This window comes from Onychostoma macrolepis, chromosome 22 (genome assembly GCF_012432095.1).
Source record: "Onychostoma macrolepis isolate SWU-2019 chromosome 22, ASM1243209v1, whole genome shotgun sequence".
NCBI classification, from domain to species: domain Eukaryota; kingdom Metazoa; phylum Chordata; class Actinopteri; order Cypriniformes; family Cyprinidae; genus Onychostoma; species Onychostoma macrolepis.
This window is the reverse complement of record NC_081176.1, coordinates 25,602,589-25,746,767: the sequence shown is the minus strand read 5'-3', so window position 1 is coordinate 25,746,767 and position 144,179 is coordinate 25,602,589. Positions and strand designations below refer to the sequence as shown.

The following is a 144,179-nucleotide window of genomic DNA, read 5'->3' as shown; positions in this document are numbered from 1 at the left end:
AAACTTCATGTGCTGGAAACAGGAAAAATCCAGATACCAGCCTTCAAACACACTCAACACACTACATGAACATCCTGAACAGATGCTGTGGAGGTTGAACAATAATTTCAGATGCGATCTGAGAAATATGCCAAAGTGAGAAAAACTGTAACATGATCAAACATCAAGCATGCTTAACTTAATGCAATGATGATGGTGAGGGTGATTAGGTGTTGTGGTCAGAGCAAATTTAACTTTGACTTCCTCTGCTTGATGTGGGAATGTTTTTTTTTTTTTTTTTTGTCTTTGTCTTCCTGTCTTTGGCTCAGAGCTGCAGTGACTTCATCTCAAATGTAAAGTGGAGGGAAACAGATTTCAAACTGAAGTGTTTTAATCACGACAACAACATGAAGATCATTCAGCTTCAGCTCTGTGAGTTTATTATATCATGTATTTACATGCTTTGCAAGCTTATAAAAATTACAAAGAGTTTTATGTTAAGCATCACAGGGGTTTTATGTGGGTAATCATATTTTTTTTTTCATCTTTCAGATGTATTAATGTGTTGTCAAGCTGCAGTGTCAGATCTACTGACTGATTTTGGATCAAATGTGATCATAAACTGTGATCTTGATGAAAACGAGGTTTATTGGATTTTACTGAAAACAGCAGATCCTCCAACAGTGATTCTACGAACATTATACAACATACAACACACAACACCAATATCACCTCATTACTCTAATAAAACATTCAGAAAGAAATATTCAGTGCAGTTTAAACATCGTCTGGTTATTAATAATGTGACTGCTGATGAATTAGGAGTTTATTACTGTATGAACACACGCACACCTCCAAAACTCAGCAACAGCACCAGAATATACTTCAATGGTGAGTTCATTTGCTCATTCAGTCATCAAGACATGAACGCTACTTACATACATGCATGTTATTTACTGCTTCAATTTATATTCATATTTTGAGTGCTACAAATCTGCAACCATTGCACTAACAGCAACAGTTGTTCAGTAACAGACTGTGAAGTCTTGCATTACAGAAACTCAACTACCTGAGTGTCACAATCATACAGCGCTGGAGTTTATTGATCAGAATCAAACACAATGGCAGATTATTATCATATCTGCTCTGATGAACGGACTTCTGATCATTGTGCTGATTGGTGAGTTACTTTCAGCCTTATGTAAGAATGTCAATATGATGCTTTTCATCTGTAGGCAGCTTAAGTTAATGAAATATGTAAATATTCTTTATGCTTTTAAATTAAGGATGGATGGATGGATAGATAGATAGATAGACAGACAGACAGATAGATAGATAGTTTAAGAAATAATACAACCTTTTGTAAATACTGAAACTGAAATACTGTTCCATTTCTAGGACTATTAAATGTTTTTGTTGGAAACAGAAGATCAGCTGATCTACAGCAGACACAAGTTACAGAACAGCATCAGGACTATTTACACTTAAAATACTGTGAATCCATTCTTATTACCAAAATTAATTTCTGTCTTGATAATAAATGAGTATTCTTTCTGACCTGTAGTAGCATTGTATATAATTTGTGTCCCTGGACCACAAAACCAGTCTTAAGTGTCAATTATTTTGTATAAATTGAGATTCAAAATATTTGGCCGAGATACAACTAATTGAATATCTGTAATCTGAGGGTGCAAAAAATATTACTAATCAAAAATGAAGTTTTTATACATTTACGGTAAGAAATTTATGAAATATCTTCATGGAACATGATCTTTATTTAATATCCTAATGATTTTTGGCATAAAAGAAAACTTATAATTTTGACCCATACAATGTATTTTTGGCTATTGCTGCAAATATACCCCAGCGACTTAAGACTGGTTTTGTGGTCCAGGGTCACATTTCATTTTGTTCCAGCTAGCTAAAAATGCTAATATCGGTCTTTCAATGTGACACAATGGACTACAAGCTGTGTAAAAATTGTCGAGCCGAACCAACAGTGACTGATTTTAAACTAATTTTGTTTACTGCTTCTTGATGATCAACCCTGAGAAAAATAAAAATAAAAATAAAGGAAAAAATAAATAAATAAATATAGGATTTATCACAATTGTTTTATTGAACCAACAGCTATTGTTTTATATTTCTCTTCAGATTTAACATCTAATAGTATCCTAACAATGTGCAGAAAATATTATATGGAAGTGGACACTTGTCATTGTATAAATAGTGTATTAATATTTTACACATAGATACGTACCCGCCTTTGGGGTCCTGAAAGTGAATCATCATATTTTGGTGTTGGTGGCATAAATAAAATGTGTGTTTCAGATAAAATGCGTGTTTAGGAACTTTGTCTCTTTGTCAATTGACTTTTTTGTAGGATATAGAGGATTGTTTATTTTACCTTTTATTGATGCTTTCAAGTAAACAGAATCCGTTCAGAAACTGTTCTTTAACTCAGCACTCTTTTGATAAAACATCTAACAGTCTATTTTGATATTCAAATAGGAAAAAAAAAAAAAAGAATAACAGAATAGCTTTGTATTACTACACTAGGAATATTACACTTCCTCATGTAAACAGCACTTCAATAGCAAATTAATGTCAGCATCATAGTAAATAATGTCACTATTGATTAATTAGGACATATCTATCTGCATCTATCTATCTATCTATACACACACACACACACACACACACAGTATAATACACACCTCAAATTAGTATTTCTTAGGTACTGTTATTATTGTTGCTATATTTTGTATATTAATGTGTATTAATTTTATATATGTATGTTTATATACATTAATGTATATTTTATGCACTCATCTGAAGTGCTAAACCAAAAACCAGAAACATGTTCCACTGGGTTTGACACTTGACAACCAATGACTCTCACCTTTGTCTAGAGTGCAGGTTTAACTGTGAAACGAGTGCAGTGTTTTTCCAACACCTTTATGAAGTTCTCACAGTTGTCTAAACCTCAAATGAAACAGCAGCATTGCAGTAGGCTATGTCTGCTTTCATTGTTCACTAGCTCTACACATTTAGTGCACATTTAGAACTTGCCAAATGTGTTAAAAGGATAGTTCAACCAAGAATTACATTTTGCAGTTAGTTTACTCACCATCAGGCCATCCAAACTGTAGGTGACTTTTTTTCTTCAGTAGAACAGCAAGATATTTAACTGAAACCTTACAGAGGCCTGCTGGTGATACACAAAATATAAGTCAGCAGTTACCGTCACTTGAGATTCAAAAAAAAGAAAAAAGCTTATCAAAAAACACAAAATTTCCCTATAATTTTAGGGGAAAGTTGTGGTTTTTGTATAGGTGCCTGAAATGTTGTTTCAGGACCAACAAAGATGTTGATCTAGTCTTGAATGCATATTACCCAGAGCTGTTTAATTTGTTCTCCTAAAGCCTGGGAAAGAGTTTGTATTTTTGAGCCATTTTCTCTGGAACAACCCGTAGGAAGATCAAAACTTGTGAAAATGAAGACACTTGAAAAGGCTCTCATGTTTATTTTACAAAAAAAAAAAAAACGCTGTAGCAGCAGACCTGAACCCTGACCCTTGTTTTGTTTTGTTTCATCTTCTGCACACTGTGCATATACAGGCATAATTTAATCTATGTGCTTTCAGGAATTAACAAATGATATCTGTTAAATAATGTGTAGTTCTAATCTTAACATAAACATGAAATGATTCATTAAAAATAAAAAAGAAAATAAATAAATTTGACATTGGCAAAATGCATTGCGTTCTTGTTATGGACTTATTTGTGTACATGCAATGCTTTATTAATGATGTGTTTACTGAGTTTGGTCTTTTAAAAACACTGCCTTAAGCCAACGCTTAATGCGGAATTAAACGAATTGCATTCTTATTATGGGCTCATCTTCTTGTCTGTATGAATTACTATGTATACTGAGTTTTGTCTTTTAAAAACACTCTCAATTAACACATTAAGCCAGGTTAAGTATTTTACAATGTTCCTGTCAAGGTTGCTTTCGTTACTATAGCAATAGTAATGTTGAAATCACGAGAAAATTAAGTCGTGATAACGAGAAAACAACATTTGTTATGTCGCGATCATGAGCAAAATAAGTCGTGATCAGAGAAAACAACTTTTGTTATGTCGAGATCACGAGAAAATTAAGTTGTGATCACTAGAAAACAAGAAGGAAAAAAATAATAATGCATGGCCACTTGGAACTTCCGTAAGGAAGAACACTTGTGGTACAGAATTATCTCAGGCAGCAGCATACTGACAAATACTTTTTCAAAGGCATAGTTCACCCAAAATGAAAGAGAATAAATTGTTGAATAAAGTTGTTATTTTTGTTTTCTTTGCGCAGAAAGCTTCATAAAATTACGGCTGAACCACTGATGTCATGGACTAATTTAACAATGTCCTTACTACCTTTCTGGGTCTTGAACATATCAGTTGTGTTGCTGTCTATATGCAGGGTCAGAAAGCTCTCAGATTTCATCAAAAATCTTAATTTGTGTTCTGAAGATGAACGAAGGTCTTACAGGTTTGGAACAACATGAGGGTGAGTAATTAATGACAGAATTTTCATTTTTGGAAGAACTATCCCTTTAAGCTCCAGCAAAAACATGGTCCTTATTTAGTTTTGAAGGTCTCATTTTGTGGCATTACAATTCATGTGGCAAAATACAGCACAAAACTGCACCAAAGGGTGCCAAGGTTTAATAATTCAGCTAAAAGTAAAACATAATAAGACAAGTGAAATGCAAACGTTTAGACCTAATTGTCATTTATGGCACTGTTGTTTGTTCTTCAGTTGAAACAGAAGAGAATGAGGCAGCTCGAGTTTTTTTTTTTCTCAAGCAAAATATGATTAAAATGGATTTAATAAAGAAATAATACTACAGGTACTACAATGCAAACCCAGAGCAAAGGCCCTGATTTCCCCACATTGTCTGCTCCAGAATCTTCTCCTTGGTTTTCTTGATCACTGGATTTGTTTCCTGTTTCTGCTGTTGATTCTGCAACAACGCAGTAAAGAAATAAAACAAAATTACTGCTCTGTGTTAAACACAACATGTCTGTCTATCATTTAAATACAGCAGCATTCAGACGGGAACATCAACAGTTGATCAAACTCTTAATGTAATCAGATTTTACACATTTTTTTAAATTAAAATCATCAAGATTGAACTAGTTTCACACACCCTTGATGATCATCTGTACAGTCTCTTGTTCATTTGAAGGTGTGATGTAGCAGATGTATTTCCCTGCATCAGCTTGAGTGAGATCAGTCAGCTTGATAGAGTAGTTTCGTCTCAGATTTGTGAAAGGTTCAACTCTGTTCTTGTACTGTGGGTCTTGTGTCTCTGAATGTTTACCCTTGATTATATCAAACACAATCTTGCTGTCATTGTGTCTCCAAAACACTTCAATGTCTTGAGGCTTAAGATGATGTTTAGTTGAAGAACATGGTAGGACAACAAATCCACCAATAACAGCCTCTACTGTGACCTCCAGAGACACTGAAATGAGAGAAACTTTAAGTCCAAACACACAACCTGGCATTTATTCATGAGACATGCATTTAACTGTTAGGTAGTTTGTTTAAGTGCTCACCTTTATTAATCAGCACTGCAAATACACAGATGAAGCAGCATCTGCAGAAACAGAACAACAAATTAGTTCCTATGTTGCATGTGCTGGATGATGATACATCTGCCAATGTGTTATTATAGGAAAATAAATAGAAACATATTGCTAATTTAGTTGTTATAGCACCAAATGTAAAACTTTAAAAGAGGGGTGAGATGGCCCCTACTGGGTGGCCCCACCTCCCAAAGGATAAAACTTGACAGAAAGTTACATAACCAATGACAGACAAAGACAAATAACAGACAAAGCAGAATCCCAGTAAGAGATTCATCTGAAAGGTTAAATTATTATATGGCTTAAATACATGCATATGAGTATTAACATATTTCATTGCCTGTATTTTAATTGAAGATATGTCATGATAGCAACACTGCGAATGCAAATGTAATGATTTAACTCAATTAACCTATAGATTTTAATGAAAGCAAAGATATCTGAAAAGTACTTTTAATTCATGGAAATACTGAATAATAACCCCATTAATTACAATAAGTATTACATGTATATGAAAATAATAACACTAGTAACAACATGTCACTTGGGGCCAATTCTGGGGGGTCATATTAGGGCCTAATTGTATTTTTATTTATTTATTTTTTACACTTCAAAATAAAAACTATAATTTGTGCTTCATAAATCTAAAAACACTGATGTGTCTACAGATCCCTCATTAACATATATACACCAAAAATGTGATATTCAATAATATACAGTGTCACAGATCACTAATTTCCAGAGACACAAAATTAGATAATTCCTCAGAACTGTTTTGACTGAGAAAATCTCACAAATGCTTATATTCAGATGAAATGACAAAATTAATAATAGCCTAGCCATTCATCAAAAGTGCTGAGATTAGATTTTGGGCAATCTATGGTCAGAAGAAAAAAAAATAAGGGAAGATCATCTTGCCCCAGAGGGCATCTTGCCCCATCTTACCCTAAATGTTGATGTTCTTAATTAAGAACAAAGGGAGCATCTTTATCCATTTACCCTATACTAGTAAAATATTTAATATCTTGAATGCATTGTAAGACTCGGTCAATCAAATTACTATCAAATAATCATAACAACACATGCAACGCAACACAAAGACAATACAAGCTAATGCTAACGCCGAATACACACGTGCCGCAGTGGTTTGAAGTTAGAACGTTGGAAGTACGACTCATTTTGTGAAAAGAGAATTTCATTTAAAAATCATAAACATGCCTAATGGTCATGGTCCCACAATAGAAGTTAATAAAACTTCCAAACTTATTTTTTGTCAGAAAATAGAACGTAATGTGGCACAGCTTAACGAGAATACGTTTCCGGGTGCTTTGTTGCAGGAAGTCGTCATAGGGTCAAAAAACAAAACAAAAAAACACTTCCGTTGAATTACGTCAGACTTTTTATATATATTTATATTCAATCACCTGTCTTTCATCACCTTTAATTCATCAATAAAAACAATAACAAAAGCTTATATTTCTCATTTCATTGGTTAGACTACAAAATATTGACCTAGTTTCACTGAAAAATAATTAAGTTTGATATGTAAAAATAAAAATAAGCTGGTCTCATTGCAAGTCGCTATAGAAATCTTTGTGTCTGATGTGACGTTTGTTCCAATAATGAAATGAACTGCAGTGGATTAAATAAATAAATAAATACATAAATAAATCTACTCAGACTTACATGAGTATGTGATTCGTAAACTCCTCTTGAAATCATTGTATTCTGGATCCTGATCCTCAACTGATTTCTTATAAATTCCTGCTGTCATTGAGTCTTTAATACAATGTCATGTCTTGAATTCAGTTTATTGTCACTGAAAAAAGTGGCACAAAACTGCAGAGCTTCCAATAAAATCCTCATTCTAACCTACAGAGAAAAATTAAAGAGAATGAAAACAAAACAAAACATAAATAAATAAACAAATTGCCTTTCGAATAGTTTTCAAAAATCAATTATCAAACAGCTGGCATTTATCTATAACAAAAAATTGCCTTTTTTTTCAGATCTGGGCTCAATCCATAAAAATCTGCCTCACAGGTCCTGTCTCTTGTTTTGATCTCGACAGATTGTTTAGTTGCTGTGAGACTCAAAGGTAATATTTAATGACACTTTGTTGGGAGGAGAAACTCCAGGAAGTTGTTGGACTAGATGAGCAGGCAAATGGGCAAGTAGTGTTTGTTTAACCTTTCGTCATGACATGGCAAAATGCTTTTGATGCTTATTTTCATCATACTGTTTCTTTTTACTGTTTATTTGGAGTTCAAACATTGATTCATTTAAAATAATCTATTACAAATGTGTACACCAATTAAAACTCATATCACTACATGTTTGTTTGTTTGTTTAAAAAAATCAAAAAAAGAGGACGAGAAAGAGAAAGGATTTCAGAGGAAGTATACACAATGGAATTTTTGTTGTCATTGTTGTTGTTGGTTATGGGAAAACATTTAGTTTAGTAAAAATTTATATTATGTAAATATCCCAAAAAAATCATTTTTAGAACTTGAACATATATAATGAGAGTGTCTGCATACAATGAAACATGAGGCTCTTTGCCTTCTCTGAATGTACCTGTGAACACTGAAGTAGATCTTAAACATAATGTATGTCTATAGTTTTAAAACATACAACTTTGTTTAAATAAAAAAAAAAAATAAATAAAAAAAAAAAATAATTGATTATCATCTGTACAGTCAGAGTTTGTTATGAGGCAGAATTTACAGTATTTTCCAGCACCAGTGTGTTAATGATTGGTGGGTTTGATGTAGAAGTTTCCTCAGAAACGTCTCAGGAAATGTTTCAGTTCACACTCTGGATACCTTTTCTCTAGTGAATGAGTTTCGTTTCGCAAATAAATTGCTTGCTTTAGATATTAGATATATTTACTAAAACATAAAAATACTGTGTTTGAGCGGCTAAAACACAGTTGGGTTCAGGACGCTGCATACAGGAGCACATATTGTGACTTTGCATTTGTTTCCAGAGATGACAGGAAATGTAAATTAGTCATGTAGATAATGCAAATCTGTTAAAGGTTAAAGATAAGGGCACTATCTACTCATTTTGTGCAGCGCTTTTGTGGGTGAACTCACACAGCATTTTGATTTATTCATGCATTCTTGTATTAAATGAAAATTATACAATAAAATTCTAATGTACATCCAGCCAGTTGTTATAGCAGAATAAAGCCCGACAGGCTTATCAGCATTTTATAATCTTATTTTATAAACCATTACAGTGTGCAAAACAATTGTCACAAAATAGCAGCAGCTGCGTTTTTTATGAAATGAGAGAGTGAGTTTGCTATACCAGGATGACATAATCAAATATTTGTACAGAGCATATTGATTTGAGTTTTAATATTTTATTAGCCAACCAAACGCAAAGCTTCCACTAAGAAAAAAAAAAAAATGTTTCCATCAAGCGTATAGCGCCAACTGCAGTTACCCAGTGAGCCTGTGTTATCAGTTTTTACCGGTTGCTATCAGCAAATAACATAGGCCTACCTCGGAATGTGATGACTGACAAAATCAGAATCGAGTTTTCCACAGAGCCGTGTAAGTTAAAATATATACAAATTAATGAATAGTTTAATTGAAGTCTCGAAGCTAAACTCACACAGGTTTAAAACTCAAATAAGATCATTCAATGAATCTGAGCAGGTCGTGATAGTCACAACCAGAGAAAACAGTGGAAAATCTGATTTGATGTGCATTAACATACATGTAAAACCTTAACCTGATGTGTTTAAAATTATTGTACACACCAAAATATGTTCTTTTCAATTAAGGTTTGTGGATGTTTTTTATTCTGAGAGGCTTTTTAATTACCCTGATTTTGATCATTATTATGAATGGTGGTAAAAGTTTTCTGAAGAAACAGAAGAAAGACAAAATGAAAACTCAAGGTAATGCAATATATTATTTTTGTATTTCTGCTTGATTTTATCCATACGTGCCTCTGCATACATTTCTTTAACCCTAACCCCGTGAAACAATGCTTCGACAAAACAGGTCTGTAAAGGAAGTTAAACAGCACGGCTGCATCAACAAATGTGTTTTTTATATAAATATTGCATTTGTTAACACTATCGGGTAGGTTTAGGGTTGGGTTTGGTGTGGGAGATATTTCCAACACGATAGAGTATTAACCTTTAGCGTCACTCACCGGATATTTAAATTCCGAACATCCGCAATATATACCTCAAGCGTAATAAAAACACAGCAATACATGCCTGTGCCAACGTAATAAAAATGTGCCACGGTCACGTATTTTACGTGTGTTTTAACGCCACTCTCTGGAGATTTCACTTTGAAACTGCCACGAAACGTGCAGTAAGGTACATAATTACGGTTCTGCAGAAATGTATATAGAGGCACGTAATTTCATGAGCCTAGGTTGATTTTATCACAGATCTACTCATATGGTGTAACTAAGGTTTTGTGTGTTTCCTTTGTGGTTATATTCATCAAATTGAGTTATGTGGCCCACATGTGTATTATATATATTCCTCTTCGTTGTTATCATGGTAATATTTGTCTTTATTTTGACATATTCATCCAATAAGCACCTGGCCTGCAAAAGCAGAGCATTTTGTATTGTATGCATTATATCATTGTAGTATTGTGTTTTGTATTATATGTACATAATGACACTGAAGTTTGCTCTGATAGTGATCAGACTGGTTCTCACATACATAGATACATGTCATTTAGTTTGCGTGTCAGCTGAAGTTTTACTTTCACTAAGGCATGTAATTACTGTGGTGACACTCAATACCAGGATGCTGAACATAATAAACACTGTACAAGATCTCAAACATATTTCTCTACAGAATTCTGCTGCTGATCGACTGATGTGTTATGAGGGACTGATTAATCATATTTGGTAAAGGATGTTGTTTTAATATTAACAAACATAGAAAAATATATAAATAAAACTAAATACATTTAAAGATAACATGAAGCACATATCATAGGAGGATAAATGTGGTCAACCACTCGAGCCCTTTCTAAACTATTAATGAGGCATACAGTAAGCCATGTGAGTGGTAGCAGCTGGGCTGAATGACACAAGCAGCAGCAAATCCTGGCACATAGTGTGGAACACAGTGCAAACTGTGTTTATAGCAGCACTGACGGATGTTAATTACATGAACAGCAACTGCAGTAAATGTTTAATTGGGCAATAGAGTAGGGTCATTGCAGGGCTATCGCCATGTAGAAGCATCTCTGGTGCCAATCATTTAGTAAGCCCTCTATACAACCTTGTTGAACAATTCCATCTCAGTAGGGCCACAACAGTTTAAGATGAATGCTGAACAACCGATTTAGCCAGATTTGACTCCTCAAGCACAGACAATACATGTAATGCAAGTGAGAAATTTTTTTCTAGCAGATCTAGCAAAGGTGCTCAGTGAAAACCAACCAGATGCCACACAAATGTCTTGAATAGAATGCCCATGGGCATTGAATGTGCCCATGAGGAGGCCATAGCTCTGGTGGAGTGGGCTCTAACACCAATAGGGCATTCTTATCCATGAGAGCTGTATGATAAAGCTATCGCATCCGTAATCCAATGGGACAGTCTTTTCTTAGATACAGACAGTCCTTTTGAGCAGCCATTGAAGGACAAAAAGCTGCTCATCTGGGCAGAATGCTCAGTGTAAAAGCGTAACTTGCACATGGGGCAGAGCATCTGATGAACGTATGAGTTCTCCACGTTCAGTCCTTCAGAGGAAAAAGCCAACAAAGTTATGACATGGGCTCTAAACAGCTGAGAGCACCTTTGGCACGTAACCCTTCTTGGGTTTAAGAATAACCTTTCAATCATTCGGTATCAATTCCATGTAAGCACCAAAATTAGATAGCGTTTATAAGCCATCTTCAGCAAGAGTGCTCATAATTCAGCTGTCGAACAGAGGCTCTGCCAGAGCTTCAAGTCCCAAGTGAGCAATGTGGAGGGGTGAAGTGGTTTAACTGGCTCACTCCCCTCAGAAAGCTTATCAATAAGTCATTGATTTGGGAATGAAAAATCATCATAGTGACCACATACAAAGCTAGTGTAGAAAGGACATGACTGCTGTCTAATCGCTCCTGCAAGAACAACAGTATGGCATATGTATGACTGGCAATTCACCGGATCTTCACCCTGTGAAGTCCACAAACACTTTCCACTTCTGGGCATAGAGACACCTGGTAGAGGGAGCTTGTGCCTCAACTCTCGCTGTGGCGTAATCTCTGGCAGTGACAGGCTCTGCTGACCAGCCAGACATGCAGGTTCATCAGTTCTGGGTTGAGGTTCCAGATTGTATCCCATGCTTGGAGGTCCCTTCTCAGGGGTATGGTCCAGTATTTTTATTTATTTATTTATTTTTTACAGAAAATCCCAAGCAGTGATCAATCAGTTTGCTTTTTGGGTTGTTTATTTGAGTTTTTGAAAATCCTCCTAATGAGGATAATCTTGCCAATATCAGATAGTCTATGTAATTCAGTACACACAATCTTAATGGGGAGAGCCACGTCCACACATTTTGTGAATGTGTGTGAAACCAGCGAAAGTCCTAGAAGCAAGACAATGAATAGGTATGTTGTGCCTTCAAAAATAAATCTTAGAAATCACCTGTTATGAGGAGATATCTGTATAGAACTTGTGTTGCCACGTAACTTTCCAGCGCTGCACTCATTGAGTGCGTTTACATGCACCCTCTTAATGCGATTATAACAAGATTTTGACAATATTGCGATTAATCTTTACCTCATGTAAACGCAATACTTCGATCTAAATAATGCAATTAAGCTCATAATCGCAGCAAGCATAATTGTATTAACATAGGTGGCGTACGCCGATTTTAATCGAAATATACAGGCATGTAAACATTAATCGCAGTATTGCTGCTCTGACCAAAGTGCGCATGCGCTTGTGACATACATGAATAATGTGACACGCACCTGTAATAATACAGAGATTAGAAACGATGGAGGGGAAGAAAGCATCGCATTCTGAGGAAAACACAACAAGCTACCAGCAGTCTCTGTTCCTTACCCTCATCCAGAAACGGCGAGTAGAACGCAACGGCAGCATTATAGGCAAACCTATTCCATCATATTTCTATGGCACCGAAAAAGTGTGGAATACAGCCATACAAAATCATTATGCATTAGACATAAATAAATTAAAACATTGACCAGTAACACTGCTCTTTCTGAGTTCATCATTTGTGCTGTCCAGTGGGATGTGTGAATAATGGCAGTAAAAAAAATAACCACAATTCTTAGCGAATAATAAGAATGATGAAAATTGCATGTAAACGGGAATAAGAGCTTTGCTCTTGACATGTAAACATTATAATGCGATTAAGTCCTTACTCTGATTATTGGAAATAATCGCAATATTCGTGCGCATGTAAACGTAGTCATTGTCTTGAGTCTTCAGTTTGTTTTTCCACAGCGTGAAGGTAAGTTCAGTATGAATTTATGAATAGACTGCTCATTTTAAAATCATTTGTTATAACTTCTGCTTAAAACATTACAATGCTCATGATAACTTTCGTTAAATCTACAATAAGTAAATCCACTTTAGCATCCACTACTGCAAAATGAAAGTTTTCGCATCGACTACTGATTTCTGCTTGTCGATCACTTATCAAAACGATACTCGAGTTACTCGACTACTCGTGGTTCATGCTGCTGTAAATGAAAAGACATGAAACAATTTTTATCAATAAACGTTTATTAATTCATAGCCTAATGCAACAATTACATAACATATGTAAATTGTCAAAATATTATAATTATGACATTACATATTTTAATTTTCATGTTACAGACTAAAGCCAAATAAATAGCTGCATGCAACATTATAATCTAACATTCGCGTCATATAGGCCATGTAAAGAATGTGTGCATGCATACTGTAATACTTTAATAATAACTTATAATAATAACTTGAATATTTAACAAGTTTTCAGCAGTAATAACAAGAACGAAATTAATCTTACTTCAGCCAGATTTCAGAAAAGACATAAAAATAGTTCTTGTCAAGCGTCTACATACAGCCTAATGCAACAACTGACATACGTAAATTGTAAAAAAAATGTATATAATTATAACATTACATATTTTAATTTTACATGTAACTGTGGTTTTGGACTTGTTTTTTTTTGTGTGTGTGTGTGTTTTACCCCTGTCCTTGTTCCTGAGTTTCCTTATATGGTTATTTTCCTGTTCTTGTTGAGTTGATTGATTATTCCACGCACCTGTTTTGTTAATTATCCTATTTATATTAGTTCCTATTTGTTCCTTCATTGCTCGTCTGGTCTACTTTGTTACAAGTTGCTTTCAAGTGCTCGCTCTATGTTTCTATTTTGGATTATCCCCTGAGTTTTGTTTATTAAACATTATTAAGCTGCGCCGCGTCTCCCCAGCTCATCCCACACCAAGAACCTCCACATACCTCACCAACAGCTCCTACCGCCTGCCCAACACCAAATGACCCCATATCCTCCATAGCTCTACCCTCGTCCTCAGACCAGAAACGCCGTCCTTGGCGAAGTCAAGGCCGCTGTCCGTGGTTCATTCAAGCCTGCCGTCCATGGCTAAGTCAAGTCCGCCGTCTGCGGCGAAGTCAAGCCCGCCGGCTCAGAAGAGGAGAATACGGAGGAGGACATGTCGGCTCCAACCCCAGAGCTCACTCCTGGATATGGCGCTACCCCCTATCCTCGGCACCTATCCTCACTCCAGAATCCGTTCCTCCAGAGTCCGTTGCTTCAGAGCCTGCTCCTCGAAAGCGCCCTCCAGTGCCCACTCCTCCAGAGCGTCCTCAAGTGCCCGGTCCTCTAGAGCACCCTCCAGAGTGCAATCTAGATCCTGAATCAGGCCCAGAGAGGGCCTCGGTGTCCTCTACTTTCCCCAATAATTTTTTTTTGGGGGGGGTAGTATGGCTCCAGCAGTAGAGGCCGGGGCGGGGTCTGGGGCCACGCCTTGAAGGCGGATATGTTACGGCGCGGGACGCGCCTTCCGGGAGAGGGGGATAATGTCATGGTTTTGGACTTGTTTTTTTGTGTTTTACCCCTGTCCTTGTTCCTGAGTTTCCTTATATGCAAGCTCGAGTAGTTGATAGTTTCCGACAGCGCCAACTAGTGGCTGAAGTAGTCGATCACGCGACTACTCGACAAGCCCTAAAAATAATAAACATGGCTGCACACTTGTTTCTCTGACGCAAAAGGGCTATGTGAAAATAATCTATATGAGGCGGACTGCAAATCGGGTTGGGGTTAGAGGGGATATTATTTTCAAGTAAACAATCGGAAAAAAATAATTGCAATAATTAACTAACGCTTTAATACATTAACTAACATTAACTAATCAAACCTTATTGTAAAGTGTTACAATTATTTGTTATTAAAGCATATATGTTCACAAAAACACTGTTAAATAAATAGAAAAGCAAGCAGGTGTGCATGATTTGGTGTGGCAGCCAATACAAATAATAACCGTTTATCTTACCTAAATTCTGCGTTTGGACCAGGCTCGGTTGCAGAATCACAACACTCTGTGCTTCTGAAATTATTATCTTGATCTATATAGTGTAGCAGGGATGTCCGTGGGGGGGGCAAAGCCATGTTGTCCATGTAAACATACTGATTGCTGTACCATTAGGTTGCGGCAAGGGACTGTCTTATTAGTGAGTAAACCAGTCAGTCAGTCACTGACTACGCTTATGCGTGGACATCAGTAATCTAATTATTTACCTTATTCTTAATAAAACAATATTATGTTTAAGGTGTTTACATGAGTTGCTTTTAGAACATTCCTTTCAAGTTCCTGTTTTACATGTTATGGTACATAGATCGATTAATGGCACACGTCATTACATCACCACGTTCCTCCAGAATTTCACATATCAACACACAGTTCTTCTTCATTATGGTGCCATATACAGTTTTGGGTGTTTCATTTTTGAAAAGATTTGTTTTTGTCGTTTTTGCCTTTTATTTGATATGACAGTACAGTAGTTAGACAGGAAGCAAAGTGGTAGAGAGAGGGGATAGGACTGGGAAAGGTCTGCGAGCCGACTCAAACATCAGACGCCCAAAGCGCAACGATGCTACATGTTGATGCGCTGCCCATGAGGTGTTTCATTTTAATTTCAAGAAAGCTTCAAGTGCTGTTAATTATTTGTCATTCTATAAGTGCAAACAGATGACGGTGTTGTTGAAGCCATTCTCTTTTGTTTGCCGTCAAACTGCCGTGCATGTATCCTGTCGCAAAATGCGACGAAAAGTCCTACACGACAGTAATAATGTGATTAAGGTGTGTACATGTCTATACAGCACTTCAGTAATGTGACTAAAATAGGAATACTCCACGTCTTCATTTGATTTGTGTTTAATTCGAGTATGACTTCAGTCGGATTAAGATAATCAAAAATCTGCTTACCCATGGAGCATTACTATCCGGAAAAGACCCAGAAAAAAAGACCCATGGAGCATTACTATCCGGATCCTGACACAAAACCAAAATCAAACCAGACAGGAGCGTCAGGATCCAGATTCCAGCCTTCAAACACACACAACACACTACATGAGTGTCCTGAATAGATGATGTGGAGGTTGAATAGTTTTGAAAATTTTAAAAGTTCTGATAAGAAATATACCAAAGCACTAGAAAAAACTATAATATGATCAAATATCAAACATGCTTAAAATATAGAATGTGTTAAACTTAATGAAGTGATGATGGTGAGGGGGATTAGGTGTTGTGGTCAGAGAAAATTTGACTTTGACTTCCTCTGTTTGATGTGGGAAGGGTTTTTTTTTTTTTTGTCTTCCTGTCTTTGCTTCAGAGCTGCAGTAGATTCATCTTCAGTTTTTTTCGGAGGGAAACAGATTTTATACTGAAGTGTCTTAATCCACAACAATAAGATGAAGATCATTCAGCTTCAGCTCTGTGAGTTTTGAGATGATATCATTATTTTTACATGTTTTGTAACTTTATTGAAATTATAGTTTTATGTTATGCGTCACAGGGTTTACATCAGTTATAATTTATTTTTATTTTTATTTAATCTTGTAGATGTATTAATCTGTTGTCAGTATGCAGTGTCAGATCTACTGACTGATTTGGGATGAAATGTGATCATAAACTGTGATTTTGATGAAAATGAGGTTTATTGGATTTTACTGAAAACAGCAGATCCTCCAACAGTGATTCTACAGTGATTATCATTACCAAAATCACCTTTTTACACAAATAATACATTCAGAAAGAAATATTCAGTTCAGTTTAAACATCGTCTGGTTATTAATAATGTGACTGCTGATGAATTAGGAGTTTATTACTGTATGAATACTGCACACCTCCAAAACTCAGCAACAGCACCAGAATATACTTCAATGGTGACTTCATTTACTCTTTCAGTGATGAAGATATATTGATGATCACTGCTTATATACATACAAGGCGTTTACTGCTTAACTTTTTAAATACTTATGAAAACAAAATTCTATTTATAAATTACTTTCAGTGCAACAATCTGCAACCATTGTAACAGCTGTTAATGTAAGACTGTTGAGCGCTTTCTTCACAGAATCAGCTCAAATAACTGAGTGTCACAATCATACAGCGGTGGAGTTTATTGATCAGAATCAAACACAATGGCAGATTATTATCATCATATCAGCTCTGATGAACTGACTTCTGCTCATTGGTGAGTTATTTTCAACCATATGTAAAAATCTGTATATAATGTTTTTTTTTTTCTGTAGGCAGCTGAAGTTAATTAAATATGAAACTATTCTTTATTTAGGCTTTTGATTGTTTGTACTGGATCTAATATACTGTTCCATTTCTAATACTATTAAATGTTTGATAACACTTTAGAATAGGGAACACTTATTCACTATTAACTACGACTTTTCCCTCAATACAGTCCTAATTTGCTGCTTATTAATAGTTAGTAAGGTAGTTGTTAAATTTAGGTATTGGGTAGGATTAGGGATGTCATGTAGAATAAGGCATTAATATGTGCTTAATTACTACTAATAAATGGCTAATATTCTAGTAATATGCATGCTAATAAGCAACTAGTTAAGAGACCCTAAAATAAAGTGTTACCAAATGTTTTTTATTGGAAATAGAAGATCTTCAAAACAATCACAACTCAACACTGATCTACAGCAGACACAAGTTACAGAACAGCATCAGAACCATCTACACTTAAAAAACTGGGAATCCATCCTTATTACTAAAATTGATTTCTGTCTTGATAATTATTGAGGATTCTTGCTGACCTGTAGAATAGCTTTCTATAACACTTAATTTTGGTTCTTTTTAGTTCATCTGCAGCTGAAATTGCTAATATTGATCTTTCACTATATGCCACGGTGGACTTTTCCAAACTGCACTGTAAAAAATTGTTGTAAAAAAACAGCCAAAATCTGACAGTAACATACTGTTTTCCATTAAAACAGTAATGTCCTGTAGAAAACAATGCATTATGGGCAATATTTTTCAGTTTAAGAAATTGCTGTTAATTTACAGCCAATTTTTAACAGTACTCTACTGTATTTAAGTAATACGGTTTTTTGCTGTTTGCAGTGCATTATGGGCTGTGTTAAATACAGTACAATGCAGTATTTTTATATATATATTATTTTTTTTTAATTGGGTGTACAACTGCGAGTACAAGTTTGGTCAAAGTGCGTTATGTTTTGTCAGTTTGGTTAATTTGCAATTTTCTAGCATCCAAAATAATTTTCAGTCAGGTAGCCTACTTGTGATGACATTTTTTTACAAACGTCATTTGTAAAGCACTTTTTTCACGAAGAGGAAAGTTCGAAGGACATCTGCTTTACATCGCCATTCGCCATCCGAAGTCCTTCAACTGCACTGACCTGCATCTGCATCTGTACCTACACGGTAATTAAAAGCATTTTCTTATATTCCTCACCAGTATTTTATTCAGGTATTATTACCAGAAGTAATGTTATGACATCGATGCTCAGCAAGCTGTCGAGCTAGTGAGTGTATGGTTTTAAAATGGCCCTTCAGTGCTGAAATGTGAACATTTCATACATATTTACACACATTTACAGTCACGAGGTTGTAAAACGTCTCTTCACCGCTAAAATGTGTGAATAATTCAAACATATACACGCATTTTAGTCACCAGGTTTTATCAAGTTTGTTTTAGATCATCTCTAAACTAAGACGTCGTTGTTGAAAACTGGCCAGTTAACAATCTGTTGCTCATTGTTAATGTCTTCAAATTCCACAGAAAATCACTAAACAAACTTGATGTATGAAATGTCGATTATTTAAAGTTAGTTTAAAGGTGACATATGTTTAAAATGAGAATAGTTTTAGTGTTTAATATCCACAGCAAAAACATATATTTTGATAACGTGATTTGCGATTAGACATTTAGGTGCAAAGATTGATACGGGTTGTAACCAAAATCAGCCATTATGCTTGTCTTTTTTCTGACGTATTTTAACGCCAGAACGCCGTTTTGTTTTTGCGCACAAAAAATATTCTTGTCGCTTCATAACATTAAAGCTGAACCACTGTAGTCACGCTGACTATTTTAACTATGTCTTTACTAACTTTCTGGGCCTTTAAAAGTGCAATGACTTTGCTGCCTATGTGCGGTTCAGATACCTCTCAGATTTCATCAAAAATATCTTAATTTGTGTTCCGAAGATGAACGAAGGTCTTATGGGTATGGAACGACATGAGAGTGAGTAATTAATTACTGAAATTTCATTTTTGGGTGAACTAACCCTTTAAAAACCTCTTTAAAAATGTCTGTTCCCTACAGGTGTGTGCCACTGCAGCTGACGTTGAGACAACCCTGACTGTACCCGCAAGTCCTCGCCTGATTCTACTTGGTATACATTTCATTGATTGACATATTACATTTCTATTTTTCTTTGAATGTACAGATGTTTATGCAAGGTGAGATGCATGTTGCTATTACTTGAATTTTCAGGTGGAACTGGGCAAGTCACTTTTGGGCGCTGGATGATCACGCTTGAGGGTCGTGTCATATCTGAAGGCATCACATCAACCTTTTTGACGGGACTTGCTGCTGTATTTGCAACATACTATATGCTTAACCTCCAATATCAAGAAGAAGCAGCCTGTACTCTGGAATTCATTTAGAGGTGAGACTGCTTGAATTTCCTTTTCGTCATTATAGCTTTTCTTGAGTTATAATTGCTAAAACCTGCATCACCAGAAACCATTACTTTGCCTAAAGGGATAGTTTGCATTTATACCAAGATGGTATTTCCTATTTTGAGTAAATACCTGTGAGCGATACCATCTTATGTTAAAAACCATCTTATGTTGCTTATTGTGGCTTGCAAAGTTTTGTTACCTGACCCCATGTTCCGCTACTATTTGTTTGCCCAACATTTAACCCGCTGACTAGAGATTTCTGATCACAGGCCTGCCTTAGTTAATGTCAGGCTTGTGATCAAAAATCTCCCTGCCAGCTAGGTAATTGCTGGGCAAAAATGAGTAGCAGAACAGGGGGTCGGATAACAAAAACTTTGCAAGCCACAACACAACAAAAACGTTAAAAGAACAATACAAATGAAATACATGAGCTGCTTTATGCCTTTGTCTGATCTCACTGCATCTTTATTTATATTTATTTATTTTTTATGCTAGATTATTACTGCAGTGGAGCTGATTTTCAAATCACACTGCTTATAAGCTTGAATAGAGGCATAATACTGTCTCCTGTGCATAGTAATACACTTGTAATTTTTAACAAGTAAATTACTTCCAAGATATTGAAAAACAGGCAGCAAAATTTGACAAAATACCTCATGATGTCAGTACTAGTTGTTAACATAATGTGCAAAACCCAAACTACCCTTTTAAGCTTACAAGGTGTCCCTTATAGTTTTTCATTCAGTCTCTGACGCTTGTAATTGTAGGTGCTTCATTGGCATCAATCCCGAAAAAGGCACAAAGGCCACCCGGGGAAAGGTTGTCCCGAAAAAATTATCCACAGTGAATGCACATGTCTCCACACTATTGAAGAACCTAATCAACTTTCAGTGGGACTTCATATAGGTCAGTGAGCTCTCCTCTTGTTTCTGTCTGTGTTGTTTTGATAGACTGATGTTTCCACATTAAACCACAAAGTTCATTTAAAAAAGTAAAAGTGTGCTAAAAAGAACAAAAGCAATACAACCTTTAAAAATGTTTCAGGAGAGTAAAGGAATGAAAATCAAAAAAATTAAATGCTATCAAATCAATAGACCAGTGGTTCTCAAATCTGTCCTGGAGAACCACCAGCCCTGCACATTTTGCATGTCTCCCTAATCTATCACACCTGATTCAACTCATCAGCTCATTAGTAGAGAATGCAAGACCTGAAGTGTGTCAGATATAGGGAGACATACAAAATGTGCAGTGCTGGGGTACTCTAGGACAGGTTTGAGAACCACTGAATTAGACTAACAACAGTTGATTCTATTGTAGCTGAACATTTGTCTGGGTGTTAGTTATTCAGTTTCATTACCATCTATACAAAAGGCAACATCTTAGGAATAATTTTGTGCTGTAATATAAACATGGACCATTCAGTGAATCTGAACAGTAGAAATGTGAAAAAAAAAAATAAATAGTCAGTGTTATGGAAAAATGAGTTGACTTGAGACATACAGGAAGCGTTTTGTTAGTCAACACTATCAGCAATCTCCTTGTTATCTGGGTTGTGCTCTACATTGACAATTCTAGAGTTATTTTGATAAAATATTTTGTTTGCTGATGTTTTACAGGGGTACCAGTTGGAATACCTCAGGAGACAACATGCAGCTAGGTCGTCATGGTTAAGTGGGTGTAAAATGACAAAGTCATTCACCTAGGACTAGAACTCTTAAAAGGTACACGAGCCTCCTCATTGGAATGTTTAAAAAAGTGCTGAAAAAACCCTGAACAAATGTTTTTTTTCACTAAAATGTTTCACTAAATTTGTTGCATGTTAGTGCAGATCCAAAAATGTTCAAAAAATGTTAAATGTTAAAATGTTTAATGTGTTTGACCTCAGGTTGTCATGTTTGGAACTTATTTTATGTTTGTGTCTGTTATTTATTTTTTATTGCCATTTGTTTTTATTTATACGTTTTTTTTTGTTTGTTTGTTTTTTGTTAGCCAAAATCTGTTTTCTTATATCCTTTAAGTGTTTGCTTTTTTAGATCTTTCAATATAATGTATTTTATGTAGATGTGTGTAGCCCACAGAACAATAATGTTCGACTGAAAAATCTAATTACAACATCATTGGTTACTTTAAATTCACTCTTTACAAAGGCATAAAATAGCATTAGATTTAAAAATATATTTAAAAAAAATGTGAAATAAATTAAGTAATGAATCTCCAGTCCAATTATTTCTATCCATTTTATGCCTTTGTACAATAAAGAGTGAATTAAAAGTAACCATAATGATGTTGTAAATTGAAATAATCACAGAAATGTACTGCATTTAATTATTACAGAAAAAAGCTGTTAAATAATTTACAGTATGAATACTGTAGAATTACAGTAGATTGCTGCCGACTCTGCTGCCAGTATTTTACTGTAAATAAAAAAAAGCAGAATTATACTGTATTTAATTCTTACGGTAATAAACTGTTAAATAATTTACAGTATGAATACTGAAAAATTACAGTAGATTGCTGGCGACTCTGCTGCCAGCACATTACTGTTTTTTTACAGGAAAATTTTTTACAGTGTGTGTAAAAATATTTGGTCGAGCAAAGTCAACAGCACCTGTGCTGCTCTAAACTCTAAAACTTCTTTAAAAAAAAATAGATTGGGATTTTCAAACTGGGGTCTGCAGGAAAGTACAGAAAAAAACAAAAAAACAATAAAATTACAAATAAATATACAAATAAGTTCAAATCAACTGCATTTGATATTGCCTCTGTTTCGTTCTGCATTCTAAAGACTAATTGGAAGTCAATTAATCACAATTATTTTATTGAACAGACAGTTATAATTTTAAATTTTTCTTTATGTACCTGCCTTTGTATTTTAGTGGGTCCCACAAGTGAATTATCATATTTTAGTGCCGGTGGCATCAAAACATTGATAACTCCTGCTTCAGATGAAATGTGTGTTTAGGAACGTTAGTGTTTACTATATCGTCTCTTTGTCATTTGGAAGACTTATGTTTTGGAATTGCTGTCTTAATCTGTATCTGCTGAAAATGTTTGTGAATGGTTGTCGATGTGTATATATATTTTTTTCTACCTCTTTAACCTTGAATGTAGAGTGTGCACATTATTATTTTTGTGAAGCCTGGTTGAGTTTTCCATGCTGTTGGACCAAGAAGATGATCAATTTTATAGGATATAGAGGACTTTTTTTTTTTTTAAAACAGAATCAGTTAAATGACCATAAGATAATAAAGTCTGATAGTGTGAAATGTCATGGCTTGTCAACCTTTTTTTCCTCTAATTCAGCACTTTTGTTGTGATTTATTTGAACAAAATGACAGTGTGAAGAGTCTGTCTCCTGTGCATTTTAAAATGTGTTTTATTTTGAGAAAACCTCTGTGAGTATATTCTGGCATTCAAATGGAAATCAGAAAAAAATAAAATAAAATGTGCTAACAAATGAATGACAGAATAGCTGGGTTTTACTACAGTCCATGAATGATTTCTTCCTCATGTATTTTCCTATTTATTATTTTCCTATACAGAATTTTCTTCTATATATATAATTTCAAACTCACATTAAATAGTGTCACTGTTGATTAATTAGGACTTAAGCACCATTTCCAGATACATCACAAATCTAATTAAACTTAAAAAAAAAAAAAAAAAAAAGAGAGAGAAAAGTTTTTTTTTTAATGGCCTGGTATGAGTCACACCTCACATTTCTATTTGGTACTGTACTGATAGCATAATTTTTAAATTAATAGGTTTTAATAAACAAACAAACAAACAAACTACTATATTATTTACTAGTATTATTTTCAACTCAACTAACCTGAAGTGCTAAACCAAAACCAGAAACATGTTCATTGGGTTTGGCTCTTGACAACCAACGACTCTCACCTTTGTCTAGAGTGGAGGTTAAACTGTGAAACCAGTGCAGTGTTTTTTCAACACCTTTGTGTTAATGAAGTTCTCACAGTTGTCTTAACCTCAAATGAAAGAGCAGCATTACAGGTGTGTCTGCTTTCATTGTTCACTAGCTCTACACATTTGGTGCACATTTAGCACTTGCCAAATGTGTTAGTTCACCCCAAAATTAAAATTTGCAGTTGATTTGCTGTTAATTTACTCACCCTCATGCCATCCAACATGTTTTTTTTTTTTTTCAGCAGAATAGTAAATCAGATTTTTAGGTGAAACCGTGGTCCTTGGTTATTCTTAAAGTGCTACACAGTAAAATCAGCAGTGTAATATTTGCAGTGTTAAAAGTTATTAATTCCCAGAGAGTTGAATTAACAATCTACAGTGTTAAACAGTACTGGTGTTCAGTGTTGTCACGATTTTAGCCCGATTTTTCACTCGCCGACAGGTTTTGATAAATCGCCGACAAACGCCCGACATCGGAGGCAAATCGGAGCTCGTTCACGCGAGTGAAAATCGCGCAGTGTGAATTATCAAAGACGCGATCTGAGAGAATCGCCGACACGTCGCCGACGCCCGTGAAATATTTGGCATGCTAAATATCTGGAGCTGTCGGCGATTCACAATCCTGCTGTGTGCAATGATTTCTGACTGAAAACTACATCACGATGACCTTCAGCCAATGAGAGACAAAGATACAGGGCAGAGGGAAGTTCCATGAGGAGTTATCATATCAGTATTTTAATTTGTACAATTATATCATACAGAAACAAGCACAAACGCTTGACCAGCCGCAACAACAGTTACTGCAAATGATTATTTACCACTCTTTGCAGAACACAATCCCTGTTCCCTGCATCCCTCCTGCATAATCTGTTGTTGTTTTTGTAGCTGGAAATCAGCGCACAGACAATTTGCGGGCTATATATTTTTAATACTTCCAGTCTCGCTCCAGAACAACGGGCTGAGGCATGTAGGTTTTCGCGTTATTTCCTTATCACTTCTCGCGTGTGTTTTGTTGTGAAACGTAGTTTGCGGATCAGACAGAGTTGTCGGCGATTCTTCCTATTGTGAAATCGTGCAATGTGAAAGCCCCTGTCGCCGATCCATCGTGCAATGTGGACACAGCAGGGACTGAATGCTACCCAGACAGTCACGCAGTGTGAAAACAACAGCGATCCGACGTGTTTGAAAATCGTGCAGTGTGAATTCGGCATAAGTTGGATTGCTTTTCTCTTTATAAATTTACATGGGAGAAATACTTTTTGTTGATAATGTTACTCAAAATTTGATTGGTGGTGAACACATTTAGAAATTACTAACTGCCAGTGTTTTTGTCGGGTGTACAGTGTTAAGTTCGTGAGGTGTAGAGATGCAACGTTAGCCTGTGTGAAAGTTTCTAAAGCGGGTTCGATTTCCTGAAATAGTGATTTTACTTGTAAAATAATTTTTGGAATGTGTTTATAATTTATGTTATATATATACTTTTAGCTTCTTTCATTTTGGTTCGATGACAGATCCTCTCTCCTTCATTCCCGCCGAGGCCTGGTTTTACTACGAGTCTGAAGCAGACACATTTGGGCGGTTTTCTACTCAGAGGAGAGAATTCATCAAATGTTAAATTTATATTTGTTTTTGAAAGCACTGAGTGCTTTGAACCGGTAATAGTGGGACTGTTAAACATTTACGTGCTAACAATTTCGTTTTTGTGACATAACACCGTGTTGAAGTGTCGCGTCGCGTCAAGTCTTTCTGCAGACGGAGCTGTGTAACGCGGGACATTTACCAGTCATTTAATTGGCGTTATCTAATGCAAAACTGTGAAATTAGAGCGCGTTTAAAAACTTAAATCCGTCAGTCTTTCAATTTCTTTCAGTGCCCATGCAGAGCATGCTTGAAACCAGTCTTTATCAATTCATATAGCATGCTATTTTGGGTAAATAATGTCCTAAATATTTCCAGATGTACAAAGTTAAGTTTTAATTTAGAAAGATATGTCTGAATCTATCTGTATTTTCTTTTCACATTATAAATAATAAATTAATAGTAAGATAAATTCTGAACGTGTTAATTTATTCTAACGTAGTACACCATGTTCATTTTAAGATGCCTTATTACTCATGTTACTCATTAAAATTATATAAATGTGTTTAATAATCAGATTAAATAAATACTTAAATTGTTTCAGGAATACCTCCATGTGAATATTGCACAAGGTTTTATGTCTATTAACTTTAACAGTCGTTTAATTGACCCTAGAATTAAGGATGTAAATAAAAATAAGTTTATGATTTGACACCCGTATTATAGACAGCTCTCAGCATACTCAAAATTAGGGGTAATCATAATTATTTTACCATATTTACAGTCCTAATGTAAATTAAATTACTGAAATAAGTGTTTTTTATTTTTATTTTTCAATAGAATTGGCCCAGACGTCTGCAGTGTCAAGTGAAGGAAGCTCCTCTCATAAGATTGCAAACCTGGAGTCTGATGAGCGTCAGTGATGGAAGCCCTTCAAGAAAGGAGCAGAATGCTGAAGATGAAGCCAGAATTGTGAGTCTGTGTCACCTGGAATTTACTAATTATTAATTTAAGATATCAAAACACATAAAGCCCAAAAATGAAAACTTGTCGTCATTTCTCACTCTCTGTCATTCCAAACCTGCAAGACTTTCATTCATTTTCAAAACACAAATGAAGATAATTTAAATGAAATCTGAGAGATTACTGTCCTTCCATTGACAGTCTACATAACCACCACTTGAATGCAAGAAGTTCATAAAGAGATCATAAAAGTAATCCAAATGAATCGAGCGGTTTAGTCACAATTTTTAGTCACGCTTTATACATTGAACAGATTGAATAATAATTTCACAGATTGAATAAATTTTTCACATTTAAACATTGATCAGGGATCATAAACAGAAAATTTGGACTAAACCACATGATGCGTATGGATTAGATCTCTTTATGGATTAGATCTCTTTATGAAGTTTATGAATTATCAAAGTGGTAGTTGCGTGGACCGTCAATCAAGGACAGGAATCTTATATTCTATTAAAATGTCTTCCGTTGTGTTTCAAAGATAACGAAAGTCTTGGTTGAGTAAACCATGGAATTTCATTTTTGAACTAACCCTGTAATAAAAGAATGTGGCCATATGCGTCTTGTGCTTGTTCACTTGTGCATCACCCAAGATGCATGCTAATGCCAGGTGTGAGCAGAGCCACTGTGTGACTACACAATCAGTTTAGCAGAATGGTTCCTGAGAGAGATATTGTCATTATTTTATTTTTTATTTTTTCCCAAGACCTTCAAGGACACGATTGACCTCGGAATCAGCTGTAAAGGAGGATGAAACCGATGTTTAAGGTTAGACTATATTTCAGAATAAGATTATCTATATTCATTTATTATCTATATTCTGTGTTAATGCATTTTTTGCTGAAGTTGTCATATCTGTTATTTAGAATGGGACAGCGATGTTGCATCAATTTGTCTCCTTCATTTGATTCCACCATCACCACAAGGCTGCAAGGGACCTGGAGAAATGTCCTCCTATCAAGCTGAAAAATATCTTCAAATAGGTACATTTCTGTCACACTCTGCCTCAAAATATTGCCAGATGTGTTGTATATGAAAGCCTAATAAAAAATAAACTCAATTGGAGAGCTGACCTTAATTGTTAGTTTTGTCTTTGATCTGCAGGCACTAATAAGAACACCTTGATTGCATAGAAGAGACCACACAGCCATACCTGCTCGCTGATGGGACAACGAGGAACAGCGTTCATGGATGCTACACAACTGTCGACAAGTATCTTGCTGCAGTCTTGTTCAAACCTGTCATATTTGTTAATGTCTAGGTAAATTTGATGATTTTATGTGTTTTATTAACTATGTTATGTTTCCGTGCAACACTTAACGAATGTGACTGACTAATTAACCTCTACACATCTGGTATATGCTTTAAAGTTGCCACTTTGCCCATTTGTTAAATAAACGTTGGAATTTGTACATCTGTCTGAAGACTCTTGATTTTATGTCTAATCTTGTACATTAACACCATACAATAGCATTTTTATTTTTGCACTGAAAAGAATACTTCATTATTAACACTTAAAGGATTAAAACAACACCAGGGGTGTTAAATACCCCAGAGTGTAAAATTTGAACAACAATTGCAAGTGTAACAATTCACACTCGGAGTGTAATTTTTCTACACTGTAAGGTGCTATATTAACACTAAAAATTCAACACTATGAATGGTGTACTTTTTACACTAGACAGATTGGGACCATATATGATCTTTAGTAGTGTTAAAATTGACACTTTAAGTGTTAAACTGACACTGCGTTTTTTACTGTGTAGTCAGTGGCTATCTGCAAATGAGTCAAAAAAGCATATCAGGGAACAAAATTAATAGCAGTGAGTTCCTGACGATATATTTAAGTCTTATGAAGGAAAATGATCGGTGTGTGCAAGAAATGTAACTGTTGCGTTTTTGTTCCGTTTTCCCCTTTTTGGTAGTTCCTATTCTTGTTAAGTTCCTTGATTACTCCTCACCTGTTTCTTGTTCTCCCTGATTAAGTTCCATGTCTTTATAAGCCCTGTGTCCTCCCTTCGTTTTTGTCTGCTGTTATATGTCATTAAATGTCATTTTGGGTTTTGTAATTATTAAAGACTGCTTCATTGAAGATTATCCTTGTCTCCTCGCTGCTTCATCCCCAGCACACCGTGATAGAACAGCAGACCATAAAAATAACGAGGGGCGCTTCTTTTCCCCAGTTTTTTGTTTTTCCCTGTTTCTCCCACGGCATGGAAACCGCCGCACGATTTGCTGCCCTAGCCTATCGAGATCTCCCCTTCTACGAGTACACTGGGGAGTTCTGTGGATGACGCCGCACTCAATTGTTTGTTCTGGCTCGGGGCCAATTGCCATCGCCCCATGGACCTGGGAAGTGTCCGGGCCTGAGCCAGAACCAGCCCGTCAGCCGCTCCCCACTCTAGCCCACCGTCAGTCGCCCTCCAGTGCCCACTCCTCGCAAGCACCCTCCAGGGCCTGCTCCTCCAGTGTCCGCGCTTCCAGAGCGCCCCCAAGTGCCCACTCCTCCAGAGCGCCCACCAGAGCTGTAACTGGAGCGCTGAATAGTTGGTAAAAACCAGCACCACATAATCATGTACGCTGGTATTTTGGCTCATTTCGAGTCGGGGTGACTGTTAGGTACTTCTGAGAGTGAGTTTTGATTGAGTAACTTGTAAATGTGCTGCTCAAGCCGCGAAACGTTTCAGACTCCAGTTCACTAAAAAGAACCGGTTCAAAAGAATGATACATTTGCAAACAGTCTGGACCATTTGAATTAGCCTACACTATGAATTTGAAACACTGTTGAAGGAAAAAAGAAAAAAAGAAAGAACAAATAAATAATTTGTATTTATTTTATTTATTTTCACATTTATTTATTGATATATATTTGTCTGTATGGTCATGAAAGTGAAACAATAACTAAGAACTAGTCAGAAATCATATCTCTAATGTGTTTTCATGATAGGCATGATAACATTTTACACATTTATAACATATTTATAGGCCTAGCCTAAATGTTTTATCCAATAGAGGGCGCCATTCAATAGTGAGACAAACGCACTCTATAAAACTCAGAAAGAGGATCCTTTAGTCGAGTGGTACTTTTGTAAGTGGTGATGATTTATAATTGACAATAAATGACAAAATTCTTCTAGTTTTCAGCATAAACCTCACTATATTTAGTTGTTTGTGCTAGTTTGCAATTTGATATCTTAATGACCTTATTCAAAACAAGGCTAATATCTTAAACAGTTTCGGGATGTTTAAACACCATTTCTTAAAAACATGGCAAAAATACCTTATTTGTCATACAAGTTGGCAAAAAGCACATTTGCAACTTTCCCTGAGGATTCTACACTGTAAAAAGTGATAAGTTTACTTCACTTAAAAAAAAAATTGAGGAAACCTGTTGCCTTAAAATTATTAAGTACATAATAATTTTTTAAAAAAAAGTTAAGTGAACTTCACAATTCAATTAACTTATTTTAGTAATTATCATTTACTTAAAAAATTTCAGGCAACAGGTTTCCTAAATTTTTTTAAGTTAAGTCAACTTAAAGCCACTATTTTCTATTTCAAACTTTCACATACCATCTTTAGGTTATAATAACATTAAAAATTCAAATCCAGATTTTGATTTTCGAAGATTTATTATAAAAGAGATCCCCCAAAATGCAATCCATTTAATCAATATAAAAGTTATTTTTCATATTGAAACTAAAAGGATAAAATAAAATAAAATTTCATCATGAACAAGAACATGAACAACAAATATCACATTAGACCACAGAAATTCCAAAATGACATTTCCCTTACATTCAACTTCCAGTGCATTCATCTTTACCATGTTACATTCATTTATTTGACTAGTTCTATACGCTGTATTAACAAAAATAGTAATGGCATTAATAAAAACACTTACACTGACAAGCTACGCAATATCGCGTTCATAATCGCAGATGAATCGCATTCGATTATGAACGCGATGTAGCTTGTCAGTGATCTACGGCTCTGTGTATTAAATGCCGCTCCATCTGAAAGCACGTGATGGAGATCACGGAACCGGCTTTACTGACGAGATGCGCATGACAATCACATGCGATTTATCGTGCAGCCCTTTTTGTTTGTTTGTTGATCACAAAGTACAAAGTAGATGAGGAAAACTCGGATGCCGGGTGTATTCAAAGCGCCGCCATTACTGTCTACAGTGCGTGGAACGGTGCGCTGTGATTGGTTGAGCGGATATATCGCGATCTGCAGAGAAGACTGGCGTTTGTCGTGGTTTGGAAAAAAAGGGGAAAACATGACAGAATAACACGACGGATATCGCATTTTGTTTAAAATTAAAAATTGACTTTTCAATACTGACCAGATACAATACTGATTTTGCTGTTAACAATTTTTTTTTTTTTTTTTTTTTAAATGGCGTTTATCGCGTTTTGGAACAAAACTCTTCATATATATATATATATATATATAATATATAATATATAATATATATATATATATATAATATATAATATATAATATATATATATATATATATATATATATAATTTATTTTATTTTTTATTTCCCCTTCAAAAGATTTTCTGTTACTTTATCACACTCTGGTATGTTCAAGTGTTTGCTTTTTGGTAATGTTTTTTGCTTTTAGGTAGTTATTTGATGCAATAAAAATAGGATGTGCTTGGTCAAACGCTTCAGATATACAGAGGCTGTCCACTCAAGCTTGTTTCTGCTACTGAATGAAAACAAAAAAGGTAATTGCGAGTTTTTATCTCACAATTCTGATTTCTTTTTTTTCTTTTCAGAATTGCCTGATTTAAGCTCGCAGTTGCATGTTATAAAGTCACAATTGTGAGATATAACCCTGCAATTCTGAGTGTTTTTGTGTACTTCCATAAATAGGAGCTGTACTGAGATAGCTGCCCGAGAGGCATTTCAAAGGTGGCCACAGAATGAGATGACTACGGCTTGTCTAAATACCCACACTTGCGGTCTTGGCCAATTGAGAGCATGTGGATGCAACAGGAAGTAAGTGCGCAAGACTGTCCCAGGTCTTAAAGGAACACTCCACTTTTTTTGGAAATAGGCTCATTCTCCAACTCCCCCAGAGTTAATAAGTTGAGTTTTACCGTTTTTGAATCCATTCAGCCGATCTCTGGATCTGGCGATAGCACTTTTAGCATAGCTTAGCATAGATCATTGAATCCTATTAGACCAGTAGCATCGCGTTCAAAAATTACCAAAGAGTTTCGATAGTTTTCCTATTGATAACTTGACTCTTCTGTAGTTATATCGTGTACTAAGACCGGCGGAAAATGAAAGGTTGCGATTTTCTAGTCCGATTTTGCTAGGAACTATACTCTCATTCCGGCGTAATAATCAAGGAACTTTGCTGCCGTAACATGGCCGCGGCAGGCGCAGTGATACGCAGCGCCTGAAAGTAGTCCCCAGCCAGGTACCTGGTTATAATATAGCTGGGGACTACTTTCAGGCGCTGCGTATCACTGCGCCTGCTGCCGCCAAAGTTCCTTGATTATTACGCCGACTGGGAGTATAGTTCCTAATCATATCGGCCTAGAAAATCGCAACTTTTCATTTTCCGCCGGTCTTAGTACACGATATAACTACAGAAGAGTCAAGTTTTAAATAGGAAAACTATCGAAACTCTTTGGTCATTTTTGAACGCGATGCTACTGGTCTAATCGGATCCAATGATCTATGCTAAGCTATGCTAAAAGTGCTATCGCCAGACACGGAGATCGGCTGAATGGATTCAAAAACGGTAAAACTCAACTTATTAACTCTGGGGGAGTTGGAGAATGAGCCTATTTCCAAAAAAAGTGGAGTGTTCCTTTAAAAGCACCAAAGAGCAATGCTCTTAATGCACACCAAATCCACATCTCGAATATCGCTCCGGAATGGTATTCGTGGCTAAGTGTATCCCATCATGCATACCGAAATGAACTGTAACCCAGTATTTTTGGGAACTCATTTCCCTCTCATAAAGGGGTAGGTTAGAGGTTTTGGTAGGTGTACTTTGTCTAAAATGTTCCAGGACCAACAAAGATGCTGATACAGTCTTGAAAGCATAGAGCTCTTTTGTATTTTGGAGCCATTCCCTTTGGAACATCCTGATTTTAGAATGGAAGGTCACGAGTTGTAAAAAGAAGACACATGAAAAGGCTCTCTTATTTTATTCTACCAAACTCAGCTAAACTAAACTAAACTAAAATAAAATAAAATAAAGTTTTCAGGAATTAACAAATGATATGTTAATTTAGATTTGTTTGTAAAATAATATGCATAATATAATATTAAAATATAAATAAATTACAGTTTAAGTTTTTATTTTATTTTTATAGCTAGTAAACTAGTAATACAACACATTCTCAACAATTATGCTTTAAGCAGTGTATTAGTAGTTAGTATGCTACACTCCAAGAAAAGTCTGTAAAAATAGGGCACAATCTACTATGTTAATATGAAAGAAATTTCCGTATTGTTTTCTTTACCTGCATTTTAAATTATGCATTGTGTTTTCGGGTTACAGTGGATAATGTCCTGGAAAATTACTAGTAGCCTATCTTTTCCATTTTTCTTACAGCGTACTAACTGATCAACAATCTCAAGTACAAGCTACTAACAAAGTGTATCATAAATGAACAATTATTCAGTTATTATTATTATTAAATTGAAGAATTGCAAATGGCAGCTAACTCGATTCACGTGATGTGTGTACTGCTAGTGTCACGGTTCATAGATCCAATGTCTCTCTCTAGTCTCGTGCTTTGTTGTTTACATGTGTGTGAGTGTGGGAGTGGGTGTGTCCGGATCGTTACTGTTGATCAGTATCCAGCTGCAATCACTCTTCATCACCAGCTGCCACTCATCTCACCTCCTATAAATACTTACCACCTTCTCATCTCCTTTGTCAGATCGTTTCATGAAGTCTAGGTTGTCTGATCCTGTGTCCGTCCTCGTGTCCCGTCTTTAGTTCCTGTGTTCCGGTTTCACGTGTTGTTGGATCGTCTTTATGTCTGGCTCACGTCATCCGTCATCAGAGCACGCTGCACTTCATCCATCACGCCACGTCTGATCATCAAAGTCCCTGTGCCACCGCCTGCATCACCCGGATCTATCATCATCATCCTCATCTATTCTGACTTCAAATAAAGAGTTTTTACTTGCATTTGTATCCTCGTATCTGACGTAACAGCTAGGCATCTTTAGTTTCCTCTTTTTGTGTATTTTGGATGGAAAATGTGTGTCTTTTTATTGTCCGAGTCACTTATCAAAAGTTGCTAAAAGTTACCAAATAAATTTTAAAAATTGCTAAATTTGTTGCTAGATGCTTTTGGAAAGTTATGCATTTACATAAATTGTACATAAAAGTCAAATAAAATATCCTGAAACTTCATCATGTATTGTTTAGTAGGCCTACATCAAACTGTAAATTGAATGAGAATATGAAAGCAGTGAATGCAAAACATTGTTTGAAGTCAGTTGTATATAAATAAAACAACAGGATATACTATTCTATAATATAAGATATAATATCATATGTAAACACATAATTAAACACACAATACGAGCTTTATGTTATGCATTTTAAAAATATATTTTCAAAATGTATTTCAATATATTTAACAGTGTTTCACATATATGTGAATATATTACCTTTCTGTATGGGAAAACATTGGGATTTTAGTCAAAAATATTTGAAATGGATTTTAAATGTGGGTCAAGATCGGCAATACTTATGTGGCCCACATATCTACATTTGACATCTGGCCCATGTCTTGTGTGCCGTCTTAAACCCGGTACCACCTCCGCCAAACCCGGGCCATGTTTGGCCCACATGCTGTATACCAGTGCTGGATGAATGCCAGCTGTGCCAGATGCATGCCAAATCTGGGCCAAATTTGTTTGCTGATCCATACACGTGAACCTTTCACTGAAAAGGCTGATTGACTCACAGTAGTTCTGAATCTCCGAACTCTACAATTCCCACTTTCTGCCCCTCTTATCTTTGCCCCATCACTACTGTGTTTTTCATCACTACAAGTCATACACTTAAATACTGTTTTTATAAGTGAAAAAAAAAAACAAGATTAAACCTTAACAAATCATACTTTTTAAGTATTTGACAATGATGCCATTTCATTGGTTTCTGATCCATTACTTTTACATTCATTTGTAATTCACGGCACTGTTATTTGTTCTTCAGTTGAAACAGAGGAAAGTGAAGTAGCTTGATTTCTTTTTCTCAAGTGAAATATGCTGAAACCGGCTATAAGCCCTATTGACAATACTAATAAAGCTACTACAATTGAAACCCAGAGCAATGATTTCCCCACACTGTCTGCCCCGTTTTCTTCTTGATCACTGGATTTGTTTCCTTTTTCTGCTTTTGATTCTACAACAAAACAGTAAAGAAAACAACATCAACATTACACTGTGATAAACACAACAGATCCGTCCATCATGTATATACATCAGCATTCAGACTGGACTATCAGTAGTTGATCAAACACTTATTAACACTTTTTAAATTAAAATCATCATACATAAATTAACCAGTTTTGCAGACCTTTTATGATCAGCTGGACAGTCTTCTGTTGAGAATCAGATGGGTTTGTGATGTAGCAGATGTATTTTCCCTCATCAGCGTGAGTGACAGCAGCAAGTTTGACGGAGAAGTTTCCTCTCAGACACTCATCAGGAAATGTTTCAACTCTGTTCTTGTACTGTGGGTCTTGTCCTACTAATGAATGTTCACCCTTAATTATACTATACATAATTGTGTCATTGTTGTCTCTCCAGTGCACATCAGTGTCTTGAAGTTTAAGATCATGTTCAGCTGAAGAACACAGCAGGACAACAGAACCACCAATAACACCCTCTACTATGCCCTGCAGACACACTGAAATCACACAAACATTAACTGTAAACACACTGGTTTGCATTTATACATGATGTGTGAATTTAACTTTTAAATTTAGTTTGTTTCTTGCTCACCGTTGTTTATCAGCACGGCAAACACTAAGATGAAGCAGCAACTGCACAAACAGAAAAAAATGTGGTTAAAAAAGGCAGGAGATTATGACACTAGTAATTCCAACATCATGTGTTTGATTGCCACAACTTTAATATTTGTGAGACTTATTCTGCAGTATTGTGGTTGAATAATTTCATGTAAGTCAAATAAAACGGCATGCTCTGAGACACAAAAGATAGTAATACAAAATGCTATTGCAAAATGACTAAATAATATGTGCAGTTTTTTGCTTGCAGATAAACTTGTTGATTAATGATAAATTAATGATGCTTAAAAGATCTTCCTCTTAATTCTACTTTAAATAAGGCATTTGAAAACCTACAAACTACATCAAGTCCTCGCTGATACACGTGTTTGTCCAAATTGCACTTCGTTGAAAATTCATCAAACATACCTGATCATCTTGGTGCCCTGATAATGCTGATATGTTTTATTTAAATATATTGCATATAAATATTTCTGAAATTAAGATTGAAAACTATTTTTTCAAAGCACACAGAGTGTCATAAAACTCTTCCGTATTAATATATAATGCATGCTACGGATGATATCAGACGGAAGTGACGTCAACATTAACCAGGCGGAATGATCATAAATTCACACCAGATATTTGTTAATCGCTCTCAAATTTACTTCTAGGACTACTGAGACACAAGTTGACTTTCAAAAGTTGTTCACATGTAGACCTACTCTTGATCGTCTACTCAATCTTCACCATTAGTAATACTGAACATGTCTCTGCCATCCGTTACTGCCTGCAATGATCTGTCTGTTATGTCTGGTCCCATTTAAATAGCAGTAGCCTACCTTATTTTAATTTACAGCACTAAATTATAAACTAACATTTGATTAATAGTATATTTTGTTAGCAATAGCATTAGTTTAAGCAACAACAACAACAACAACAATGAACCCAAATGAGCTTTTTGCTCAGAAGGTACATAATTTATTGAATTCATTGTTAAAAATAGAAATCTTTGTAGAATGTTCTTTACTTATAGCAAAAAGTAACAATGTATTTGATCCACACACAACTAGATTATTTTCTCTCTGTAGATTGTTATCCTGTCTAACCAGCTAAAGCTAGACTGAACAACCAGACTTACAGCTCCTAATGAATCAGTTTTCTTAAAACTGATAAAACAAACATCATCTTGCAATTGATATTAATCTATTTATTTGTAATGTATACAATTAAGGCTGCTTTTATGGGGAATAAATGATATTTCTACAAACACCAAAGCAGTTAGCTTCCATGCTATACTGTAACGATAGCATGTGTCTTTGACGATCTGAAATATTTACCCCAAAATTCAATAAAAACATACCTGTTTGCCATCGTATTTTGGTTTTTCGAAGTGACCACTCAAATTACAAACTAAAATCTAAATATCTAAATTTACAACACATTTTAGAGAATGATCTATGATGTCAATATGGCACCCACATGAAAGCGCATGCGTATGCAAGTACATTTTCAGGTGTCTTAACTGTCAACTAATTTTGGCTAGAATTAGGGTGACCATATGTCCTCTTTTTTTCTTAAAATGTCCTGGCCAGGATTTTAAAATCACTTTAAATGTATGGATTTTGGCTTTGAAAAAGTAGTTTGATTGAAGAGTAGTTTGACCAATAGTATGCAGGCATTGTGTGAGAGAAGGTGGGATCTACAGAGAACAGTCAAAGCAATGCAAATGCACATACATATAATATATGAGGACTGTAGAGAGCATGCCAACAGGTCAAAATCCTGGACATTTAGAATCCCCAGTTAGGACACGTCCAGGATAAAGCGGACGTATGGTCACCCTACTAGAAATATCATTCAATTTACCATTAACAGCTAATTGTTTTGCCGAAAGCATTTGAGCAAAAGAGGTCACAGAGAAACTGTCTATTGTTCTTACTACTAATATCTTAAGATATTATTTAATTATTGTACAATATTGTTATAATATTGTCCAATCAACGTTCTGCAATAAAAAATAACTTATTATCAACATCACTGCTCACAGAATCCACCCACCATGTCGTCCTGGTTAGTTGTTCATGTCTATAGTTTTGTGACAGGTAATATATATTACCGAATAAGACTGAACTTATAGAACACAAGTAACAGTTTGATCTGACAAATGTTTTACGCACCTTTAATGAAGATCTCTGGGTCTTGTGCTTGACTTCTGAAGATAAAATACATCCTTCTTGATTCTTTTTCTAAGATGAAATATTGTTTGTTTCTAGTTACATGTTGTACTCAGTGACAAATACTGTAGTTATTTTCTTCAGGTGAAATCTTGCAGATGCCAAAATGTTTCTGTCATCCTGTCGCTCAGGTTTGAAAGTTAAATGGCATCACAGGAATTCAGAACTTCTATTTTGGGAGCATCCAGTTCTTCAGGTTTCTTCTAAAGAAGAGAAAATAGATGATAATAAACTAAATAATAACTTCATAGTTTTTAGTGTGAAATTTCCTTCAAAAACGTTTCTCACCACCATAAATATAGATGACAACAACAGAAATAATAATAAATAAACAAAGATGGAAAATGAATGCTTCCTGTCAATCAATCAATCAATCAATACAATTTTAATGCAATTTACAACAGTGGGATAAAACTGTTCTTAAAGTAACTCACCTTTTGCCTTTGCACATTTGAAAAGGAGTTTCTTCAAAGTGACTTGCCGTGTTCTATCTAATCTTCTCTGTGTTGTGTTGTGTTGTGTTGTGTTGTGTTGTCTGTCTACTGCTAGAACTCTGACAGACTGAACAGGTGATGAGGAGACAGAACTTATCTAGTCTGACAGGAGGAGCAGATAAACACCTGATCACAGCTAACCATTACAGAAATGCCAAGCCATCTCCAGTACAGATTTCATATCTATCTATCTATCTATCTATCTATCTATCTATGATCTCTAACTCTTTGCTTGTCTTGTAACGACCAAAGAAGCCGTCCTGGAGCTCTCTGTTTGACCTGACACAGACGGAGGTCATCCCTGAATTCTGCCTGCTCTGAAACGTTCATGGAGATTGTAAATGAACTGTCTTTTTGTTCTGTATTCTGAATTCTCTGTGTTTCCTGTGATGGCCACAGAGCTGTTACAGTTCAACAGTTCTTTAAGTGTTATTGCTGACAGGGTACCACGTTCGGTAAGACAAACACAGTGATCATCATGATTATTATCTGTGAGAAACTGTATCAACACAATCAAGAACAGTAGCATAATAACACTATCTGTACATCGAGAATGACACTGGCCATTAAGACGGCTATGCTATTTTGTTCCGTCTTAGTAGTTAAACTCTTACAAAATCATGCTAAAATATTAATAAGAGCACTAGACTAAGGTCTTACAAAAAAAAAAAACAGAAATACTAACTAATAAAAATTATTACAGTAGGCCTAATAAGTATTGTTGCATGACTAATAAACAAATAATAAAATGATCCATCCCTATGTAGTAAAGTATTAACATTTTGATGCAATAAAATGGTCCAATTTAACAATGTCCATCTTTAACAGTTCATAACAGTTACGTAACTGTTCACAAACATCTGAATGTCTGTCTCTTCTATAGTTTATATGTAGTGTATACTGTATAATGAGTGGCATTTATGTAGAAAATCAATTTCTATAGACATGTTAGTATCTAACAGTGACTTACCTGAAAAGAAGTCTAAGCCTGCTAGACCTTGTGTTAGTAAAGGCTAATTCTACTTTGAATTATTGTTTTTGTTTAAAGGTAAATATTTAAGAGAAAGTTTTTTTTAGCAAGAATATTCTCATACATCAAATTTTACAAACATATCATTAAAATAGTTATTCTGAACATCCAAACTCCTTCATATTACTTCATCTATAAAGATATTTTAAACACAATATTTATGTGACAGACTGTTTTGGAAATCAATGTTTGTTGTAGCTGTAAAAGGTGTGCTGAATCAAGTGCACAATGAAGGAGCTGAATCAAACGTCTTTTAATAACAAATCCACAAAGAGAAAACGCAGGAGTAAATGTGGCACAAACGCTAAACAGTCAATACTGGACAAAGGGACTGAATGAGACACAGGGCTTAAATAACCTGGATAAATGTAATCGAGGAGTAACAGAACAGGTGTGTTCAGATTAGTAACCTATGAGACTAATGGTGGGAAAACTAGAAAAAAAGGAACAGGTAAAACTAAACACAGGAAGAAGAAACACTACAATTGAACAAAAACAGGCTTGCATGTTGTAACAGTACCACTGTTTCTTTGGTAGCTTCCCTCCCCGTCACTAGGGGGGAGTAGGGGAAGGTAACCATTCTAGCTCACCCTTTTATAAGGAAGTGAATAAGATTTTAGCCATGTGCTTTGGCAGGGCTAGGAGCTCATCTTTGTTCAAGCTGTTGTATGGGCCCTATTTTGAGGAACATTATTGTTCTTTCAGCTCAATGTAAGTGATGTTTTTGGTGGGATGGATTGTGTATATATGTATATGGAATGTTTCATGTTTGGTCTGATTATTATTTAATTTTGTTTGTATACAGAGGGTTTTCTTTTGTGGGTGTATGGACTGTCCCAACCATCAACTATAGTAAGAAAAGATTAAGGACTATTTCATCCCGAGTACTTGTTTGGACTGATTATTCTTGGGATATTCCTTGATGCTTGTTCTGGAATGGGAAATGGATTCTTAATATGGACATTAACCACTGTGAGCTCCATCATCACTTTTCATCTGTGATCTTTTTGCATTCTCTACCCCTTTAAGAGGAGTGTTGTTTCATATCTGTATGTGGTCAGGTTTAATGGTTCTTTCAAAGAAGGTTTGTTATTTATTTTTTTTTTAATTTAAATTGTAATGGGGTTAAAAACTTTAAAATACAGTTGATTTTGTCAACTGTGATTTTGTGTGACTCTGGTTGTTTTACTATAGCCGGTGTTACAATGTGACAGTAGAGTTTATAAATTTGTATAGGGCACAAAACACCTTTTTTCGGTACAGAGGTTGTGTTGAATGATATGCAAGGTTACAAATAAAGGCATCATCCACTCATTTTGTGGAGTGTGGTTAATGTAGTTGTGCTCTTCTGACATCAGTCTGTAGAGCTGTAGCAGCTCTTAACCCTGAGAACAATGATCTGTAATCTTTTCACTCAGGACTCCTGGCCTGTTATTCTTACACTGGCAAGCCACTCAGACAGAAATTCCCAAAAGGATAAAAAAGGCTGGGGAAGTTATGAAAGATGGTTGAAATACAGCTGCAAGCCTGTATAGCTCCAACCCTGTTCCTGGAGATCTACCTTCCTGCAGATTTAAGTTCCAAACCTGCTTCAACACAACTGTGTTTGATTAGGGTTGAAGCTGAGCTCTGGAGACATTTGTTGATACAAAATTTTACTACAAAACTCAAAATGGTCGACACTCAAAAAGGCCGACATAGGAAAATTAAGTATTTTTCGATTCTGTGTGCTGTTCAGAATCTAACTGGACCAATCTTATAATTTTTGGCCAAACTGGTCAGAAGTTATTAGCAGAAATATAACTTTCGACCAGTAGGTGACGCTGTGGAGAAACTACTCGGTTGCCCTCAGGTCATGCTTGTTATAACACATACCAAGTTTGGTCAGAATCCGCTAAAGTATTGCGGAGATAGCCTCATGTCCATTTTTACACACATTGTCAAATTTGTTAACACACTTTTTGAAAACGGTTTGGTATATCAAAAACTTCTGATAACTTTTTGCCAGAATGCTCTGAAGATGATCCGAGCCAATTTTGGTGAAAATTGGACAAACTGTCTAGGACAAGTTCGGAAAAGTAGATTTTTCAGAAAATGGTATGCATTTGACTCGGCATGAGCCAAGGTCTTTCAGACCTTATGGTTCAACAGTTATTAGCAGAAATTAATAATATTAATTGGAAATAGTTTTAGTGAAATTAACAGTTTCTGAGAGACAATAGTTTCTACACCTAATTTTTTTCAGTTTGGTCTGGTTTTGTCCGATGTACTGTTACATTTTAAACGGTTTGCGATTGTAAGTGCAGTTGAAATAAAATGTAAAAAAGATATACAGTGTATATATAGATATAACAGGAAAGAAAACAACAGTAAGGAGAAGTCAGTTCCATTGTTTAATGAAGAATGTGGAGAGGCTATACACTTGTGTACTTCTACTTATACGTATGTACAAATTAAGCAAAATAATCTACTTCGTTACTTTTAAATCATAGTTCGTTACTGAGTACACCCAAAATTTGAATTGATATTCAAACATTTGATAGCTCTTCAGTAGCCAATAAAGGTATCTGATCGTAAACAGACCAATAAAAGCCCTGATATCTGAACCGCGGGAAAGCCACCGCTGCAGCAGGGTTGAAGACCTGATCGGACAGTGAGGGAACTCAGCGTAATACAGGTGCATCTCAATAAATTAGAATGTCGTGGAAAAGTTCATTTATTTCAGTAATTCAACTCAAATTGTGAAACTTGTGTATTAAATGAATTCAATGCACACAGACTGAAGTATTTTAAGTCTTTGGTTCTTCTAATTGTGATGATTTTGGCTCACATTTAACAAAAACCCACCAATTCATTATCTCAACAAATTAGAATACTTCATAAGACCAATAAAAAAAAAAGTATGTTCATTTACTGTATATGTACTCAATACTTGGTAGGGGCTCCTTTTGCTTTAATTACTGCCTCAATTCGGCGTGGCATGGAGGCGATCAGTTTGTGGCACTGCTGAGGTGGTATGGAAGCCCAAGTTTCTTTGACAGTGGCCTTCAGCTCATCTGCATTTTTTGGTCTCTTGGTTCTCATTTTCCTCTTGACAATACCCCATAGATTATCTGTGGGGTTCAGGTCTGTTGAGGTTGCTGGCCAGTCAAGCACACCAGCACCATTGTCATTTTACCAACTTTGGTGCTTTTGGCAGTGTGGGCAGGTGCCAAATCCTGCTGGAAAATGAAATCAGCATCTTTAAAAAGCTGGTCAGCAGAAGGAAGTATGAAGTGCTCCAAAATATTTTGGTAAACGGGTGCAGTGACTTTGGTTTTCAAAAAACACAATGGACCAACACCAGCAGATGATATTGCACCCCAAATCATCACAGACTGTGGAAACTTCACACTGGACTTCAAGCAACTTGGGCTATGAGTTTCTCCACCCTTCCTCCAGACTCTAGGACCTTGGTTTCCAAATGAAATACAAAACTTGCTTTCATCTGAAAAGAGGACTTTGGACCACTGGGCAACAGTCCAGTTCTTCTTCTCCTTAGCCCAGGTAAGACGCCTCTGATGTTGTCTGTGGTTCAGGAGAGGACAACTGTAGCCAAATTCCTTGACACGTCTGTTTGTGGTGCTCTTGATGCCTTGACCCCAGCCTCAGTCTATTCCTTGTGAAGTTCACCCAAATTCTTGAATCGATTTTGCTTGACAATCCTCATAAGGCTGTGGTTCTCTCGGTTGCTTGTGCATCTTTTTCTTCCACACTTTTTCCTTCCACTCAACTTTCTGTTAACATGCTTGGATACAGCACTCTGTGAACAGCCAGCTTCTTTGGCAATGAATGTTTGTGGCTTACCCTCCTTGTGAAGGGTGTCAGTGATTGTCTTCTGGACAACTGTCAGATCAGCAGTCTTCCCCATGATTGTGTAGCTTAGTGAACCAAACTGAGAGACCATTTTGAAGGCTCAGGAAACCGTTGCAGGTGTTTTGAGTTGATTAGCTGATTGGCATGTCACCATATTCTAATTTGTTAAATGTGAGCCAAAAATCATCACAATTAAAAGAACCAAAGATTTAAACTACTTCAGTCTGTGTGCGTTGAATGTATTTAATACACAAGTTTCACAATTTGAGTTGAATTACTGAAATTAACTTTTACACGACATTCAAATTTATTGAGATTGCACCTGTATATGGATTCAAAGTCTGGAGAAACAAACTACATGGTAGTGTTAGTGTTATCCTAAATATCTGTATTTTGACACGGACCCATTACTTATTTTCCACATTACCCAGCAAACATTTGGACGTCTAATTACCGTTGAAAAGATGTCCCGTCATGGTTGAAAAATAGTTCCAAAATGAAAGTTGAACAGATGTCTTTGACGTTATCTGGCCGTGAATTCCACGTCTTTTCTGCGCATCCCTGGACGTCTAAATGTGTCATCATCTGGATGTTTATAAGATGTGTTGCTGCATAATTTAAGTGTACATAAGCCTGCCTATAAAATAAGCATACACCCATTGTGTAACATTGTAAGGCAATAAATTATGTCTTAACGTTTACACATCTGAACTTGACAAAGGTTGTAAAAAGGTCAAAAATCAGTCCAGTCAGACCTGAACATCTATAAAACGTTTTAATCACGTGCACAATTGTAACCATGCAGCCGTCAGCTACAGTATCGCATCAGATAGTTCACTATAGATCCCCTGAGGAACAATTCCACTCATTCTCTACTGGAGGAGAGGAAGAATTGTATAAACTTGTTAAATCATCTAAACCAACAACATGTATGTTAGACCCTATTCCATCTAAACTACTAAAAGAGCTGCTTCCAGAAGTCATAGATCCTCTTTTGACTATTATTAATTCATCATTGTCATTAGGATATGTCCCCAAAACCTTCAAATTGGCTGTTATTAAGCCTCTCATTAAAAAACCACAACTTGACCCCAAAGATCTAGTTAATTACAGACCGATCTCAAATCTCCCTTTTCTGTCAAAGATACTAGAAAAGGTAGTATCCTCACAATTATATTCCTTCTTAGAGAAAAATGGTATCTGTGAGGAATTCCAGTCAGGATTTAGATCGTATCATAGTACTGAGACTGCTCTCATTAGAGTTACAAATGACCTGCTTCTATCATCTGATCGTGGTTTTATCTCTCTATTAGTTCTACGGGATCTTAGCGCTGCATTCGACACTATTGACCACAACATTCTTTTGAATAGACTAGAAAACTTTGTTGGCATTAGTGGAAGTGCCTTAGCATGGTTCAAATCGCCATCAGTTCATAGCAGTGAATGAAGAGGTATCATATCGATCACAAGTGCAGTATGGAGTACCTCAAGGCTCACTACTAGGGCCGTTACTTTTCACGATTTACATGTTACCCTTGGGAGATATTATCAGGAGACATGGTGTTAGCTTTCACTGTTATGCTGATGATACTCTATATTTCTTCGCGGCCCGGTGAAAAACACCAAATTGAGAAACTAACGGAATGCATAGTCGATATAAAAAAACTGGATGACAAGTAATTTCTTACTGCTAAACTCTGAAAAACCAGAGGTGTTAATTATCGGACCTAAAAACCCCACATGTAATAACCTAGAACACTATCTAACACTTGACGGCTGCTCTGTCAATTCTTCTTCATCAGTTAGGAACCTAGGTGTGCTGTTTGATAGCAATTTTTAATTTGAAAGCCATGTTTATAGCATCTGTAAAACTGCGTTTTTCCATCTCAAAAACATATCTAAATTGCGACCTATGCTTTCAACGTCAAATGCAGAAATGCTAATTCATGCGTTTATGACCTCAAGGTTAGACTACTGTAATGCTTTATTGGGTGGTTGTTCTGCACGCTTGATCAACAAACTACAGTTGGCCCAAAATGCAGCAGCTAGAGGTCCTTACTAGAACCAAGAAATATGACCACATTAGCCCGGTTCTGTCAACACTGCACTGGCTCCCTATCAAACATCGGATAGATTTTAAAGTCTTGTTAATTACTTACAAAGCCCTGAATGGCTTAGCTCCTCAGTACTTGAGCAAGCTCTTATCGCATTATAGTCCTCCACGTCCGCTGCGTTCTCAAAACTGTGGCCATTTGATAATACCTAAAATATCAAAATCGACTGTGGGCGGCAGATCCTTTTCCTATTTGGCACCCAAACTCTGGAACAATCTACCTAACACTGTTCAGGAGGCAGACACACTCTGTCAGTTTAAATCTAGATTAAAGACACATCTCTTTAACCTGGCTTACACATAACACACTAATACGCTTCTATTATTCAAATCTGTTAACCTTTTGAGCGGTACGGTCCCACATCTAGGATTTAGAACGTTCGGTGACGTCGCATAACTGCCAAATTCAAACTGCGTTTTCGCGCTTTGTCTGACGCTGAGATGCCGCTGCACTTGTCATATAATCGCATCTATGCAGTGTTTTTAACCACATAATGTTTATTTTATGCTTTAGACATTTACATACACATACTGTAAGTACTAGTAAAACAATACATTTAGAGTTCGTAAAATACACTCAGATGTTTATGGAAGCAGCAATAACAATCCATTCAAATATAATTTTCAGACGTGTTTTATTAATATCAAATACACAGTGTAAGTAACTATAAAGTTCACTCTATTCTTTTCCCATTTCACCCGCCACTTACTTGCATGTATTTTGCGAGAAATTGATGAATTTACGTGATGTAAATCCGACAGGACTCTCTGAACTGCAGCGCAAACAAACATGGCGGCGCCCATCTCACGTTACAGATCACGATCAAGATCATTTAGAACTGTTTTTAAACGATAAAACACACTCATTTGCACATATTTGTGAATCGGAATATCAGATAGTTGATTATATGGTAAGCAGGTTTATGAATATTTTGAATAAAAAAGGAAAAACGAAATAAAAGAGATCCATCTGTCATACAGTGTTATTGTGGCCTCGCTGTGTCATGTGACAATCATGACGCGTCGCCATGGAAACATTAAGGGAAAACGTTCTAAAATAACGGTCGAATATTTTACCGCTGGAATATTTTAAACTCACCACTGAAAAGGTTAAAGGATTGTTAGGCTGCATTAATTGACCTATCGGTAAGCCCCACCCCCCTTAGTTACTGTTGCTCCCTCGGACAAACAAACGGAGTTGCTCACTGTCTTTCAATGACAGCTACAGTGTGAAAACCTTGTCCCACGATGTTGTTGCACAATTTTGGACACAGAAGGCCACCAAATGGGAATTAAATATTCCATGGAGGGATTCATAAAATATTTAAAAATAAATCCGGTGGGTAACACGAAGCGAGGATTTACAGATCACAATGCGAGCGGGAGAAGTCTCATATTACGGTCGGTCATCACGATCACGAATGACAGGATCAACACTGTTCATGTATCGCAGGGTACCATACCTTGCTAAAGCACAAGACAACATTAACTTTCTGCTTGAGCAGATGAAAATTGTGACTTAATGAGTGTATGACAACCAGAAAATGAGCGTTTTTGTCTTCATTTGTATTGGGGTTGAATACTTAGGGAAATTTTGCTCTGTTTTGTTTGGATTCAGGAAATGTAATAAAATAAATTATATTGCCTATTCTCTCAGGATATCTGGAATCAGTGTTACAAGTACCCCAGGCACATCGTTTTTCCATTTTTGAAGCATAACCCCATAAAACCGATGCGAACTTCGTATCTTCCAATGTTTCTCTATGGCGCTGAAACCTAAAGATGTCCGAGTTCAGCTCCCTGTGCAACTGATACTCGACTGCCATTGGCTAGTCTGCATTCGAGGGGAGGGGCTTACCGATAGGTCAATTAGATCAACCGGAACCGGGAACACTCCCCATAACACACAATGTACTCGTTTCTTCGTAAGTAGAATGGCATCTACGCTAATATTTGTCTGTTTCTTTCTTATTCTGTTTCTCAGTCCGTATCCGATCAGATGGTGGATCAGTACCAAGAGATGATGTCTACAGCCCTGATCGTCAGCGGAGACCAGGACACCTAGATGAGCCCCAGAGATATATCCCCAGTGAAGACCTCGACTAAAATACAATAAAACTAAAAATATAACAAAATAACTAAAAATATAATAAAATACCTAACTACATAATGCTATTATTGTTAGAAATTGCAACAATATAAAGATAGAAATATAATACATTTATACATTTAAAATTAATTAAAACATAATATACAAATATGAAAAATGAATAAATACATTCTAAAAAAAAATTATATATATATATATATATATATATATATATATATATATATATGTGTGTGTGTGTGTGTGTGTGTGTGTGTGTGTATATATATATATTAAATGAATTAAACCATGTTTAAATTATAATAAACAAACAAATATATATTATAAAAATAGACCGAGAAACAATAAATGCATTAAACTATACATTACAATTATAGCAAATGAATAAATCCTATGAATGGAAAAACTTCAAATAACGAATAAAACACAAATATAACAAATACATTAAATTTTAAATTAAAATGCTCCATCGGGACAAGACCACGGGTATCAGATAAGCCCTTTACACAATCTGACACGGCTGCGGTGGGAATTGAACTGCGGGTTTCGTCTGGTCAGAGGAGAACTGGCCCCCCGACTGAGCCTGGTTTCTCCCAAGGTTTTTTCTCCATTCTGTTACAGAGGGAGTTTTGTTTCCTTGCTGCTGTCGCTTCTGGCTTGCTCAGTTGGGGACACTTAATTTCTAGCGATTATCGTCGATTTGATTGCACAGATACTATTTAAACTAAACTGAGCTAGACAATGACATCTCTGAATTCAATAATGAAATGCCTTTAACTGAAAATTGAGTGTTTAATCTTATCATTATACATTACTGACACTCTATCCTCCAATTTGATACAGTAAAGTGCTTTGACACAATCTGTATTGTTAAAAGCGCTATATAAATAAAGGTGACTTGACTTGACTTATGTTATTTTACTCTACAATAATCTTATGTCAGTAAAAGATTTTCTGCATTAAATACGTGCTAGATTTTAGCTGTTTCTCCAATCCCCCTTCAATACCACTGTGGTGCCCTTGAGAAAGACCCTTAACTAGTTGTGTAAGTGAACAGGATATTTCTGATAAAGACAGGTAGTCTTTTAGAGAATGTCCCCTTAATAGATAAAGGGTAGCAAAAAAATTAAACATAATAAACAAGGAAAAAGAGATTTTTTGAATGTCATAAAGGCCAAAATTACCTTGAATTACATAGTTTAAAAGGTGTAGCTTTGAATGGCTTCTTTTCAAGTTGGTCACCACCCCTCATATTGATTTTCACCATTAAGGCATTTGACATGATTCTGTGAAAGAAATTACTCATATTACAATTAACAGTAATGTGCAGCGTGGCAATTGCATGCAATGTTAAAACATACACTTTCACAACCACTCATCTATCATGTAAAAAGTGTTCTGAACTATGTCCCTATCCACATCCACAGTTTTTGTGACAAGTAATGACTGTCATTCATGGCTTACACTGAAATTATTTTTTGATCTCGTTTTCAGTCTGGCTGACTGTCTGAGTTAGTACGGACATCTATACAGGCAGGTATATAAGGAGATATAATAGTGTGTGACAGGTTAAATCCTGATTTTAAGTAATATCAAAGGCTGGGTTTATTATTGTGGCAATCGTATAATTTACTGAAATATTATGCAGCAATACACACAAACAACAATACATACCTGTTCGTGACTTTGTTCACAAAGTCTCTGACAGAAGATCCACCAACTCTAGACATCAATCACAGAACCACACCACCTTGATACTGATATTCACTGTCCTGAAGCCTGTTATCACCTCTGGAAAAAATGCAACAAAACAAAATTTATATGAATTTTGGAATGGCTTTAAAATTGTTGTTATACTTGCACTATCAAACCCTGCAACAATCAGACCTTATTCCAGAAGATAGAGATTATTTTCATTACACTCTAGAGATGGATTTCAACTTTGAAAGTAAATGTTAACATTTGTGCTTATTGGATTTGTGGAGGAAAACTGCATTCAATTCTGAATTACGCCATCGGGTGTGCCCCTGTCGTTGTACTACCAAGTGTTTGTAGCTTTCTCTACAATGATAAGGGTAATGATCATCTGAAAGCTTACTTAAATTCTGATGTATTGCTTACAGTGACAATGGTGTTGTGACCTGAATTGCATTGATAACTACTACGACATTTTAAAAGTGTCACTTGGATATTCAAAATCAGAACAAATGCTTCACGTATTTCTAGATGCTGGAGCTGGTATTTCAGGGCAATATATAGTTCTTCTAACATTTTTTCTGTAATTGACAGGACTGTGTTTGTCTTGCCCTGTAACAGCGCAAAAAATAAAAAAATAAATAAAAATCAACTTCCTAGTTGTATACATTCAGATATAAAGTTTTCAAAACATTAGCACCTACGCCTCAACATATGTCCACAGGTCTGTTAAAAATTCAGGGCTTCTGTGTTGTCGATGTTGACCTCCAAAGGTTTTATGTTGTGCATCCTGTTGAAAAGAGTAAAACAAGTAATGGAAATAAAATACCATTTTATCTATGGAATTTTGAAGATGTTTCTGAAGAGCTTTAACCACTTCCGTTAAATTTAATACATTAGGACATTGTTAAAATTAAAAAAACACAGGGACATACTTCTGGAGGTAGCTGTCATTGTTTCATGAGATGTGGGCCTTTTCAGTACTATTTAGGGCAGATAGAGTGGATAGTATGCACACTGGGACGCAGGGATAGATATGCAGAACACATGATCCATGGGGCGAGGTTGGATCCAGATCCAACTCCTCCCACCTTACATATACCTAAACCTACCCGTGTCCACCCCTAAACCTACCATCTCCACCCCCTAGATGTGGATCCAACCCCGTCCCCTGGATCTTTGTTCTGCAGTGAGGGGCTACTGAATTCATGAGAGAGAGAAGGAAGAAAAAAAAAAAAATAATAATTATATATAGAGAGAGAGAGAGAGAGAGAGAGTAATGTACGGAAAACGGGTCGAATAATGACTAAAATGCAGTGGCTTCACAATCACTTAACCACACAGGGCACTTTGTGAACATAATTTGACATTAAACAAGATGTAAATACAAACTGTTTTTTCTTTTTTGTATGGGTGCTTGACTAGACTTGTAAAGGGTGTCAGTGGACGTCTATTCACAACCTCTTAAAAACTACTTGAGGCACTTAAATTAATTTTTTGCAGTATTAACCAACGTGCAAGCACAATTGCTTTTGCATATTTCATAAGGATTTCATAAAGGGTCATGATGGACTATAAATGCACGTGTAAAAGACGTCACCTACTGGACGTCGTCTCACAACCGAATCGCAACAGGGTATATATTGAACTACACATAGCTAAAAGTCAAAGCAACAAATGTGACCCTGGACCACAAAACCAGTCTTAAGTCGCTGGGGTATATTTGTAGCAATAGCCAAAAATACATTGTATGGGTCAAAATGATACATTTTTCTTTTATGCCATATAAGATCATGTTCCATGAAGATATTTTGTAAATTTCTTACCGTAAATATATCAAAACGTTTGATTAGTAATATGCATTGCTAAGAACTTCATTTGGACAACTTTAAAGGCGATTTTCTCAATATTTTGATTTTTTTTGCACCCTCAGATTCCAGATTTTCAAATAGTTGTATCTCGGCCAAATATTGTCTGATCCTAACAAACCATACATCAATGGAAAGCTTATTTATTCAGCTTTCAGGTATTTTTGGTTGAACTATCCCTTTAATTTCTCACCAATGCCAGTATCTCACATACCCTACTACTTCACATGCTTTATCTTTAACTATTTACGTTCAAGTAAAACACATATGACTGCGTTTATGAGGATACTCGCAAAGACGGGCATTTTGGCACATAACTATTGTGTATTTGGACGTTTAAGCACAGGCGCGAAAAATAACTCCAGTTTAGTCAGGCGAGCCATGACCATGACGCGCAAAACGATTAACCGGGTTATCTCCCAACCCTTAAGCGAATATTTAGGGTTTGTTTAAACACAAAAAGCAAAATACATCCATCAAGTTAATAATCAAACTAACCTAAAATCTGTGTGGACGATGATGCTGTGTTTTTATCTGCTCCATGTCCACTTGCTGTTCCACAACTTGAACTCCATCATCAGCTTTAGTTAAATAACCTGATAGCTGGGGATTTTACTGACTAGCATGTTTTATCTGCTGTTTGTTTTAGGATGTTCCTTTTTTGAGTCCCTCTCTCACTTTTTTTTTTTTTTTTTTTTTGTTTTTTTTTTTGTTTAGAATAGCTGACATTTTTACTTATCAAAGATTGTTTTTTGCGTGACCATTTCCAGATTACACCAGAACGAGGTGAGGAGTGGAGGTGAGTGCGGAGATTAGGCGCAGCGATCACGTGATAGATGTGCCCAGGTTGTTCAGAAGTCAAATATAGAATGAATGCATTTGATTGGTAAACCAAATTCAAACGTGATGTTTCAATCTCAAATGGTAATGCATGGAATTTACGGAAAAGCTCAACTAAATAACAGTGCTAATAAGTGGGGGGCGTGGTGATTTTGGCGATCAGCGCTCCAGTCAATCTACTCCACAGCCAATCACGGCCCCTCCTTGCTCGGGCTCAGGCAGCCTTAATTTTGACACAGATATATGATGTATAAAATTAAATTTATCATGACAATTGCACTAAGCATAATATTTATTGTTTTGGTTAATCAATGTGTTTATATTATAATAATTAATTATTATAATTAATGAAACTTCCATGCTGCCATACAAGAAAGTTCTTACAGAGGTTTATTTCTGATGACAGCTCCTGTGATCTCCAAACTGAACATTTGTTTTTGGATGTAACCTAATCTCATTCTGTTGAAAAGAGCAGCAATTAATCAAACAATGAGTAAATGTACTCTGACTTTTATGAGTATCAGAGGGAAGTTTCCTTTCATGGCTCCTCTGTTAAAATGTTGTGTTCTGGATCCTGATCCTCAAGTTAAACTTTTCTCTGAATGATATTTTATGTATTCTTGCTGTCACTCAATACACTGTCATAACTTGACTTCAGTTTATCGTCACTGTATACGAGCAGGAAAGTAATGCAGATCTTCCAGTTACATCCTCACTCATGAGCTGCAGAGAAACCGCAAGGAACAGATAGAGTCTGGGTTTTCCAGAAGATGTTCAAATTTTCTTTAATAACTGTACCAACAGAAAAGCAGTGCAAAAGGAAAAACAATATATTTATCTGATGACAATATGCATCTATACCATCATGGCCGTAGCCAGGCTTTGAAAATTAGTGAGGTCCGGATGGGGGGATGGTTGGGGGGAGATTGGATGCTATAATAACCTCTTATTATAGAATTGTGCTATAATAACCCCTATATATACAACTCATTATACACTATTAACACTTTAAAATAGACAGAAATTTTTGTGAAAGAAAGAAGTTTTCTCTGTTTTGGAGGGATTTTAATTTTTAAATCATACCCTATTTATTGCATCAAAATTTGTTAATACATTTCTATAGTTATGGGGTGGATAATTTTATCAGTTGTTTATTATACATGCAACAATACTGTTATAGTTTTTATTTATAACCATTGCTGTGTAGCTGATAACTTTGTCTAGTGCTGTTATAAATGTTTATAGCATGATTTGTGAAAATGTAACTACTATACCGAATGACTTGGCACATACTTCTTCATAGTGTTTGCATATTTCATTTTATTCTGTAACCTACTTTTTCTACAGATCTCTGCACTAGTGTTAAATGCTACTGTTTTTGACAGCGTTGATAACGTTTCTGACAGATAATATGAATGTTTTTTTTTTTTTTTTGCGTTTCCCTTATCGAATGTCGTAGGGTAGGCTATGTCAGAAATGGGCTTTTTTGATTACTGGTGATTACGGCGATGCAGTGTTGCCAGATATTGCTATTAAGATGAGCAAAAGCCCATCAGTAAATAAAAATAAACTGAATATATTACAAATCTTTTGCAAATAAGATAAGATAAAGATATCGCTGACCCTAAACCGCAAGGTCCTACATTATTAACTTTCTAAAGTGTCAAATTAAGTGGGAAAGACAAGTCAAAAACGATTTGGCAACATGGAGACTGCGCTCGCGTCCTCACTCGCAACTCTCTCAAGCCTCGTTCACTCCGCCAGCGTCCCGCAGCGATCATTTTCATACCACGGACGCTAAACATTCTTGCAAACTGTCTAAACTGAATTATACATACAGACATATGAGGAGTTTAATAGCAAATTGGTCATTCAGAGAACAAATTTTATTTTTGAACATGAAAAATTTACCGAGGTTCGGACCTCGGTGACCTCATAGCTGGCTACGGGCCTGTATACCATTGATTAAAACAGACTTAAATAAATAAAAGAACAGGCCAATGCATTTAGTTGTTTTGAGCTGATCAGAAGTCAGTCTAGATAATGTTATACAAAAGAGAGATTAGCTACTATTCTTCTTTTAAATGACCTGTTTAAATGCTGGAATCTAGTTCATTAGATATTAAAAATATAACAGACAGCCTGTCAGACTGTGTGCTAGTGATGGGGATGTTCAGTGCAGATTATGCCAGTAGGTGGCAGCAAGGGACTATTTTATGAGTCCGATGCTTACACCAGTCTGTGAAGTCCAAAGAATGAAACGGCTTGTGATAGTCTTCCTTATTGTGATGCATAGTGAAACCGATTCTTGAACAACAACAATAAAATGTAGGACAGGGCTTGATTTTGTCCATCATGAGTCAGTTTGATCACTGTGGCTTGCTATTGTTGTGATGTAATGTGAGTATCAGGTTGTCCCGTCCTCACACCAGTAAACACGCCCTCAGAGAAGAGATGTTACTGCAAGTGTGAAGGGAAGTTACACTGATCAGCCACAGTACTAGCATCAGAACTAAACCATGTGCTCACAACAAAAGACAAGACAAAACAAAACATGGAGCATTAGCATCTGGATCCTGACAATTAACCGAACCGAAACCAGACAGGAGCATCAGGATCCAGATATCAGCCTTCAAACACACAACACATAGGCTACATGAGTCCTGAATAGATGATGGAGGTTCAGTTGTAATCTGAGAAATATACCAAAGTGCCTAGAAAAACTTCAGAGCAAATTTTACTTTTGCCCTGTCCAAATACCCACACTTGTTGTCTTTTCACTTGACCACTTCTTCTATGATGTATTTCTGTATTTAGCCCAATTGTTCAAGTGAGCACGAAGAGCATGAAGTGTGTGGAACTTTTCATTACCCGATGGGACACATTTATAGTGTTGTAAATATGCAAGTGTTTACAGAGCTTTATTTTTATATTCAGTAGTTTGCATTTTAAAATAAGCATCTGAATGTCTGTTCTGTAGTCTATAACAAATGACACAATTTAATGTGTGGTGCTTCTAATTAAGTAGAATAGAAAGCATGTTGCAAATGTACAAAAAATATAGTACATCTCTTTGCACCATTTAAAACATGCAAATTATATGTAATGTCTAATTATTAATAATATTTAACTTATATTGGAAAAGTTTCTGTGATTTTATGATTTTATTTCCAGAACATGATGCATGATGGGATACACTTAACTTCCTCTGCTTGATGTGAAAAGTTTTTTTTTTTTTTTTGTCTTCCTGTCTTTGCTTTAGATCTGCAAGTACATTCATCTTAAATATTGTGTGGAGAGAAGCAGATTCATTTTGAAACATTTTAATCACTGCAGCAACATGAAGATCATTCAGCTTCAGCTCTGTGAGTTTATTACCTGATGGCAATATATTTACATGCTTTACAAACATATACACATTATAAATAGTTTTATGTTATGAATCACAGGGGTTTTACATTCTTTCTTTCTTTCTTTCTTTCTTATAGATGTATTAATCTGTTGTCAGTATGCAGTGGCAGATCTAGTGACTGATTTGGGATCAAATGTGACCATAAACTGTGATCTTGATGAAAATGAGGTTTATTGGATTTTACTGAAAACAGCAGATCCTCCAACAGTGATTCTACGATCATTCCCAACATCTCATTTTTACAATAATATAATATTCAGAAAGAAATATTCAGTGCAGTTTAAACATCGTCTGGTTATTAATAATGTGACTGCTGATGAATTAGGAGTTTATTACTGTATGAACACACGCGTGCCTCCAAAACTCAGCAACAGCACCAGAATATACTTCAACGGTGAGTTCATTTACTTCTGTAGTGATCACAACGATACTGATGAATGCTACGTACATACCTACAAACATGTCATTTACTGCTTACATTTTTAGATACTTACGTATATATATATATATATATATATTATATCATATCAGTATATTCACTGCTACAAATCTGCAAGCATTGCACAGTAACAGACTGTGGAAACTTCATTACAGAATCAGTTCAACTAACTGAGTGTCACAATCGTACAGCGGTGGAGTTTATTGATCAGAATCAAACACAATGGCAGATTATTATCATCATATCTGCTCTGATGAACGGGCTTCTGATCATCGTACTGATCGGTGAGTTATTTTCAGCCATCTGTAAAAATATGATGCTTTTCACCATTAGCAGCTGAAGTTAATGACATATGTAAATATTATTTACGCTTTTGACTACATTATTATTGTACAACTGTTTGTAAATATACTGAATCTGAAATACTGTTCCATTTCTAGGACTATTGAATGTTTTTGTTGGAATCAGAAGATCAGCAGAACAATCAGAACTCAACGCTGATCTACAGCAGACGCAAGTTACAGAACAGCATCAGGACTATTTACACTTACAAAACTGTGAATCCATTCTTATTACAAAAATTAATTTCTGTCTTGATAATTATTGATGGTTCTTGCTGACCCATACAATATCTTTCTATAACACTTTTGGCTCATTTTTGTTCAGCTGCAACTGAAATAGAATAGAATTTTCAGAATGCCACGATGGACTTTTCTAAACTGTGTAAAAATACTTTCAACAGCACCTATGCTGCTCTAAACCTGCTGAACACATGAGTATGACTGAATTTACGCTTATTTTGTTGACTTTTTCTTGATTTTGGGGCCTGCAGGAAAGTTCAGGAAAGAAAAAAAAATAAATAAATAAAAAAGTAAAAATAAATAAATTTACAAACAAGCTAAAAATCGCAAGTCATGAGGTAATCACAATTATTGTCTTCAAACGACAGTTGTAGTTTTATTTATATTTTTCCCTTAAGTACCAGCCTTTGTATTCGAGTGGGTCCTATAAGTGAATCATCAGATGAAATGTGTGTTTAGGAACTTTAATGTTTACTAGTGTGTCTCTTTATGATTTATAAGATTTTTTTTTTTTGGGGATCGCTGTCTTAATCTGTATTTGCTGAAAATTTTTGTGAGCGTTGTCGAAATGGATATTTCATTTTTCTACCACTTTGACCTTGAATGGAGAGTGTGCATATATTATTTTTTTGAAGCCTGATGAGTTTTCAATGCTGTTAGACCAAGAAGAGACCACATTTTTTATTATACAGAGGACTGTTTATTACATCAAGATCTTTTAATTGATGGGTTTGTTTTAGTAATCAGTTAAATGATCACAAGATAATAGTCTGATAGTGTGAAATGTCAACCTAGCACTGTTTGCCTGTATTTTAACAAAATGAAAGTGAGAAGCGTATGTCTGCTTGGGATTTTAAAATGTGTTTTATTTTGAGGAAACATCTATGAGTTTATTATTTTGCCATTCAAATAGGAATGAGGAAAGGTGCATCATATTAGATAATGTCACTATTGATTAATTAGGACTTTATGACTGTATGAAAACAGACAAAGCTTAAGAACCATTTTTAGATTCATCACAAATCTAATTAAACTAAAAAAAGAGAGGAAAAGGTCACAAGCGGTTCTTTGGAAATGGCCTGGCATGAGTCACACCTCGAATTTGTATTTGGTACTGTATTGATATCATAATTTGTAAATTAATATGTATTAACGTATAAATTAATAAAAAAACAAACTACTCCATTCCGAACTACTAGTGTTATGTTCAACTCAACTAATCTGAAGTGCTAAACCAAAACCAGAAACATGTTCCACTGGCTTTGGCTCTTGACAACCGACAACTCTCACCTTTGTCTAGAGTGGAGGTTTAACTGTGAAACGAGTGCAGTGTTTCTTCAACACCTTTGTGTTTATGAAGTTCTCACGGTTGTCTAAACCTCAAATGAAAGTGTAGCATCGCAGTTTGTCTGTTTTCATTGTTATTTACATGTTTAGTGCACATTTAGCACATGCCAAATGTGTTAGTTCACCCACAAACGAACATTTGCTGTAAATTTACTAACTTTTTTTTTTTTTCTTCAGTAGAATAGTAAATAATATTTTTTTTAGCTGAAACCAGACTTTGGTGATTCATAAAATGCTAGTCAGCGGTTAGCGACAATTGAGAGTCAAAAAAACATATCAGGCATCAACATTAATACCTGTGGCTCCTGACAACATATTGAGGTTTTATGAAGTGAAATAATCAAGAAACATTATTTACAACAGGGGTAAGTCTGATTATTTTCCACTGGTGTCAAAAGTATTCACATTCATTACTCAGGTAGAAGTATAGATACTAGGGTTTAAAAAGACTTCTGTAGAAGTTGAAGTATCAACTCAAGGTTTTTACTCAAGTAAAAGTGTAAAAGTACTGGTTTCAAAACTTAAAGTATAAAAGTAAAAGTAATGTAAGGGAAAAAATGCCATTAAGGACAAAAGCTTAGGCCGTGCCACAGGGGCCTATTGTGCACCACCCACCTCCTCAAAAAAACATTTTTCTAAAGGCCATAATGACTATAATGTTATATTAAAATGTTAATGTTGAAAAATTTGGGTTGCACTAGGCTACCTGTTTCAGCCGCATATGCCCATTAAAAATTAACGCATTTTAGTACAATGCAAATACATTAAAGAACCATATATGTGTACTACTGAGCATTAACGTGTTTCATGGAGCGGAAGATATGATGACTAGTTGCCTATAAGTATTGTAATGGTGCAAAAAGTCAAACTTCAGAGGAATGTCATCATTAACCTTTATTGGAATGTAAATGTACACCCAAGCTTAGCTGCAGGAATCTGTGAGGGCAACGGACAAGAAAATTGCTGTACCCAGGGCAGGCTTAGTAACAATTACCCTTGTATGGTTGTCTATATACAGGGGTGCACATACGTTTTTCAGCCTGGTTCTCATATGAGAACCTGGAGATTTGGTTTTGTCCTCACACAGGCCATGGCATGTTGTTTGACCCATAAACTATAACTATAAAAAATTCATTAATAATAGTGATAATAATATTATTGCACTTCATTTATTTATTTATTTATATATATATATAAATTAACTAACTAAAAAAAAAAATTATAATAATAATCAAGTGTGATAATACAAATGCAATTATTTCATAGTAAACTTACAAATAAAATGTTAATATTTTTATTATTATCATTATTTTAATTAAAATTTTCATCATTTTCAAACGTAAAATCAGCGAGCTTTTATTTTGGCGGGTTGCCGGCAAGTAAGTATTATGCGCTTCCGGGTTTAGCGCCGCTGATGGAATTGCGTCAGTGAATGAAATGTCACAGACAGTTTTGCTTTGAAAACGGCAGCGGGTAGCCTAGATTATGCTTTCAGTTTGAATAGAAATCTTATACAGTACAGTTTGTTGATCTAAAATGGTAATTGTGCATCAACAGCTGCCAACCATGTCGGTACGCAAAAGCGCTGTCAAAACTAGTGGTGGGCAAAGCGAGGCTTCGTGAAACACTGAAGCAATCGAAGCAAATGTGTCGAGGCATCGAAACATTTCGGCACCCGTCTCTACGGTGACACCTAGTGGTCATTTTCAAGTATTGCTCTGAAACAGCGTCGACAAAGAAACAATTAAGCGAATTGACGATTTAGTTGATGTTAGTGGTTAGTGTTAGTGGTTAGTGTGCTCGACTGAAAAGCTGTCACCTTGGGTTCGAATCCTGGGTGACGCAATCATCTTGACAAAATTATAAAAAACAATTCAAATGTGTGTTTTTTTTGTTCTGTTCTTGTAATGTGTTGAAACATCATTCTGACGTCTGAATGAACTCTGTGAATAAGTGAGTGTTATTTTGGTAATGAAAAATATACAATAAAGTACATCAAGCCACTTTTTTTACATATAAAGATTTTTATTTAAAAATTAGCTAATTGTTCTGCTGTTGATGGACTTAGCCTACTTCTTTTTTTACATATAATTTCTCCAGCCCTTGAAAAAATCCTCTCACAAAAACACACGAAGTGAAGATGGGTTAACTCCACTTTTCTACTTTGTGGGAGTTAGGTTGAGACAGATGTGCGATTGTGTGATTTGTTACCGACCCTGTTAATCAAACGCAGATTCGGCAGGTATGCCAAGTCTGGAAACAATTGTGACACGCCCTGATGCTTCGATCGCCTTAGTCACGTGACATGGGATCTCGACACCGTGTCGAAACGTCCGTTTCGCGTCAGCCATCCCTAGTCAAAACTTATTTACGCAGCGCATTTTTAATTTTGGTCACGCATGATGTGCCCACTTATGTGCACCGCTGACTATACAATAAACATTAGTGCTGTCAAAATTAATGATTAATCCAAGTGATTAATAAACTCAATCCTGATACCTTCCTGGTTTGTACTATGCTCAATTCTATAGCTAATGGCAACAATGTCACATTTAACTAGAAGATGTAACAAACACTTTGGACTCAATCCTGTATGTACAACAACAGGGTAATCTACATCAGTTACATTTCGCTCGAGTTATCTTCTTGAGTCTCTGCCACGGACATCTTCGTACTTGGCTGCATACGTCTGATGTCCAGTGTTGGGGGTAACGAGTTACAAAGTTAGTATAGCCTACTTATCACAACATTGTCAATCGCAAACGCTAATTTATTCAAACGTCTCTCTACCGAACTACCTACTGTAGCTTAATTTGCGGAGGACGAAGAGAAAGCACCCGTTTGATAAATGAGCCAGTAGTGGAGAAATACGGTAATAACTTTTAAGAAATAATCTTTTTTAAGTAACGACCCCAACACTGGCTATATGTCCTTGCTGGAGTGTGACGTGATTTGTGTCATGTGCAGGTGCGATGGATCGCGTACAAACCAATAGGGTGTCGGAATGGTATATGTTTATACTTCTCATCCAACCACAATCAAATTCACTCTATCCGGATGGCGCGATTTATCTGGATAGGTTTTTTTTTTTGAACGATGACAAGCCGGAATGAAAACAAACTGAAATGAAATAGGAGTAACGAGGCTATTTTTAAAATGTAAGGAGTAGAAGTAAAAAGTCGGCTGAAAAATAATTACTCCAGTAAAGATACCCAAAATTTCTACTTAAGTAAGGTAACGAAGTATTTGTACTTCGTTACTTGACACCTCTGTTCTTTTCCGCAAACCGGTTCTTTTCAGTTAGTTTCAAGTGAGTAAACTAGTCTTAATCAACTGACCTTTTTTAATAAACCATGAGAAACCATAAAAGCTTTCATTTCACCCCTTCATCCATCTGCTTGGTTCACGCAGATGCAGGTGTATAACCGTCTCAGTGGTCTTCTGTGTGTGTAGGATCTGTTTCCTCAGTTCAGCAACACAGGAGACAAAGTTTGCATTCCAGCTTCACACAGCCATGCCAAACTACCTCCGACTGTCTGCTAAAGAACTTCCTGCCTTCGTGGACTGACCCCCGTTAGATCATGGACACGCCCTCATCCAAACCAAGGATTCAGAGAGACAGTCTTCACTGACATACCCGAAAAGGGGGGAGACAACACAGACTGAAACAGATCTAACCACACCTACACTTCACCATTAACACACACAACATTACCTACACCCAGAGGTAACCACATCTACTCTAATTTGGTTCTAATTTGCCGAACCAAATTAGAACAACAATTTCTAAATTGAACTAAAACTATTCAGTACAGTACCGTAACTGTCATGGAGGTGTTGTTTTGTTGTTTGCTGTTTTAGTCTGCTTCTTCTGCCTATTTATCCAGTGCTTGCCGATGTCTCCAACTCGACACATCGCCAATCAAGGGGGGTATCTAGGATCAGAACGAGTCAGACAAATTTAAGATTTGATCAGAACATCGAAACATGAGGAGACGAAATTCCAGAGAGGCCCCAGAGAACAAGACAATGTCATAAATCAGATCCCTGGCTCCAGCCCGTCTGAATAAAGCCTAACCGGCAAGCCTTTTTCACAGAACAGCTTGCAACATTAATCATGATTGCATCATCACTTTCTGCATTCTTTGAGCACCATTCCAGCGTGCTTCGGCCTGCACGCCAGCTGCTACCACGATGAGAAGAAAAACCACCAAGTCTCGTTACATTTTACTCTTTTACTTTAGTTTCTTTTCTTTTCTTTCCGTTGAGTGTCGTGTTCAAAAGTTTGCCGCGAAGTCCAGCTCCGACTGCACCCGCTTCAAACCATCTTCAGCCAACACCCACGATTTCACTACAAACGACTACTGAACTTCCAACCAATCAGCAACCTCGGGAAACCCCCTTTCCTGAAACAACAATGACAAAAGGGAATCCCTTAAGTCAAGTCAAGTCAAGTCACCTTTATTTATATAGCGCATATATATTACAATACAGATTGTGTCAAAGCACTTAACAGTATCAAATTGGAGGATAGAGTGTCAGTAATGTATAATGATAAGATTAAACACTCAATTTTCATTTAGGCATTTCATTATTGAATTCAGAGATGTCATTGTCTAGCTCAGTTTAGTTTAAATAGTATCTGTGCAATCAAATCGGCGATAATCGCTAGAAATTAAGTGTCCCCAACTGAGCAAGCCAGAGGCGACAGCGGCAAGGAACCAAAACTCCCTCTGAGACAGAATGGAGAAAAAAACCTTGGGAGAAACCAGGCTCAGTCGGGGGGCCAGTTCTCCTCTGACCAGACGAAACCCGCAGTTCAAAAGTTTCTATTTCTATTTTAATTTTGTTGCAATTTCTAACAATAGTAGTATTATGTAGTTAGGTATTTTATTATATTTTAGTTATTTTGTTATTTTTGGTTGATATATCTGGGGATATATCTCTGGGGGTCATCCGGGCGTCCTGGTCTCCGCCGACGATCAGGGCCGCAGACGTCACCTCCCGGCGCCGACCCACCATCTGATCGGACACGGACCGAGAAACAGACTAGGAAAGAAACAGACAAACATTAGCGCAGATGCCATTCAACTTACGATGTAACGAGTACATCGTGTGTTATGGGGAGTGTTCCCGGTTCCGGTTGATCTAATTAATGCAGCCTAACAATCCTTTAACGGATTTGAATAATAGAAGCGTATTAATGTGTTATGTGTAAGCCAGGCTAAAGAGATGGGTCTTTAATCTAGATTTAAACTGACAGAGTGTGTCTGCCTCCCGAACAGTGTTAGGTAGACTGTTCCAGAGTTTGGGTGCTAAATAGGAAAAGGATCTGCCGCCCGCAGTCGATTTTGATATTCTAGGTATTATCAAACGGCCAGAGTTTTGAGAACGCAGCGGACGTGGAGGACTATAATGCGATAAGAGCTCGCTCAAGTACTGAGGAGCTAAACCATTCAGGGCTTTATAAGTAATTAACAAGATTTTAAAATCTATCCGATGCTTGATAGGGAGCCAGTGCAGTGTTGACAGAACCGGGCTAATATGGTCATATTTCCTGGTTCTAGTAAGGACTCTAGCTGCTGCATTTTGGACCAACTGTAGTTTGTTGATCAAGCGTGCAGAACAACCACCCAATAAAGCATTACAATAGTCTAACCTTGAGGTCATAAACGCATTAATTAACATTTCTGCATTTGACGTTGAGAGCATTGGTCGCAATTTAGATATGCTTTTGAGATGAAAAAATGCAGTTTTACAGATGCTAGAAACATGGCTTTCAAATGACAGATTGCTATCGAACAGCACACCTAGGTTCCTGACTGATGAAGAAGAATTGACAGAGCAGCCGTCAAGTGTTAGATAATGTTCTAGGTTACATGTGGGGTTTTTAGGTCCGATAATTAACACCTCTGTTTTTCAGAATTTAGCAGTAAAAAATTACTCGTCATCCAGTTTTTATATCGACTATGCATTCCGTTAGTTTCTCAATTTGGTGTGTTTCACCGGGCCGCGAAGAAATATAGAGCTGAGTATCATCAGCATAACAGTGAAAGCTAACACCATGTCTCCTGATAATATCTCCCAAGGGTAACATATAGAGCGTGAAAAGTAACGGCCCTAGTACTGAGCCTTGAGGTACTCCATACTGCACTTGTGATCGATATGATACCTCTTCATTCACTGCTACGAACTGATGGCGGTCAGATAAGTACGATTTGAACCATGCTAAGGCACTTCCACTAATGCCAACAAAGTTTTGTAGTCTATTCAAAAGAATGTTGTGGTCGATAGTGTCGAACGCAGCGCTAAGATCCAGTAGAACTAATAAAGAGATACAACCACAATCAGATGATAGAAGCAGGTCATTTGTAACTCTAATGAGAGCAGTCTCAGTACTATGATACGATCTAAATCCTGACTGGAATTCCTCACAGATATCATTTTTCTCTAGGAAGGAATATAATTGTGAGGATACTACCTTTCTAGTATCTTTGACAGAAAAGGGAGATTTGAGATCGGTCTGTAATTAACTAGATCTTTGGGGTCAAGTTGTGGTTTTTTAATGAGAGGCTTAATAACAGCCAATTTGAAGGTTTTGGGGACATATCCTAATGACAATGATGAATTAATAATAGCCAAAAGACAACCTTAACACAAAGGCAACGCAAGCAAGTACAACTCCAGATTTTTGCTGAGCTGGTGCTTTTAACAGATTTTAGCCTCATTGAGAAACTCAATGCGAGGATTAAATAAGTGATTGATGGTTGTTCAGGTCTATGCAATTGCACATATTGCTGTAAACTTGGGATTTCACATTTTCATTCTCTAAACTCATCCTTTCCTCACTCTCTCTCTTTCTGAGATAAAATATAAATATCTTGTGTTTTGTGCTTACAAGTTAATGTCTTAAACTGCCAATCTTGTTACTGTGCTTATTAATAGTGTTTTCACTATATTTTGGATTTTAATATCCATTGCAGAGTTGATGTTATACGTCTCGTTCAATGAATCGCTGGCCGACTCAGTGATCAGCTGTAAAACAGTGATTCAGTTCAAATTCCCTAGAAAATCTTAAAGGAACACTCCACTTTTTTTGGAAATAGGCTCATTTTCCAACTCCCCAGAGTTAATAAGTTGAGTTTACCGTTTTGAATCCATTCAGCCGATCTCCGTGTCTGGCGATAGCACTTTTAGCATAGCTTAGCATAGATCATTGAATCCTATTAGACCAGTAGCATCGCGTTCAAAAATGACCAAAGAGTTTCGATAGTTTTCCTATTTAAAACTTGACTCTTCTGTAGTTATATCGTGTACTAAGACCGGCGGAAAATGAAAAGTTGCGATTTTCTAGGCCGATATGATTAGAACCATACCTCATTCCGCGTAATAATCAAGGAACTTTGCTGCGGCAGCAGGCGCAGTGATATTAGTCCCCAGTAGTCCCCAGCTATATTATAACTAGGTACTTGGCTGGGGACTACTTTCAGGCGCTGCGTAATATCACTGCGCCTGCTGCGGCCATGTTACGGCAGCAAAGTTCCTTGATTATTACGCCGGAATGAGAGTATAGTTCCTAGCAAAATCGGACTAGAAAATCGCAACTTTTCATTTTCCGCTGGTCTTAGTACACGATATAACTACAGAAGAGTCAAGTTTTAAATAGGAAAACTATCGAAACTCTTTGGTCATTTTTGAACGCGATGCTACTGGTCTAATAGGATTCAATGATCTATGCTAAGTTATGCTAAAGTGCTATCGCCAGATCCGGAGATCGGCTGAATGGATTCAAAACGTAAAACTCAACTTATTAACTCTGGGGGAGTTGGAGAATGAGCCTATTTCCAAAAAAAGTGGAGTGTTCCTTTAAGTGATTCCCTTTGAGCTAAATTGACATTATTTACCTTACATTACATTACATTACATGTGAGAGAGGTGTTTTCCCGCATTTTCTCTCAGTGGGATGTGGAAACAGATGTCTGTATGTTAATACACTGTGTGTGTGTCGTCCATCTCAGAAGTTCAAAGTGTCTGAGGTTCTGTAATTCTTATAAGCAAACACAAACTGTGCAAAAGCCGCAGCCCTTCGAATGCACTCAATGTCCAAATTTACTCATCCATTTTCATTCACTCCTTTAAGTGGACTATATTGGTGGACTAATGGGTGTAGGGGGACACAGCTATTAGACAATTTGACCTGAAATGCAATTTTGGCTGTGTTTGGGCTAGTTTTGAGTACCAGTTGGTTTGTTATGCTGACCTGGCAACCTGTTGAAAAGCATGTGCTAAAAGTACCCGGATTGTCTACCATTTTCCGGTAGATTTTCGAAACAGCTAATATAATAAGCAACCATCTTGCTTTGGAGGAGAATACAGTTCAGAACTACAAACACAAATAAAAAGTGTTTCAAATCTACAAACGTGGTGGATGTGCATGAGACCAACGTTTAAGTAAAGGGGGTTTGAGTGACTAATAATCAGCATTCACCCTGAAAAAATATGTATTTAATATTAGCTAGTCAGTACACTTGTCAGTACAACATAAGAAAGAACACTTGTGGTATAGAATTACTCAGGCAGCAACACATTGACATATTCATATTTTTTTTTTTTTTGGCTACGTCAAAAAATGTGTTATTTAAGTAATATTCAAGATCTCATTCTGTTCATACAATAAGAACAATGCAGTTCATGTGGCAATACTATAACAGTGCATTTTTGTACATACACACATACAATTATTTGTACTTCAATTTAAACAGAAAAAAAGTGAGGCAAGTTTTTTTCTCATTTGAAATATGATGAAACTGGCTATAGGCACTATTAATACCAAAACCACTACAATGTAAACCCAGAGCAAAGAAGATGTCACTGCATCTGCTCCTGTATCTTCTCCTTGGTTTCCTTGATCAGTGGATTTGTTTCTTGTTTTTGCTGTTGATTCAGCAACAAAACAGTAAGAAAAAACATCAGTGCACTGTGATAAATTAAATCTGTCTGAACACTAACTATTCAGATTTTGTAAAAACTTTTTAAAGTAAAATCATCACACATTTATCAATTACTTTCACACACCATTGATAATCAGCAGTACAGTCTTCTGTTCATACGAAGGTGTGATGTGGCAGATGTATTTCCCTGCATGAATATGTTGAAGATTGTTGAGTTTGATGGAGAAGTTTCGTCTCAGATACTCAGGCGGGAAACTTTCAGCTCTGTTCTTGTACTCTGAGTCCTGTAACACTAATGAATCTTCACCCTTGATTATATCAAACACAATATTGCTGCCATTGTGTCTCCAGTGTACATCAGTGTCATGAAGTTTAACATGATGCTCAGTTGAAGAACACGGCAGGACAACAGAACCACCAATAACACCCTCTACTGTGACCTGCAGACACACTGAAATCACACAAAATTCAAATGTAAACACAAATGTCTGCTATTAATATATGTTAATATGGCATGGATTTAACTCTTAAATGAAGTTTTTGTTCTCACCTTTGTTTATGAACACTGCAAACACACAGATGAATCTGCAGAAACAGCACAAAAACAGTAGATCATGATACTAATGAGTAAGACTCTGATTCTGATGTTATCAAAAATCACTATTAACGACTTGCTTATTAGCATGAATATTACTAGCATTGGCTGTTTATTAGTACTTAAAGCACATATTAATGCCTCAATCTGAATGACCATATTTTAGATCTCATAATCCTACCACATACCTAAACTTAATCCTTAATAACTATTAATAAGCAGCAAATTAGGAGTTTATCGAGACAAAAGTCATAGTTAATAGTGAGAACTAGTTCTTAAAATAACGTGTGACTGATATATTATAGTGTAATAATACACTCGGGGAAAAAAAAACAACAACAAAAAAAAAATATATGGTAAAAGGTCAGCCTGATGAATGTTTGGATTATCATCCTGGAATATGTACATATTCCATGATGACGATGCCAACATTCCTCAGGCTCAAATTAAAAACACTGGTCACTAAAGAGTCTAACATGGTTGTTTGCAAAATAAAAATCTACCCACTGCATCAGTTTGGGTTAAATTGTTGGCAACTATACAACATACCAGAAACATATTAAACCCTGCAATAATGATTCAATCCTAAAATCTCAAGGTTGCTTATTTAAATCCAGTTGACGATTGCTTTTTTGTTGTTGTTGTTGTTGTTTTGTTTTTTCTTGGCCAGGCGGTGTATATAGTGTGATTCATATCACTTTGACCAAATTCTGTCATTTTAGGTCTCTGTCATTACATAAACATTGACAATACACTAGTTTACAACTAAATTAACAAATATATACATTCATTTCCCTTAATAATATATTGAATATTTTGAATCATCATCCTGTATGGAGTCATTGGCATATATACAATTTAACAGTTAATCTTTATAAGGGGAACATCATACCATATTGATACAACATTAAATACTTTTCATTTAATGCACTATACGACAAATCAAATTATTATCAACACTAACTGCACAAGCAATGAGATGTAAGATGATTATGCAAAATTGATATTGCTACTTGCTAAAATCAAAATAATCGAAGCTATTTGCCTGCAGATAACCCTGATAATTATGAATTAATGATACATTAATGATAAATTAATGTATTAATGATACTTAAAATATTTTCCTTTCCTTAAATAAAGCATTTGGAACCAAAACACGACAAGCTGGATGCAAATGCAAGCACGGAAACTAGGCCTTGTTCTTGTGTTTACAAAATAACATTTCTTTCAGAATTCATCAAACATACCTGTTCATCTTGGTGCCTCAATAATATTATTATGTTTTATTTAAATATAGTGATATAGATACGACTGAATTTAAATCAAATACTACTTTTTAAATGCTCGTCGTAAGTGCTTCCGTATATGCAAACACGGAAAACATCATACGGAAGTGACATCAACAATAACTATGTGAACGTTCAGAAATGCATGGCAGATTTGTTAATCATACTCAAATAAACTTCAGTATATTCAAGAGTCTGAGACAGAAGTTCCCTTTCAAAAGCTTTTCACATATACTCTTGATGTTATTCTTAATCTTCACCATTAGTAATACTGAACATGTCTCTGCTGTCAGTCACTGTGTCTCCAATCATATCTCTGTCATGTCTGGAATTAATTTCATCAAAAAGCTTAGATTTGTTTCTCATTTTCAGTTGTTAGACTACAAAATATTGTTCCAGTTTTACTGGGAAATTATGGACCCTTTTCAGAGACTGTCATGACGTGTTTCCACAATTATCGGCTTTGTAAATCTAGAAAAGTTTTATTTTGTTTTTATAATTTTCATTTTTTTTTTTAATAATAGCTAATAATAATTATGTTTATTTATAACACTGTACTACTAATTAAATTTTAAAATTTCAATGAAATTTACTGTGTAGGAGTTTCTAAACAAAGGCTGAGGAAGTGATTGCAAATTTGACATATTTCTCTCTTGTGACCAGCGTAATCACTCTCTGGCTCCATTAGTTATAGACAGATCGTTTCAGCAGCTATAGGCATCCTTACATGTTTTCATTTTAGTGAAATGAAAAGGAATAAATGCAATGTAAATTTAATCAGAAACTTACATGAGTATGAGAGTGAAGCTTCCTCTCGTAAACTCCTCTGAGAAAATGTTGTATTCTGGTTCCTCAAGTGAATCATTTCTCTGAGTAATGTCTTAAATATTCCTGCTGTCATTGTGTCTTTAATGTAATGTCATGCCACTAGATGCCAAATAAGATTGCAGAGCTTCCAGTTATACCCTCATTCACGAGCTGCAGAGAAACCAAAAGAGAGAGAACTGAAAACAACAGAATACAATTAGGATTTTCCATAAAATACCTGCTTGATATTAACAACACCAACAGATGCAGTTCAACAAACACAAAAAAATAAAAAATAATAATAATAATAATTACTCTGTACTGAAGAGAATATAAATACCTGCACTGAAGGTTTTTTTTTTTTTTTTTTGGTTTGTTTGCATATCTGGCCTCAATCCAGAATGGTCTGGCTCATAGTTTCTCTCTTGTCTTCATCCTGACAGACTGAACAAGTGCTGTGAAGAGACTGTAATATTATCCGTCAATCTGATGGGAGGAGAGTTAGCTGTCAGACCTGATGAGCAGGTGAGTGAGCAGCTTCTATTAAGAATGAATACACCTGAACTCCCTGAACTTTTCTTCATTGTGACAGACGATGTGGTCCAAGAGGGTTACTTCTTATTAGATAAACATTCAAACATTCAAGTTCATACTGTTCTCATGCCACGTGTCCATTTGTGGAACAGATTGGTTGCAAACAAACAAAAGGCTGTTGTGCAAATTTGAGGTGGTTTCACTGTCTGTGGGATTGCAGAAGTACTAAACAAATGTTAACATGTGACAGTGCAAAACAGTGCATTTCTTGTATACACTGCTAATTTTGTGAATGACAGAAATAAGTGTATACTTGTTATCACTTATTTGGATATTGCCATTTCTAAGAATACGAGGAGTAGATGTTTGGACAGTTTTTTTCCTGTTATGGAAAGAACAGGAACTTAATCTGAGTTTACATAAAAACTTCTCTCCAAATTTGTGAGACTCTTGTCTTGCTTATTCTACTTCTCTTTATGTTGATTTTCAGATTTCCAAATCTATTTACCAGTGTTTTATGTAATGCTTTATTGAAAAATAAGACATCACATTACAAAATCTGTAGTTATGAAAAAGGCAGCCTTCATTTTGACACAGTGACATGATGTATAAAATGTAATTTATCATGACAATTGCACTCAGTATAATATTGTTTTGGCTTATCAATGTGTTTATATTGTTATAATTAATGAAACTTCCATGCTGCCATACAAGAACGTTCTTACAGAGGTTTATTTCTGATGACAGCTCCTGTGATCTCCAAACTGAACATTTGTTTTTGGATGTAACCTAATCTCATTCTGTTAAAAAGAGAAGCAATTAATCAAACAATGAGTAAATGTACTCTGACTTTTATGAGTATCAGAGGAAGTTTCCTTTCATGGCTCCTCTGTTAAAATGTTGTGACTTCAGTTTATCGTCACTGTATACGAGCAGGAAAGTAATGCAGATCTTCCAGTTACATCCTCACTCATGAGCTGCAGAGAAACCGCAAGGAACAGATAGAGTCTGGGTTTTCCAGAAGATGTTCAAATTTTCTTTAATAACTGTACCAACAGAAAAGCAGTGCAAAAGGAAAAACAATATATTTATCTGATGACAATATGCATCTATACCATCATGGCCGTAGCCAGGCTTTGAAAATTAGTGAGGTCCGGATGGGGGATGGTTGGGGAGATTGGATGCTATAATAACCCCTATATATACAACTCATTATACACTATTAACACTTTAAAATAGACAGAAATTTTTGTGAAAGAAAGAAGTTTTCTCTGTTTTGGAGGGATTTTAATTTTTAAATCATACCCTATTTATTGCATCAAAATTTGTTAATACATTTCTATAGTTATGGGGTGGATAATTTTATCAGTTGTTTATTATACATGCAACAATACTGTTATAGTTTTTATTTATAACCATTGCTGTGTAGCTGATAACTTTGTCTAGTGCTGTTATAAATGTTTATAGCATGATTTGTGAAAATGTAACTACTATACCGAATGACTTGGCACATACTTCTTCATAGTGTTTGCATATTTCATTTTATTCTGTAACCTACTTTTCTACAGATCTCTGCACTAGTGTTAAATGCTACTGTTTTGACAGCGTTGATAACGTTTCTGACAGATAATATGAATGTTTTTTTTTTTTTTTGGTTTGTTTGCATATCTGGCCTCAATCCAGAATGGTCTGGCTCATAGTTTCTCTCTTGTCTTCATCCTGACAGACTGAACAAGTGCTGTGAAGAGACTGTAATATTATCCGTCAATCTGATGGGAGGAGAGTTAGCTGTCAGACCTGATGAGCAGGTGAGTGAGCAGCTTCTATTAAGAATGAATACACCTGAACTCCCTGAACTTTTCTTCATTGTGACAGACGATGTGGTCCAAGAGGGTTACTTCTTATTAGATAAACATTCAAACATTCAAGTTCATACTGTTCTCATGCCACGTGTCCATTTGTGGAACAGATTGGTTGCAAACAAACAAAAGGCTGTTGTGCAAATTTGAGGTGGTTTCACTGTCTGTGGGATTGCAGAAGTACTAAACAAATGTTAACATGTGACAGTGCAAAACAGTGCATTTCTTGTATACACTGCTAATTTTGTGAATGACAGAAATAAGTGTATACTTGTTATCACTTATTTGGATATTGCCATTTCTAAGAATACGAGGAGTAGATGTTTGGACAGTTTTTTTTCCTGTTATGGAAAGAACAGGAACTTAATCTGAGTTTACATAAAAACTTCTCTCCAAATTTGTGAGACTCTTGTCTTGCTTATTCTACTTCTCTTTATGTTGATTTTCAGATTTCCAAATCTATTTACCAGTGTTTTATGTAATGCTTTATTGAAAAATAAGACATCACATTACAAAATCTGTAGTTATGAAAAAGGCAGCCTTCATTTTGACACAGTGACATGATGTATAAAATGTAATTTATCATGACAATTGCACTCAGTATAATATTGTTTTGGCTTATCAATGTGTTTATATTGTTATAATTAATGAAACTTCCATGCTGCCATACAAGAACGTTCTTACAGAGGTTTATTTCTGATGACAGCTCCTGTGATCTCCAAACTGAACATTTGTTTTTGGATGTAACCTAATCTCATTCTGTTAAAAAGAGAAGCAATTAATCAAACAATGAGTAAATGTACTCTGACTTTTATGAGTATCAGAGGGAAGTTTCCTTTCATGGCTCCTCTGTTAAAATGTTGTGACTTCAGTTTATCGTTGCTGTATACGAGCAGGAAAGGAATGCAGATCTTCCAGTTACATCCTCACTCATGCGCTGCAGAGAAACCGAAAGGAACAGATAGAGTCTGGGTTTTCCAGAAGACGTTCAAATTTTTTTTAATAACTGTACCAACAGAAAAGCGCAGTGCACAGGAAAAACAATATATTTATCTGATGACAATATGCATCTATACCATCATGGCCGTAGCCAGGCTTTGAAAATTAGTGAGGTCCGGATGGGGGGATGGTTGGGGGGAGATTGGATGCTATAATAACCTCTTATTATAGAATTGTGCTATAATAACCCCTATATATACAACTCATTATACACTATTAACACTTTAAAATAGACAGAAATTTTTGTGAAAGAAAGAAGTTTTCTCTGTTTTGGAGGGATTTTAATTTTTAAATCATACCCTATTTATTGCATCAAAATTTGTTAATACATTTCTATAGTTATGGGGTGGATAATTTTATCAGTTGTTTATTATACATGCAACAATACTGTTATAGTTTTTATTTATAACCATTGCTGTGTAGCTGATAACTTTGTCTAGTGCTGTTATAAATGTTTATAGCATGATTTGTGAAAATGTAACTACTATACCGAATGACTTGGCACATACTTCTTCATAGTGTTTGCATATTTCATTTTATTCTGTAACCTACTTTTTCTACAGATCTCTGCACTAGTGTTAAATGCTACTGTTTTGACAGCGTTGATAACGTTTCTGACAGATAATATGAATGTTTTTTTTTTTTTGCGTTTCCCTTATCGAATGTCGTAGGGTAGGCTATGTCAGAAATGGGCTTTTTTGATTACTGGTGATTACGGCGATGCAGTGTTGCCAGATATTGCTATTAAGATGAGCAAAAGCCCATCAGTAAATAAAAATAAACTGAATATATTACAAATCTTTTGCAAATAAGATAAGATAAAGATATCGCTGACCCTAAACCGCAAGGTCCTACATTATTAACTTTCTAAAGTGTCAAATTAAGTGGGAAAGACAAGTCAAAAACGATTTGGCAACATGGAGACTGCGCTCGCGTCCTCACTCGCAACTCTCTCAAGCCTCGTTCACTCCGCCAGCGTCCCGCAGCGATCATTTTCATACCACGGACGCTAAACATTCTTGCAAACTGTCTAAACTGAATTATACATACAGACATATGAGGAGTTTAATAGCAAATTGGTCATTCAGAGAACAAATTTTATTTTTGAACATGAAAAATTTACCGAGGTTCGGACCTCGGTGACCTCATAGCTGGCTACGGGCCTGTATACCATTGATTAAAACAGACTTAAATAAAAGAACAGGCCAATGCATTTAGTTGTTTTGAGCTGATCAGAAGTCAGTCTAGATAATGTTATACAAAGAGAGATTAGCTACTATTCTTCTTTTAAATGACCTGTTTAAATGCTGGAATCTAGTTCATTAGATATTAAAAATATAACAGACAGCCTGTCAGACTGTGTGCTAGTGATGGGGATGTTCAGTGCAGATTATGCCAGTAGGTGGCAGCAAGGGACTATTTTATGAGTCAGATGCTTACACCAGTCTGTGAAATCCCTTAAAGTCCAAAGAATGAAACGGCTTGTGATAGTCTTCCTTATTGTGATGCACAGTGAAACCGATTCTTGAACAACAACAATAAAATGTAGGACAGGGCTTGATTTTGTCCATCATGAGTCAGTTTGATCACTGTGGCTTGCTATTGTTGTGATGTAATGTGAGTATCAGGTTGTCCCGTCCTCACACCAGTAAACACGCCCTCAGAGAAGAGATGTTACTGCAAGTGTGAAGGGAAGTTACACTGATCAGCCACAGTACTAGCATCAGAACTAAACCATGTGCTCACAACAAAAGACAAGACAAAACAAAACATGGAGCATTAGCATCTGGATCCTGACAATTAACCGAACCGAAACCAGACAGGAGCATCAGGATCCAGATATCAGCCTTCAAACACACAACACATAGGCTACATGAGTCCTGAATAGATGATGGAGGTTCAGTTGTAATCTGAGAAATATACCAAAGTGCCTAGAAAAACTTCAGAGCAAATTTTACTTTTGCCCTGTCCAAATACCCACACTTGTTGTCTTTTCACTTGACCACTTCTTCTATGATGTATTTCTGTATTTAGCCCAATTGTTCAAGTGAGCATGAAGAGCATGAAGTGTGTGGAACTTTTCATTACCCGATGGGACACATTTATAGTGTTGTAAATATGCAAGTGTTTACAGAGCTTTATTTTTATATTCAGTAGTTTGCATTTTAAAATAAGCATCTGAATGTCTGTTCTGTAGTCTATAACAAATGACACAATTTAATGTGTGGTGCTTCTAATTAAGTAGAATAGAAAGCATGTTGCAAATGTACAAAAAATATAGTACATCTCTTTGCACCATTTAAAACATGCAAATTATATGTAATGTCTAATTATTAATAATATTTAACTTATATTGGAAAAGTTTCTGTGATTTTATGATTTTATTTTCAGCCATCTGTAAAAATATGATGCTTTTCACCATTAGCAGCTGAAGTTAATGACATATGTAAATATTATTTACGCTTTTGACTACATTATTATTGTACAACTGTTTGTAAATATACTGAATCTGAAATACTGTTCCATTTCTAGGACTATTGAATGTTTTTGTTGGAATCAGAAGATCAGCAGAACAATCAGAACTCAACGCTGATCTACAGCAGACGCAAGTTACAGAACAGCATCAGGACTATTTACACTTACAAAACTGTGAATCCATTCTTATTACAAAATTAATTTCTGTCTTGATAATTATTGATGGTTCTTGCTGACCCATACAATATCTTTCTATAACACTTTTGGCTCATTTTTGTTCAGCTGCAACTGAAATAGAATAGAATTTTCAGAATGCCACGATGGACTTTTCTAAACTGTGTAAAAATACTTTTTTTTTTCGCTCTAAACCTGCTGAACACATGAGTATGACTGAATTTACGCTTATTTTGTTGACTTTTTCTTGATTTTGGGGCCTGCAGGAAAGTTCAGGAAAGAAAAAAAAAATAAATAAATAAAAGAACAGGCCAATGCATTTAGTTGTTTTGAGCTGATCAGAAGTCAGTCTAGATAATGTTATACAAAAGAGATTAGCTACTATTCTTCTTTTAAATGACCTGTTTAAATGCTGGAATCTAGTTCATTAGATATTAAAAATATAACAGACAGCCTGTCAGACTGTGTGCTAGTGATGGGGATGTTCAGTGCAGATTATGCCAGTAGGTGGCAGCAAGGGACTATTTTATGAGTCCGATGCTTACACCAGTCTGTGAAATCCCTTAAAGTCCAAAGAATGAAACGGCTTGTGATAGTCTTCCTTATTGTGATGCACAGTGAAACCGATTCTTGAACAACAACAATAAAATGTAGGACAGGGCTTGATTTTGTCCATCATGAGTCAGTTTGATCACTGTGGCTTGCTATTGTTGTGATGTAATGTGAGTATCAGGTTGTCCCGTCCTCACACCAGTAAACACGCCCTCAGAGAAGAGATGTTACTGCAAGTGTGAAGGGAAGTTACACTGATCAGCCACAGTACTAGCATCAGAACTAAACCATGTGCTCACAACAAAAGACAAGACAAAACAAAACATGGAGCATTAGCATCTGGATCCTGACACTTAACCGAACCGAAACCAGACAGGAGCATCAGGATCCAGATATCAGCCTTCAAACACACAACACATAGGCTACATGAGTCCTGAATAGATGATGGAGGTTCAGTTGTAATCTGAGAAATATACCAAAGTGCCTAGAAAACTTCAGAGCAAATTTTACTTTTGCCCTGTCCAAATACCCACACTTGTTGTCTTTTCACTTGACCACTTCTTCTATGATGTATTTCTGTATTTAGCCCAATTGTTCAAGTGAGCATGAAGAGCATGAAGTGTGTGGAACTTTTCATTACCCGATGGGACACATTTATAGTGTTGTAAATATGCAAGTGTTTACAGAGCTTTATTTTTATATTCAGTAGTTTGCATTTTAAAATAAGCATCTGAATGTCTGTTCTGTAGTCTATAACAAATGACACAATTTAATGTGTGGTGCTTCTAATTAAGTAGAATAGAAAGCATGTTGCAAATGTACAAAAAATATAGTACATCTCTTTGCACCATTTAAAACATGCAAATTATATGTAATGTCTAATTATTAATAATATTTAACTTATATTGGAAAAGTTTCTGTGATTTTATGATTTTATTTCCAGAACATGATGCATGATGGGATACACTTAACTTCCTCTGCTTGATGTGAAAAGTTTTTTTTTTTTTTTGTCTTCCTGTCTTTGCTTTAGATCTGCAAGTACATTCATCTTAAATATTGTGTGGAGAGAAGCAGATTCATTTTGAAACATTTTAATCACTGCAGCAACATGAAGATCATTCAGCTTCAGCTCTGTGAGTTTATTACCTGATGGCAATATATTTACATGCTTTACAAACATATACACATTATAAATAGTTTTATGTTATGAATCACAGGGTTTTACATTCTTTCTTTCTTTCTTTCTTTCTTTCTTTCTTATAGATGTATTAATCTGTTGTCAGTATGCAGTGGCAGATCTAGTGACTGATTTGGGATCAAATGTGACCATAAACTGTGATCTTGATGAAAATGAGGTTTATTGGATTTTACTGAAAACAGCAGATCCTCCAACAGTGATTCTACGATCATTCCCAACATCTCATTTTTACAATAATATAATATTCAGAAAGAAATATTCAGTGCAGTTTAAACATCGTCTGGTTATTAATAATGTGACTGCTGATGAATTAGAGTTTATTACTGTATGAACACACGCGCACCTCCAAAACTCAGCAACAGCACCAGAATATACTTCAACGGTGAGTTCATTTACTTCTGTAGTGATCACAACGATACTGATGAATGCTACGTACATACCTACAAACATGTCATTTACTGCTTACATTTTTAGATACTTACGTATATATATATATATATATATATATATATTATATCATATCAGTATATTCACTGCTACAAATCTGCAAGCATTGCACAGTAACAGACTGTGGAAACTTCATTACAGAATCAGTTCAACTAACTGAGTGTCACAATCGTACAGCGGTGGAGTTTATTGATCAGAATCAAACACAATGGCAGATTATTATCATCATATCTGCTCTGATGAACGGGCTTCTGATCATCGTACTGATCGGTGAGTTATTTTCAGCCATCTGTAAAAATATGATGCTTTTCACCATTAGCAGCTGAAGTTAATGACATATGTAAATATTATTTACGCTTTTGACTACATTATTATTGTACAACTGTTTGTAAATATACTGAATCTGAAATACTGTTCCATTTCTAGGACTATTGAATGTTTTTGTTGGAATCAGAAGATCAGCAGAACAATCAGAACTCAACGCTGATCTACAGCAGACGCAAGTTACAGAACAGCATCAGGACTATTTACACTTACAAAACTGTGAATCCATTCTTATTACAAAAATTAATTTCTGTCTTGATAATTATTGATGGTTCTTGCTGACCCATACAATATCTTTCTATAACACTTTTGGCTCATTTTTGTTCAGCTGCAACTGAAATAGAATAGAATTTTCAGAATGCCACGATGGACTTTTCTAAACTGTGTAAAAATACTTTTTTTTTCGCTCTAAACCTGCTGAACACATGAGTATGACTGAATTTACGCTTATTTTGTTGACTTTTTCTTGATTTTGGGGCCTGCAGGAAAGTTCAGGAAAGAAAAAAAAATAAATAAATAAAAAAGTAAAAATAAATAAATTTACAAACAAGCTAAAAATCGCAAGTCATGAGGTAATCACAATTATTGTCTTCAAACGACAGTTGTAGTTTTATATATATTTTTCCCTTAAGTACCAGCCTTTGTATTTGAGTGGGTCCTATAAGTGAATCATCAGATGAAATGTGTGTTTAGGAACTTTAATGTTTACTAGTGTGTCTCTTTATGATTTATAAGATTTTTTTTTGGGGGATCGCTGTCTTAATCTGTATTTGCTGAAAATTTTTGTGAGCGTTGTCGAAATGGATATTTCATTTTTCTACCACTTTGACCTTGAATGGAGAGTGTGCATATATTATTTTTTTGAAGCCTGATGAGTTTTCAATGCTGTTAGACCAAGAAGAGACCACATTTTTTATTATACAGAGGACTGTTTATTACATCAAGATCTTTTAATTGATGGGTTTGTTTTAGTAATCAGTTAAATGATCACAAGATAATAGTCTGATAGTGTGAAATGTCAACCTAGCACTGTTTGCCTGTATTTTAACAAAATGAAAGTGAGAAGCGTATGTCTGCTTGGGATTTTAAAATGTGTTTTATTTTGAGGAAACATCTATGAGTTTATTATTTTGCCATTCAAATAGGAATGAGGAAAGGTGCATCATATTAGATAATGTCACTATTGATTAATTAGGACTTTATGACTGTATGAAAACAGACAAAGCTTAAGAACCATTTTTAGATTCATCACAAATCTAATTAAACTAAAAAAAGAGAGGAAAAGGTCACAAGCGGTTCTTTGGAAATGGCCTGGCATGAGTCACACCTCAAATTTGTATTTGGTACTGTATTGATATCATAATTTGTAAATTAATATGTATTAACGTATAAATTAATAAATAAACAAACTACTCCATTCCGAACTACTAGTGTTATGTTCAACTCAACTAATCTGAAGTGTTAAACCAAAACCAGAAACATGTTCCACTGGGTTTGGCTCTTGACAACCGACAACTCTCACCTTTGTATAGAGTGGAGGTTTAACTGTGAAACGAGTGCAGTGTTTCTTCAACACCTTTGTGTTTATGAAGTTCTCACGGTTGTCTAAACCTCAAATGAAAGTGTAGCATCGCAGTTTGTCTGTTTTCATTGTTATTTACATGTTTAGTGCACATTTAGCACATGCCAAATGTGTTAGTTCACCCACAAACGAACATTTGCTGTAAATTTACTAACTTTTTTTTTTTTTCTTCAGTAGAATAGTAAATAATATTTTTTTTAGCTGAAACCAGACTTTGGTGATTCATAAAATGCTAGTCAGCGGTTAGCGACAATTGAGAGTCAAAAAAACATATCAGGCATCAACATTAATACCTGTGGCTCCTGACAACATATTGAGGTTTTATGAAACGAAATAATCAAGAAACTCAACATTATTTACAACAGGGGTAAGTCTGATTCTTTTCCGCAAACCGGTTCTTCCGGACAGTTAGTTTCAAGTGAGTAAACTAGTCTTAATCAACTGACCTTTTTTAATGAACCACGAGAAACCATAAAAGCTTTCATTTCACCCCTTCATCCATCTGCTTGGTTCATGCATGTGTATAACCGTCTCAGTGGTCTTCTGTGTGTGTAGGATCTGTTTCCTCAGTTCAGTGACTGCTGGAGATACTGGAGCGCTGAATGAGTTGGCAAAAACCAGCACCATCATATAGGCTACTCTGGTGTTTTTGGCTCATTTAAAGTTGGGGTAACTGTTAAGCATATCTGAAAATGAGATGATGCTGCTCGAGCCACAAACTGTTTCAGTCCAATCCAGTTCACTAAAAAGAACCGGTTCAAAAGAATAATTCATTTGTGAATCGGACAGAATTGCAACACTGTTAACGGAAATAATAATAATAATATTAATAATAAAAATAGGTAAATGCAATGGGTAAATAATAGGTAAATCTACAAAGAAATGTAAATGAATGAATGAATGAATGTTTCCACATATATTTCCTCATTATTGCATTTTTCCACAGTTTATACATTTATTTACTTACATTTATATTTATTTCCATATTTCTTTATTTACACATGTATGTCAACATATGTGAATTTATATATATATATATATATATATATATATATATATATATATATATAATTAAAAAAAAAAAAATATATATATATATATATATATATATATATATATATATATATATATATATATATGTCCATATTACAATGAGGGTGAATCAAAAACTAAAAACTAGTAAGAAATGTCTGTAATGTATTTTCATGCTAATATTTTACACGTGTAAAATTTATATTTATAGGCCTATATGTTTTATCCAGTAGAGGGCGCCACACAACAGTGAAATAAACACTATATATACAACTCAGAAAGGGACTCCTAGTGGTAGAAAGATTTGTAATTGACAGCAAATGACTAAATTCGCTTGTATTTTTATATAAACCTCACTATATTTTGTTGTTTGTGCTTGTTTGACTTTGATTTCCTAATGACAGTTTTGCTCAGTTGAATTCACATTGTTTTAAGGATGTTTAAAAGCCATTTCTTAAAAAATATGGTCTTAAAATACCATGTTTGACACACAAGTTGGCAAAAAGCACATTTGCAACTTCCTGGGGATTCTGTACATAGAGGTGAAGGCAAGTGTACCTCACAAGTACTGAAAATTGAAGCCAGAAGATTTTGATTGGTGGCTGGCTGCAGTATAGGTCATAAACCCCACCCTCTCCATGTAAATAAATCATCAAAACATCAAATTATTTTTAAGATATTTTGTGATAAACACAACTGTGATAAACACAACAGATCTGTCTGTATTTTACATACAGCAGAATTCAGACTGGAATATCAGTAGTTGATCAAACACGTATTGTATTCAGATTTTATAAAGCTTTTAAATTAAAATAATCATACATTAATCAACCAGATTTACAGACCGTTGATGATCAGCTGGACGGTCTTCTGTTGATAATTATTGATGGTTCTTGCTGACCCATACAATATCTTTCTATAACACTTTTGGCTCATTTAAAGTTGGGGTAACTGTTAAGCATATCTGAAAATGAGATGATGCTGCTCGAGCCACAAACTGTTTCAGTCCAATCCAGTTCACTAAAAAGAACCGGTTCAAAAGAATAATTCATTTGTGAATCGGACAGAATTGCAACACTGTTAACGGAAATAATAATAATAATAATATTAATAATAAAAATAGGTAAATGCAATGGGTAAATAATAGGTAAATCTACAAAGAAATGTAAATGAATGAATGAATGAATGAATGAATGAATGAATGTTTCCACATATATTTCCTCATTATTGCATTTTTCCACAGTTTATACATTTATTTACTTACATTTATATTTATTTCCATATTTCTTTATTTACACATGTATGTCAACATATGTGAATTTATATATATATATAATTAAAAAAAAAAAAAGTGTTTAGTGTTCATGATCTCATTCTTTTATACAATAAGACTAATGAAATTCACGTGGCAATTTAACAACACAAAACTGCCTTATGCACCAAAGAGAACCAATTAAAGATCTAAGAATTCAGCTAAAGGCAAAACAATCAGAAAAGTTATAGTAAGTGAAAAATAAACTTTAATACTCATTTGTCATTTATGGATGTTATTTGTTTGTCAGTTGAGACAGAAGAGCATGTGGAAGCTTGATCTTTATTATTATTATTTTTTATTATTTTTTTCTCAAGATAAATATGATTAAACTGACTACAAACAGTAATACAGGTACTACAATGCAAACCCAGAGCAATGATTTCCCCTCACTGTCTGCTCCTAAATCTTCTCCTTGGTTTTCTTGATTTCTGGATTCGTTTCCTTTTTCTGCTGTTGATTCTGCAACAAAACAGTAAAGAAAACAACAACATTACTGCACTGTGATAAACACAACAGATCTGTCTGTATTTTACATACAGCAGAATTCAGACTGGAATATCAGTAGTTGATCAAACACGTATTGTATTCAGATTTTATAAAGCTTTTTAAATTAAAATAATCATACATTAATCAACCAGATTTACAGACCGTTGATGATCAGCTGGACGGTCTTCTGTTGAGAATCAGATGGGTTTGTGATGTAGCAGATGTATTTTCCCTCATCAGCGTGAGTGAGATCAGAGAGTTTGATGGAGAAGTTCACACTCCTCAGAAAAAGTTTCAACTCTGTTCTTGTATTGTGAGTCTTGTCCTACTATTGAATGTTCACCCTTAATTATACTATACACAATGTCGTCATATTTTTCTCTCCAGTGCACATCAACGTCTTGAAGTTCAAGATCATGTTCAGCTGAAGAACACGGCAGGACAACAGAACCACCGAAAACAGCCTCTACTGTGACATCCAGAGACGCTGAAATCACACAAACATTAAGTCCAAACATACAATCTGACATTTATACATGATACATGATACTCACTCTTAAATATTGTTTGATTTTTGCTTACCTTTATCTATCAGCGCTGAAAAAACACAGATGAAGCAGCAACTGTGGAAACAGAACAAAACAGAAGTTCCTAATTCAACAAGTAGATCATGATATCAATAATGCCAACAACACGAGTTCAACTGAAAAATGATGAGGGCGTGGAATATATCAGTGAAGAAGTTTATTGCCGTGTAGCACTGACAGGTACATGCAGCACCTTGGGTTCAATGAAATCAGAATGGACCCCAAACATAAACTCAAACCTTTTCCTGTTTCTCTGTCTCTGACTTGTTCTCTATAATAATTAACCCACTTTGGAAAATGAGCATGATACATTTAGTAAACCTACTAGTAAAACTAGCACTGTAAGATAAATAAAACCAACTGCATGTGCTAAGATGGTAATACAAAATGCTAATGCTAATTGCTAATTACTAAATCAAAATAATAGTTACAGCTATAAACCTGTTATGAGTTATGAATTAATAGTAAGCTATTAATGATGATTAAAATCTTTCCATCTTAACTCTAGTTTAAACAAAGAAACTGACAACTGAAAAACAAGCATGTGAACTACAGCAGCTAGGCCTTCGGTGAAGGACAACACGTGTTTGTTCAAAAGAGCTTCATTCACAATTCATCACACATACCTGTTCATCATGGTGTCCCAATATGATCAATATATGTTTTACTTAAATATATTGTAACTAAATGTCTGAAATTAAGATTAAATACTACTACTTAACTACTCAAACAACAGAAAATATTGTAACTCTTCTGCATCACTCGGATGACCATCAAGAGACGTCAACAGCATCCAAGCGCACGCGCACCAGATACTTGTTAATCGTTTGTAATTTTACTATAATATTTTCTATACTATACTTGACTTTCACAAGCTTTTCACATGTACTCGTAATATTACACTCAATCTCCACCATAAGTCGTATCGAACGTGTCTGTCAGTCATGTGTGGACTCGTTCCGTCAATAAAGACATGACTAAAATTAGTTATTATTTCTTATCTTCACTAGTTAGACTACAACATATTGTGCCAGTTCCATTGATAAACAATTCATTTATGGTTTCTATTACTATTTAATGAGTAAATTTAATCAGTAACTTACATGAATATGAGAGTGAAGCATCCTCTAGAGAAAACACTGTATTCTGGATCTGATCATCAGTTGAAAGATTTTTCTGAACGTTGTCTCATACAGTATATTCCTGCTTTCATTGTGTCTCGATTTACTGTCATGTCTTGGCATACGTTTCTGATCCTAGAAAGAGCAGCACAAGAACGCAGAGCTTCAGTTACATCCTTATATGTGACCTGGAGAGAATTCAAAACAACAAAATAAGATCTTGATTATTTATTATTTGCCTTTCAAATGGTTTTAAAAATGAATAATTAACAAACATTTGTAATTTTCTACAATAAGAAATTACCTCAATCCAGAAACATCTCATCGTGTTTTCATCCTGACAGACTGAACAGGCGCTCCTGAGAGAAACAGGAGTGTAATCAGTCTGAGAGCATCAGAGACTCAGAGCAGTGATGGAAAGAGTCACTTGGCTCCAGGATACTGGCGCTGAATATATCACAGATGAGCCCAGCCCCATGTGTCTTCATTAATCATCTGCTCCCTGCCAACAAAATAAACACAATTATCCAAATGCAAAATACAACTTACTTTACAACATACTTTAAGTTACTGGATTAGTTGGTTCAGTTTCGGCTTTAAATCAATTTGTTGCATCCTCAAACCAATGGAAAATATAATTTTCAACTAAACAACAAGACAAAATCTATGTATATCTGACATACAGGGTGACAAAAGGAAAGGAAGCAGAAGAATGGTTCCTGCAAAAACACATCAGTGACTTCTTCCTTTAAGGCATATGCAAATATAGGCAAATATGTACATTTTAAAGGAATGAGCTGTTCAATTTGTTTTCCTAAACCAATAAGAGTATTTGCATGTCGGGATTTTTTAGAATGAAAATTCACAATTTATGATCAAATAAGATCTGCAGTTAACATGGCTTAAAGAGACTTTCATGTGTTTTTATACAACAGATTACATACAACCATGACTCAGATGTGAACTTTGTGTGTACATAAAGTCTACAAGTGTCACAGGAATATGAATTTAGGAGCTTGATTAATCAGAGAGCTTATTACAAACATCTACTTTAACTGCAATTAATGAGCTGTAAACTGCAAGGTTCTTTAACAAGACCAAAATGGTTATAAAGACAGCAATTTATAATTTGTGTTTCTGTCCAACAACTACTGCAGTTTTGCTCTTCTGGCAACATTCTGCAGAGCTGCTTCATATCTCAACTCTGAACACATTTCTATATACAAATTTCATCAGACTAGTCTTTTGTGTGTTCCTAGGAGTAAATGAAAGGAACTGTTGGAGGAACTAGTTCATTTAGTGCTATTCTGAAACCTACTCTGGAAAAAGTAGCTTATATATGTGCGAGCTGTTGAACTTTTATGTTATAGATGATATTTTTGGTTAATAATAACAAAAGACCATATATAATTTCAGAACAGAATGTTTAACACAGATGTCTATGGGGCCTCTGCTGCCCTCAGGAGGCTGGAAGTGGTAGTTCTCCACTTAATGATCCAGCAGAGATGTCTGGTCTCACCACTGGAGGGCAGAGGTTATTTTTTTCTAATTCTCTCTCTATGTTTCACATGATTGGTTCTTCACTGATCATCACTTTCATATGCACTTGCTCACAGTAGACACAGAGTTCACGGTATACTCAGGATCAAACCCTGAGATGACTGAGGAAATCTTTAAAGAGTGATCTACTGAACCCAATCTAAATTTGTTTGGTTTTGTAAATGTTTTCAACTTGCTCTGAGAGACAATCCTTCCTCACTCTTCCATAGAATCCTACTAGAAGCTTCTTAGTGTCAGAAGATTTAAAGGATAGTTCACCCGAAAAATAAATTCTTCATTCATCTTCAGAACACAAATTAAGATATTTTTGTCAATACTACTGTTTTTATACAATATGCACAATGTCAATATACGATACGATCACCTGGTCACTTTATTTATCAGGACTTTAACAAATGCACTAAATGTGGCATGTCAAGGTGCAAATCACTACAGCCACTTTTTGTATATACTTACAGTTTCATGTCAGTGTAGAGGTCAATGTGCAGTAGGCTACTGTCGATGGTCACAGATTGCTCAGTGTGCAATATCATAACTCACTTGTTGTGTATACTTTTATAATTGCACTGTACAGTCTACAGTCTTATTTATTATCTGTGGTTATATGTTTGTTTTCTAACACTAGTCATTGTATACAGAAAAATCCAGTGACAATAAAGGCTTTCAGTTCAATTCAATTTCAGTTCAGTTCTGTTTACTGAATTTACACTGTGCCATAGACAGTTTGTGAAGGGTAAATAAAATATAAATGATGAGAGAGAGAAAACAGAGCTGTGTAAGGGTTACAAAGGAGTCTGGCCCTGATTACAGGAGAGAATTTTATCAGAGCAAATGTCACGAGTGATGTCAAAGTGATACTTCCTGTGAAATCTGACCTAATATTATTATTATTATTTCTGTTCATTTTTCACCAGAAATCTTCTGTCGTACATGTTTAATAAAGTGACGAGGCCCTTCATTATTGAGGTCGTGGATCATTGTGTGTTAAAAGTGTGTACAATGTGGTTGAAAACTTGACTTCCTCTTCATTTCTTTCTTGTCGTCACACATGCAGGTGGAGGGAACTAGATTTTATATTGAAGTGATCAAGACAACATGAAGATCATTCAGCTTCAGCTCTGTAAGTTTACATATTATGAATATTTTTAACATACATTCACAAACTTTGCCAATTTAAAACTTTTTTAAATAATGTTTTATTTTTCACACAGTGGTATTAATCTGTTCTCAAGCTGCAGTGTCAGATCTACTGACTGATTCGGGATCAAATGTGATCATAAACTGTGATCTTGATGAAAATGATGTTTATTGGATTTTACTGAAAACAGCAGATCCTCCAACAGTGATTCTACGATCATTCTCAACACCAAAATCACCTTTTTATCATAATAAAACATTCAGAAAGAAATATTCAGTGCAGTTTAAACATCGTCTGGTTATTAATAATGTGACTGTTGATGAATTAGGAGTTTATTACTGTATGAACACAGAAACACCTCTAAAACTCAGCAACAGCACCAGAATATACTTCAATGGTGAGTTCATTTACTCATGTAGTAATTAAAACAGTCTGATAATCAGTGTAATTATTTACATTTGGTGTTTACTACAGTTTTATTATCAGGCCTCTCATTGGTTGCTCCACACAGAGATGATTTTTTATCGATATTTAATTCAATTCTACAAAACTGCATTATTGTCACTGTGCTCCAGTAAAAGACTGACAGTAACAGACTGTGGACGCTTTTATTACAGAATCAGTTCAACTAAGTGTCACTGAGTGTCCGAATCAAACACAATGGCAGATTATTATTATCATATCTGGTTTGATGAACGGACTTCTTCTCATTCTGCTGATCGGTGAGTTATTCATAAATTAAATGAGAAAATTAAATAAACACTAGTGGTGTTGTTTGTGAAAATATGACGCTCTTCAGCAATAAGCAGGTGAAGATGTCTTTCATAGTCTTTTGACTACAGTTTGGCATGTTTGTGTCTCCATATATATTGTTACAATTTAAAAATATTGAATCTGAATTCTCGGTTTCATTCTTAGTTTTTGCTGCTAGAAAAGCAGAACGGTTGGAAAAACATGTCTATAATGCTGATCTGCAGACAAAAGTTACATATCGGCTTCAAGATCCTAAACTTTTACCAGTACAATAAGGTAAATATGTGAAACCATTTACTAAAATTCATTACTATTATTATTATTATTTTTTATTTATTTTTTGAAATATGATTATTTACACTGAATTTGTTTACTTCTATAAGTACAACAAACTATAGTAGACCTTTGTTCAGGTTAATTTTAGGTTAAATGCTAATTGTTTTCCTCGTTGCTCTTTCAGAACGCCGAGGTGGAGAACTATTCAGCTGAATATTGAATATTTGAATGAAATGTAATATTTCCACCATTACTGGTCAGTGAAAAAGATACAGTTTAGGAGTTAGTTATGCATTAAGCATCATTGTCAGATTCATTGGTATTCCTTTATGAAGTATGATGTAAATGTTTGATCTGGTTCATTCACATTTAGACATTAAAATGTTTTGCATGTAACAATAAATTAACTGAAAAAAGTCAAAGGCTGCTAGACCTTATTATAGTAAATAGCAATTTACCAATGTACTTCTCCTTACTTTGTTAACTATTTCAGAAACGAAAGCATATTTGTTTTATATAATTTTTTATATAACAAAAATGTGTTGTATTCAGCCCTTGCACAAAACAACAACAAAAAAAAAATATTGTTTTCTTTGTTTTTGGCCTGTTATCATGTATTCTAATAAACAGACAACAAAATTTTAGATACTGATTAAAATTTGCAATTCTAGATTCCAATTTTGATACCACAGCAAAAACGCCCAGCCTAACAAATATAAAGTTCAAATATTATTAAAGACAAGTGAACAGCCAGTAAATAATAAAGAGAACAAATATACAAATTACAAGCAATAGCAGAAATTAAATAAATAAAACAAAGATACAAATTAAACAATGTTTTAATTTTTCAGTTTTGTTGGTGTTCAGGTGCAGAAATTGAATCATATTAATATCTACATAATATCATATAATATCAGATCTGTATAAAATCATATAAACTATTTTCTATGATTGCATACGAAATAGAACAGTTATTCTAAATTTTGTATTCAGCAAAAAAAAAAAAAAAAAAAAAAGTTACGGATAAACTGAACTGAAGTGTTAAACCAAAACCATCAATACGTTCCACTGGTTTGCTCATTTTGCTCACAAACAGCGTGTGTCACCTTTGTCTAGAGTTGAGGTTTTCTAAAACCTTTATATCTTTATGTTACTCAGTTCTCATAGCTCAAATGGAAACAGCAGTGTTGCAGTATAATCTTGTGACATGATGCTTTTGTTTCTGTATCTAAATGCATATTTAATATAAGGCCATTAAACGATATGAAAAGCTACTTCATACTTGATACTGAAGTATTTCAATATTTCTCTGAATATGCAACAGTTCATGGACTGTTTAAAAAACTATGTTTCTTATTCTTTCATTTATCATTTTTTTACTTATTGCAGATTTTTAGTCTAAAGGTAAGAAACAAGGAAAGACTCAAATAACATTCAATGCTAAACATTCATTTAATCAATTCAGCCTCTGAATAGAATGGTTAGTGTGACAGGGTTCAGTTCAGACTGAGGGACATAACTTTAAAGTTTTTTTTTTTTTTTTAGAAAAATATTTTTAAAAAAAGAAAAAGAAAAAGAACACAAATTAATGCTTACATGATTAAATTAAAATGCAATAATACTCTATATATAATGTGATAATGTGTATTAGAGTAAAAAAAAAAAAAATTCATAATGATATTTCTCCCCATTTTAAATTCCTATTATCCAATGAAATGTTAGATTTTTGTGAATTTTTTTAATAAAAGTTCAAAAGGTATATATAATATAAAAGTATATATATATATATATATATATATATATATATATATATATATATATATATATATATGTAATAGGCTATATTACATATTGTAGTAGTATATAATGTTGTGTGCTATCTGTCACGCCCACTGAAGGCTCGTCAGTAGATCATGCGTGCGCTGATAGCGCTGAAGTGAACTAACTCCGGAGCAGGTTATCTTCAGAGAGCAAGTTTCTATGGTTACTTAACCTCTAATTTTGGAACCGAAAGCTGAGGTTATCCGCTCTCTTATCCTCAAACATACCCGGGTATGTCACATAACCTGCTTTTTGGAATAACCCCCAGGTCATGCATGATATGCAACTAGGTTTAACTATTGAATCAACATTTCCTTGATCAATCAGTAGCAAGTGAAAGACCATGTTAGTCGACCAAGTCCATCAGCTAAAGCCAGGGTGTCAAACTCAATTCCTGGAGGGCCACAGCCCTGCACAGTTTAGATGCAACCCTAATTAAACACACCTGATCCAGCTAATCAAGTCATTAAGGCTTATTTGGAAACTACATGGTATGTGAGTTGGAGCAGGGTTGGAACTAAACTCTGCAGGGCTGTGGCCCTCCGGGAACTGAGTTTGACACCCCTGAGCTAAACCAACACCATACCAGCATAAGCACTAAAATTAGGCTGAGCCAACTTGTTGGTCTTATTAGTCTTTTCAGAAGTTTTTATGGGTGTACCTATAGACATCTATTCTTTCAAATTATGATAATGTTAATATTTCACAATTCACATATATTATTCACCCAAGAAACGCCTTTTGTGCACAAGTTGAACCTTTAATATTGTATGTATTATAGCTTCTAGCAGGATACTTGTCTTCAGGCTGGTTCTTAACCACACAGATTCAGTTTGCAGAGGTGTAACCTGATGACATTATGTGATGTTTGTATTAACTGTAAGGAGTGTTGCTGGTGAAACTCATCTCCAGGATGCTGGAAGTGGAAGAGAGCGCTGTTCATTCACTCCTCCACCTACAGTACATTTCCTGCTGGTACTGAGAATCAAACCCGCAGCTTCAGGTTAAAAGTCTGACTCTCTACTGCCCCACTAAAAAGCACCACACTGCCCTGTGTGAATATAACAAGGAAATACAACCTGACTTTTTCACAAATTTGCTTTTCAACAGCATTATTTACTTAACATCATTACTTAACAAACAGCTGACATATTTCTATTATATGTGTTATATTTGTTATGCAGTTCTTGCATATAGGCTCTAGGGGGCAGTTTTGTCTCTTTTAGTTTGCAGAGGTGTATCACCTGATGCCATTGTTTGATGTTTATTACTATAGCAGAATAGTGTTGCTGTGGCACCATGGATGCTGGAGATATAAACACTGCCGCGAGTAATAAGAGTCCAGTCCCATTTCTCTACAGATTTCTGCTGCTGAGATACACTTGGGGCCCCGTGAGTCATCAAGAGCCTCATTTGGGCCCTCAAAGAGCCCCACGTACAGAGCCTATTACTATGTCTGTAGGACATTCTGATCATTTTTAAAGCTTTATTCAGTCTGTTCCTCTTTTAATTAAGTGGCAGTCACTGTGTTACAATTTACAAATCAAAATTCAGCAGTTTTCAGCACACAAAGAAGAAGCAGCAGTCTGGGTTGAGTGCATTGTCAGCAACAGCTCTCGCTGTGGGAGATACTGACCACTAACATAAAAACACTTTTTTTAATTATTATTTATTTTAATTTTTTTGCAAAGGTTAAGGAAGAGTTCAGGACGCTGCATAGAAGAGCACATATTGTGACTTTACTGGCAATAGAGCTGTTCAGGTTGTTTTCATAAAACCTAGAAGAGAATTTGCATTTGTTTTCAATGATCACATAAAATGTAAATTAAGTTGTGCAGATGATGCAAATGCGTTAAAAGGTTAAAGATAAGGACACAATTAGAGTGTTTGGTGGGTAATGATATAGAGCTGAACTCACACAGCACTTTAATATATTCATTCTTGTATTAAATGAACATACAAATATAATTGGAACAATTATGCTGCTCATTTGCATTACACATGTAGATGCTTCTGTGATGTGATATTTTGGACACTAAAATAATACTGACACTGAATAATAAATGAATAATTTAATTTCACACAGGTTTAAAAGTCAGATAAGATCCTTCAATGTCTCTTAGCGGGTCTTTTGAGTTTCATGTCACAAACACATAGAAAACAGTGGAAAATATCTTGCTTATGTGCACCTTTATTCTTGGTTCTTTTGTATTGTTGTTTGTTTGTTTCATTAAACACCTCTCATGAATGGGAAAAAATAAAAATACAGGATAGAATAATCATCAAACTGACGGGACATTTACGGCACTAAGCACTTTACCAAGACATCTACATGTGACACTTCAGATATACCAGTGAACAATGAAGACAAATGTAACTGTTACAGTCATATTTATTCAGTGTTCTGTCTTATTCAGTGTATGGAAATATACAGTAATGTGCATGTGAGTATTCTCACAAAATAAGAAAAAGTATGACAAAAGCTGTTTAAAAAGGGTGATCAGTAGAGCATAAAATAAATAAATAAATAAATATGTTATGACATTGTTTTTCACTTTACAGCATTTTTTCACAAGTCTCTAAAACGTTTCATAATATATTCTGTTCATTTCTCCATGCATCTTGCCACAGTTCTTATAGTCACATATTTAACATTTTCTGAAGCCTCACACATTCCTGCTGTCATTGTGTCTCAATACATTTTATCATCACTGTCAACACGTCAAGAATGCAGATCTTCCAGTGACGTCATTCTGACCTGAAAGAGAGAAACAAGAGTCAAACATCCAGCCTTTTCATGAATTTGCCATTCAAATTTTATTTATGTTGGTTCATAGGCATATCGGCATACAGATTTGGTTTTGTGTGTTTCTTTTATGGCTATATTAATCAAATTTAACTGTTTGGCACACACTTGTTTTATATCCTTTATTTTCATTGTAAACGTGAATATTTATCTTCATATCGACATATTATTCTTCCAACAAATAACCTGCAAAACATAACATGCAAAAGAGCAAAAAAGATGCAAAATAGCATTTTGTATTGCATGCACTGTATCGTTACCATAGATTGTGTTTCTGTATTGTATGAACATAATGACATTGAAGTTTGTTCTGATAGTGATCAGACTGGTTCTCAAATACATAGATACGTGTCATTTCGTTTGCGTGTCAGCTGATGTTTGATGTTTTACGTTCACTAAGGCGTAGAGTTACTGTGGTGACACTCGGCACCAGAATGCTGCTTATATAAACACTGTTAAGCCAAAGTCAAAAGATCCCACAGCCATTTCTCTACCAAATTCTGCTGCTGATCGAATGATGCGTTATTGGGAATTAACGAAGAATTAATTAGATTTGGTAAAAGATGTACAGTTTTAATTCCAACAAAAATAAAATAATATGTAAATAAAACTAAATACATTTAAACACAACAGGCAACGTGCACCAGAGGACACGTATTCTTGTAGGAGGCACGAGGAAGAATTTTTCATCCAATACTTTTATCATTAGTTGAGGTTGTTTGAAGTATGGGGATCACATGACTTGGTTCATATTTTCTGTGCTCGTTTTGTCGGTTTGGCGTTGGATTTGTAGAAATCACATCAAATACACAGTAATCACATAACATATAAGGGGGAGGCCCTTGATAAAAAAATCTCTCTGAGGGATGGGGTGGGGGATGGGGATTATAAATCACAACAAGGAGAGCAGCTCCCCCTCAGTAGAAATTGCATTCCAGGGCCAGGGGCCCTTAGGGAAGAGCCTTATAGGCCTTCCTGGCCTCTAGGTCCCCTGTACACAGTCCCCTTTCTATTTATTTTGAGTTTAGAAATTGTGCAAATGTTAATATTTGTATGTAAAACTGATAATATTACACTGTTGACTACATCTTTGCATTTTTAACTAGATTTTTTCCCCTGCAGGGTTTCACAGCTCATTTTATGGTAGAAGAGGGGTGTCTAACCCTGCTCCTGGATGGCTAGAATTCTGCAATTTTTAGCTCCAACCCTGATCAAAAACATTTGAAAAATCTGACAAAAACCGCTTTAGTTCCAGAACTAAATGTACAGTACTAAAGTACTGGGACGATTTTGCCTGAGCTATTTCCCAGTACCATTTAAAGGGTTGTGTTCACACCGAGAGTTGGTATTAGGAAGTGACGTAAGCTGGTCGACAGCGGCGTCATGTGCACGGCGTTCAACAACGGAAACAGAGAAGAACAACATTGACAACAGGAGGATGGAGGACGCTGTGATCAGAGCTGTGTTTGTGTTGGGTCTCGCGGGTTTCACAATAATGGACATGGAATGTCGACGTATACGTCAAGCGATTGAAAGAACGGAAAGGAGGACTAAGAATCTCCAACGACTAGATTCTAATGTTCAAACTAAATGTTCAAAAGTGCCTGCACTTCAGCGTCCGTCCATCTATCACTGTTCTCCATACTTGCGAAATAAGTTGACACAATGTTTACGGTATGTTTACACGGCGTTTTAAATCATGGCGGGTGAGGGCGTTTTTGTTAGCGTTTGGCCAATCAACGTCTACTTACGTCATGGGTAGTACCAGTTGTGCTGATTAGACCCTGCTCTGGAGTAGGAGCTAATTTGGTTCTCAAAAAGGCAGTCCGGTACTAAAATCGCATCCAGTTCCGGCGGTGCGAAAACGCCAAAAAGTGGGTAGTTCCACAATTAGTTCTGGAACTATGAAAAGGTTCCCACGGTGCGAAAGGCCCTATAGTCACCGACAAAGTTATGACCTGAGCTGTAAACAGTGTTGAGAGCACCTCTGGCATGTAACCCTTCTTGGGGTTTAGAATAACCTTACAGTCATTCAGCATGAATTCCATGCAAGAAGCACCAAAAGTAGACAGCACTGGAAAGTCCACCACTTGCTTTACAGAAGTAAAACACTATCTTCAGCAAGAGTGCTCGTAATTAAGAGCTTTTAGGTCCAAAGCAAAGTCCCAAGTGAGCAATGTGGAAGGGTGAAGGCATAGCCGTGGGAACATATTTTATCTGGGGGGTGCTGGGGGGGCGTGGGTTGATTTGGCAGGGTGGGGCCACGGTGGGGGATTTTTTACAAAATCCTATAAACAGCCCAAACTCTTATAGATTAACATACAAATGAAGATGTAGCCTATATGCGAACCAATATATAGGCTATTTGTGCTTTTGTGATTTTAGTTCAAAAAAATGTTCTTTAATATTTCTATTAAGGGGTTTTTATTAAATATTAACATCGCTGATATGCAAAAGTTTTGGTCAATACACTTTATCGAATTCTCTCATCAGAAACAACAAAGTGCAGATGTAAGATTCATCATACACTGCAGACAACATCACTGATTATAGCTTATAGTTTTTTAGAGTGCTTTCACTCAGGCTTCAGTAATATTCTTTGATTATGTAAATGTTCTTTGTTCACTGTATAATTTGTTCGTTGTTTGAATAATAGTGGACATGCGCATTATAATTAAACTTAAAATGTCTTTTTTATTAAGCTTGATCAGGTTAAATTCAAATTCAGTCTTATTAAAATATTTTGTCATAAGATTGATAGCCTACTTGCCTAAAACGTTATGATGTGTGTAGTTAATAGATTACATTAGGCTACAGATTAGACTACAGTGGTTTGAGCGCGTTTGACCAGAGAGCTCAATTAAAGAGCAGTGCTTATTGACGGTGGCCGTATTCAGAGGCGAGAAAGCTTCGGAAAACAGCTCATAAAAAAGACGAGGACGTGAATGTTTTTTTACAAGTCGGAAAGTAAAATTACGTTATATTGCGTGAACATTCACATGTATTTCAGTCAGTGTGAGGCGGAGATGTACAGGTGCCGCGAGGCGAGCAAGAAAAATAGGCTACAACCGCACTAGGCTATTTATTTCTGGTCAGTTTAATAAATAATCACAAAAATGAAGTATCTTGGGGATGATCAAGGGGCAAAAGGAAAATCTCAGTCCTGGCCCTGCGGCAGGGGGTGCTGCATCACCCTCAGCACCCCTAGTTATTGCGGCCATGTTCCCTTCTGCATATAGTTTATCTCTGTCTCCGGTTCACACTCCAGTACAGTGGCGGTAATTCACCATTGAAGTTGGATGCCAACCGCCGTTAAACATCAAGGAAGAAGAAGAAGAAGAACACGGAAACATAGGTGCGTTCAGCCTGAAGAGGCACTGTGCAGACCGATCAGCGTAACAAAGTATCGCGAGAGCTATATAGAGAGCGGACCACTTCGTATGCTTTTGAATAGCTCTCGCGGTAGTTTAATCTCACATTTACTTTCAGTTTTCTTACAAGTAATGTTAGCATTTGAGAAATATTATGCAAAATTTACATTAATTATATCGGGGCACCATGATCATCGGGTATGTTTATGCTTTTAGTGATATTCTGTTTCAACAAAACGATTTGTACTTGCCACATATTTCTCTTCAGATCTGCTGCGATACTTGCAAAAAGTGATCAAATTTGCGGACTCGCATTTGCATTTGACCTGGTTTATTGTAGCCCTCGCTTAAACTAGCATTATCAACAACTAGCATTAGCAAACATTTTCAGTGTCATTAATGCATTCTTCATGGTTTGGTTTATTAACGAGTTACAGGTTAATACTCAAAGAAATAGCTGTAACTATTATTTTGATTTAGCCATTAGCATTAGCATGTGGTATTGCCTTTGTGTTCCGGTGCATGTGCAGTTTAGTTCAGTTTAGTGAACAGTTTACTCAGTTTGACTGACTGAGTCTTAAAGTGTATTCAAGATATTAAAGATTTTACCAGTAGGGGAGGATGGGTGAAGATGCTCCCTTAAAAACAAGAACATTTACTGCTGAATCATGTTCAGAGTTTAGCATTATAATACAACATTCAGGAGGCTATTAATAACATAAATTGTGAAGTTTTAAGTTTAAATTTGATGCATTTTGACAATTTAGTGACAATTGGCAAATAAAATCCAGTTAATTCCACATCAAAAGAAAAATAATATAGAAATAAATTGTATAAAATACATTTTATTAAGGGGATAACCATTTGATAAATGTGTTAAGATTTAGTGAAGTCTATGCAGGGTTTCATTACTTTAAAAATGGAATGTAACTTCAGTGACAAACAGTTTGTCCACATTGAACATGACACAGAGTGTCACACGACACAATCACAGTTTCGTCTTAGTCTTAAAAAACTAAAATTAGCTTTATAAATATGTAGAAACCATGTTTGTGGTAAAGAGAAATATTAATGGTGGTTGGGGCATCTTAAGTAGGTGTGTTATGTGAGAATCAATGCTGCCTTCATGTGCTATAGGACTTATTGTAATTACAAGTTTCCTTGACAGAAATTGGACTTGAACAGCATCTCAAGTCATATTTACAACTGGGAAACTCCAAGATAATTTTGATAGCCAAGTTTTTGAGTTGAGCCAAAAAGTTTAAACATGGCAGAGTAGAGAAATAGCTGTAGTACTGTAAAGTTTTATTCATTTTCCCCAAAAAATCTACATTGCTTTCTTCTGTCGTTACAGTCATGAATATTTATGTATATAAATAACCATTTGATGCATATCTCATGTTTTTAAAACAGTAAAAATAGCATTTATTTGACCTAAATTTAGGATTCGTCAGCCAGCTGAATATCTAGGTAGCGCAGTGAATGTTTATATGGTTAATATGGTTGGGCCATCCACCATGATTCCTGTTTGACAACAAAGCACTTGAACGCGATAAACTCATAATTACAACTTCAGAAGTGGAAAAAAGTAAGTTTCGGATAGCACGTGAAGGCAGCACAAACACATGACCTTGGCATTTGTCTCATTTTAAATTCAAATCAGTTAGTCTTGAATGTAGACCAGCATCCAAATCCATTGCTGTTCTTTAGTTGTATAAAAATGTATTATTGTTCTAAGCCAGGGGTGTCAAACTCAGTTCCTGAGGGCCAGAGCCCTAGAGTTTAGATTTAACCCTAATCAAACACATCTGGGGCCTGTACCATGATGGTAGTTGAACAAATTCAGAGTTACAGGATTAGTTTTGAGTTGACAAAACCAAACCACTCCAATCTTTGTTGGTACCATGATGCTGATCATCAACTTTCTTTGTCAACTCAGGCTTTGATCCTGAGTTTGTGGAGTGAGTGCACATGTGTAGTCTCGCGTAGCCAGACCTTCGGACTGATGGCTAAAGGTCTGGAATGTGTGGTAGCTTTCACTGGCCAAGGCCCACCCATGAGGCCTTTTGACCGACATGTCAAACAACCAATCACAATTCGTTTCATTCAGCGTCATGTTTCGGGGCGTGGAAATGTACTGTAGCCACAATAACAGACCAGTGTGTAAAACTCTCGGACGTATTTTAAAGATTCTCTGTGGAAGCATATGTGTAGCTAAATTCAATTTGAAATGTAATATGCAAAATGGCAATGTATTTCTGTATTTAAATTTACATTTTCCCATTCATATGTGCAACTTTTAGTGCAAAATGAAAATTCAATTATATCATTTAAATTTGCTATTTTCTACACTAGTTTTAATATGCAGATTAAAAACATATGTTAAAGCTTTATAAGTTGCAAAATTTAAATTAAAATGTATTACCCAAATTGATTAGATATGTTTAACATGTCCAAGCAAAAACTGTAGCAAAATTATCATTTAAATGCTGTTTTTCTTAAATGCGTTTAGACTTAGGGGTAGGACATTTGGGATTGCATTTTCATCATGATACTGCGTGATAATTGTAGCAAAATGCAGTGAGAGTTTCAAAATGCATTCTGAGCCAAAGGTGCAGCAAAAGGGTGATTTAAATGTATTTTATTTTTCTTAAATGAATAATAACACGTCTCCCGGAAATCCTGTATAATTCAACCAATCCGATGACGACTTCGAAACTCCTAAAGTGTTTCTACTTTTGTGTGCCATATGCATCAGACGTTTAGCCAACATTCCATGAGCATGATGTCTGAGGCTGAGATTAGCACATGTGACATCAGTGTCGAGCAGCTAATCACATGCCTCACAACACAGAGCAAGTGTGATTCACTTCTCGCGACAGAGCCAGCAAGATCCAAAACTGTTTTGCTAAAGGTGAAGATATTGAAGAATATGAGGAATTTAAAGGGATGGGTGACTGTTTTTTTTCTAGGCTTGATTGTGTATATGGGGTGCAGTCAAACAAGTGTTCATGCTTCATTTACCTTTATTCTACACCGCTCTGTCCCTTCTCTGATAAACGCCCCGATTATTTCCTGGTTTTATGAAGCTGGTTAGCTGGTCCAGTGTGTTATGATTGGCTAAACCGTCTCTAGTGCGCATTTAAATGTCCCGCCCTTCACCTCAGCGGCATGTGCTCCGGTTGTATTGTAAACAATGATGTCGTCAATATTGCTTATTAATTTGAGCCCGATTGAGACCCAGAGAATATTAGTGAATAGGATCGTGCAGTACCTGTGCAAGCACGGCTATAATGGTATGTTTTTTTTGTTTGTTTGTTGTTGGTTCGTACTTTTAGATACTCTGTTATTTGTAAGTGCTACTGCTTCTGTTAGCTTTTAAAATACGGTTTTATCCTGTTGAAAGCTTTAATAGAGCACAGCAACCGCACGTGTGCCCATGTATAAAGTTTCTCATAGCTATGTGAAAATAAGTGTATAATTGGAACAGTTTGTTGGAGCTGAGCTGACGATCTGAATGAGAGAGAGAGAGATGCAGAGCGTGTGCAGAGCAGGGGGACGCGAGGAACAGTAAGAACCGCTGCTTTAGCACATATGATTTTGAAACTTGTGAATCCATTAGAATCGTTAGAAGACAGAATCGCGATTCATATATGAATAGATTTTTTACGTGCACCTCTAGTTTTCTCTTCCTCTTCTCTAAAGAACCACAACATGGCCTTGCCCCCTTTGCTGCGTGTTCCCGAGGGCGGGGTTTATCTGGGTCCGTGACATAACGGACCTGGGAAGTAACTCGTTATAGTCCCTACGAGCCATTTTTGTAGGCATTAAACTGCCAGAATTTTCAAAGATGATATCTCCGTTTGCATTGAACTTTCAGCTTCGTCACTTTGCAGATATTGTTTATGCTCAAACAGCAACATTACACACTAACTAACGTTAAAAAAGTTAAACCGCAATCAACCACCCCTTTAAATGCATTTACACTGAAGAAAGTACTTGTCCATGAAAGAGGACAAATAAAAGACATTAGCCCCTTTCGCACCGCTTTAGTTCCAGAACTAAAAGTACAGGACTAAAGTACTGGGACGATTTTGCGCGAACTATTTTCCAGTACCATTTAAAGGGTTGCATTCGCACCGACAGTGGGTACTAAGAAGTGACATAAGCCGGTCGACAGCGACGTCATTTGTATGCCGCGTTCAACAACGAAAACAAAGAAGAACAGCGTTAACAACAGGAGGATGGAGGAGGCTGTGATTGGAGCTGTTTTTGTTGTTTCTTGTGGGGTTCACAATAATGGACATGGAATGTCGACGTAACTTATACGTCAAGCGATTGAAAGGAGGAGGATCGGAAAGGAGTTCAAAATGTTCAAAAGTGCCTGCACTTCAGCGTCCGTCCATCTATCGCTGTTCTCCATTCTTGCGAAATATAAGTTGATGCGATGTTTACACAGTGTTTTAAATCATGGCACGTTTAGCCAATCAGCTTACACTTACGTCACAATATTCATATGGAACTGTTTTAGACCCTACTCTAATTAGAGCTAATTAGTTCCTCCAAACGGTGTTCCAGTGACTAAAACAGTTGCTAGTTCCCGCGGTGTGAACACGCCAAAAAGTGGGTAGTTCCACAATTAGTTTGGGTACTATGTAGGGCTGCACGATATTGGAAAAAACTCACATTGCGATATTTTGTATTTCTGCGATATATATTGCGATATGAAAAAAAAAAAACTCCAGATGACTTGAAAAGCTCTATTTGGAAAAATAATATTGTAGATGAGTAAATCAGCATAGAAAAATGAACAAATTACAAACATAGATAAATATAATAGAACAAAGATATAAAATAAATAAACAGTGCTTTATATGTTGAATGAGAGAGACCGCGATCTAACAAACTGCTCCATATAACAAAGCACTGTAAGCAATAACGATTAAAACATCTAATTGCCAGATTCCCAGTGTCCTACCTATAATTATTTTTTTCTGTACAAATACAAATCTTTAAAGCCAGTTTTCTAAGTTTCGCACTAGTGAGTTTCACACTCTGGAGCAGCAGAGCTCGCGGCAGTCCACCTGTCACTCAAGTGGCCACGCCCTTAATTATGCAGAACTTTAAGGCTTAATATAATTTAAACGGATGAGTTATAAAAAAATTCACCCCCCTCACAGTTGTCACGAAGGGCAAAATTAGCTATATAGACCAAAATAATTTTTTGTACCAGGCTGTAAACATGTTTTTTTCTGCTGTAAAGTTGGGCATTTTAACATGGGGAGTCTATGTGATTGACTCCCTTTTGGAGCCAGCCTCCAGCGGCCAGTCGATGAACTGCAGTTTTAGTCACTTCCGTGTTGGTTTCACTAGAGGCAGCGGGAGGTTGCCACTTGGGCGCGACACGGCAAATCCTTGCGAGTAAATCCCTCATTCTTTTTATGACGTACTGACACAAAGTTCAGAGGATTTGCAACGGTCGTTTTTCGCGTCCAGTGAAGACATTGCGTCGCGGGGTGGCGTGATGCGATAGCTGTCGCGAAAACGATCAGTATAAATATAACGGTCTAAAAATCGCACATCCTGCGATGTGACTATCGCGGATGTGCATATCGCGATATCGATGCTGAAACGATATATCGTGCAGCCCTAGTACTATGAAAAGGTTCCTGTGGTGCGGAAGGGCCTACTCTCTTGCTTTATCAGTGCAGTCACAAGTGAAACTTGTGAAGTTAGTTTATATATATATATATATATATATATATATATATATATATATATATATATAGGGAGCGAGAGAGAGAATGTATATTATTATAATATATTATTAGTTTATATACAGTAGTTAGTTTATATAGAGAAATTGGAGGAGTGACTTTTTTGCGTCAGACATCACTTTGCTCACATCTGATCGGTCCAATTTCAGTTTGAGATCTCTAACTCAGAACAAAACCTGCCCTGGAGCAGGTTAGCTGTGGAGTGTAAGTTACTATGGCGATGAATGCTGCTAAAAGCCAATCTACTTTCATGGTACCTAAAACCCAGGATTGGTGCAAACTAAACTGAATCTTACCTGGCTAGCCAGCTAATCCGGCTTCATGGTACAGGCCCCTGATCCAGCTAATCAAGTCCTTCTGGCTATTTGAAAACTACATGGGATGTGTGTTGGAGCAGGGTTGGAACTAAACCGATGTGCATTATTTTCGGCAGTCACTTCCCATGAGGCTTTTAATGTTGTGAGAGTATTGACATCATAGCAAGTCAGAGAGCATTTCTCCCTGGTGATCAGTTCTGCTTATCTCAAACAATGTCATGATCTACTGGTTGAGATCAAGAAAGTTAAAGGAACTTAAGTTTTGTCTTTTTCTGCAGTTGGTGCTTCATCTGTGTGTTTGCAGTTCTGATAAATAAAGGTAAGCACAAAACAAACTACATTTGAAAGTTAAATTTATGCCACATGTATAAATGTCAGACTGTGTTTTTACAATTAGAGTTTGTGTGATTTCAGTGTGTCTGCAGGTCACAGTAGAGGCTGTTATTGGAGGTTCTGTTGTCCTGCCGTGTTCTTCAACTGAACATGATCTTAAACTTCAAGACATTGATGTGTTTTGGAGACACAATGGCAGTGAGACTATTTATGATTTAATTAAGGGTAATGATTCAGTAGCAGGACAGAACCCACAGTACAAGAACAGAGCTAAAACTTTCCCTGATGAGTATCTGAGAGGAAACTTTTCCATCAAGCTCATAAATCTTCAACACACTGATGCAGGAGAGTTCAGCTGCTTTATCACACACTCATCTGATTCTAAACAGGAGACTATACGGCTGATCATTAACGGTGTGTAAAAATAGTTCATTTATGTTTGAAGTTTAAAGGTGTAGTATGTAATATTGACAGCTAGTGGCTGAAATGGGTAGTTCAGTCCAAATTAAAAATATAGGAGAAAGTGATTTCTCCCGCCCCCTCTTTCTCCGACTTGACGCTCATGTGGGTTGCCAGATTGGGGACACATGACAGGAACGAGTGCAATTATAGAAAGCAACGAGCCTTACGCTGTATGTCAAAAAGCTGTGTAGTTAAAGAGCTTTTACATGGAGAGGCATTGTAGATCGGATAGAATCTGCGGTCTCTGACCCTGTTCATTTACTCGCTTCTATGGCTGCTATATGATTTGTTTTCTGCCAGTTTGGCAACCTGGGGTGTCGAAATACTATGGCGTTGGCGTGACTCTTTCCACTAAGGGCAAAGAGTGATATACAGTGCTGCTTGAAAGTTTGTGAACCCTTTGTAATTTTCTATATTTCTGCATAAATAACTCAAAACATCAGATTTTCACACAAGTCCTGAAAGTAGAGAACCAAATCAAACAAATGAGATGAAAATATAGACTTATTTATTTATTCAGGAAAATAATCTAACAATACATATTTGTGAGTGGAAAATGTTTGTGAATCTCTAGGATTAGCAGTTAATTTGAAGGTGAAATTAGAGTCCATCTGTGCAGAGGCGTTTTCATTCAGTGGAATGACTATCAGGTGTAAGTGTCTGCCCTGTTTTATTTAGAGAACAGGGGTCTATCAAATTCTGATCATGTTTGTAGAAGTGAATCATGGCACGGACAAAGGAGATTACTGAGGACGGACCTCAGAAAAAGTGTTGCTCATCAGACTGGAAAAGGTCTACAAAACCATCTCTAAAGAGTTTGGACTCCACAAATCCACAGTCAGACAGATTGTGTACAAATGAAGGAAAGTCAAGACCACTGTTACCCTCCCCAGAAGTGGTCGACCAACAAAGATCACTCCAAAAGCAAGACTTATAATAGTCCATGAGGTCGCAAAGGACCCCAGGGTAACTTCTAAGCAACTAAAGGCCTTTCTCACACTGGCTAGTGTTACTGTTCTTGAGTCCACCATCACCAACAATCATGGTGTGCATGACAGAGTCACAAGGAGAAAGCCAAGGAGAAAAAAAAAAACATTGCTGTCCATCTCCAGTTTGATAAAGATCATGTAGACAAGCCAGAGGGCTACTGGAGAAATGTTTTGTGGACAGATGAGACCAAAATAGAACTTTGTGGTTTAAATGAGAAGCGTTATGTTTGGAGAAAAGAATGTTTCCAGAATAAGAATCAGTGAAATGTGGTGGTAGTATCATGGTTTGGGCCTGTTTTGCTGCATTTATAAGAGGAAACCCATCAACATCACAGAGTTGAAGCAGTTCTGTACTGAGCAATGGGCTGAAATTCCTACAAGCTGCTGTGCAGGACTGATCAGCAGTTACAAGAGAGAAAATAAATAAATAAATAAACCGCAAAAAGCAAAGATTCACATACTTTTACCACTTATATATGTAACACTGGTTAATTTTTCTTAACTAATAAAATGACAAAGCATATATATGTTTGTCTCCTTTGTTTGATTGAATTCTCTGTCTACTTTCAGGACTGAACGTCTGATGATGTTTTGTGGTATTTTTATGCACAAATATAGGAAATTCATAAATCACAAACTTTCAAGCAGCACTGTATTCTAGATACATTAAGTGCAAATAACAGTAAGCAGTATTTATTTAGCAGAAGTCTGTGTGTAAATAGTAGTTAGGTGGTAGACATTTGCACCTCAGTATTGTATAAAACATGCAATAATAACATATTTAGTGTAAATTATAATATTTATTGAAATTATTAAATGGATGCTACTTCATTGGGATAACCCATAACCAATAAATACTTTATTATTAAATACCCATGAGGCACTTTATTTCCATTTTTCAAATATTTTCTTAATGTTTATTGAAAATAAACGCCTTTCTGATGTGATGGGGAAAAAAAGAATAAGTCCAGCAAATGGCAGATTCAAACTTCAGGTTGTTCACATCAGTCACCGCAACAGTCATCACTTCACATCTTACTCCCTACAATGCTACTGTTGATAAATAGGCATCTTTTGTAATGTTTATCCCAAAATGACACTGGTGAGCGGAGGTAGTGTGCATAGCCTATGCCAACAAGACAGGCTATTTGCATTAATTTGCAGTGTACATAGACACTCCAAAATACTGTCGGGTAAAGTGGCAGTGGGCGGAGCCACACAGACCAAAAAAGAACAGACATTCCGACACGGAACACGCATTTCAAAGTAGAATATCTGGCTGTAGCTTTGTTTTCAGAAAAACAAGTATGTGAACTTAGCATGTTTCCTAAATATCTGCAAACATATTTGTATGCTTTAGTAGTCAGTCAAAAAATGACATGCAGCACCTTTAAAATAAAAACAGCCTGGGTTCCATTCTGAATGCTGTTGTATACAGTATTATTAATTATAGACGCATCTGTTGTCTTTATCACAGTGCAGTAATGTTGTTGTTTTTTTTCCTGAACTTTTGTTGCAGAATCAACAGTAGAAAAAGCAAGCAATTCAACTCAACAAGCAAACCAAGAACCAGAAACAAAAGCACACCGATGGCATATATATACAATAATCAGTGTCTGCATTTTTGTATCTTTAATATTTATTTTGTCTTTAAGAATTTGTTATATTTCATTTGAGAAAAAGACCTCAAGCTCCCATATAGAAGGAAACAGCATCTGAGCAGCCTGTATTTTCCAGCACCCATGTTAACAAATAAGCGTTCACATCCGAAGCATGAGCAGCATGTCATTCGTATTCTCTCACCTCATATAGTCTTGTTACAATGTTGCTGACAGAAATCAATGTGCACTGCTTATTCTTATTGTATAACAGAATGAGATCTTGAAACACTGAAATGGGAACAATTTTGCTGTCAATATTCTGTACCACAAGTGTTTTTGCCAGAATAAATTCTTTATGTATTGCTTATTTGTTAATATTGGAACTGCACATCATTTAAAAAACTGTGATTTATTAATTCCTGATAACACATCAGCCAATTTAATGAGTTCTGTTTGCACATAGTCTGCTCAAGGTAAAACATGGTGTTCATGCTCATGACTGAGACTGTTACACAGCTCTGTAGACTGTTGTCAGAAGATTCAAATTATTTAGTTTATTTGCTGTACTAAGATATGCTCTACTAAAAAGGAAGCCTCTTTGTTTGGCCCATTTTACTGAGTCTTTCCAGGAGAGGAAAGTTTTCTGGTGAATTTTAAAGATTGTTTGTTAAACAATTTAATCTTTTTGTTTTGCAAGATTTCATAGCAAGAATTATGAAAGCTGCATTTACTCAAGGTATCATGATGCTGCTCTCAAACCCAGCATATCTTCCTAATAATAATTATAACATTTAAAGTTTTTAGTTTCTTAAGCATGAACAAGATGCTGTAATAGATCCCAGTCTGTTTTTTTTGTCGGGCACATTTCTAATATTAATACTAATAGATGTTGTTACTTTGTCAGATTTGATTTCAGATGAAACCTTTGTTTTGTTTTCAGATCTTTGTAAAGCATTTTATTCTTTTACACATTTATTTATTTACGTACGTATACAAAAAAGCACAGTGAATGATAAAGCGACTTATCTATATATGATGTAATGTCAAAGAATATGTGCAGTAAATGTTTTGACAATAAAAGAACTGGAACTAAATCTGTGGTTACATAGAAACTTCTCGCAAGGTCAGAATTTGCTTTCTCACAGGTTTATTCTACTTCTCTTTATGTTCAGATTTACATTACAATACAAAATCTGTAGTTGTGAAAAGTCTTAATTTTCTCAGATTTCTTCTATTAATAATACATTTAAAATAATTTTATCAAACAATGCGATTTGATGCAACTGTATAAAATTCAATTTATCACCATAACTGAGCTAAGAACAATATCATTTTGGTTAGTCAATTCTTTTATTATGATTTAATTATAATTAATAAAATAATTAAGTGCTGCCCTACAAGAAAGTTCTCACAGGTTTATTTCTGATGACAACTTATGTGATCTAAAAACTGAACATTTATATAATTTGGTTAGTAATGTGAATAGAGAAATATAGAAAAGAGTCTGTTATCTCTATGTTAACCTATATATTATTAAAGAAGAGCTGGATGTTACCTAATCTCAATCTATTGAAAAGAGCAGCACTGAATCAAATAATGAGTAAATGTGCTCAGACTTACATGAGTATCTCAGTGAAGCTTCCTTTCGTAGCTCATCTGGAAAAACACTGTATTTTGGATCCTGATCCTCAAGTGGATAATTTCTCTGAACAATGTTTTATGTATTCTTGCTGTTGCTCAATACACTGCCATAACTTGACTTCAGGTTATTGCTACTGTGCAGGCAGCACAAGAATGCCGATTTTCCTGTTATATCCTCATTCATAAGCTGCAGCAAAACTGAAAGGAAAAGATCGAGAACTGAGAGAGAAAGAAAAAAAAAACAGAGATATAGTCTGGAGTTTCCATGTTCAAATTTAGTTTATTAACTTTACCAAGAGATAAGATATATAAATATATTATATATTATAATAATACAATATATATTTAATTATAACTATAACTATTAGATATTAAAAATATAACAAGCTGTCAGTCTGTGTTAATGGTAGGGATTTTTTTCCAAGATTTCAGTGCAGGTTACATTGTTACGCCAGTAGGTGGCAGCAAGGGACCATCTTTATGAGTGGGTGAGTCTGTCAGTCAGTCGCTGACACCAGTAATGTGAAACTTTGAATTTAACTTGAAATAGCTTGTGGTATTCTTGTCTTCCTTGTTGTGACGTATAGTAAAATGGCTTCTTAAATAAGAAAAAATGTAGGGTGTAACTTCATGTTGTCCATCGGGATTGATCACTGTCCCAGTGTTCATACTAACCATCCTAAATAGTATAGAATAATGTGTCCCAAAGCAGAGTATGGTGATAAGAGTAAGTTAAAAGTTTGGGATGTTATTCTATTTCAGGCAGATTTTTGAAGTGTGGATCCATGCACACTCTAATGGCTAATATCGGCCACAATCCATTGCGCTTTGGCGAAGGATTCTGTTCAGAACTACAAACACGAATAAAAAACTACAAACATGGCGGATGCGCACACCCGATGGTTAAGTAGAGAAGTTTAGATAAAGAGGTTTGAGTTGCTAAAAATAAACATTTAACCAGGTAAAAAAATATTTATTTAATGTTGTCAGTGTTATATTTCACCTGCAACAACATTGTGAACTTTTATAAACATCCGTTTGTCCATTAACTTTTAAATGCATCATTATGCAAAAATATGGGCAGAGTTCAACACGCTACTTCTTTTCTCTCTACTACAGTAGGAAGTTAAATTAAATTAAATGTAGAGGATGTTAACTGTGACAAGATGATTGACAGGACAGTTTACAGGGTCTGTGTAACTATGCGACAGAGAGGTCCATTAAGACGCAGTTGTGTGACATGATAGTATGTCCCAAAGCTTGCCTACACTTCTGCTACACTCAAAAGTGTGTACTTTTTCTTCACCAAAAGGACACAGTATAAGTAGGCACATTGGAACACTATTGCTGTGATTTTTTGTGAGTGACATGTTGTCCCGCTCTCACACCAGTAAACACGTCATTGGTGAAGAGAACAGATGTTGTTGCAAGAGGGAGGGAAAGTTAAACTGATCAGCCACAACACTGAAACCACTGACAGGTGAATTGAATAACATTGATTACATTGTTACAATGACATCTGTGGGGTGGGATATATTAGACAGCAAGTGAACAGTCAGTTCTGACTGAAAAATTGTGATGGCTAGATGACTGGGTCAGAGCATCTCCAAAAAGGTCAAAGCCTGTCTGAAAACGTAATACTGGTCATGATAGAAAGCTGGCAGAACATTTTGCTGTGTAAGGGGCTGCATAGCAGCAGATCAGACAGAGTGTCCATGCTGACCATTGTCCACAGTCAAAAGTGCCTATGAAGCGGACATGAGTGTCAGAACTGGACCGTGGAACAATGGAAGAAGGTCACCTGGTCTGATGAATCATGTTTTCTTTCAGATCAGGTGGATGCCTGTGTGTGTCATTTATGTGGGGAAGAGATGGCAGCAGGATGCACTATGTGAAGAAGGCAGGCCGGTGGACAGAGTGTTATAAATGCTCTGGCCAATGTTCTGCTGGGAAACCTTGGGTACTGGCATTCAGTGGATGTTACTTTTGACACCTACCTTTGGCACCTCACCTACAAAAGATTGTTGCAGACCACATACAGTACACCCTTTCATGGCAATGGTGTTGCCTGATGGCAGTGGCCTCTTTCAGAAGACCTCTTGAAATTGTGTGAACCTGACAGGAAGTACGTACACAAGACTGTTCCAGGTTGGAAAAATGGCAATACGCATAATGAACACTAAATCCAAACATCACTAAAGCTGTTTTGAAGTAGTAGGCTAATTGTGGCTAATGGCGCTTTTCCACTGCATGGTACGGCACGGTACACTCTTAAAAATGCTGGGTTATTTCTGTAAACACATTGTTGGGTTAATTGTGCTGGGTCATAATTTTGGGTTGTTTGAGGTACTGTAAACACATAGTTGGGTTGTTAGTGCTGGGTCAAATGACTGCAAGGGGTTCTTTCACCACTGAACACCTGGGTTGGGTTATTTTGGTTATTTTATATATTTTGGTTATTTATTTTCTGGGTTCTTCACTCGTCTCATCGTCAGACGGTCAAGCAACTCGCAGCAAGCAGGATTATAAGGTAAATTAATATGATAATATGATTATTTACCTCTGTTTTTATAAGCTGTGGTGAGAGCACACTGATTTCACGGTTAATGTGATATTTGATCTGTCGCTGTGCGGGTTAACGTTAGCGTTATTCTGTGAATGAAGTAGCCGCCTACATTTTTTGTTGACAAAAAAGGCCTCAGCAATCTCTTTATCGTTATATAAAAGATATATATATATATAATGTGTGTGTGTGTGTGTGTGTGTGTGTGTGCGTGCGTGTGTGTGCGTGCGTGCGTGCAAAGTTTTATATTTTAACGCCTCATGGAAAAGGTATGAACTATCGTTAGGTCAGAAATACAGGGGTAAGTTCAGTTAACTTACTGTCTGTGTAACGTTTCTGTGTGACTTTGTAATGTTTTGTCATAATTAGATATTTTCGTACTAAAATTTATCTTTTAAGGTCTTTTTTTCCAAGTAAATGTCTGCGACGTGCCAAATCCAACAATAACTTATTTTCGCGCTCTTTTTTCCTCGGGTAACTTTAGCTGTATTAGCTACCCTTAACGTTAAACCACAGTATTGCAGGTACAGTATTGTTCAAAATAATAGCAGTACAATGTGACTAACCAGAATAATCAAGGTTTTTAGTATATTTTTTATTGCTACGTGGCAAACAAGTTACCAGTAGGTGCAGTAGATTCTCAGAAAACAAACAAGACCCAGCATTCATGATATGGACCCTCTTAAGGCTGTGCAATTGGGCAATTAGTTGAATTAGTTGAAAGGGGTGTGTTCAAAAAAATAGCAGTGTGGCATTCAATCACTGAGGTCATCAATTTTGTGAAGAAACAGGTGTGAATCAGGTGGCCCCTATTTAAGGATGAAGCCAGCACTTGCTAAACATGCATTTGAAAGCCTGAGGAAAATGGGTTGTTCAAGACATTGTTCAGAAGAACAGCGTACTTTGATTAAAAAGTTGATTGGAGAGGGGAAAACCTATAAAGAGGTGCAAAAACTTTTAGGCTGTTCAGCTAAAATGATCTCCAATGCCTTAAAATGGAGAGCAAAACCAGAGAAACGTGGAAGAAAACGGAAGACAACCATCAAAATGGATCGAAGAATAACCAGAATGGCAAAGGCTCAGCCAATGATCACCTCCAGGATGATCAAAGACAGTCTGGAGTTACCTGTAAGTACTGTGACAGTTAGAAGACGTCTGTGTGAAGCTAATCTATTTTCAAGAATCCCCCGCAAAGTCCCTCTATTAAAAAAAAGGCATGTGCAGAAGAAGTTATAATTTGCCAAAGAACACATCAACTGGCCTAAAGAGAAATGGAGGAACATTTTGTGGACTGAGAGTAAAATTGTTCTTTTTGGGTCCAAGGGCCACAGGCAGTTTGTGAGACGACCCCCAAACTCTGAATTCAAGCCACAGTACACAGTGAAGACAGTGAAGCATGGTGGTGCAAGCATCATGATATGGGCATGTTTCTCCTACTATGGTGTTGGGCCTATTTATCGCATACCAGGGATCATGGATCAGTTTGCATATGTTAAAATACTTGAAGAGGTCATGTTGCCCTATGCTGAAGAGGACATGCCCTTGAAATGGTTGTTTCAACAAGACAATGACCCCAAACACACTAGTAAACGAGCAAAGTCTTGGTTCCAAACCAACAAAATTGATGTTATGGAGTGGCCAGCCCAATCTCCGGACCTTAATCCAATCGAGAACTTGTGGGGTGATATCAAAAATGCTGTTTCTGAAGCAAAACCAAGAAATGTGAATGAATTGTGGAATGTTGTTAAAGAATCATGGAGTGGAATAACAGCTGAGAGGTGCCACAAGTTGGTTGACTCCATGCCACACAGATGTGAAGCAGTTTTAAAAAACTGTGGTCATACAACTAAATATTAGTTTAGTGATTCACAGGATTGCTAAATCCTAGAAACAAAAACATTTGTACAAAATAGTTTTGAGTTTGTACAGTCAAAGGCAGACACTGCTATTTTTTTGAACACAGCCCTTTCAACTAATTGCCCAATTGCACAGCCTTAAGAGCGTGCATATCATGAATGCTGGGTCTTGTTTGTTTTCTGAGAATCTACTGCACCTACTGGTAACTTGTTTGCCACGTAGCAATAAAAAATATACTAAAAATTATTCTGGTTAGTCACATTGTACTGCTATTATTTTGAACAATACTGTATGTAATATTATTCTTAAATGGTATGTAATATTCTTAAATATTTTACTTAAAATGTTGTCTAAAGTTAGACTTAATCTCTCATGGTGTTTGAGGTCCTTCCTCTGTTTTAGTGAATGCTTTTGTTGCTTTAATCAGAACACAAGTTTATCCAGGTTAACAGTAAGTTAGAGAGGCTATGCCTGCGTCTCAATGTGCATACTATCCATTCTAAATTCTATGTAATGGTAGTAATTTTCAATACTATTTAGGGCAGATAGGGTGGATAGTATGCACATTGGGACGCAGGGCATGTAATGTGTTCTTTATACGTTACTGTTAGAAATAACAATTTGTATTGTATTTGAGATTGATGAATAATAGGCAGATCACTGGATTTCCAGGCTGGCATACTGTATGGTTTTGCAAGCTTTTAACCCAGTTTTTCATCCTTATTTTACAGAATTTGTTTTGCCTCCCAAAAAAAATTGAGAAATGGTGGATTCGCAGTATGGGTCTACAAGCATCCCAGAAATCTTGAAGGAGTTCCCCAGGCTTCTAGAAAAACTTGGCATGGTAAGAAATAATTTAGATTTTATGGTTTCGTTTACAGAAATGTGAAATGTTTAAATTGTTAGTGGGGTTGTACAGATAGATGATAGTATAGTGTATTGACGATAGTCCTAGACATCGCTGAGAGCTGATGTCTTTGTCGATAGTCAAGGCGATATTACAGGAGCTGCCCCACATCTTTAAAATTAGAGCACATTGTTTTCTGTGAGTGTACACAGCAGCACCTCTGCCAGAACGTCACTAACATCACTAACATCTTTGATTTTGAGATCAGTTTCACAGCTTGCACTGTATTATTCTTATGGTTTAGATGCTAAAAGGAAGAGTGCTTTCAAAGTCCTGCCTACTCTGCTTCCCCAATCAATATTCAAGAACGGAGGAAAGGTATTCAGACCCACAACCAGAATCCTGGAAGTCATTCATTTGACGTACAACCTGTAAGATTCTTTTACTTTTTCTACTCTATACACAGTAGGGTACAACGGGGCTAAAGGCCCACCTTAAGAAAAAATGTGGTATTCACTGCGCTGCACAATTAAAATGTAGAATTGCCAAAAAAATATATACGTTGTATTGAACATAAAAATAAATCATTCAAGTTGTTTATTTTGTTTAAAAATCTTATAAATGTATGAGGTGACAAAGGGGGCCTTTTACCCCAAACACGGGGCACACAGTATTGATACAAATACTTCAGCTAAAATAATGTTTTTTTTTTTTATAATGTCTAAGTTAATACTTGTTAAAAACAATCACTTTAGCAAAGTTTGTACTGTTTTCTGCTTAATTAATAAAGAAAAAAAAGAAAAGAAAAAAGGTGTTCAATAAATATAGGCCTACTGTCATTAAAATGTTAATATAAAAAAATATATTTTAAAATACAGAAATAAAGTCATTTTAATAAGTAAAGATTCTGAAAGTATTGAAGGAGATTCAATAATAATTGAAAATATATTTACAGTAGTAGGCTAACAACAAATGATATTTTTAAATATGATGGTTTAATTCTAAACATTGTGATTTATCTCCAATATGGACACATACATAATGTATATGATATTTATAACAACATAATAAATGATATTTACCATCTAAATCTAACCATGTCATATGAACAAATGGAAAAGTTAGCCATCTATTAATTATCATGTTAATTACTGTGTGCCTTTAGCCCCAACAGCAGAGGCGCTTTTTACCCCAAATACATACTTTTACATATTCTTTCTTTATTTAAAAAATGTTGCTTTAATTATCTTAAGCAAAACTGAAAATCATAAAGAAGGCCTTTGTCTCAAAATATATGCATTATTTTTAGCGATTCTCATTTGCTACTTAAATCTACAACATTTAAAAAAACATAATATAAGATCAAGTAAGCACAGAATCAACTTTGCACTGCTGCGCACGATCACGTCAAAGATCAGACAAATAAAATCGTGCATGTTGAAAAGCGAATGTTTTGCAAAGTGCTACGCCACGTTTTTGTGCCATCTAGTGGTTTAGATGAAAATAATATCAAAGGTGCCTTTTACCCGGGGCGCCTTTAGCCCCGTTGTACCCTATTGTGCAAAAGTTTTAGGCCACTAGTATTTTCAACAGTTAAAAATGGTTTTAAGTCAGTTATTTCTATCTTTTGCTGTAGTGTGTCAGTAGGAAATATCAGTTTACATTTCCAAACATTCATTTTGTCATTAATTGTAATAATCCAGTGAATGTCTGACAACAGCCAGCGCTCCACACAGATCGGATCTGATCATCATTGAGTCTGTCTGGAATGACATGAAGAAACTGAGACAAACTAAATCCAAAAGAACTGTGGCAACATCTCCAAGACGCTTCAAGAAACCTACCTGCAAACCTACAGTACTGTTAAAAGTTTTAGACACTTGTGTAAAAATGCTGTAAAATGAGGATGCTGTCAAAAATAATGTCATAAATAGATTTTCTTCATCAATTAACTTCTATTAACTAAATTAAATCAACATTTGGTGTGATCATCCTTTAAATTTAAAGCAGCTTTTGCCCTCGGTGCACTTGTGCAGAGTTTCTCATGAGCTTTGCAGGAGGTTTCTTGAAGCATTTTGGAGATGTTGCCACAGTTCTTCTGGATTTAGTCTGTCTCAGTTTATTCTGTTTCTTCATGTCATTCCAATCCAGACAGACTGGATGATGACCAGATCAGATCAAACAAAAATGTCACTGGATTATTACAATTAATTGCAAAATTAATGTTTGGAAATGTAAACTGATATTTCCTACAGACACATTACAGCAAAAGATAGAAATAACTGACTTAAAACCATTTTTTTTATTTAGCTGGCTAAAATACTAGTGGCCTAAAACTTTTGCACAGTACTCTCTCTCTCTCTCTCTCTCTATAGTATATATATATTTATACTGTGGGCTTTAAATACCCAATAATTTATGCCATGTTGGTTGGATGAAATTTAGGTAGACAACCAAGAAGTGCCAGTAAGCAGAAAGAAACCTAAATCAGTAACACAATAAATATTTAGTTTGAACAACCTTTACCAGACCCAGTTCACAGGAAAACTCAGATGGTTTGGCTGATTTCCATAAAATACACTTAAACATTATTTATTTAAGTCAACTTAAATGTTACAACTTGTAAAAATGTAAGTTATGTTGCAAGACTAAGTGTTGTGTAATTAACAGGTGGGGACCAACACGGTGATGCATTCCTGCACATTCTGTGCCTTGGTGACGAGACAACGACATCCCACATCTTCGCCATTGTTTCGGGCCATGCCATTGAAACGGACTTGTTGCTTGAGGCTGTTTATCTTTTTCAAGTCCTTTTTTGTGCTTGATGTTAGCTACACTAACATCTTCCTTCCAGGAAATTTCTCCAGAATGCAGTATATCATATTGATGGACATGAGTCTTCATGTGTGAAGTATTTGAGGGCAACAGTTTTTTCTGGCCACTTGTAACGTTTTAATTTTTTGTCACATGTATTGTCTGTTGTGGGTCTCTTTGTTTGGCTTAGGTTTAATGGCACAATGATTGGACTGATTCTCATGTGGCAATAATCAATTTTATAGTGTTATGATGCTGCAATGTTGACAAAGAATAGGAATCTACAGTACCTAGTTTACAAAGTTTTGTTTTTTAAAGAAACTGATCTACAAAAAACATTTTATTTGTGTGTGTAGGGGTTGGATGTAATGTGTAACAGTAGCACCCATTCAAAAAAATATTTAAAAAGAAATGTGAAAACTCATTCAATTGATATTTACAGTTGCATTTTTTTGTGTTGTGTAATTGTATTACAGAAAAATAATAATTTTATATTCCTTTGTGATTGTCATTTATTATTATTAGTAATATTGGTAAATCTAAACGTAGCAAGGCAATGAGACAACAAATAACCCAATGTTTGGGTAATGTTTAACCCAGCAACACAGTTAACCTGACCCACTGGTTGGGCTAAATAAACAACCCAGCATTCTGGGTCAAATGGCTCAACCCAGCACTTGGGTCAAAACAACCCAGCGCGTGTTCTGTCCCATAGTTACCCAGCGGCTGGGTTAAGGTTGGGTTATTTTTTTAACCCAGCCTTTTTAGAGTGTACGGTTCACTTTTGTGGGGTTTTCCACTGGGTACAGTACCTGGTACTTTTTTTAGTACCACCTCGGCCGAGGTTCCAAGCGAACCGTACCGTTACCAAAACGTGACGTGTAAACTCTGCTGATAACTGATTCGCCGGAGAGAATCTACCTGCGACACGAAACACAACAGACCCGCTAGATTTAAATAAGCACAGCCAGCGAAGGATCGAACGCAGCTGTTTTGAATGAGCGCACCTTTCTATTAACAACCAAAAAATGGCTGTTTCATTAGCCCCTTTCACATAGTAATACCAGTAAATTGCCGTAAAATTACCAGAATGACTTTACCGGTAAATTCAAAACTGTGCTGTTCACACAGGCAACAGCATTCCGTCTTTTTTCCGGTAAAGCACCATTCACACATTGGTTTTAAATTACCGGTAAATTCTGTGACATCATAAAACGGAAATGACCTCTAAACGGCTGTGCCTCACGGTGTTGTGTTTGTAAACATGGAGGGGTAAACGCGATCAGTGTTTTTGTTGATGTTTTCATTTTTGTGCCAAATGTTCACGTTCATGCTGCTTCTTTTGGCCCAGAGACATCGCACAACTTCAAACACAGTGCGGAGTAAATGCGTCATCTGCATCAGAATGTTATGATTGGCCCAGAGCTGTTGAATTTTGAATTTTGAATTTTGAATTAGATATTACATATACAGTAACTTGGTAGTAAAACGTAAAGTGTTGCAACTGCTTTTTAGCACTTCATTAGACAACCCAGGCTCATTGGAAATACATGCCTCTATATACATTTCTGCAACACGGTAATTATATACCTCACTGCACGTTTCGCGGCAGTTTTAAAGTGAATGTCCACAGAGTGGCGCTAAAACACGTTTAATACGTGACCATGGCACGTTTTTATTACGTTGGTACAGGCACGTATTGCAGTGTTTTATTATGCTGCTTGAGGTACATTTTGCGGCCGTACAGAATTCAAATATCCAGTGAGTGTCGCTAAAGATTAATGCTCTATCATGTTGAAAATATCCCCTACACAAAACCCAGACCTAAACCTAAACCTACCCGATAGTGCTAACAAATGCAAAGGTAATATAAAAACGTATTTGCTGCAGCATGCTATTTTAACTTTCTTATGCAGATTTGAGCTGCTTCATGAACCGTAGTTTCACGGGATTTGTACCGGAGCTCTTCATCACTTAAGTGCAACGCCGTATCGCGTGAGCTACTGAGTAAACTTAAGGCCCCGAATCCGATATACTTCAGATGAAATCGAAGAACGAACTGATATGATGTCATTTCAAACAAAATGAGGCCGAAATGAAGTTCGTTTCATAGTTCATAGTTCCATGAAATTGGAATTTGTGGCACTCAAGTGGGCAATGGCCGAGAAGCGAGTACCTGCTGGGTCAGAGGTGCATTGTCTACACTGATAACAATCCACTTAGCCACCTGACATCTGCTAAACTGGGAGCTACCGAGCAACGTTGGGCTGCCCAGTTGGCCTCCTTTGATTTTGAAGTCCAGTATCGTTCTGGGAGGTGCAACCGGAATGCTGATGCCCTATCTAGACAGAATCAATTTTGTCAGGAGAGGCGGGAGAGTTTCTTACCGGGGACAGTTATTCCAGCGGAGGTGAGGCAGGTAGTGGAGATGGAACCGCTAGTGTAGGTGAACCAAGCAGTGGTTAAAGCATTGCCCAGTTTCTCCTTGGTGGATTTGAGTTCTTTACAGGAGGCAGATCCTGATGTTGGGAGGGTTTTGGCATTTTGGGAGCAGGGGTTACTTCCCAGTTTTGCAGAGCGCCAACAACTCCCCAAGTCGGTTTTGACTTTGCTTCGGCAATGGGATCGTTTCTTGAAAAAGGATGGTGTCCTTTATCGCCGTGTGTCACGCCCTGATGGAGGTGAGGAGGTTGTTACAGTTGATTTTGCCTGTGTCTTTAAAACGTGACGTGTTGACATCAGGGTGTTGAGCGCACTACTGAACTTATACGTCAGCGGTGTTATTGGCCAGGGATGTCAGCTGAGGTGGAACAGTGGTGTAGGGAATGCGAGAGATGTCAGCTGGCTAAAGACACCCAACCGCTTGCCCGGGGCTTTATAGGTCATGTCTTAGCTTCCAAGCCAAATGAGATCTTGGCTGTTGATTTTACGATGCTTGAGCCTTCTTGTTCTGGACATGAGAATGTTTTAGTTTTAACAGATGTGTTCAGTAAATATACATTGGCTGTCCCAACTAGAGACCAGCGGGTGGAGACAGTAGTACAGGTTTTGGTTATAGAGTGGTTTTTTAGGTCCCGGGTCATATTCATTCCGACGAGGGTCGGAATTTTGAGTCTGTCCTTATGAAACAACTCTGTGGGTTTATGGGATTGGAAAATCTCGTACTACACCCTATCACCCAGCGGGTAACGCCCAGTGTGAACGGTTCAATCGAACCCTTCATAACATTTTGCGTGAGGGTGGAGTTCATGAGTGGATGGTAGAGCATCGAGCCAGGATGTATGTGGCATTTGAGGGGCTTGAAGGTTGCTGCTGAACGCCGTAAGAAACAGCATGACCAACACGTTTCGTGATGCACCACTGAGGGAGGGTCAACTGGTTTATCTCCGGGATCATACCGTGAGAGGCCGTCATAAAATGGGGGGTCTGTGTATGCTGTTGCACCCGCGGATGATCTGGGTAGGATTCGGTACGTGCACCATTCTTTGATGAAGACTCGAATACAACGAGACTCTTCAATTGTTGTTCGTCCTGACAGCCCCCTTGCTTGGACGCTGTCCTCATCAGGGGACTCAGAGGAGCTGGACCTTTGGGTGGCGTTCCAGACATTTCTCAGGTTGGGTTAGGCCAAACTAGGGCAGTACGTCCTGCTGATTCAGCTAGGGGCCAGTTACCAGCGTCTTTTGTGACACCAGAGGAATTGGTACTGCTGCCTCAGGAAGTGGCGGGACCCTCTGATGTGGTGTCCATGCCCTCTATAGATAGTGAGTTGGCGCATGATGTTGATCGGGGCCTTATGCATGGGTCTGTTTTCCTTCCCTCGGATCAGCCTAGAGACGAGCCACAGCAGGGCAACATTCTAATGTTCACCATCTTCCCAGAGTGCTGGAGAACGTAAGGGATGTGTGTGTTCCAGGGTCTATATCTAGTATCACTCCTGGGTTGTTTAGGCCGTGGGATTAAGGCTAGGTGATTTCTATTGTCGGGGCGATGACACAAAAATAGGGGGTAAAATGTAGTGAGGTTTGTGCCGTGTCTGAAACGTCACCGTCACTTAAATATATGGCCAATGAGGTATCGCTCTGCTATGGTATATAAACTTGTTGTCTATGCCTCCTGAAGTGCATCATGGACGAAAGCCCCCCCCACCCCTTTCTTTCATTGCTGTAGAATACGGAGGTACATGTTTTTAGCGGTGTAGTTTCACTGTTTAATCCGTGTTATTCAGCGTGATTTTTACCTGTTTAGTTTGACGCTGGTCCATCGAGGCTGTGTGTGCATGTGGTGTGCTGCTTACTCCCAGGTGAGTTTTAATGCAGTGCGTTTGTGGTGCCGTGGGAAGTTTGATTTGACTACAGTTATACGTTTCAGTGCGCTGTGCGTCATGGCAGTATAATAGCCAGGTCGGAGCACCAGCCGTTTATATTGGTATTACCAACTAAAGGAGCTACTATATGACTGTGCAGTGGCGTGCACAGACCTCCGGAGGGGCAGGGGCAAACGATTTTTTTTTTAGAAATATCACGATTCACAATATTATCACAATTCTTTGTCATGTTGGTTTTTCTATTTTGCTAGTTGTTTGAGCAGTACAGTCAAACTAATTTCCCTATTATAAAGACAAAGCCTTTCAAGGTAACAAAATATAAAAAAGTATGGCGGATATTTAGGCCAAAGTGGGTGAAGATAAAAATCGTTGTCATTATTTTATCTGTGTTATTAAAAAATGAGAGCAAAGATACACATTACAAATACACATAATATACAAATAAAATAAACAGTGTTTTATTTTCAGGTAGTCTACAATAGGTGTATTTAGCAGGAGCATTCAAGAAATTGAATGAACAAATATAAAAATAAAACACTATATAGATTGATTCCTATTAAAGCAACTGTATTAAAGTTTTTCAGTCAAGAGTAGTGAGTGATTTTTCTCTTTGTGTTTGGTGTTTTATTAACATTAAAGGAATAATTCACCCCAAAATTAAAATAGGCTAGTGTTTGATTTTTATACCTTCATTTACTCACTCAAAAGTTGTTTTAAACCTGAACGAGTTTCTTCTGCTGAAAATAAATGCTATTTTGAAGAATGTGGAAAACCAAACAGTTGCTGGTCTACAGTGACTTCCATAGTATTTTTTCCCTACTGTTAAAGTCAATGTGGACCAGCAACTGTTTGGTTACCCACATTCTTCAAAATATCTTCTTTTGTGTTCAGCACAAGAAAGAAATTAATACAGGTTTGGGACAACATGTGAGTGAATAAATAATGACAGAAATTTAATTTTAGGGTGAACTATCCCTTTAATTACAGTCGGCCGCATGTTTAGTACTGTCCCTTTAAGACCAGCACGCATCTAATATACAGGCACGCATGCGTTTCTCTCAGCTGTTTACCTTCATTTTAGACATAACCAGCTGAGTCTATACATAAACCTTGTGTGCTTTGACAGTATTAGCACAAAACATAACTTAGTTCAGTAATCAGGCACTGTTTGACGGGCTTTTTAGAGCACGCGCTTTGAGTGTATGTGCTCAGAAAAGGCGCTCATCAGAACAGCACACTGAGTGAAACTTTTAACCAGTAAGTCTTTGAAGCAGATGAAGATAATGTAGTTTTGGTGACTGCGAATAAGTGCAGTGTCCCGTGAGAGTAACTCTACCGCTGAGTTAACACTGATGTGAATGTATGTGGCGTTGTACAGTAGCCTACATAGAGACTGCGGCGCCAGAACTGCAGCTGATAGAATGCGCGCTGAAGTACGATACTACGATATTTCTTCAAAAAAGCAAATCGTGGAGACATTTTTACAGTCCACGATCAAAAATCGTCATATTGAACACCTCTACCCTCGGCAGAAATCGCAGACTAGGGGCACCGGACCGCAAGGGCACTTTACCGTCGGACCTCAAAGGGGCAGGGGCTCGAGCCCCCCTCCCCCTCCCCATGTACGTTTCCTTTCTTTGAAGGATTTTGCATGTCTTAAAATGAGTTTGTAATGGATTTTTATGTTTAGGGTCCCCGTATGCATTGAGGCAGACTGAGTGTGAGCAGTCACCTTAACCCAGCTCTCTTCTACCCCCGCTCTTTGGGCCACGCTGCTGCTTTGGGTCGTCACATTCTTGTCCAAATACTTAAGTGGGCTTGATGTTCTGTTCTGTTTTGTGTTTGTGTTGTATTAGGATATATATTTTTTTCTTTCTTTGTTTATTTGTTGTTGTTTGGATTTTGATGTTACTGTCACTAACGCCTCAATCTTGATTTTGACTGTCTTTGTAACAGTTTCTATTAATTAGAGTGATTACCGCTATGCAGTATTAGTGATCTCGGTCATTTATGAAGCCTTATGATCCTTGATCAGTACTGAGTTAGTCATCGTTGTGTTATTGTGACAGTATAATTTATTTGTGCTTTCAGTGTGTATTTTGTTAGATTTGTTTGTGTAACTGATCTTTGTGATTTTGGTAACACTTTAGAATAGGGAACACTTATTAACTATGACTTTTCTCTCAATAAATTCCTAATTTGCTGCTTATTGATAGTTAGTAAGGTAGTTGTTAAGTTTAGGTATTGGGTAGGATTAGGAATGTAGAATAAGGTCATGTAGAATAAGGCATTAATATGTGCTTAATTACTACTAATAAATGGCTAATATTCTATTAATATGCATGCTAATTAGCAACTAGTTAAGAGACCTTAAAATAAAGTGTTACCGTGATTTGTTTTTCTCTTTTTTATTTTGCAGGAGCTGAGTGTTTCTCAGAAGCAGGCTAGTTTTTGGGTTGCACCAAATTCACTTTAACAAGGGGTTGTCATTATTGCTGCGTCACTATTTTTGGTTATTATTTGCAGTGAGTTTTGTGGATGTGATTCTGATTAATTGTGATATTTTTTTTCCTTTTTTTGTGTGCATTACCCCACTAGCCTGTCTTTCATACAGGAAGCCTCGGCCCCTGTGACGATCGTCAATTATTCCTTTTTTTCTTACTTGACCAAGACAATTTAATGGTGTTGCTGGTTGGTTTTAAAATTATTGTTGCCTAATAATTTTAGTCTCAATAAAAGTATTATTTAAATTGGACGGAAACTCACACCTCTTGCCTTTTCTACGTGGAACGTATTTGTGTGTCTGAATTCTTTGGTTAATTCCCCAGTATTTCGGGGTGGCGTAGTCACTACAAACGAGCCACATGCTACACATAAAACATTTGCGAATAAAGCACCATTTCCATCCAACGAGTCAAAGGGAACAAAATCGTCACTTCCTAATTCACTGGCACTAAATATCACAAAAAAAAAGTAGGAGAAGCGACTGAATATAATTATTTTCATATATGATAAATTACTTGTGCCTCAGAGCAAGCAGACGAAACACAATAAATGCAGTCATTGCTTTCAGAGGTGGATGCCTGTTATTTGGGAATGCAGTCATGTAAGACAATTATACAGAAATACTTTGATGACAGACTTTGTTCAGGCATTTCAGAACAACCAAAACAACATTTCAGATGCTGTGCAATGAGATTGATCTGCTAGTTAGTCAAATTATCCCATCCCATCATGCAAAGTCAAAGTATATTCCAAAATGCACATAAAAATAGATGGATGGAAACATAGCTAGTAAGTGTCCCATCATGTGATCAAAAGTTATGCACATGCAATCTTCATGCCCACTTGAACATACGTCAGTTACAGAAAATTGTCTATTTTTATTATGTGTACACATGCTCACCACTTCTGTAATTAAAATATTTATGCTTTATTTCTGCTAAATATTTCTACCAACTAACTCTGTAGTGTTGTGTTTGAATATTTAGTCAAAATTACATTATGTATAGAACAGGAAAATAGTTTACATTCATAGCACTCATGCTTTCTTTGTATATATCACTGTTTAATGTAGCCAAAAAGGTTACTTTTTGGGAGTTTCCGTCTCGCCACTTGCGGTAGCTAAAGGGGCTGAACCATGTTAACCAAAGGTTAACAACTCTTAACCTCTATCATCTGTTTGTGGGATATTCATTGCAAGAGATTGGATAGAATTAACCTTTATTTTTTTACCGTTGATCTGGCAGCAAATTACAGTACAATGAAAAAGAAAAAGACAAGACTATTTTACAGCACAAAGAAAACAACAACAACAACAATAAAGGTTTAGTATGTGACGGTGTCATGTCCGTGATGCTTGATAGCAATACAAGACGAAGCGTATACATGAATTCACTTCAGCCTTTACTGAGCAGAATCACCCCATATGCACAGGCATAATCAAACAACCCTGCATAACATAACAAAGATGTCTGCTGTGCTGATGACACACAACATTTACTCCACCTTTGAAACAAGAAAGAGTAATTATATCTGCTGAAACAGTGCTGGTTTCTGAAAGGGGTGTAGATGGTGACACGGGTGGGTGAGGGCAATGCACAGCCAATGAACAAGACCAAAAATCAGAAAAACAAAACACAAACACAAGAAACAGGGTCAAAGAACCCACACCATATGCTCTTAATAAAAAAGACAAAACATGAAGCGTGAGCATCTGGATTCCGACTAAGAACCAAAACAAAACCAGACATGAGCTTCAAGATCCAGATACCAGCCTTCAAGCACACAACACATCACGTGAGTGTCCTGGATAGTTGAACAAGAGTTTTGAGAATTTTTAACTCTGATCTGAAAAAATATACCAAAGCGACTGTAACATGATTGAATATCAAACGTGTTAAACTTAATGAAGTGATGATGGTGATGACGAATTGGGTGTCGTGGTGAGAGTAAATTTGACTTTGACTTCCTCTGCTTGATGTGGGAAGGTTTTTTCTTTTCTTCCTGTCTTTGCTTCAAAGCTGCAGTAGATTCATTTTAAATTTGGTGTGGAGGGAACCAAGTTTTATAGTGTTAAGTGTTTTAACTACAACAACAACATGAGGATCATTCACCTTCAGCTCTGTGAGTTTATTGCATGACATCAATGTATTTACTAGCTTTGTAAACGTATTAAAATTCTAAATAGTTTTATGTTATGTGTCACAGGTTTTGCATGGTTAAACTTATTTATTTTTATCTTACAGATGTATTAATGTGTTGTCAAGCTGCAGTGGCAGATCTAGTGACTGATTTGGGATCAAATATGACCATAAACTGTGATCTTGATGAAAATGAGGTTTATTGGATTTTACTGAAAACAGCAGATCCTCCAACAGTGATTCTACGAACATTATACAACATACAACATACAACACCAATTTCACCTCATTACTATAATAAAACATTCAGAAAGAAATATTCAGTGCAGTTTAAACATCGTCTGGTTATTAATAATGTGACTGTTGATGAATTAGGAGTTTATTACTGTATGAACACACGCACACCTCCAAAACTCAGCAACAGCACCAGAATATACTTCAATGGTGAGTTCATTTACTCCTTTAGTGATCAAGGTACATTGATGATCACTGCTTACATGGATACTAGTTATTAACTACCTACATTTTTAAATTAAGAATGGATAATTTTTGCAGTGATTAATATATTTGTTGTGGTATTTTTTCAACAATGTTATGCAACATAACAGCATTTATTTCCATCAAGAGTTGCATTAATTTTTGGCCGAGATCTTGTATGGGCAATTGGATAGTCGACTCCAGCACAAAGACTTTCAATAGGGTTAAGCTCAGGACTCTGTGGTGGCCAGTTCATACATGAAAATGATTCTTCATGCTCACTGAATCAATATTTCACAATTTTAGCCTCATAAATCTTTTTATTGTCATTCTGGAGTATGTGCATTGGTACATCTTCCGACATGGTTAAAAGCTATGCACTGCATCAGTAGCCGGGTTTCCATCCAAAGTTGCGAATTTAACTTGCGCGCAAAATTGGAAAATCGCATAAAACATTTGTTTCCATCCAACGAGTCAAAAAGAACAAAATCGTCACTTCATGGTAAACTGGCACTAAATAGCCTATAGAAAACTAGGATAAGCTACTGAATATAATAATTTTCATATATGAAAAATGACTTGCGCCTCAGAGCGGGCAGACGAAACACAATAAATGCTGTCATTGCTTTCGGAGGTGAATGCTGCTGTTTGGGGACACAGTCGTGTAAGAGATTTATACAGAAATACTTTGATGACAGACTTTGCTCAGGCATTTCAGAACGACAGTAACAACATTTCAGATAATGTGAACGAGATCAGTCCGCTGCTAGTCAAGTTATTCTGTTTTATAGCGCAGTCACATTACTTTTTTGATGAGCTTGGAGGAATTTATTTGCAAAATGCATTTCCATCTCCTATTATTCGCATTAACCATTTTTCACACAAGTCAAAAACCACCTCAAGTGAGCGTAAAAACGTTTTGCGAATTTACGGATTTTTATTAGAAATTTGGCATTTCCATCACTCGTTTCTCATGCGATACTTCAAATGCGCATTAAAACAGGGTGACAGAAATCCAACTAGTTAGGGTTAAAAGAATTGTTGCCAAACACACAACATGCCAGACACATATTAATCACTGCAATATTGATCCAATCCTAAAATTGATATCTGCATTTGCCTAAAGACAAATACTTTTTTTTTTTTTTTAACCAGGCAGTGTGAATTATCAATATTATAAATATTGTCAGTGCTACAAATCTGTAGCCTTTGCACTATTATTCCAGTAACAGACTGTGGACACTTTTATTACAGAATCAACTCAACTAACTGAGTGTCACAATCATACAGTGACTGATTACACTGATCAGACACATTGGCAGATTATTGCTATCATCTTTGGACTTATGAATGGGCTTCTGGTTATTGTGGTGGTCGGTGAGATATTTTCAGCTATATATAAAATATTTATATTTTATGATTTTCTCCATAGTCGGCTGAAGTTAATTAAATATGTAAATATTCTTAATTTAGGCTTTTGACTGTTTCATTATTATTGTGCCATTTATGTGATATTCATATAAATATTGAATATGAAACACCATTTTTAGGACTGGTAAAGGTTTTTGTTGTTGGAAACAGAAGGTCTGCAGAACAATCAGAACAAATTAACACTGATCTACAACAGATGCACGTTATGGAACCACATCACGACCAATTACATGTAAGAATATGTGAAACCATCATAACTAAAATTCATTTCTGTCTTGATAATTATTGAGGATTCTTGCTGGTATGTACAATAGCATTCTATAATGATTCATTTTGGTTTATTTTTTGGTTCATGCTAATATTGCTCTTTCAGTACGCCACGGTGGACTTTTCCAAGCTGCGTAGAAATATTCGGTCGAGCCAAATCAACAGCACCTATGCTGCTCTAAACCTGCCGAAGCCATGAACACATGAGTATGACTGATTTTATTTTTTATTGTCTTCACTTTTTTGTGATGTTCAACTCTGAAATGCTGAGACTGAATCTGAGGAAACTTAAAATAATTTAAACTCAACTATATTTGATATCATTAATGTTTCATTCTGCTTTCTAAAGACTGGTTGGAAGTCATGAGATCACATTTATTTAATTGAATTGACAGTTATAGTTTTATATTTCTCTCTATGTGTATATCTGAAAGTATACTCTAATAATGTGTAGAGAATATTACCTGGAAAATATTAAGTTCTATTAAGTATTCTTTCACTGTATTATTATTGTGTGAATGTTTTATACAGAAAAAGATGTACCTGTCTTTGTATTTAGTGAGTCGCTATATTTGCTGGTTGGTGGCATCAAAAACCCCTGCTTCAGATGAAATGTGTTTAAGAACTTTTATATTTGCTAGTTGGTCTGCTTGTCTTTGAAGTAGCTGTCTTAAGCCGTATCTGGTGGAAACTTTTGTGAGTGGTTGTAGATGCAAATATGTGTATGAGAGTGGATGGAGAGTGTGCGCAATATTAATTATTATTGTGAAGACTGATCGGTTGAGTTTTCAATGCTGTAGGACTGAGAAGAGGTTCATTTTACGCAGGACTGTGTTTTTTTTTTTTTTTGTCAAAATTGTTTAATTAATACCTGTATAAATTAAACTGTATTTTAAAAAGTAAACAGAGTCAGTTAAATGATCATAAGATGGTAAAGTCTGTTAGCGTGAAATGTTGTGGCTTGTCAACCTACTTTCTCTGCTCTCTGGGCTTTTTTTTTTTTTTTTTGCCTTTGTGTTTTAACAAATTGTAAGTGTGACGAGTCCATCTGCTTGTTTTTTTTTTTTTTTTTTTTTTTGTTGTTGGAAACAGAAGGTCTGCAGAACAATCAGAACAAATTAACACTGATCTACAACAGATGCACGTTATGGAACCACATCACGACCAATTACATGTAAGAATATGTGAAACCATCATAACTAAAATTCATTTCTGTCTTGATAATTATTGAAGATTCTTGCTGGTATGTACAATAGCTTTCTATAATGATTCATTTTGGTTTATTTTTTGGTTCATGCTAATATTGCTCTTTCAGTACGCCACGGTGGACTTTTCCAAGCTGCGTAGAAATATTCGGTCGAGCCAAATCAACAGCACCTATGCTGCTCTAAACCTGCCGAAGCCATGAACACATGAGTATGACTGATTTTATTTTTTATTGTCTTCACTTTTTCGTGATGTTCAACTCTGAAATGCTGAGACTGAATCTGAGGAAACTTAAAATAATTTATACTCAACTATATTTCATATCATTAATGTTTCATTCTGCTTTCTAAAGACTGGTTGGAAGTCATGAGATCACATTTATTTAATTGAATTGACAGTTATAGTTTTATATTTCTCTCTATGTGTATATCTGAAAGTATACTCTAATAATGTGTAGAGAATATTACCTGGAAAATATTAAGTTCTATTAAGTATTCTTTCACTGTATTATTATTGTGTGAATGTTTTATACAGAAAAAGATGTACCTGTCTTTGTATTTAGTGAGTCTTGCAATAGAGTTGTTATATTTGCTGGTTGGTGGCATCAAAAACCCCTGCTTCAGATGAAATGTGTTTAAGAACTTTTATATTTGCTAGTTGGTCTGCTTGTCTTTGAAGTAGCTGTCTTAAGCCGTATCTGGTGGAAACTTTTGTGAGTGGTTGTAGATGCAAATATGTGTATGAGAGTGGATGGAGAGTGTGCGCAATATTCATTATTATTGTGAAGACTGATCGGTTGAGTTTTCAATGCTGTAGGACTGAGAAGAGGTTCATTTTACGCAGGACTGTGTTTTTTTTTTTTTTGTCAAAATTGTTTAATTAATACCTGTATAAATTAAACTGTATTTTAAAAAGTAAACAGAATCAGTTAAATGATCATAAGATGGTAAAGTCTGTTAGCGTGAAATGTTGTGGCTTGTCAACCTACTTTCTCTGCTCTCTGGGCTTTTTTTTTTTTTTTTTGCCTTTGTGTTTTAACAAATTGTAAGTGTGACGAGTCCATCTGCTTGTTTTTTTTTTTTTTTTTTTTTTTGTTGTTGTTGTTTTTTTAATGTGTTTTATTCTGAGAAAACACGTGACAACTTGGCCCAACCTGATATTTATATATATATATATATATATATATAAATCACCCTTGAGGACACGGTTCAGCCTTTTAGTTGAAATCTATTTATTATGAAGTTGCTTCATTGGTATGTAATATTAATGGTTATAATAGTTGCTTCATTATGCTAAATATATATCTTTGTGTATGTTTTTGAGTATGTCATTTACTTAATATTCTACAACAAAGCTGTTTAGCTGGTTATGCATACTATGCAATTTGTTCAGTAAAAAATATAACACTGTGCAGTGTTATTTTTTATAACTAAACTCATGTGAAGTGTTAAACCAAAACCAGTGCTCCACTGGGTTTGGCACTTGACAACCAATGACTCTCACCTTTGTCTAGAGTGGAGGTTAAACTGTGAAACAAGTGCAGTGTTTTTGCAACACCTTTATGTTTATGAAGTTCTCACAGTTGTCTTAACCTCAAATGGAAAGTATGTCGACTTTGTTTGTTTACTAGACCCACACAATGCCCAATTAGCACTTGCCAAGTGTTAATGTATGTAAACCACATTCACAACTCATGCTGAAGCTTTTATTGCTATAGTCATTTCACACGAATCTAGGGTTAATCTTGAAATGAAATAAATTATTGAAATAAAATAAATGATTTTGCACAAATAAGGTAAACACCATAGGTAAAAAGACCGAACACTCTTTTAGCGCCGCTCAGTGGACATATCACATCGAATATGTCACGAAACAAACATGCCGGTTCGTATTTTGAAAAAGTTCCCGAAGGTATGTTTTCATCATGAGACCAGGTTGGAAATGTCCCAGTGTTGCTGACCAATCAAATCCTGATCTGAGGATCAAAACTAACAGTTGTTTAATATTTATGCAATATTTCAGTATAACAACTTTTTTTAAATTATAATTTGAGTAAATTTTAAAACTCCGTTGCAATGGTTCCTTGTTGTTTAATCCACACCTGTTCTTTATAAAATGTAATGTTTGTACAAATATCCCTATGTTTATTACTAGTTTCTTACATCTCACATTTAGCTTTCTACATTTATGTTGATTGGTTTGGCGATTCATAAAATGCAAAACTGTTTGTCAGGAAGAAAAAAGCATATAAAGGAAAGCAAAATGAATACTCGTGGCTCCTGATGTGGCTCTCTTATGAAGCGAAACAATCAGTCTGTGCAAGAAACTGAACATTATTTAGACCAGTATTACCTGTAATCCATAACTGAAGACAATGGGGAAATCTGATTATTTTCTGCAAATTGGTTCTTTTGGACAATTAGCTTCTGTTTAAAATAATTGATTCACCAGTTTTTTGTTTACATATTCACACAAAAATGTAACATATGCACAATACTATTAAAGCACCAAATATGATATGAAACATGGATGTTTTACATGTCTAAAGCATATAAAGTGAATAAACTTGTCTTGATCAGCTCACCTTTTCACATACACAATGAGAAACCATAAAAACTTTAATATGAGTGCTCAGTTCAGTTCAGTGAAAAACTGAGGCACTGAATGAGTTGGCAAAAAAAATAAAAAATAAAATAAAGATCATAGGATCATATATGCCAGTATTTTGGCTCATTTTGAGGGGGAGTGACTGTCAGGAATGTCTGAAAGTAAGTTCCCCTTCGAATGGGAACACTTTTGGGAAAGCTCAGCGTGATCAGTGTCTGAAGCCGTGATTTAAACACAACAATGAAGTTGGCCTATTATGGTCTGTGTCTGTGATGTTGCAATCGGCACAACCAAGATTTTATAGGACATTGTCATTTAAGCATATTTCATGAGTTATATATATTTTGAAGCACAGTATAAAAAATAAATAAATAAATGAGATATTTGAAAAATAACTCAAGATCAAAATTAGAGAACATTTACAGATACAGGTACCTCCCAGTTATTGCTGTTAATCTGGCACCTGGTGCTAATTTCCATAATTAAATGATGAACCCTATTTAACTGGCAGCATTCCTGAGATTTTCACTGAGATTGCAAGATTGTGATCCGTTCCAAAGTGACTGAGACCCTGTGACAGGAGGTTGTCCAGATGAAGGCCAAAGGGATGACACTTTCAGCCACTGCAAGATAAGTTGGTCATTCCAAATCACTGATTTCTCGAAAATTGCAGGTTTACAATGACACTAATTCATTCAAGTCCCCCAGAAAGGCTGGCTGTCCACGTAAGACAAATCCTTGAGAAGACAGGATAATGCAGGGACTTTCAAAGGGGAATCGGTTCAACACTGCAGCTGGAACTGCTTGCCAGTTCAGTTCAGTGCAGTGCAGGGTAAGGACCCGTCTCGGCATGTTTAAGAAAAGTTGGCCTGAAAGTGCACACTGCAGTGATGAAGCCACTCATCAGCAGAAAGAATCAAAAAGCTAAACTCATTTTTGCTGAGGAGGAGCATGTTGTGTGGAGAGAGGAGAACTGGTCCAAAGTTCACTTCAGTGATGAAAGCAAGTTTTGTTTATTTGGGTCTGATTGGAAACATTTTTTTCGGCTTCAAACTGAGGAAAGACTGAAGCCGAAGTGCATGAAGAAGTCAGTGAAAGGTGGACGAGGAAGTGTCATGGTTTGGGAGATGTTTTCTGCAGGAGTTGGGCCTCTTATACAGCTACATAGTTGATGAATGCAAACATTTATCAGAACCTCCTTCAGCAACATGCAGTTCATTCCCTGCAAGCATCTCCCAATAAGTTCATGCCGGACAATGCCCCAGTCACACTGCAAAACAGGTAAAGTAGTTCATTGAAGCTAAGAACATTGAAATAACGAAATTGCTGGCGCAGAGTCCTGATCTAAACCTTCCTGATCTAAGTCACTTTGGGGACAAAGTTATGGCTAAGAAACCCACTACAGTCACCGAACTGTGGAAGAGACTGGAAGAAGAGTGGACCAAGATCACACCAGCACAGTCTGAGAAACTAGTGATGTCCTGCGGCCGCAAATGTGCTGAAGTCATTCAAAGCAAGGGTCTCTACAATTCCTACTAATTTCTGACAGCTGTAACCCTCCAAATTTTTAGTTGTAATTTTCTTTCTGCTACAGTGACTGCTGTTCTCTAATTTTGATCAGTGTTTTCCACAAAATAAGGGTTTTTGTTGAAATGCCTTTATATTTTGTCAAACTTGTTAGTAGGACAGTATAACTACAGCTAATATTCCTTCAAATTTTGAGCAATGAAGGTTATTAAGATATTTCAGAAAAAAAATCAAGTATTTACAGATTGTTGTCTAATTTTTTTTTTTGGGGTAATATTTGTGGTTTACGGGGACACAAATTTGTTTAATGACATGGGTATGACAGAGGTATTACAATTTGAAGGTGGTTTATGAGGACACTGCCTATGTCCAATAATTCAAAAGGCTTAAAAAACATACTAAATGTTGTTTTTTTGAAAATCTAAAAATGCACAAAGTTTCCTGTAAGGGGTAGGTTTATGTGTAGGTTTAGGTGTAGGGTTGGTGTAGGGCAATTACATATACAGTTTGTGCGGTATAAAAACCATTACGCCTATGGAGAGTCCCCATAAACCACAAATACCAACATGGGTGTGCGTGGGGGGTTGGTTCTGCTGCAAGGACCCCCGCAAAGATTGAGATGGGGTCCGTCTTCTCATAACTGATTTAACAGACGATGCCACTGTCTGAAAGTGAATTCTATTGTAAGTTATTTGCTGTAAGAGTGTACAATATTAACACTAGTGGATCTGGTAATTTCATTATGAACTAATACATCTCCTCTGTTACCCCTTACTTTTATTGTACTGGTATGGTCTCTGTAAAGAAAGACTTTCTGATTTGCCCAAGTCTTTTCTGAATGCTTTAGAGCTTCTCTGCTGCTCTCTGCAGGTCATTCGTCATAGCTCGGAATAAAGTATCACTAAAAAAGTTCAGCAACTGCATCATCCTCCCAGACTAGACCAAAAGTAGTCATCTTTACAGATCTTTACCAGCACTGCCACTTTCATCAGCAGCTGCATAAACCCTGGTCTTGTAGGGACGTTTTTTTTTTTTTCATTGTGCTTTATACATTTAAGTTCGACTGAATTGTGGGAAACTAAGGACAAAGTGAATCTAAATTACCACTTACAGTGTGCAATGTCACTGTATAGTATTGCAAATATTTGATTTAGTTGTTGTTGTTTTTTTTTATCCAGTAGATGGCACCACACAACAATGAGACACAATACAAACTCAAAAAGATGCTCTTTATAATAGAGCAGTAGAAAGATTGCTATGACAGTAAATTCACTGTATTTCTTTAGGCTATATTGTTGTAGTTTAGAGCATAAACCTCACTGTATTTTGTTGTTTATGTTTAAAACAAGAACAATTTTGTTTGCTAATGACTTATATATATATTCTCTATAATACGTCTTATTCTTTTAGGGACTTTTACTGGAAAACATGGCAAACTACTTCATATTTGACGTATGTATATTGACATAATTCCCTCAGTCAACATCCTTGTTGGTTCTGGATCAACATTTCTATCGACCAATCAGATTTCAAGCTTGGTTTTACTTAGGTTAGGCTTGGGTTAGAGTTACAGGCTTGCAGCCGGCCCAAGGTTTAAGCAGACTAGGGGGCTGGTTAGGGTACCCGTGGCCACCAGGAGGCCCTCGAGAATACATGAAATGAAATGACAGCTTTATTAATGTATTTATTTATTATATTTATTTATAATGTGTGTATGTGTGTGTGTGTGTGTGTGTATTTTTTGTGTATATATATATATATATATATATAAATAATTATTAATATTTATAAGTATATTAATATTTATACAAATAATTATTTTTAAAAATAACAAAAATATATATATATATGCTAATGGTTCTGCAGGATGCAAGCACAGACTAGTCAGACTGTGACTGTAATAATTTAAGTTGATTGAAGAGGCAGAGGACGTATCCTTCTGATGCAGAGGAAAGAAAAAGAAGAAGAAAACTGAGGAAGAGAAAAAACAGCAAGTTAAAGGTATGTTAAGAAAAATAATGTAAACAAAACTAGGCTATGTTGCGAGCTAACGTTGGCCATAGCCTTTTTGTTTATAGTAAAGTTCATGTTTGATTAAACATAGCCTTAACGTCTTAATATATTATAATATAATATACTTGGATAGTTTTAGATTAAAGTTTTTGTCTTCTGTGTAAAAATAACTTTCCTGGGTATATAATTTTGTAATAAAAATAAGCTTCTGTTTCATGAACTTGGTAACGTTGATAACATCATTATTTACATTAGCCTACCTTTGTGGTCTTTGCTATTGTATTCCGATACGCCTCGAGCTATTTATAGATTAAAGTCCGTGTGAAACGGAAATGGCTGCCGACTTTATTTCAGTGTAGTGACGTATTTCCAGCAGAAACAGAATATTGAATAGAGGGTGTGGTTTTATTTTAGCGCTCCTCCTCTCTTTCTCTCACGCCCCAGTCACACGGGGCGTCAGCGTCAACGCTTGACGGAGGGCGTGTCTGAAGCTTGGTGCTGACGCGACCGTCAGAGTGACAACAGCCAATCACATTACTTTTCTGGTGTTGCATGAATGGGATTGGCTAGCGTCTGCGCTAGGATATTTGCATAAGGCGATCTGATTGGCTGACGCCTGCGTTGGCGCTTGAAAAGTTGAAAAGTTTTCAACTTCTGCCGCGTGCAACGCCAGTGAAGCAACGCGACGGACCCACAATTCAGTTCAGCAATGCTGGGGCGTCACTCATAGCAACCTAACAGTTGGAGGGGCGTGTTTAAGTATATTCTGTCAAACTGACATCATCAGAGAAGGAATGCAATTCCAGAGCGGAAGTAAATGATCAGTTTTGATTAAAGATTACCAAGACAAACTATTTTTTTCAGCGGATTAATTTGCACCGATTAATTGTTAACATCAAGACTAGCAATGTGCGCTAGTAAAGTAAATAAAGTCAATTTTGATTTCATGCGGACTTTAAGAGTTGTTTTCAGTGTACAGATGGCTTGCTGTGTTCAATAATTTATGTAGTTAAAATAACATTCAGTTCCACGAACTATACTCTTATGAAACTTCCCTAGGAGCAATGTTGAGAGGTGGGGCTCAACCAACACCACCTGCCAGTGCCAGTGTGACGAAACAGCATGTGAGTTTTCAACAATCCCAGATATATTTATATGGATAACCCATTTACTAATGGGTGTGTTAGATTTATAGTGTGCAAATTTGAACATAAACATGAAATGTTACATAAACAATACAAAATCAATTTAATACTGGTAAATGCAAGATGAGAAAGAACATTTGTGGTCGAGACAACAACATATTGGTAAACTCATTTACTTTAGCAACAGCAAAAACATGTTCCTTATTCGGCGTTTCACTAGTGAGGACATTTTGCACAGTATGGTCAATGTGAAGTATGGTCAGATGTGCATAGACTACTAAGTAATAATAATTGAATTTAAGAAGTTTATATTGTTTATTTCTGTAGCAAATTAGCTTAAAAAGGGAATTATTTATAATTAATTATAACTGGTTATAATTAATAATAAATATTTAGATTAGCTCTTAGAATTAACTGTAGCAGAATCGATATTACAATTATTTGATCTGTCCGTCCACCGAGCAGACAATATAATTATTTATCAATTCTAGGAAGATTACTTTCCTGGCCAAGGGACAATAGCCTTCCTACTTATACAGTGCTAGCAGTAGTTTAGCATGTAGCAAGGAGCAACATTCAGTGACTTTGAATTGTGAGCGGAACACAGAGACAATCAATTGTGAATATAAGGGATTTAATAAATGAAACTATAACTAACATACAAACAAACTAAGCAAAACATATATATATAGAATGAAGGAAAGTAAGGAAAAGAGAGAGAAGAGCAAAGAATGGCAGTATTTCACATCAATTAACCACAACCTAAAATGAGAATCATCAGAGACACAATTCACCTTAAAAGGGGTTCAAACTTAAACACGCATCTAATTAGTTGTAAATGGTTACTTGCATTGGTTTGTTGCTGAATAAGAGTCTCGATGCGGTAGACGAGGTTCTCGATGATTTCTTTAGGAATGAGTTGGAGAAGTCCACAGCAAATCCACAAAGTTACTTGAAGGTAAACACTGCCAGAAGGTTAAACTCAAGAGGCGAGTTTTGGAGTGTGTTTGTCTCAAGAAGAAGAGTTTTTGAGCGATGATTAGTCTGCGTTCGGAACTTTTAATAGTTCATTGCCACACCCATTTTGTGGGTGGAGTGGCCAATCAGAGGCATGCATTTTGAGCGGGAGAGACATCCTTTGTCTCCGTTTATGGCCCATTCACATTTTATTTCTGATCTGGACCGCTAGTGCAGCTTTTAATTAAAAACATAGTAAGAATTGTTCGATGCATTTCACGATCACATAGTGTACATTATTGTGTGAGAAATAAAGAGAAGATCATTTTGATACCAAGAAGGTAACCTCCAGACGATATTAAAGCAGAGATACACTCATACACTTGAATATAGGCATTTAACGTCTAACTAATACAAGTAAAGGGTTTTAACTAAGTTAATATAATAGGGGGATATACATACAACACATGCATATAGCAGATACATTTATAACTGTTTACTATGGCCTAAATAGGGAAAATGTCTTTAGGTGTGTGTGTGACGTGTATTGGAATTTGTGGAGACAGACAACTGCTCTGGTGCCTGGCATGAATGTGTTTGAAGCTTGATGGAGACACCCCAGAGGCGACCTGTTTTAGCATCCTTTTGATAGTGATAAAGACCATGTGCAATTTAGTACCCATATAAATGTAAACGCTGAGGCCAGGTCTGTAATTTATATGCAAATGTCAAAAGGCTAAAAGGGTTTTTTAAAACAAAGTGTAATCAGCCATCACTGATCCTAAACAGACGTTACATTTCCATCTTATCCTTCTGGTAAAACCTTAAATGAACTGTAAGACTAGCAAAATCAAACTAAAATGAAATAAAACTAACTGTGCCTGCACTGAAACACAAAAGACAGTAATACAGAATGCTAATGCTAATTGCTAATGACTAAATAAAAGTAATTAGCCACCTAGTAATATTTTTTCAGCGGATTAATTTGCACCGATTAATTGTTAACATCAAGACTAGCAATGTGCGCTAGTAAAGTAAATAAAGTCAATTTTGATTTCATGCGGACTTTAAGAGTTGTTTTCAGTGTACAGATGGCTTGCTGTGTTCAATAATTTATGTAGTTAAAATAACATTCAGTTCCACGAACTATACTCTTATGAAACTTCCCTAGGAGCAATGTTGAGAGGTGGGGCTCAACCAACACCACCTGCCAGTGCCAGTGTGACGAAACAGCATGTGAGTTTTCAACAATCCCAGATATATTTATATGGATAACCCATTTACTAATGGGTGTGTTAGATTTATAGTGTGCAAATTTGAACATAAACATGAAATGTTACATAAACAATACAAAATCAATTTAATACTGGTAAATGCAAGATGAGAAAGAACATTTGTGGTCGAGACAACAACATATTGGTAAACTCATTTACTTTAGCAACAGCAAAAACATGTTCCTTATTCGGCGTTTTGCACAGTATGGTCAATGTGAAGTATGGTCAGATGTGCATAGACTACTAAGTAATAATAATTGAATTTAAGAAGTTTATATTGTTTATTTCTGTAGCAAATTAGCTTAAAAAGGGAATTATTTATAATTAATTATAACTGGTTATAATTAATAATAAATATTTAGATTAGCTCTTAGAATTAACTGTAGCAGAATCGATATTACAATTATTTGATCTGTCCGTCCACCGAGCAGACAATATAATTATTTATCAATTCTACGAAGATTACTTTCCTGGCCAAGGGACAATAGCCTTCCTACTTATACAGTGCTAGCAGTAGTTTAGCATGTAGCAAGGAGCAACATTCAGTGACTTTGAATTGTGAGCGGAACACAGAGACAATCAATTGTGAATATAAGGGATTTAATAAATGAAACTATAACTAACATACAAACAAACTAAGCAAAACATATATATATAGAATGAAGGAAAGTAAGGAAAAGAGAGAGAAGAGCAAAGAATGGCAGTATTTCACATCAGTTAACCACAACCTAAAATGAGAATCATCAGAGACACAATTCACCTTAAAAGGGGTTCAAACTTAAACACGCATCTAATTAGTTGTAAATGGTTACTTGCATTGGTTTGTTGCTGAATAAGAGTCTCGATGCGGTAGACGAGGTTCTCGATGATTTCTTTAGGAATGAGTTGGAGAAGTCCACAGCAAATCCACAAAGTTACTTGAAGGTAAACACTGCCAGAAGGTTAAACTCAAGAGGCGAGTTTTGGAGTGTGTTTGTCTCAAGAAGAAGAGTTTTTGAGCGATGATTAGTCTGCTCGAACTTTTAATAGTTCATTGCCACACCCATTTTGTGGGTGGAGTGGCCAATCAGAGGCATGCATTTTGAGCGGGAGAGACATCCTTTGTCTCCGTTTATGGCCCATTCACATTTTATTTCTGATCTGGACCGCTAGTGCAGCTTTTAATTAAAAACATAGTAAGAATTGTTCGATGCATTTCACGATCACATAGTGTACATTATTGTGTGAGAAATAAAGAGAAGATCATTTTGATACCAAGAAGGTAACCTCCAGACGATATTAAAGCAGAGATACACTCATACACTTGAATATAGGCATTTAACGTCTAACTAATACAAGTAAAGGGTTTTAACTAAGTTAATATAATAGGGGGATATACATACAACACATGCATATAGCAGATACATTTATAACTGTTTACTATGGCCTAAATAGGAAAATGTCTTTAGGTGTGTGTGTGACGGTATTGGAATTTGTGGAGACAGACAACTGCTCTGGTGCCTGGCATGAATGTGTTTGAAGCTTGATGGAGACACCCCAGAGGCGACCTGTTTTAGCATCCTTTTGATAGTGATAAAGACCATGTGCAATTTAGTACCCATATAAATGTAAACGCTGAGGCCAGGTCTGTAATTTATATGCAAATGTCAAAAGGCTAAAAGGGTTTTTTAAAACAAAGTGTAATCAGCCATCACTGATCCTAAACAGACGTTACATTTCCATCTTATCCTTCTGGTAAAACCTTAAATGAACTGTAAGACTAGCAAAATCAAACTAAAATGAAATAAAACTAACTGTGCCTGCACTGAAACACAAAAGACAGTAATACAGAATGCTAATGCTAATTGCTAATGACTAAATAAAAGTAATTAGCCACCTAGTAATATATGTACAAATTACTGTGAGATCGGTGTAAAAAGTCCACACATTGCATTTAAATAAACATGCATTTTGATTGGTAATGACAGTTATACGTCATTTCATGACGACAGACGCAACACGACACTGTCATCACTGTCATTATGGCGCTTAACTTTAAAATATAAATATAGATCGTAATACGGCGCTTGCACAAACGACCTACAGGGTCATTTTTTGTTGGAGGACAGGCTCAAAACACAGCAGGCCAAACACAAATAAGGGCAGCAAACTACGTTGGATCTTTGTTGCTATTTGTCTGTCCAAATAGCATTTCATTCAGAATTCATCAAACTTACCTGATCCTCATGGTCACAACCCAATGGGGCTAATTCAGATAAAGCCAACATGAAACCCAATGGACAAATCCATGTAGGACCCATAAATCAAGCCCATATCATGCCTACACTGTCATTACCATGCACTGAATTTTCACCATTATTAATATTGAACATAATTCTGATCTTACTCTGAACCTACTATCTCCAAATCATCTGTCTGTAATGTCTGGATTTTAATTAATCAATAAATACATAACAAAAGTTTTATTTTTCATTTCAATGGTTAGACCACAAAGTACTGAGCTAGTTTCATTAAATATTTTATTTGATATGTAGTAATAAACATAAGTTGGTCCTTTCAGCAGGTTGTTACAGATATCTTTGCATCTGATGTGACATTTGATCCAACTGATGAAATGTACAGCAGTGAATTACATGAGTAAATAAATATACACAGACTTACATGCAACTGAAGCTTCATTTCATGATCTTATATGTTCCTGCTGTCCTCATTCTGACCTACAGAGAAAAATGAAAGAGACAGAATTAGGAAATACAGCCTGGAAATACAAACTGACCTGTCGAATGGTTGTAAAAAACACTTTTCAACAACAAGAAATTACATGTTTTCTTTTTTATATGTGGGCTCAATCCGAAAAGATCTGTCTCATAGTTCCTCTCTCTTGTTTTGATCTTGACAGATTGTTTGCTGTTAGACTCAAAGGTAATATTTACTCACGGTCTGATCATGGGAGGAGAAAAGGGTAGCTCTCAGACTAGATGAGAAGGCAATTGGCCACAACATCCTCATTCTGACCTATAGAGAAATTAAACGAGAGAGGAAGCAAAAGTCTCACATTCACAGACTTGTCATGAAATTGAACATTTTGAGAAACAGAAACTTCTTAAAGACCAGAATGTCTTTGAACAAATGTTACTGGAAGAATGTCTGTTCATTACTTTGAGAGAATCTTGTCAAAATGTTTACTAAAGTTGTGAGAATGCTTCCTGTTAGCTGGGTTGTTGTTTCTCTCTGTATTTACAGCTAATTCAATGCAGAACATCTAGTACTAGTATCTGAACATCTCTTCTCTTTCTTTCTGTTAAGGTTGTTTTAAGTTTTATGAGGCTAAACAAACCCACTGTCTTGCTGTCATCTGCCTTTACACAAGCAAAACAAACACGTAAACATGCGCACACACACAGTGCAAGTATATTCATAGATGCTCATCCTGTTCATTTCCGTTGTACAGCTAATATAAAAGTAGTTTTACAATAAACCATATTTGTTTTTATTCAGAGTATCAGTCAATTTGAATCAATCTGACACACTTTCTGAGTTGATTTACTCTCATTTCAATACTTTTTATGGTCACACTTTATATTAGGTGGCCTTAACTACTATGTACTTACATCAAAAAATAAGTACAATGTACCTATTGTGTTCATATTGTATTGCAAAACACTTTTACTGCTATTGAGGTGGGATACGGGTAAGGTTAGGGACAGGTTTGGTGGTATGGGTAGGTTTAAGGGTGGGTTAAGGTCGGTGTAAGGGATGAGTCAACAGTGTAATTATAAATGTAATTACAGAAATTAATTACAGATGTAATTACATGTATGTATTTTAAAAAAATATTAGTACAATGTAAAAACATGTATGTGCACAATAAGTGCAGTGTACCAAATGATTAATTTAAATGTAAGTACATAGTAGTTAAGGCCACCTAATATAAAGTGGGACCCTTTTTATTAACAGATCTGAACGTAACAGTAAACCAAAGATCAGATGTTGCACAATAAATATCATTAAATGAGATCAATGAATCTGTTATGTGAGTCCAGGAGAAAGCAGACTGAGGCGTAGATCTATGTGCAGGTTTTAATGATGAGAAAACAAGAACAAACAATAAGACACTAGGAAAACTAGCATTAGAACAACCTACAAAGCACAAGGGAAACACAAGGGCTATCAATACACAGGATAACAAAAGGAACCAATGATTAGCTACAGTATGGGAAATAGCAAGGAGTGGGTGTGGTCCAGTGAGTGTCTTGGCACACAGCAGATAGGGGCAGAACACACACAGGAAACATGTAATAGAACTGACAGAAGCTAAAAACATGAACTCACCGAATCATGAAAACACACCGCTCTTGTGTCTGTTTCTATGATTAACCTCTCACAGTTCATGCAGCTACAGAATGTTATCAGATGAGATGTGGCCCATGTTCGTGCTAAAAAATTGTTTCATATCTGTGTGTTTGCTTAAACCCTCAGGACATTTACTGTAACTGCACAGGAATGCCATTATCATAAAGATTCCTCAAATTCTACTAGATAGCAAAATCAGAGATAGGGGATATGAGATGTCTGGATCTGTATGTCTCATGATGTCAGGAAACACTGTAAGGTATGGGTAGGTTTAAGGGTGGGTTAAGGTCGGTGTAAGGGATGAGTCAACAGTGTAATTATAAATGTAATTACAGAAATTAATTACAGATGTAATTACATGTATGTATTTTAAAAAAATATTAGTACAATGTAAAAACATGTATGTGCACAATAAGTGCAGTGTACCAAATGATTAATTTAAATGTAAGTACATAGTAGTTAAGGCCACCTAATATAAAGTGGGACCCTTTTTATTAACAGATCTGAACGTAACAGTAAACCAAAGATCAGATGTTGCACAATAAATATCATTAAATGAGATCAATGAATCTGTTATGTGAGTCCAGGAGAAAGCAGACTGAGGCGTAGATCTATGTGCAGGTTTTAATGATGAGAAAACAAGAACAAACAATAAGACACTAGGAAAACTAGCATTAGAACAACCTACAAAGCACAAGGGAAACACAAGGGCTATCAATACACAGGATAACAAAAGGAACCAATGATTAGCTACAGTATGGGAAATAGCAAGGAGTGGGTGTGGTCCAGTGAGTGTCTTGGCACACAGCAGATAGGGGCAGAACACACACAGGAAACATGTAATAGAACTGACAGAAGCTAAAAACATGAACTCACCGAATCATGAAAACACACCGCTCTTGTGTCTGTTTCTATGATTAACCTCTCACAGTTCATGCAGCTACAGAATGTTATCAGATGAGATGTGGCCCATGTTCGTGCTAAAAAATTGTTTCATATCTGTGTGTTTGCTTAAACCCTCAGGACATTTACTGTAACTGCACAGGAATGCCATTATCATAAAGATTCCTCAAATTCTACTAGATAGCAAAATCAGAGATAGGGGATATGAGATGTCTGGATCTGTATGTCTCATGATGTCAGGAAACACTGTAAGGTATCAGTATTCCATCTATATGTTTTAAAAATATGTTGCTAAAAGTTCCCATTAAGTTGTGAAATCATTCCTTAATATTCTCTGAATGATAAAAATGTCCAGTTTTGATGTCCAGGAACATTACATTTGAATGTTCTCTGAACATTCTGAAAAAAAAGAAAGAAAAAAAAAAGTAACAATTGAAAAATGTCCAAATGTGCATAAATAACTTACTTCTTTGTGCTTTCTTGAGCTTTACAAAGCTAACAAAACAAACAAAATCATGTTAACAAAAAATCATCTCTCAGTGATTCTACAGCATTATTGTGTAAGATTTACACAATAATTTACACTGGACATTTAGCTTTTCTTTGATGTCACCATTATTGAGATGTATTTGCTGCTTGTTGATGTCTGTGTATATGAATAACATAGTAGTTAAAAACTTTATTGTGCACAACATGTTTTTAAAAATCCTTACTAAAACTGGATTGCTGCAGCACTGCTGACTTTCAGGCTGCAGTGTCACAGGTTTAGTGGAACAACACACTTACGATCAGGCTTCAGATGAGATCAGTGAATATTACGTTTTTGGCACTCTTTGATAATGCAAATGTGAAGGTGAATGCTGAACACTGAACATTAATCTTCATAATGGTGACTATTCAAATGAAACTATTATTTTCAATAAAACATTTAAATAATTTTTTATAATTCGCCTAGGATAGTTGATAGTTGTCATTTTCCTTTTTTAAGTATTTTTCTAGATGTTATCCATGTTTGCTGTCTCAATGACATGCAAGCTAACAACCAAATAAAGGATTTCAAGGGGGAAAAAAGGTATTTACTTCCTTCCTGTCACATGAGGCTGTCAACTTCCTACTCCTATTTTCAGGAAGCACGGAAAAGGCAAAACCTCCCAAAGAAAGGTAATTTTCATGTTACTAATAAGTATTTTTTGTTGCCATATATACATCTACATAATCATGAAGGTCTCTAGGATCATCCAAACAAAACAAATCTTACAAGAGATATATAGTTTTTTGTATACTTAGTCATAAGTCCAAGTGGCAACTATAGTTGCCGGTGGGCAAATGACTTGTAAGTACATATTGTTATGTGGTTTATAGGTACACAATAACCTTTATAGGAGGCTCAACACAATGATCACACAGTACGTCCATTGAACCCACGGCTTTAATGATCCCCCCTCACACAAACACCAACACAAGGTTCCTACCTCGTAGTTAACCTGATACTACATCCCCCTTTCTAAACAAAGGATAATCTTGAGCAGATGGAAGAATAACATTAAGAGCATTTCTAAACTGTAACAGAAGGCTCTTTCGATTACTTCTTATACTGCAATATATATCCAATGATTAAATATAATCATTAAAATGTGATCAAGATCAGTAACAGTAATAACACACAATTATAATTCTCAACTTTTACCATACTGTTCAGCTATGATGCACTTTGAACATGTGCTTCTGTAAACACTTAATCAACAACATAAATTGGCGACAATCAACTACTCCTTGCCCTCCCCCATAACTCAGGTGCCATTCCTAAGAACAAACAAAGTCTTTCAAGTAAGATGGAGGATTCCTTATTCGGGCTGGGAAACGTCTCTCACACGCTGGAGTCTGCCGACTGGCTACACTCTGTGCTCCTGGTGTGGCAGGAGTGTGTGTGGCGTCAGGAACCGTGCTCTCTGGTGCTGGCTCAGTTGAGTTGGCAGGTTCTCCAGGAGCCACAGGGGTTGGCGAAAGATGGTATCTGTTTCTTCGCAGAGTGCCCCCAGGCGTCTCAATGATGTATGACCTTGGTGTCCCGGCAGTAGACACCACAGTGCCTCTGTCCACTGTATCTTTGACCCACACATGATCACCAGGGCGAAGGTATGGCAAGTCGCGTGCTCTGTGTCTTCGGTCATAATTCTGTCGCAGTTTTTGTCTGTACCTTAGTTCTGTCCTTTTCAGGTTGTCCATGTCTGCGCACCCTGGGTTAAGCTTGGATGGAATGACAGGAACTGGCGTTCTTATTTTCCTTCCCATTAGAAGCTCAGTGGGACTGTATCCGTTCGCCAGGGGAGCAGCTCGATAAGCCATCAGGGCAAGATAAGGGTCGCTGGATTTCTTGAGGAGACTTTTGACTGTCCTCACAGCACGCTCCGCCTCCCCGTTGCTCT

General features: G+C 36.0%; 1 protein-coding gene and 9 long non-coding RNA genes across 12 annotated transcripts; 5 read left to right on the top strand and 5 right to left on the bottom strand.

Moving 5' to 3' along the window:
- Positions 1-3,570: 3,570 nt before the first annotated feature.
- Positions 3,571-8,312, bottom strand: LOC131530750 (uncharacterized). Its single transcript, XR_009268474.1, has 4 exons — positions 7,311-8,312; positions 5,595-5,635; positions 5,183-5,500; positions 3,571-4,996 (listed from the first exon to the last, which is right to left on the bottom strand). It is a non-coding gene; the product is annotated as an uncharacterized LOC131530750 (long non-coding RNA).
- A 9,724-nt stretch (positions 8,313-18,036) lies between these two features.
- LOC131530898 (uncharacterized) lies at positions 18,037-20,707 on the top strand. Its single transcript, XR_009268541.1, has 4 exons — positions 18,037-18,550; positions 19,452-19,521; positions 19,623-19,797; positions 20,581-20,707. It is a non-coding gene; the product is annotated as an uncharacterized LOC131530898 (long non-coding RNA).
- A 3,359-nt stretch (positions 20,708-24,066) lies between these two features.
- Positions 24,067-27,739, top strand: LOC131530829 (uncharacterized). 2 transcript variants are annotated; one of them, XR_009268507.1, is made up of 5 exons: positions 24,067-25,670; positions 26,159-26,290; positions 27,048-27,109; positions 27,208-27,324; positions 27,446-27,739. It is a non-coding gene; the product is annotated as an uncharacterized LOC131530829 (long non-coding RNA). The 2 variants fall into 2 exon arrangements; XR_009268506.1 differs by having other exon boundaries at positions 24,067-26,290.
- Positions 27,740-33,959: 6,220 nt separating this feature from the next.
- On the bottom strand, positions 33,960-38,522 carry LOC131530809 (CD276 antigen homolog). 2 transcript variants are annotated; one of them, XR_009268496.1, is made up of 5 exons: positions 38,027-38,522; positions 37,536-37,795; positions 35,351-35,391; positions 34,923-35,255; positions 33,960-34,748 (listed from the first exon to the last, which is right to left on the bottom strand). XR_009268496.1 is itself a non-coding variant. In XM_058761273.1 (4 exons), exons 1-4 carry the CDS (start codon positions 36,727-36,729, stop codon positions 34,534-34,536), a joined length of 600 nt encoding a protein of 199 aa, XP_058617256.1. In that variant the 5' UTR covers positions 36,730-37,102; the 3' UTR covers positions 33,960-34,533. The 2 variants fall into 2 exon arrangements, 1 of the variants encoding a protein (XP_058617256.1); XM_058761273.1 differs by lacking the exons at positions 37,536-37,795; positions 38,027-38,522 and adding an exon at positions 36,719-37,102.
- Positions 38,523-65,869: 27,347 nt separating this feature from the next.
- On the bottom strand, positions 65,870-69,445 carry LOC131530814 (uncharacterized). Its single transcript, XR_009268500.1, has 5 exons — positions 69,353-69,445; positions 68,995-69,183; positions 66,875-66,909; positions 66,449-66,775; positions 65,870-66,307 (listed from the first exon to the last, which is right to left on the bottom strand). It is a non-coding gene; the product is annotated as an uncharacterized LOC131530814 (long non-coding RNA).
- Positions 69,446-77,135: 7,690 nt separating this feature from the next.
- LOC131531439 (uncharacterized) lies at positions 77,136-78,200 on the top strand. Its single transcript, XR_009268693.1, has 3 exons — positions 77,136-77,185; positions 77,392-77,520; positions 77,677-78,200. It is a non-coding gene; the product is annotated as an uncharacterized LOC131531439 (long non-coding RNA).
- Positions 78,201-81,637: 3,437 nt separating this feature from the next.
- LOC131530820 (uncharacterized) lies at positions 81,638-84,428 on the bottom strand. The gene is made up of 5 exons (XR_009268504.1): positions 84,002-84,428; positions 83,680-83,885; positions 82,572-82,612; positions 82,152-82,476; positions 81,638-81,962 (listed from the first exon to the last, which is right to left on the bottom strand). It is a non-coding gene; the product is annotated as an uncharacterized LOC131530820 (long non-coding RNA).
- Positions 84,429-86,207: 1,779 nt separating this feature from the next.
- Positions 86,208-88,087, top strand: LOC131530821 (uncharacterized). The gene is made up of 4 exons (XR_009268505.1): positions 86,208-86,792; positions 87,013-87,117; positions 87,314-87,424; positions 87,609-88,087. It is a non-coding gene; the product is annotated as an uncharacterized LOC131530821 (long non-coding RNA).
- A 3,532-nt stretch (positions 88,088-91,619) lies between these two features.
- Positions 91,620-139,428, bottom strand: LOC131530545 (uncharacterized). Its single transcript, XR_009268415.1, has 3 exons — positions 139,319-139,428; positions 139,159-139,214; positions 91,620-92,003 (listed from the first exon to the last, which is right to left on the bottom strand). It is a non-coding gene; the product is annotated as an uncharacterized LOC131530545 (long non-coding RNA).
- LOC131530544 (uncharacterized) lies at positions 91,999-106,013 on the top strand. The gene is made up of 4 exons (XR_009268414.1): positions 91,999-95,620; positions 101,795-101,835; positions 101,931-102,263; positions 104,820-106,013. It is a non-coding gene; the product is annotated as an uncharacterized LOC131530544 (long non-coding RNA).
- Positions 139,429-144,179: the final 4,751 nt, after the last annotated feature.

Excerpts from the sequence above, each read along its gene's own strand:
- LOC131530809 (XM_058761273.1), bottom strand. Across the intron at positions 35,256-35,350 it reads TGCCGTGCTGATAAACAACG|TGTGTCTGCAGGGCATAGTA; the intron begins GTGAGCAAGAAA and ends GTGTGATTTCAG. Across the intron at positions 34,749-34,922 it reads TGTCCAGCTGATCATAAAAG|AATCAAAAGCAGAAAAAGGA; the intron begins GTCTGCAAAACT and ends GTTTTGTTGTAG.